The 101,905-nt window shown below is 45.1% G+C and overlaps 1 protein-coding gene across 1 annotated transcript; it reads left to right on the forward strand.

The window, feature by feature from the left end:
- The first annotated feature begins 23,941 nt into the window (after window positions 1-23,941).
- On the forward strand, window positions 23,942-88,071 carry LOC136625968 (vomeronasal type-2 receptor 26-like). The gene is made up of 7 exons (XM_066601025.1): window positions 23,942-23,983; window positions 44,164-44,189; window positions 44,676-44,967; window positions 76,728-77,561; window positions 84,821-85,045; window positions 86,813-86,936; window positions 87,173-88,071. Exons 1-7 carry the CDS (start codon window positions 23,942-23,944, stop codon window positions 88,069-88,071), a joined length of 2,442 nt encoding a protein of 813 aa, XP_066457122.1.
- The last annotated feature ends 13,834 nt before the right edge of the window (window positions 88,072-101,905 follow it).

Consider the following 101,905-nt stretch of genomic DNA (forward strand, 5'->3'; position numbering starts at 1 on the left):
GTGGGACGTAGGCTCCAATAATTGTTAAGGTGTCTGCCCGTAGCCTAAGAGGCGTGGGGCTGGCTCGTCTAATGTAGGGAGTCAGAGGAGGAAGTATCTCTTAAGACCCACTTCATCTCAGCACGCCCAGCAGGCAGGGGCCTCTCTAGCTGGGTAGATTTAGAATTTGTTCCTCAACGAGCGCCACGGACTCCAGGTTTTTCGGTAGTTGTCGTGGCTACCGTTTGACCAGCTGACTAATTCTACAAGATTAGCAAGAAGGTCAACTCTATCCCCCCACTGTGACAAGGACGGAGAGGTTTGTTGACGCCAAAGTAATGGGATAAGTGCCTTGGCCGCGTCGATGAGGAAGGCTAAGAGTTTGTGTTTGAAGGGGTGGAAGGCGGAGGTAGGCTTCCACAGGAGAACCAGTTCAGGGGAGAGCTTAAGGTTTGCAGACAGCTTTTTCAGAACTCTCTCCACATCGGTCCAGTAAGAGGAGATAAGCGAGCATTTCCACCACATTTCCTCCGTGCGGGGCCAGTGCATGATCGAATAGCCACTGAGGAGTCCTATACCACCTCGCCAGAAGTTTATAATGGCACTCCTGGGAGGTGACACAGGGGGAGAGGCCAAAGGCCGTCTTCAGTATAATCTTGGTGTCACTCTGGGAGAGGGAAATGTGAAGTTCTCTCTCCCATGAGGTTAGGAAGGCAGGTTTAGAGGATAAGGGGGGGAGAAATAAAGTGTTTGCGTAGGAAAGCTATTTTTCTATTGGTCTCATAACTCCCCATTAAGACTGTCTCAAAGACGGATCTTGGTCTAGTGGATTTAAATTGGGAGAAGAAATCCCGGAGTACATTTGTTATGTGGGTGGACTGGAGTAAAGATAGTGTTTGGTAAGGCAATAGCTTCTGGACTATTTCCGTGGGAGGTCTGTGTGCCAAGATCTAGATGTCACAATTTTTTTTATCCTTAAAGATTTTCCAGATACTGGCTGAGCAAGGGTCTAAAGGTAGGTCCAGGATTCTGTAGAGAGAACAAAGAGGAGCACATGGAGATGGAGAGGGTGCCAGGGACTCTCTCATTGCGTTCCAGGCCTTGAATGGGCCTTTGAGTAGGGGGTCCTCCCTAGCCCTTCTTGAGCCGCTCTTGTCGGGGTACCACAGATCCCCTCTGAGGGACGGACCAAAGGTCTTCTCAGCCATAGAGAAAATAAGCCGTCTCTCCTTGAGAGTGCTAACTCCATCCAGTAGTGTAGCTTGGAGGCTAGATAGAAGTCATGGACGCAAGGCATACCGATGCCACCCTCGTCGAGCCTTTTCACCAGGAGGCAATTAGCTAATATAGGTCTTCTCCTTTTCCATACATACCCTGAGAATATTGTTCTGGGAGCTTTAAAGAAACTGCCAGGGAGGTGTATTGGGAGGAGTCGGATCTGATAAAGGATCACCGGAAGCACGTAAGATTTTAGAACATTTTTTCTGCCTAGCCAAGAAATAAAAGGCAGGTCATAGGCACGCACAAGGGTTTTAACCTTAGTCAGGAGGGGAACAAAATTAGCAGAATAAAGGTCTTCTGTCCTTTTGGTGATTTTTACGCCTAAAAAAATCAATCTGAGATTCAGACCAGGCAAAGGGGATGCAAGGTCTTATAACTTTGCGATGGGAAGATGGGATAGAGACTAGAGATGAGCGAACGTGTCCGTAACGGACACATCCGCACCCGGACACCGGCTTTAGCGAACACTGGAGTGTTCGCGCGTAAGTGTCCGGGTGCCGCCGGGGGGCGGGGAGATGCGCGGCGGCGCGGGCGGCAGTAGCGGGGAACAGGGGGGAGCCCTCTCTCTCTCCCTCTCCCCCCCACTCCCCGCCGCACCCCCCCGCGCTGCCACGGCGGCCCCCGAACTTTTTCGCCCGAACACCGAGGTGTTCGCAAAGTTCGGTGTTCGGGCGAAAAAGGGGCGGGGCCGAACGTGTTCGCTCATCTCTAATAGAGACGTTGAGGACAATGGACTTAGCAAAATTGGCTTTGAGATTAGACAGGGTGCCAAATTCTTCCAGAAGTTTGACCAATCTGGGTAGGCCCGATTTCGGGTTTGTTATCAGGAAGACAATATTGTCGGCAAAAGCAGCCAAGGACAGTTTGTCTCTATTAAATTTCAGTCCCTGAATCTCAGGGCCCTCCCTGATCTTTTGTAGAAAGGGTTCTAGTGTTAGGATAAAAAGGGATGGGGAGAGAGGGCAGCCCTGGCGAGTGCCGTTTTTGATGTTAAAGGGGGGAGATAGAGAGTCGTTAATTTTAATTCTGGTGAAGGGCATAGCGTATAGGGAGAATATGGCTGACACAAACCTCGGAGGTATGCCGAAGTGCAACAGGACCAATTCCATATAAAGCCAATCCACCCTATCGAATGCTTTTTGAGCGCCTGTCCTTACTAAAGCTGGGGGGATACTGTGAGTCTGGGCAAATCTCGATGCGTGTAGTAATCTTAGACAGTTGTCTTTGCCCTCTCTTCCTTCTGCAAAGCCAGTTTGCTCTATGTTGATTAAGATATGGAGGTGTAATTCCAGCCTTTTAGCTAGGAGCTTCGCACAGTTAATTAACTAAATTGGCCTGTAGCTTCCACACACCTCCGAGTCCTTATTTTCTTTTTGTACTAGGGTTATATGGGCCTCTTGTGCCTGTTTCGGAAAAGGGGAGCCCTGAAGTAAGGAATTAAAGAGCTCTCTGAGCTGAGGGATTAAGGTATGTTTAAATGATCTATAATAGATTAGTGGGAAGCCGTCTGGGCCAGGGCTTTTCCCAGGCGGGCATGAGGCAAGTACGTCTTCAATTTCTTGCGTAGTGACAGGGGTCAGCAGCACGTCAGCCTCTGCGTCTCCAATCGTGAAGAGTTTCAGCTCTTTTAAAAAGGCGTTAATCTGGTCTCTGGTGGTATTGGTGGCCTCCGGGGTAGTTATTTCCTTAAGGTTGTACAGCTGAGAATAGAAGGTCTGGAATTCTTTTGCTATATCCTGTGTCGTTTGACCGTGAAAACCGAGGGAGTTTTGATAGATTTAATAAAATTTCTAGAGCGGGCCTTTTTGATAAGCATGGACATACATATACTGCCTTTGTTTCCTTGGGCATAGACTGTGTGTTTGAGATGGAGATGCTTCTTATAAAATTTGGTGTCTAGGCATAGTCTAAGGTCTTTCCTGAGGGTGATTAGTTCGTCGAGCTTTATTTTGTTTTGGGAGGATTTAGCAGCTTGTTCTATTTAGCAATTTGTTGGAGTTTTTCGTCGATCTCAATCTGTTGCTTTTTCTTGACTCTTGTGCCTAAGGCGATCAACAGGCCTCTGGAGAAGGCCTTATGGGCCTCCGACCCAAACCGGATTGTCAGGTCGGGCGTTTTGTTGAGTTGGAAGTATTCTACTAAAAGAGAATTGATTTGTTCTCTGTCACTCTCTGAGTCCAGCATTGAAGGGTTTAATCTCCATCTCCACTCCCGGGGGAGGGGGAAGGGGTCCTGAGAAGGGCGGAGTTCAACATGTCCTGGAGCGTGATCAGAAATGGTTATGGGGTTAATGCTAGCTTTTAGGACTAAGAGTAGGAGGGTGGAGGACACAAAGATATAGTCCAGACACTGAAACAAGGAGTGGACCGAAGAGTAGTATGTGTAGTCTTTTGTAGAGGGGGATCGATATCGCCATGTGTCCACGACTCCAAGCCCAGCCAGACTGTGAGCTAATCTCCTCAGTCTAATCTGAGAGACCTGTGATCTCCCGACTGACGAGTCCAACAATGGGCAAAGAGTAACATTAAAGTCCCCTCCCAGGAGAATAGGGCTCGTAGCAAAGTGCCCGAGAATCTCCAGTTGTTTAATCAGCCAAGGCACTTGATCTATATTAGGGGCATAGAGGTTTGCTATAGTCAATTTAGTATTGTTAAATGTGCCCCTCAAGAATAGTACCCTGCCTTCCTCGTCGGCATACTGGGCCTTGCAGGTGAAAGTGACTGATCTATGGAACAGAATCGAGACTCCCTTAGAGGATGACGTTGGGTGAGAGCTATGGAACCCTTGTGGGAATTGCTTCCCTGGCAGGGATAAACATCTACTCCCCTTAAAGTGCGTCTCCTGTAAGAAAACAACCCTAGAGCCATACCTTTTTAGTAGGAGACTTAAATGGTGTCTCTTAGAGGGCGAATTCAGGCCCCGTATGTTGAACGTGGTGAGACGAAGCAGGTCCGACATGATGTTCCGGCGGACGAAGCGGTAGGGCGCCTACCAATGAGGATGCAAAAGGAGATTGTTAGCTGAGAGAAGGGGTTAGAGAGGCTCTGAAAGATTATGGGAGCCCAGCGATTTGGGGTTTTGGGAGAGGTAGGGGAGGGAGGGCAGACACGGGGTAGGAAGGAGATATACACAAGGAGGGTGGTAGACAAATGTACTTTCTGACGGAGAAAAAGATAAACAAGAAAAAACAGGTACTGTTGAAGGCAAACCTAAAAAAAAACTGGGTTGCCTATGGGTGGAGACGGGTTACCAGAACTGCTAAGTAGCAGAGAGCAGTCACTGATCACGCAGCCTGGTCTGTTAGGCACCAATAAGAACCTTTAAATTTAAAGGACAAGTAATAACTGAGACAAACATTCCGGGGAGGAAGAGCAGATAGGTTAACGCATTGTAAAAGTATGATTACTACCAAATGGGGTAATAGAACCTGAGAGAAATCTAAACGGTCAGAAAGGGAAAGTCCTTGCTGGCTACCCTCCAAGCACAATGATGGCAGCCGCATCAAAGCTTCCCTGCGGGAGCATTAATGTGTGAGCCTGGTCAGGTGGCAGGTAATTCAAGAGTCCAAATTCATAGCATCCTTATTCTTTTTCTTCTTGCTTTTTGACGATTTGGTGGTACTTGCTTGTTGCCAAGCCTCAGGAGGAGTCAGCCTGGGGAGTCTGGGGAAATCCGGGAGAGGGAGCCAGGAAGGTAGGTCCATTGGGTCTAGCTCAAGGTGGGCCCAGCAGTCCCGGAGATCCTCTGGGGATCTGATGGTGAGCCTGCGACCTTTGTGGGTAATGCCCAGGCCGAAGGGGAAAAACCAGGCGTACTTTATGTCCTTGGCTCTTAGGGCTTTGAGCAACGGGCGAAGAAGGCGGCGCTTTGTCAAGGTGGATGGGGCCAGGTCCTGAAAGATTTGGAGGGAAGCATCTCCGTATCTTAGGTCTATATGGGATCTCACTGCTTTCAGGATGGCAAAGGCGTCTTGGAATGAAAGCAATTTGCATATAACGTCTCTGGGAGTTTCTGTAGCAGAGGAGGGGGGGGGGTTCTAAGCGCCCTGTGAATGCGCTTAATAGAGATTGCGTTAGCTCTATCGGTGCCCAGTAGAAGATAAAAAATCTCACCGGCCACTTTGTGCAAGATATCCGTAGCCCAAGACTCAGGAAGGCCCTTAATGCGAATGTTAGAGCGCCTATTCCGGTTCTCTAGGTCTTCTTGCATTAAAATTGCTCGGTTAAGGTGATCGTGCTGGTCTTTCAGGGCTTTGGATAAGGCAATAGAGTGGTGGATGACCGAGGCAGATGATGTTTCTAAGTCCTCCACTCTGAGTTTCACCGTTACAGGGGATCAGTAGACGCTTAAATTTATTTCACAGACTGTAATCCTAAATTAAAATATAACTTTTATTAATTATTTATTCTAAAATCCTTTTCGGATATGAGGGCTTGCATAAAAAAAACTTTTATAATGGGCGTGTGATGCGTTCCATTAGTAATTGTATGTCCAATGAAGCACCTTGGTGTGTTGTTTAGTGAAGCGAATCTGCTGTGTATAACTATCACTTTGCAGAAACTCTTGCATATAAAAACACTAGCTTCCGATCAGCTTCAATGTTTTTTGGCGCACCATATGTTGTTTTCTACGCTTTTTTACGGCTGGGGTTGGACATACACAGAAATAAATATTCTAGTCTAGGACTACGATCCTTTTTGTAAGATTCAATTATAAATCTTTCTCTAGAGAGAGGTGTATAATCTCTCTTGGTTCTGTTGTGTATAGCTCGACGCGTTTCTTCGCTATTCGCGATTCGTCAGGAGCAACACTGTTAGTCACATAGAACCAGGTAGGCTAGGATCGAGCACATTAATGCAAATACATTGATCCAGTATATCTTTGGACCCAATGTATAATGTGCACAATAGTATAGTACGCTTGTATAAGTGCATTCGGGAATTAACCAAATGGCTATATACTTGGATGATACATCGGCATGATCATTCCAAATATTTTGTTTTTAATAGCCTGAATGCTAACTTAGACCAGCGTCTGTTCTAAAATGGAACTGGGCTACCAGAATACGATTCAAAGAAAAGCCAGGGTTTCAGTCACCAGTATCTATAGACGCTAGGTAGTTTTTCAACCTCGCTAACTAGGTGCTAACCCTAAGTTCATAAGGTTGCAGGACCCTTTCTTTTAGCAGGTATAGTGATACTACCCCTAAATTCCCTATCTGTGCTCAGGTCACTGATACTAGTCACCAGTGCCCGGCTCAAGAGGGTGGTCGGCAAATCAAGATAAATAAATAAACAAAAAGAAAATAATCTGGCAGCAGCTCCAGCCTTGATGGTAGGCTGGAGGCATCTCTAAGTCCTCCACTCTGCGCCCCATATGTTTGAGATCGTCCTTTATTTCTGCCAGGTCAGAGATTACTGGGTGCAGGGCGCTTTTTATGTGCTCCCTCATAAAGCCTCTTGAGATCTTCTCTCTGTCCTCTCCGTCGTAAAAATCCTGTCCCTCCCCCTCCTTACTGTGAGAGGATGCAGCCTCGTGTGCCGGCGCCATCTTGGAGGCCGGGTGGGGAGAACGAGCGCCGCGTTCTTTGAAGAATCGCTGCATCTCCCTCTGGCTTTTGTGAGGGTGAGGGGTTCCCTGCTGTTCGCTGGTCTTTTCCCTGCTACTTTTCCGCATGTCCGCTGAATATAGCAGCTGTAAGGTCCGGGAAGGGTGCCATGCTGACGGAGCTCTCTGCTTAAGCGGCATCAGGTTCAGGGGCCATGCTCCGCCCCCCATATTGTTCACTTTTTACAGCACTGTGCCAATGAGCATTCATATGTTCTCTAGTTTCCATTGGTACTAACAAACAAATTATTACATCTGTGTTATAAGAAAGTTCCTATGAGCAGAAGGACAAGAAGTTCTAAAAAAAAAACATTATAAATTTACTACTCAATTGTCAGGAAACAAACAATAAAATCATTTCTTCCCTCCTGAGGTAAATGTATTTCAGAGCATCTGATAATTCCCAGAGCTGTTCTATTTCTACCTGATCTCTTCTCTGCTGTAAGGAGAATATAAATGTGAGGAGCGGAGACTGAGTCTGGGAAGAAGAGGACCTGGTACTCACATTCACCTGTCAGTGTACAGCAGGGATCTCCATAGCAAAAGGTAAGTGACCCACACTTCACCAACATAGAGCCTAACAGTCCTCACTGATATCACAGGAGCCTGACACCCCTCACTGATATCACAAAGGCCCGAAACCACTCACCAATATCCCAAGAGCCTGACAACCCACAATCATATTACAGGAACCTAATACCGCTCACTGATATTACCAGAGACTGACACCCCTTTCTAATATGACAGGATATTGACACCACTCACTGATATCACAGGAGCCTGAAACCACTCACTGATATCACAGGAGCCTGACACCACTCACTGATATCACAGGAGCCTGACACCCCTCACTGATATCACAGGAGCCTGACACCACTCACTGATATCACAGGAGCCTGACACCCCTCACTGATATCACAGGAGCCTGACACCACTCACTGATATCACAGGAGCCTGACACCCCTCACTGATATCACAGGAGCCTGACACCACTCACTGATATCACGGGAGTCTGACACCACTCACTGATATCACAGGAGCCTGACACCTCTCACTAATATCACAGGAGCCTGACACCCCTCACTGATATCACAGGAGCCTGACACCCCTCACTGATATCACGGGAGTCTGACACCGCTCACTGATATCACAGGAGCCTGAAACCACTCACTGATATCACAGGAGCCTGACACCTCTCACTAATATCACAGGAGCCTGACACCCCTCACTGATATCACGGGAGTCTGACACCGCTCACTGATATCACAGGATCCTGACACCACTCACTGATATCACAGGAGCCTGACACCTCTCACTGATATCACAGGAGCGTGACACCTCTCACTAATATCACAGGAGCCTGACACCCCTCACTGATATCACGGGAGTCTGACACCGCTCACTGATATCACAGGATCCTGACACCCCTTCCTGATATCACAGGATCCTGACACCCCTCACTGATATCACAGGATCCTGACACCCCTCACTGATATCACAGGAGCCTGACACTGCTCACTGATATCACAGGAGCCTGACACCGCTTACTGATATCACAGGAGCCTGACACCCCTCACTGACATCATAGGAGCCTGACACCCCTCACTGATATCACAGGAGCCTGACACTGCTCACTGATATCACAGGAGCCTGACACCGCTTACTGATATCACAGGAGCCTGACACCCCTCACTGACATCATAGGAGCCTGACACCCCTCACTGATATCACAGGAGTCTAATAACGCTCACTGATATTACAAGATTCTGACACCCCTTTCTAATATCACAGGAGATTGACACCTCTCACTGATATCACAGGAGCCTGACACCACTCACTGATATCACAGGAGCCTGACACCACTCAATGATATCACAGAAGCCTGACACCCCACAATGATATCACAGGAGCCTGACACTGCTCACTGATACCACAGGAGCCCGACACTCCTCACTGATATCACAGGAGCCTGACACCACTCACTGATACAACAGGAGCCCGACACTCCTCACTGATATCACAGGAGCCTGACACCACTCACTGATACCACAGGAGCCCGACACTCCTCACTGATATCACAGGAGCCTGACACCCCTCACTGATATCACAGGAGCCCGACACTCCTCACTGATATCACAGGAGCCTGACACTGCTCACTGATATCACAGGAGCCTGACACCCCTCACTGATATCACAGGAGCCTGACACCCCTCACTGATATCACAGGAGCCTGACACCACTCACTGATATCACAGGAGCCTGACACCACTCACTGATATAACAAGAGTCTGACACCCCTTTCTAATATCACAGGAGATTGACACCTCTCACTGATATCACAGGAGCCTGACACTCCTCACTGATATCACAAGAGCCTGACAGTCCTCACCAATATCAAAAGAGCCTTATACCCCTCTCTGATATCACAAGAGCCTGACACTCCTGTCTGATATCACAGGAGCCTGACATCCCTCACTGATATCACAGGAGCCTGACACCCCTCACTGATATCACAGGAGCCTGACACCCCTCACTGATATTACAGGAGCCTGACACCCGTCACTAATATGACAGGAGCCCGACACCCCTCACTGATATCACAGGAGCCCGACATCTCTCACTGATATCACAGGAGCCCGACAACCCTCACTGATATCACAGGAGCCTGACACTCCTCACTGATATCACAAGAGCCTGACACCCTTCTCTGATATCACAGGAGCCTGACACCCCTCACTGATATCACAGCAGCCTGACACCCCTCACTGATATTACAGGAGCCTGACACCCCTCACTAATATAACAGGAGCCCGACACTCCTCACTGATATCACAGGAGCCCGACATCTCTCACTGATATCACAGGAGCCCAACAACCCTCACTGATATCACAAGAGCCTGACACCCCTCACTGATATCACAGGAGCCAGACATCCCTCACTGATATCACTGGAGCCAGACACCCCTCACTGATATCAGAGAAGCCTAATACCGCTCACTGATATTACAGGAGCCTGACACCCCTCACTAATATGACAGGAGCCTGACACCCCTCACTGATATCACAGGAGCCCGACATCTCTCACTGATCTCACAGGAGCCCAACAACCCTCACTGATATCACAGGAGCCTGACGCCTCTCACTGATATCACAGGAGCCTGACACCCCTCACTAATATGACAGGAGCCCGACACCCCTCACTGATATCACAGGAGCCCGACATCTCTCACTGATATCACAGGAGCCCAACAACCCTCACTGATATCACAGGAGCCTGACGCCTCTCACTGATATCACAGGAGCCCGACAACCCTCACTGATATCACAGGAGCCTGACGCCTCTCACTGATATCACAGGAGCCCAACACCCCTCACTGATATCACAGGAGCCAGACATCCCTCACTGATATCACAGGAGCCAGACACCCCTCACTGATATCACAGGAGCCCGACACTCCTCACTGATATCACAAGAGCCTGACACCCTTCTCTGATATCACAGCAGCCTGACACCCCTCACTGATATTACAGGAGATTGACATCTCTCACTGATATCACAGGAGCCTGACACCACTCACTGATATCACACAAGCCTGACACTCCTCACTGATATCACAGAAGCCTGACACTCCTCACTGATATCACAAGAGCCTGACACCCTTCTCTGATATCACAGGAGCCTGACACCCTTCTCTGATATCACAGGAGCCTGACACCCCTCACTGATATCACAGCAGCCTGACACCCCTCACTGATATTACAGGAGCCTGACACCCCTCACTAATATGACAGGAGCCCGACACCCCTCACTGATATCACAGGAGCCCGACATCTCTCACTGATATCACAGGAGCCCGACAACCCTCACTGATATCACAGGAGCCTGACGCCTCTCACTGATATCACAGGAGCCTGACACGCCTCACTGATATCACCGGAGCCTGACACCCCTCACTGAAATCACAGGAGCCAGACATCCCTCACTGATATCACAGGAGCCAGACACCCCTCACTGATATCACAGGAGCCTGACACTCCTCACTGATATCACAAGAGCCTGACACCCTTCTCTGATATCACAGGAGCCTGACACCCCTCACTGATATCACAGCAGCCTGACACCCCTCACTGATATTACAGGAGCCTGACACCCCTCACTAATATGACAGGAGCCCGACACTCCTCACTGATATCACAGGAGCCCGACATCTCTCACTGATATCACAGGAGCCCAACAACCCTCACTGATATCACAAAAGCCTGACACCCCTCACTGATATCACAGGAGCCAGACATCCCTCACTGATATCACTGGAGCCAGACACCCCTCACTGATATCAGAGGAGCCTAATACCGCTCACTGATATTACAAGAGCCTGACACCACTCAATGATATCACAGGAGCCAGACACTTCTCACTAATATCACAGGAGTCTGACACCACTCAATGATATCACAGGAGCCTGACACCCCTCACTGATATTACAGGAGCCTGACACCCCTCACTAATATCACAGGAGCCTGACACCCCTCACTGATATCACAGGAGCCTGACACCACTCACTGATATCACAGGAGCCTGAAACTCCTCACTGATATCACAGGAGCCTGACAGTCCTCACTGATATCACAGGAGCCTGACACCTCTCACCAATATCAAAAGAGCCTTATACCCCTCACTGATATCACAAGAGCCTGACACTCCTGTCTGATATCACAGGAGCCTGACATCCCTCACTGATATCACAGGAGCCTGACACCCCTCACTGATATCACAAGAGCCTGACACCCTTCTCTGATATCACAGGAGCCTGACACCCCTCACTGATATTACAGGTGCCTGACACCCTTCACAAATATGACAGGAGCCCGACACCCATCACTGATATCACAGGAGCCGGACATCTCTCACTGATATCACAGGAGCCTGACAACCCTCACTGATATCACAGGAGCCCGACGCCTCTCACTGATATCACAGGAGCCTGACACCCCTCACTAATATGACAGGAGCCCGACACCCCTCACTGATATCACAGGAGCCCGACATCTCTCACTGATATCACAGGAGCCCAACAACCCTCACTGATATCACAGGAGCCTGACGCCTCTCACTGATATCACAGGAGCCTGACACCCCTCACTGATATCACCGGAGCCTGACACCCCTCACTGATATCACAGGAGCCAGACATCCCTCACTGATATCACAGGAGCCAGACACCCCTCACTGATATCACAGGAGCCCGACACCCCTCACTGATATTACAAGAGCCTGACACCCCTCACTGATATCACAGCAGCCTGACACCCCTGACTGATATTACAGGAGCCTGACACCCCTCACTAATATGACAGGAGCCCGATACCCCTCACTGATATCACAGGAGCCCGACATCCCTCACTGATATCACAGGAGCCCGACAACCGTCACTGATATCACCGGAGCCAGACATCCCTCACTGATATCACAGGAGCCCGACACCCCTTCCTGATATCGCAGCAGCCTGACACCCCTCACTGATATCCCAGGAGCCTGACACCCCTCACTGATATCACCAGAGCCTGACACCCCTCACTGATATCACAGGAGCCTGACAGCCCTTCCTGATATCGCAGGAGCCTGACACCCCTCACTGATATCACAGGAGCCCGACACTCCTCACTGATATCACAGGAGCCTGACACCCCTCACTGATATCACAGGAGCCTGACACCGCTCACTGATATCACAGGAGCCTAATACCGCTGACTGATATTACAAGAGCCTGACACCGCTTTCTAATATCACAGGAGCCTGACACCTCTCACTGATATCACAGGAGCCTAATACCGCTCACTGATATTACAAGAGCCTGACACCGCTTTCTAATATCACAGGAGCCTGACACCTCTCACTGATATCACAGGAGTCTGACACCGCTCACTGATATCACAGGAGCCTGACACCACTCAATGATATCACAGGAGCCTGACACCCCTCACTGATATCACAGGAGCCTGACACCCCTCACTGATATCACAGGTGCCTGACACTCCTCACTAGAGATGAGCGAACGTACTCGTCCGAGCTTGATGCTCGGGCGAATATTAGGGTGTTCGGGATGCTCATTTCTCTTAACGAGCACCACGCGGTGTTCGGGATACTTTCACTTTCATCTCTGAGACGTTAGCGCGCTTTTCTTGCCAATTGAAAGACAGGGAAGGCATTACAACTTCCCCCTGTGACGTTCAAGCCCTATACCACCCCCCTGCTGTGAGTGGCTGGCAAGATTAGATGTCACCCGAGTATAAAAATCGGCCCCTCCCGCGGCTCGCCTCAGATGCGTTGTGAGTTAGCTGAGGGAAAGTGCTGTTGTGTTGGAGCTGCTGTAGGGAGAGTGTTAGGAGTGAGTGTAGGCTTCAAGAACCCCAATGGTCCTTCTTAGGGCCACATCTATCCGTGTGCAGTACTGTGGAGGCTGCTGTTAGCAGTGTTGCACAATTTTTTTTTTCAAAATCGGCTGTGCAGAGCATTGCGCCCTGCAGTAATACTACAGGGACAGAAGTGGTGGTTAGGCAGGGAGAGTGTTAGGAGTGAGTGTAGGCTTCAAGAACCCCAACGGTCCTTCTTAGGGCCACATTTAACCGTGTGCAGTACTGTGCAGGCTGCTGTTAGCAGTGTTGCATTTTTTTTTTTTTTTCAAAATCGGCTGTGCAGAGCATTGCGCCCTGCAGTAATACTACAGGGACAGAATTGTGTAGGCAGGGCCAGAAGACATATATTATTGATTGAATATAGTCAGTGGGCCTTTTCTTTAAAAAAAAAAGGGAAAAATTCTATTTGGCCTGCCTCTGACAGTCCTCAGCATTCTGGGTACGTGTGTGGTGGGTGGAGAACGTAAAGAAATCATACGCAGCCAGCTACGTTTAACAGCAGGCTTGCGCCAATTTATTTCCTGGCTGGGAAAAATCACCGCTCTGCTGCACTTCATATAACACTGCAGTTCTGTGGAACACATTTCTTATCTGATTGAATATAGTCAGTGGGCCTTCCCTTTAAAAAAAAAAGGGAAACATTCTATTTGGCCTGCCTCTGACAGTCCTCAGCGTTCTGGGTACGTGTGTGGTGGGTGGAGAATAGAGATGAGCGAACGTGCTCGGCCACGCCCCTTTTTCGCCCGAATACTGCGATTTCCGAGTACTTCCGTACTCGGGCGAAAAAAATCGGGGGGCGCCGTGGCGGCACGGGGGGTAGCAGTGGGGAGTGGGGGGGAGAGGGAGAGAGAGAGGGCTCCCCCCTGTTTCCCGCTGCTACCCCCCGCACCGCCACACCTCTCCCCGCCCCCCGTCGCCCCCCGAATCTTTTCACCCGAGTACTGAAGTACTCGAAAATGGCGGTACTCGGGTGCGTAAGTACTCGAAACGAGTACGTTCGCTCATCTCTAGTGGAGAACGTAAAGAAATCATACGCAGCCAGCTACGTTTAACAGCAGGCTTGCGCCAATTTATTTCCTGGCTGGGAAAAATCACCGCTCTGCTGCACTTCATAAAACACTGCAGTTCTGTGGAACACATTTCTTATCTGATTGAATATAGTCAGTGGGCCTTCCCTTTAAAAAAAAAAAGGGAAACATTCTATTTGGCCTGCAGGCTTGCGCCAATTTATTTCCTGGCTGGGAAATCACTGGTAATACAGCATGCTGAGGGGTAGGGGTAGGCCTAGAGGACGTGGACGTGGCCGAGGACGCGTAGGCCCAAGTGAGGGTGTGGGCACAGGCCGAGCTCCTGATCAAGGTGTATCGCAGCCGACTGCTGCGCGATTAGGAGAGAGGCACGTTTCTGGCGTCCCCACATTCATCGCCCAATTAATGGGTCCATGCGGGAGACCTTTATTAGAAAATGAGCAGTGTGAGCAGGTCCTGTCGTGGATGGCAGAAAGTGCTTCGAGCAAGCTATCATCCACCCACAGTTCTGCGCCGTCCCGTGCTGCAAACCTGAATCCTCTGGCTGCTGCTCCTCCTTCCTCCCAGCCTCCTCACTCCACTACAATGACACATGCTCAGGAGCGGGAAGACTCCCAGGAACTGTTCTCGGGCCCCTGCTCAGATTGGGCAGCAGTGGTTCCTCTCCCACCAGAGGAGTTTATCGTCACTGATGCCCAACCATTGGAAAGTTCCCGGGGTCCGGGGGATGAGGCTGGGGACTTCCGGCAACTGTCTCAAGACCTTTCAGTGGGTGAGGAGGACGATGACAATGAGACACAGTTGTCTATCAGTGAGGTAGTAGTAAGGGCAGTAAGTGCGAGGGAGGAGCGCACAGAGGATTCGGAGGAAGAGCAGCAGGACGATGAGGTGACTGACCCCACCTGGTGTGCAACGCCTACTCAGGACAGGTCTTCAGAGGGGGAGGCAAGGGCAGCAGCAGGGCAGGTTGCAAGAGGCAGTGCGGTGTCCAGGGGTAGAGGCAGGGCCAGACCGAATAATCCACCAACTGTTTCCCAAAGCGCACCCTCGCGCCATGCCACCCGGCAGAGGCCGAGGTGCTCTAAGGTCTGGGAGTTTTTCACAGAGACGCCTAACGACCGACGAACAGTGGTGTGCAACCTTTGTCGCGCCAAGATCAGCTGGGGAGCCACCACCAACAGCCTCACCACCACCAGCATGCGCATACATATGATGGCCAAGCACCCCACAAGGTGGGACGAAGGCCGTTCACCACCTCCGGTTTGCACCGCTGCCTCTTCCCCTGTGCCCCAACCTGCCACTGAGATCCAACCCCCCTCTCAGGACACAGGCACTACCGTTTCCTGGCCTGCACCAACACCCTCACCTCCGCTGTCCTCGGCCCCATCCACCAATGTCTCGCACCGCACCGTCCAGACGTCGCTAGCGCAAGTGTTTGAGCGCAAGCGCAAGTACGCCGCCACGCACCCGCACGCTCAAGCGTTAACCGTCCACATAGCCAAATTTATCAGCCTGGAGATGCTGCCGTATAGGGTTGTGGAAACGGAGTCCTTCAAAAGTATGATGGCGGCGGCGGCCCCACGCTACTCAGTTCCCAGTCGCCACTACTTTTCCCGATGTGCCATCCCAGCCCTGCACGACCACGTCTCCCGCAACATTGTACGCGCCCTCACCAATGCAGTTAGTGCCAAGGTCCACTTAACAACGGACACGTGGACAAGCACAGGCGGGCAGGGCCACTACATCTCCCTGACGGCACATTGGGTGAATTTAGTGGAGGCTGGGACAGAGTCAGAGCCTGGGACCGCTCACGTCCTACCCACCCCCAGAATTGCGGGCCCCAGCTCGGTGGTGGTATGTTCGGCGGTGTATGCTTCCTCCACTAAAGCACCCTCCTCCTCCTCCTCCTCCTCCTCAACCTCTGCCTCGCAATCTAGATGTGTCAGCAGCAGCAGGACGTCGCCAGCAGTCGGTGTCGCGCGGCGTGGCAGCACAGCGGTGGGCAAGCGTCAGCAGGCCGTGCTGAAACTACTCAGCTTAGGAGATAAGAGGCACACGGCCCACGAACTGCTGCAGGGTCTAACAGAGCAGACCGACCGTTGGCTTGCGCCGCTGAGCCTCCAACCGGGCATGGTCGTGTGTGACAACGGCCGTAACCTGGTGGCGGCTCTGCAGCTCGGCAGCCTCACGCACGTGCCATGCCTGGCCCACGTCTTTAATTTGGTGGTTCAGCGCTTTCTGAAAAGCTACCCACGCTTGTCAGACCTGCTCGTAAAGGTGTGCCGGCTCTGCGCACATTTCCGCAAGTCCCACACGGACGCTGCCACGCTGCGCACCCTGCAACATCGGTTTAATCTGCCAGTGCACCGACTGCTGTGCGACGTGCCCACACGGTGGAACTCTACGCTCCACATGTTGGCCAGGCTCTATGAGCAGCGTAGAGCTATAGTGGAATACCAACTCCAACATGGGCGGCGCAGTGGGAGTCAGCCTCCTCAATTATTTTCAGAAGAGTGGGCCTGGTTGGCAGACATCTGCCAGGTCCTTGGAAAGTTTGAGGAGTCTACCCAGGTGGTGAGCGGCGATGCTGCAATCATTAGCATCACCATTCCTCTGCTATGCCTCTTGAGAAGTTCCTTGCAAAGCATAAAGGCAAATGCTTTGCGCTCGGAAACGGAGGCGGGGGAAGACAATATGTCGCTGGAAAGTCAGAGCACCCTCCTGTCTATATCTCAGCGCGTTGAGGAGGAGGAGGAGGAGCATGAGGAGGATGAGGAGGAGGGGGAAGAGACAGCTTGGCCCACTGCTGACGGTACCCATGCTGCTTGCCTGTCATCCTTTCAGCGTGTATGGCCTGAGGAGGAGGAGGCAGAGGAGGAGGATCCTGAAAGTGATCTTCCTAGTGAAGACAGCCATGTGTTGCGTACAGGTACCCTGGCACACATGGCTGACTTCATGTTAGGATGCCTTTCTCGTGACCCTCGCGTTGCACGCATTCTGGCCACTACGGATTACTGGGTGTACACACTGCTCGACCCACGGTATAAGGAGAACCTTTCCACTCTCATTCCCGAAGAGGAAAGGGGTTCGAGAGTGTTACTATACCACAGGACCCTGGCGGACAAGCTGATGGTAAAATTCCCATCCGACAGCGCTAGTGGCAGAAGGCGCAGTTCCGAGGGCCAGGTAGCAGGGGAGGTGCGGAGATCGAGCAGCATGTTCAGCACAGGCAGTGCAACACTCTTTAAGGCCCTGGACAGCTGTATGGCTCCCCACCAAGACTGTGTCACCGCTCCCCAGTCAAGGCTGAGTCGGCGGGAGCACTGTAAAAGGATGGTGAGGGAGTACGTAGCCGATCGCACGACCGTCCTCCGTGACGCCTCTGCCCCCTACAACTACTGGGTGTCGAAGGTGAACACGTGGCCTGAACTCGCGCTGTATGCCCTGGAGGTGCTTGCTTGTCCTGCGGCTAGCGTCTTGTCAGAGAGGGTGTTTAGTGCGGCTGGGGGAATCATCACAGATAAGCGTACACGCCTATCAACCGACAGTGCCGACAGGCTTACACTCATCAAGATGAACAAAGTCTGGATTTCCCCAGACTTCTCTTCTCCACCAGCGGACAGCAGCGATACCTAAGCAATACGTAGGCTGCACCCGCGGATGGAAGCATCGTTCTCTCTCACCATCCAAAACGGGGACATTTCTGCTTCATCAATCTGTGTATAATATTCCTCCTCCTCCTCCTGCTCCTCCTCCTGAAACCTCACGTAATCACGCCGAACGGGCAATTTTTCTTAGGGCCACAAGGCTCACTCATATAATTTTTCTAAACAATTTTTATACGTTTCAATGCTCGTAAAAGCGTTGAAACTTTAACTTGAACCAATTTTTCGTTAAACTGGGCTGCCTCCAGGCCTAGTTACCACTTAAGCCACATTAACCAAAGCGATTAATGGGTTTCACCTGCCATCTTGGTTGGGCATGGCCAATTTTTTCTGAGGTACATTAGTACTGTTGCTACACCAATTTTTTTGGGCCCTCACCTACAGTGTAATCATTGTCATTTCTATGTTCTTCGCCTGCACTCATGGTACAGAAAGGTGTGTGGGGTTGGCCTACACTTTTGCTACATAAATGTAACTGGGGCCTTGTCTATACTGCAGCTACTGAAATGTGAAAGAGACTGTTATCTCCCTAAACTGCTGCAATGGGAATTGTTACTGGGGCTTGTCTTGAGTGCTACTATTACTGAAATGGAACTAAGACTGCGTTCCTCCTATACTGCTGCTTCGGAATTGTTACTGGGCCTGTCTTGAGTGCTACTATTACTGAAATGGAACTAAGACTGCGCTCCCCCTATACTGCTGCTAGTGATATGTTAGTGGGGCCTGTCCCTAATACTACCGCTGAAATGTTAATAATTCTGGGCTCTGCCTATACCGCAGCTAATGGTATGTCACTGGGGTGTGGAAACAGAGGCTTCACAAAGACATGATGGCGGCGAGGCCATTTCCCACCAACGCTGTTACTGTTAAGGTGCATATAACCACGGACACGTGGAGAGGACACATAGTGCCTCCAAAACATCCCCCTCCTCCTCCAACAATGAAAACATTCTTGGCAAATACCTTTGCATTGGTCCGTCTGGTGGCAGTCCAAGAATTTCACCTTCAACTACACAACAAGAGAGCACCACCACCATCCCCCCGCCACGGACCACTTAATCATGGCCACATTCCGAAAACCAACTACATAAAACTGCGCTACTAGGTCTGCAGTCACGACCACATTACCACCAACGAGGTTACTGTTAAAGGGGTTGTCCCGCGTCGAAACGTTTTTTTTTTTTTCAACCCCCCCCCCCGGTTCGGCGCGAGACAACCACGATGCAGGGGTTAAAAAAGATCACCGGACAGAGCTTACCTTAATCCCCACGCTCCGGTGACTTCTTACTTACCCGGTGAAGATGGCCGCCGGCATCTTCTCCCTCCGTGGACCGCAGGGCTTCTGTGCGGTCCATTGCCGATTCCAGCCTCCTGATTGGCTGGAATCGGCACGTGACAGGGCGGAGCTACACGGAGCTACACGGAGCCCCATTGAGAAGATAAGAAGACCCGGACTGCGCAAGCGCGTCTAATTTGGCCATTAGACGGCGAAAATTAGACGGCAACCATGGAGACGAGGACGTCAGCAACGGAGCAGGTAAGTGAAAAACTTTTTATAACTTCTGTATGGCTCATAATTAATGCACAATGTACATTACAAAGTGCATTAATATGGCCATACAGAAGTGTATAGACCCACTTGCTGCCGCGGGACAACCCCTTTAAGGTACATATTACCAGTCTGACTGGGGCATGCAGTGTGGGCCAAAGCCCACCTGTATTGTATCTGACGTTAGCTCTGCTGAGTAGGGCACTGCAATGGGATATATTTATGTACCACCGGTGGGTTCCAGGGAGCCACCCATGCTGTAGGTGCACACGGAGTTTAACCTACATCTGTCCACTTCTAAAGAACCCCAGTCAGACTGGGGCATGCAGTGTGGGCCGAAGCCCACCTGCATTAAGCACGACATTACTACCTCAGCTGTGTTGGGCAATGCAATGGGATATATTTATGTACCGCCGGTGGCTTCCTGGCACCCACCCATGCTGTAGGTGCACACAGAGTTTAACCTACATCTGTCCACTTCTAAAGAACCCCAGTCTGACTGGGGCATGCAGTGTGGGCCGAAGCCCACCTGTATTGTATCTGACGTTGGCTCTGCTGAGTAGGGCACTGCAATGGGATATATTTATGTACCACCGGTGGGTTCCAGGGAGCCACCCATGCTGTAGGTGCACACGGAGTTTAACCTACATCTGTCCACTTCTAAAGAACCCCAGTAAGACTGGGGCATGCAGTGTGGGCCGAAGCCCACCTGCATTAAACACGACATTACCTCAGCTGTGTTGGGCAATGCAATGGGATATATTTATGTACCGCCGGTGGCTTCCTGGCACCCACCCATGCTGTAGGTGCACACGGAGTTTAACCTACATCTGTCCACTTCTAAAGAACCCCAGTCTGACTGGGGCATGCAGTGTGGGCCGAAGCCCACCTGCATTAAGCACGACATTACTACCTCAGCTGTGTTGGGCAATGCAATGGGATATATTTATGTACCGCCGGTGGCTTCCTGGCACCCACCCATGCTGTAGGTGAACACGGAGTTTAACCTACATCTGTCCACTTCTAAAGAACCCCAGTCTGACTGGGGCATGCAGTGTGGGCCAAAGCCCACCTGTATTGTATCTGACGTTAGCTCTGCTGAGTAGGGCACTGCAATGGGATATATTTATGTACCACCGGTGGGTTCCAGGGAGCCACCCATGCTGTAGGTGCACACGGAGTTTAACCTACATCTGTCCACTTCTAAAGAACCCCAGTCAGACTGGGGCATGCAGTGTGGGCCGAAGCCCACCTGCATTAAGCACGACATTACTACCTCAGCTGTGTTGGGCAATGCAATGGGATATATTTATGTACCGCCGGTGGCTTCCTGGCACCCACCCATGCTGTAGGTGCACACGGAGTTTAACCTACATCTGTCCACTTCTAAAGAACCCCAGTCTGACTAGGGCATGCAGTGTGGGCCGAAGCCCACCTGTATTGTATCTGACGTTAGCTCTGCTGAGTAGGGCACTGCAATGGGATATATTTCTGTACCGCCGGTGGCTTCCTGGCACCCACCCATGCTGTAGGTGCACACGGAGTTTAACCTACATCTGTCCACTTGTAAAGAACGAAAAAGTCTGACTGGAGCATGCAGTGTGGGCCGAAGCCCACCTGCATTAAGCACGACATTACTACCTCAGCTGTGTTGGGCAATGCAATGGGATATATTTATGTTCTGCCGGTGGCTTCCTGGCACCCACCCATGCTGTAGGTGCACACGGAGTTTAACCTACATCTGTCCACTTCTAAAGAACCCCAGTCTGACTGGGGCATGCAGTGTGGGCCGAAGCCCACCTGCATTAAGCACGACATTACTACCTCAGCTGTGATGGGCAATGCAATGGGATACATTTATGTACAGCCGGTGGGTTCCAGGGAGCCACCCATGCTGTGGGTGCACACGGAATTCCCATTGCGGAGTTGTACCTGCCTGTGACTATTTATAAAAAAACGCGGTCTGACTGGGGCGTGCAGACACCTTGACAGAATGAATAGTGTGTGGCACATAGGTTCCCCATTGCTATGCCCACGTGTGCAGCTCCAGATGGAGGTGGCACAGGATTGGATTTCTCATTGCTTCTGTACAGCATTGTGGGCTATCACCCCGCCCCTTTTAAAGAGGGTCGCTGCCTAGCCGTGCCAACCCTCTGCAGTGTGTGCCTGCTTTTCCTGTGGCAGACGCACTTATAAATAGACATGAGGGTGGCGTGGCATGAGGGCAGCTGAAGGCTGGGCAGGGACAGTTTGGTGTGCGCTGTGGACACTGGGTCTTGGGGGGGGGGCAGCATGTAACCCAGGAGAAGTGGCAGCGGAGTGTCATGTAGGCAGTTATTGTGCTTTGTTGGAGGTAGTGTGGTGCTTAGCTAAGGTATGCCATGCTAATGAGGGCTTTTCAGAAGTAAAAGTTGTTGGGAGGGGGGGGGGGGAGCTCACTCTTGCCGGTATTGTGGCTTAATAGTGGGACCTGTGAACTTGAGATGCAGCCCAACATGTAGCCCCTCGCCTGCCCTATCCGTTGCTGTGTCGTTCCCATCACTTTCTTGAATTGCCCAGATTTTCACACATGAAAACCTTAGCGAGCATCGGCGAAATACAAAAATGCTCCGGTCGCCCATTGACTTCAATGGGGTTCGTTACTCGAAACGAACCCTCGAGCATCGCGAAAAGTTCGTCCCGAGTAACGAGCACCCGAGCATTTTGGTGCTCGCTCATCTCTACTCCTCACTGATATCACAGGAGCCTGACAGTCCTCACTGATATCATAGGAGCCTGGCACCTCTCACCAATATCAAAAGAGCCTTTTACCCCTCACTGATATCACAAGAGCCTGACACTCCTGTTTGATATCACAGGAGCCTGACACCCCTCACTGATATCACAGGACCCTGACACCCATCACTGATATCACAAGTGCCTGACACCCTTCTCTGATATCACAGGAGCCCGACACCCCTCACTTATATCACAGGCGCCTGACACCCCTCACTGATATTACAGGAGCCTGACCCCCCTCACTAATATGACAGGAGCCCGACACTCCTCACTGATATCACAGGAGCCCGACACCCCTCACTGATATCACAGGAGCCTGACGCCTCTCACTGATATCACAGGAGCGTGACAGCCCTCACTGATATCACAGGAGCCTGACAGTCCTCACTAATATCACCGGAGCCTGACACCCCTCACTGATATCACAGGAGCCTGACACCCCTCACTGATATCACAGGAGCGTGACAGCCCTCACTGATACCACAGGAGCCTGACACCCCTCACTGATATCACAGGAGCCTGACGCCTCTCACTGATATCACAGGAGCATGACAGTCCTCACTGATATCACAGGAAGCTGACGCCTCTCACTGATATCACAGGAGCCAGACATCCCTCACTGATATCACAGGAGCCTGACACTGCTCACTGATATCACAGGAGCCTGACACCCCTCACTGATATCACAGGAGCCTGACACCCCTCACTGATATCACAGGAGCCCGACACCCCTTCCTGATATCGCAGGTGCCTGACACCCCTCACTGATATCACAGGAGCCTGACAGCCCTCTCTGATATCACAGGAGCCTGACACCGCTCACTGATATCGCAGTAGCCTATGGCCCCTCACTAATATCGCAGGAGGCTGACAGCCATCACTAATATAAGAGGAGCCAGACATCCGTCATTGATGGCCAATCATTGTCAGGAAATCCTGTGCCGTCCAGAATCTGAAAGAATTAATAGACATGGCCAATCATTATACCTATGAAAAAATCTATACTAGGTCTAATAACAAATTGGACAAATTCAATAACAATGGGAACCCCCGGTTGTGATATGTGTTGTTGTTACAATGTTGAGTTAAGTTATTCAATTTATATCTCCCAAATCACCTGGATTTAACAAATATTATGCAAGATATGCTGTAAGTCTGATCCCCTTCTGTACTATGATTGCAATGACACAGATGCTTATCAGTTGAGCAGAATGTTTCTTTGAATATACAATGTATCTTGCAGAAATCCTTCATACAACTCTAAGGGCTCTTTCCCACGGACGGACGGATTTCCGCTCCGTAATACGCGGCGGAAATCTGCTGCGTTGCCCGCGTCTATTAGGTTCTATTGAACCTAATAGCTCAATGCTCACGGTGCGGAATTCCACCGCAGAATTCCACACCGTGAAATCACCCTACCTCACCCGCGGCATGTTCTATCTGCTGCGGGTGTACGCGCGGACGGCTTCCATTGCTGTCAATGGAAGCCGTCCGTTATGCTATCTACCGCTGTAGCACAGCGGAAGATAGCGTGAAACCACTTCCCCGCCGCTGCGTCATATGACGCGGCCGGCACGTCGTATGACGCGGCCGGTGCGTCAAGTGACACTGTGGGCGTGTCATGTGACGTGGCCGACATGTCGAAGCGTCGTGCGGGACGTAGGACGCCGGATCCGCAGGTAAGTATTGGGGTCTCTGGCGGAGCCCGTCACGGCCGTGTGAAGCCAGCCTTTGTCTTGAAAAAATGTTTGTAAATCAAATAAAAAATATTTTTAAAATATAAAAAAATCTATTAAAAACATGGAGTTCAAGTAAAGGTAACTTGAACATTGCTGATCCCTCACTACAAACATATGTATTGCAATTGAATTGCCCCACCCTGCCCCTGCTCATTCAGTTGGCATCGCCTCCTGCGTATGTTTTAACTGTTTGTTTTTTAAATTTTCATATGTATAAATAAAATATTGATACTTTGTATTCAGCCATATGTGCTGACCTATTGATTTGATTGTGTATATTGCTATATAGCACTTCTCTTAATACAGTTATGCCATTTTGACTTCTGTAGTCTGGGCAACTAAAGAGGATAAGCAAATGACATAGACACCAGCTCATTGGCAGTTTGTGGCCCCTTGAGATCTGTTGACTGTCCCAGAGAAGAGTTTTCAACCATCAGAGTTTAGTATAATTTTTGGCAACTTTCAGGGCTATAATTATGGGCAGCCGCCGTTTAGGAGCTTGTAAGTTTAGCCAGAAGCTATTTGCATCCCCAAGTAGGATCCCTTATCCCAGTTGTGTCGAAAAGCCAAGACTACTTTTGTGTCCTTACTACACCAAGCTGGCCAATCTTTGCATTATGCCTTTGGGGGTTCCAGAATGAGACATGCGTGTGCTAGTACAAATAGCAGTGGGCCATTTATTGCACATTTGCCATATGGCCTGTTTTCCATATGTTTTTAAAAATATTAAATTTTAATATATAAAAACAAAAATCACAAAGTTGCATCTAAAATATGGTTGTTTAATAAAAAATTCCTTCATGCGCTCACAGAACCTACTTAAAAGATGTAGTATAAATATTCCTCCAGATAAAGGAGACTTACTTTGGAGGAGGGGGTTATGATGTCCAATATTCCCCCTCCTGGTTCCAACACATCTATGCAGCCACCAAAGAATTTATCCTTTCAGCCAAAAGGTTTCTTCTTTTGCATTTATTAAAGCCAGCAGTATGACAACGCGTTTCGGTACACAATGTACCCTTATCAAGTCATATAAAACAGTAGATATATATAGCGTTTTTACCTGGTAAATCCCGGTGTTTCTCCTTCTCAATCCCCTTGGGGGGAGGAGGGAGCGGTGGGTTATCGGCGCATTCTCATCGTCATAGAATGCGACTCCGATCGATCTTACGTGCGATGTCATCCCGTCTGGATGTGCGTCGCTACGTTCTGGGTTCCCAGATACGTCATTACATATGACGTGGAGCGTCACGGCGTGCCGCTTCAGCGCTCCCAGTTGCCGTCATCGCATCACGTGATGTTCGGAACTCTGGGATACATCCCTGCGTCTCCACGTCATCACGCATCCTATAATGTGGGTCAAGCCGGTGCGTGTCACTCTGGGACGCTACGTTGGATCATATAATACAGCTTCACTCCACCTTATATTGACATAATCTTATAAAACGTCCACTTATAACCTACACTTTAAACATGATTTCTTATGAACTCCGCTATATTGATTCTAACACCCAATAACCTTATTTAAATAAACTCATTTAGATAAATATATATTACTCTCTCCTATCTTCTATTCTGACATATCCCCAACGTCCTAATCTAAACTAATATTAAATCCTAGCAGACTGAAACAATTGATCTTATGTACTAATAAATTTACACATGTATTATAATTAAAAAACAGCTTATATAACTTTTAAAATTTCTGTCCAAATTAATATACAATGGATACTGCTCTAACATCAATGATTCGCATAAATGGATCATATACATACACACAATTTTAAATTTTCTCTAAAATTTCATTCAAACCACCCGGTCTCAAGGTTCCCAATTTAAATATCCAGTACATCTCCCGATTTTTTAAAACTGAAAATAGCCCTGACTGTACATTCTCCAGCGGTGTAATTTTCAACAATGTAAAATCTTTGCTATGATAATTTAAAAAATGTTTCGACACACTATGGTTTAAAAATCCATTTTTTATATTGCTTCTATGCTTATTTAACCTGGTTCTCAGTGTATTAATTGTGCGGCCCACATATCTAAGTCCACAAGGACACTCTATAAGATATATTATATCTATTCCCCATATCTATTTCTTTTCTACCATGGACAATATTTTGGCAACATTTACAATTCCCAATACCACATCTGTATGAACCTCGTAAGGGTTTTTTTGTCAAGAAATTACATCCCTTTCTTTCTCCTGAGGATCCTACAATTTTAGAGTGTGGACGAGATGGAGCTACATAATCCTTGATGTTTTTGTTTCTTCTAAAAGTAATAATTGGATTCTGCGGTAGGGTAGCCTTCAAAAATGGATATTTTTAATAATATTCCAATGTCTATTAATAATATTTTTTATTTCTTTGTGTTGAGAATTGTACTTGGTTATGAACCTAGATTCTATCGGCCTCTCTTTATTTTTTTCTTCCAATTTGTCCTTTTTTCGTGTTTTGGAGTGCCTTCTGGTAGGCAGCTTCAGCTAGGTGAAATGGATATTGTTTTTCTTTAAATCGTTTCTTTAGAACCAGAGCCTGTTTTTTATATGTCTCTATATCCGTGCAATTACGTTTAATCCTAGCGAATTGTCCATAGGGGATGTTGGTGTTCCAACATCTTGCATGGCAACTTCTAAAATTGACATAACTGTTCGTGTCAGTTTTTTTTAAAAATGTTTGAGTCTTAATTTTTCCTCCCCTGATGTTGACTTCTACAGCTAAAAAGATAGCTTTACATGAATCACGTTCCCCTGAAAATTCTAAACCCCAATCATTAGTATTTAATTCTGTTATAAAATTCACCAATCCTTTTTCATCTCCTTTCCATATTAAAAAAATGTCATCTATAAACCTGCAGTAAAATTTTATATTCGGGGTTAAAATGTTTTTCTCAAAAGCTCCCATAAATAAATTTGCGTATGCTGGGGCAAATCTTGTCCCCATAGTGGTCCCTTTTTTTTGAATAAAAAATGTATTCTTATAAATAAAGTAATTATTTTTTTTAATGAATTGTATTCCTTCTAAAATAAAACTTGTTTGTCTCTCTGGCATCTCCGTATCTGCCTGTAAAAATTGTTCAACTGACTCTATTCCTTTATTGTGGGGAATATTAGAATACAACGATTTAACATCGAGTGTACAAAAAATGTAATCTTCCTCCAATAACTTTTACGTTTGGCTGAGGTTTTCCCTAAGATTAAATCTGAGAACGTTTTAAGCATCCACTTCCACTCCCCAGTGAAAGTTTCATCCGCCGGAAATGCAGGTCTCACATCCACCCTTAATCCTCTAGGGGCAATCTTATTCTCAATGTATAATCGTAAATAATACCAATCTATAGTATGTCGCCATAGGTCTTCAACACAGGTTCTCAATCTATACTTCAATTTAGCTCTCTCGAGCGGTCCTTGTAACTGTCCTGAACCCCAAGTCCATTCTTCAGTGTGATTCGGGGGGATTGAGTACATGTTTAAATCGGGATAGTTTTTAGTATCCCTACGTAGAAAACCTCTTATCCTCAGAGGAAGATATTCCCATTCTCTTATAAGGGTATCCATGTTCCCGTTGCTCCAGTCCTCAAAACACTTATATAGGGAATATAAATCCTCTATAGACATCTTCCCGCAATGGGATTTGTGTAACAATGAAATAGAAAAAAGAGGACCCGCCAAAGAAATAATAGAACCCTAAATGATCCAAAAAGGAAAAAAAGGAAAAAAAAGGAATAGGGATATTATTATCAAAAAAGCGGATAAAGGAGGTGTGACAGTCATTATGGACTCAGAATATTATGAGAAAGAGGCCCTACGAATCTTAAATGACGAAGAATATTATGGTCGGTTAGACCATAACCCCACTATTGAAATTTCAAAATCTCTATTCAATATGGTCAATAAAGCCTTAGAAAACAATTGTTTAAGTAAAAAGGAGAGAAATTTTATACTAATACATCAACCTGAAATCCCTTATTTTTATTTTTTGCCAAAGGTCCATAAGAATCGAGAAGCACCGCCAGGACGCCCTATAATAGCAGGAGTGGGCTCTATAACTAGCGCCTTGTCAGAATATATTGATTACATTTTACAGAGATTGGTCATAAGACTCCCAGCTTATATAAAAGACACAGGACACTTTTTAAGACTTTTAAATACAATATAGTGGGAGGAAGATTACATTTTTCATACACTCGATGTTAAATCGTTGTATTCTAATATTCCCCACAATAAAGGAATAGAGTCAGTTGAACAATTTTTACAGGCAGATACGGAGATGCCAGAGAGACAAAAAAAATTTATTTTAGAAGGAATACAATTCATTTAAAAAAATAATTACTTTATTTATAAGAATAAATGTTTTATTCAAAAAAAAGGGACCGCTATGGGGACAAGATTTGCCCCAGCGTACGCAAATTTATTTATGGGAGCTTTTGAGAAAAACATGTTAACCCCGAATATAAAATTTTACTGCAGGTTTATAGATGACATTTTTTTTTAATATGGAAAGGAGATGAAAAAGGATTGGTGAATTTTATAACAGAATTAAATACTAATGATTGGGGTTTAGAATTTTCAGGGGAACGTGATTCATGTAAAGCTATCTTTTTAGCTGTAGAAGTCAACATCAGGCGAGGAAAAATTAAGACTCAAACATTTTTTTAAAAAACTGACACGAACAGTTATGTCAATTTTAGAAGTTGCCATGCGAGATGTTGGAACACCAACATCCCCTATGGACAATTCGCTAGGATTAAACGTAATTGCACGGATATAGAGACATATAAAAAACAGGCTCTGGTTCTAAAGAAACGATTTAAAGAAAAACAATATCCATTTCACTTAGCTGAAGCTGCCTACCAGAAGGCACTCCAAAACACAAAAAAAGGACAAATTGGAAGAAAAAAATAAAGAGAGGCCGATAGAATCTAGGTTCATAACCAAGTACAATTCTCAACACAAAGAAATAAAAAATATTATTAAGGTTATTGGGTGTTAGAATCAATATAGCGGAGTTCATAAGAAATCATGTTTAAAGTGTAGGTTATAAGTGAATGTTTTATAAGATTATGTCAATATAAGGTGGAGTGAAGCTGTATTATATGATCCAACGTAGCGTCCCAGAGTGACACGCACCGGCTTGACCCACATTATAGGATGCGTGATGCCGTGGAGATGCAGGGATGTATCCCAGAGTTCCGAACATCACGTGATGCGATGACGGCAACTGGGAGCGCTGAAGCGCTCCACGTCATACGTAATGACGTATCTGGGAACCCAGAACGTAGCGACGCACATCCAGACGGGATGACATCGCACGTAAGATCGATCGGAGTCGCATTCTATGGCGATGAGAATGCGCCAATAACCCACCGCTCCCTCCTCCCCCCAAGGGGATTGAGAAGGAGAAACACCGGGATTTACCAGGTAAAAACGCTATATATATCTACTGTTTTAACTGTTTTATATGACTTGATAAGGGTACATTGTGTACCGAAACGCGTTATCATACTGCTGGCTTTAATAAATGCAAAAGAAGAAACCTTTTGGCTGAAAGGATAAATTCTTTGGTGGCTGCATAGATGTGTTGGAACCAGGAGGGGGAATATTGGACATCATAACCCCCTCCTCCAAAGTAAGTCTCCTTTATCTGGAGGAATATTTATACTACATCTTTTAGGTAGGTTCTGTGAGCGCATGAAGGAATTTTTTATTAAACAACCATTTTTTTACATTTCATATGGGGGTTCCTTTGATGGGCCCTGGAACTCTTTCCAGCGACTCTCCTCTTGGAAAAAGTGGATTATTGCAATACAGACCTACATACACAGTCCTATGGAAAATTGATCTGGAGGTGAGATATCTGGTTTGATATACCAGGAACTTTCTATTTTTTTTTTTCCTTTTTGGATCATTTAGGGTTCTATTGTTTCTTTGGCGCTTCCTCTTTTTTCTATTACAAAGTTGCAACAAATTTTTTTTACTCGTTAAAACACAGTCCATTAGGCACAACACAATAACGTTTAGCAAGGGAAGCCTGTTAGCTTTAATCGGCACATGATTAGGGCCATACACACTGTTGTCACTATGGGGAGAAGATTGTCACAAGATAACAACTATTCCAACATCAAACAGCCTTGTGCCCCCACCTTGTAGGCAAATTGTCTTTGAGGGGTGTTTTCCAAACTTTAGGTCTAGGCTTGCTAGGTCCCCACCCACATACCCTCCTGATACATATATGGCCTTGTAAAATCTGTGCGCCGGTGATATGGCCTGAATTGAATGCCTACTAGGGAAGAGCTGTTTGGTTCTAGAATCATAGCTACTGCTGCTCATGCGTTCAACAACATAACATTCTGCCTTTATTTCCACGTAACAACTTGTTTACATTGTTTGTTGTCGGGAAAAAAGGCTACGCCAATATCCCATGTGAGGTAACCCTATTATGGTGCAAGAATAGAGCAGCACTCAATTTTTAGTAACGGGCAATAATGCACACAAATAATGACCTGGAAAAAGGCACTAACAACACATATAGATGGGATGAAAACCGAGGCCAGTCACTTCAAGAAGCTTCCAGAATGTAGGGGATCCGCATGCTCATGTGTGGTGTGCAGCTTTGCAGCCTTGTATTCCTGAATTCCATTGGGTGTGGGTGCCCATTCTGGCGCACTTAGAACAAGCAGATTCAGCCTTGGATGGAGAACACTGATGAGAACCTGGCAAATATCTGTTAAAAAACACAACCTCGTAATCACAAGGATCCCTGCAGCACCGTTTTCAATACCCAGTCTCCCTAAAATTCATAAGGATGTCCAACATCGACCGGGTCGCCCCATAGTATCTGGGTGCGACTCGTTATTTTCAAATATCTCCCGATTCCTGGACAAAATATTATGCCAATTTGCTTTTGATGCAGATTCCTACATTAGAGATACCAGACACTTCCTTGAAAAATTGAAGACAGTTGAGGTGACAGATGGGATGATCCACACAACCTTTGATGTAGTCGCGTTGTATACGTCCATAGAACATGAGAAAGGCATTTGTGCTGTAAAACGTTATCTTGAGCGGTCTGAGTTGACAGAGAGGTATGTAACCTTTGCCCTGTCGCTGCTGGAGTATATCCTCACCAGTAACTACTTTGTTTTTGGTGGGGTGTACTACCGGCAGTGACAGGGCACTGCTATGGGGTCGCATGTAGCCCCCAGTTACGCAATCATTTATATGAGGGCTTTTGAGGAAGTTTTTATACATACGTCACCATTCTGGACATCTATAAGAGCGTGGTGGCGCTTTGTAGATGATGTCTTCGTGATCTGGGAGGGCTCAGCCGAGGACTTGCAACGGTTCCAGTATTCCTTGAATACGGTCTATACTGAGCTAAAATTCACCTTGTCACACTCCCTGACAGACATCCAATTTTTGGATGTTCGTGTAGTCAAAACTCAAAATACCTTAATTACCGACCTGTATACCAAGCCTACAGACCGGAACAACATCCTACGCTTTGAAAGCTTTCACCCTAGGCCTATGTTGACTTCTCTCCCTTGGAGTCAGGTCCTTAGGGTGAAACACATCGCTAATGATGAATTCTTTGAGGATAGGTTAGAGCAGATGTGTCACAAATTTAAGTCAAGAGGCTATCCAAAACCCCTGTTGAATGATATTGAAGACAGAATCAGAGAGGTTGATAGAGAACAGCTCTTAAGGCCTAAGATCAAAGTAGAAAAGAAAAGAATTCCTTTTGTCTCAACGTTCAGTGATATGAGCCACAGTATTGCAGCGATCCTGAAAAAGCATTGGTCCATTGTGCAGAGGGGCTGTAAGGGCATACAAGAGTTTGAGATGATGCCAATGTTAGCATATAGACGGGGTAGGAATTTAAAGGATAACCTGGTGAACACGATGGTGGATGAGAATAGAGGTTCCAGACAGGGGTTGTTGGCACCTGTACGTAAGGGCAACTTCCCCTGTCTGGCGTGTGTTTGCTGTAACAACATGGTGAGGGGAGATTCTTTTAGACATCCCCTGACAGGTCGTGCTTTCCGCATAAAAGAGAGATACACTTGTAATAGTAGCTTTGTGATCTACCTAATAACCTGTCCGTGTGGACTAGGTTACGTGGGTGAGACCACACAAGAGGTCAAAAAAAGGATTATACAGCATAAGAGTACCATACGGACCAAACAGAAAGATTTACCTGTTTCGAAGCACTTCCTAGACTGTAGGCATTCAGTCAACCAACTGAGGTTCAGGGTCATTGATAGTGTCCCTGAACCCAAGAGAGGGGGTGATAGGTCATTACTATTGAAACGTAAGGAGTTAATGTGGATTCACACACTGGACACCATGTACCCCAGAGGGTTGAATTTAGAATACTGTTACTTGCCACATATTTGAGCCGTGATTTTATGGTATTTTGTATTTCATGTTATCTGTTTTAAGTTGCACTGATATCTGCCGATTCTTGATATACTCTTTCCTTTTTATTACAGCTGGTTGGGATTCCCAGTCTTCAAGCACAGAGCCACATCTCCATATACATCATACTGGTCACTGTTCGTGGATTGACTTCAAGTAATATTTTGTATGACCTTGTTGAGTTTAGGGACTAGGGATTAAGTGACACTTCTGCACACAAGCCAGCGGTTATGCTGTGGATGTAATCATCTGTTATAATAAAGGTTGATAACTTGGGAATATGCTTGCTTGTCTTTTTAATATTGATAGTTACTTTGGTGATATGCGAGAAGTCTTATCTCGGTTTTTAGGTCATAATTATGAATATTCAAATATGGACATAATTGGGATGTTGCCTGATTTTATGCTGATTGAATCCTTTGATTGCATACCCAATATTCTTTATAAACCTGGTTTATTACATAATGTTTTTTAGAGATATGTACCCGTGGGTGAGGTTATGTGGATACAGAGATGCTACATATTGGTATACATACGGTAACTTTAAGTGTAAATGAGGGATTGGGGGTTATTGTTTCCCCCCTCCCCCTTTTTTCCTATCATTATCCTTATTTTTCGGTACATTAATGGCGCCTTTAGATGCTCACATAGGTGGTCTTGTAGCCCGCTTTAATAAGCGGGCGTTATAACCAGCCGATTTAAAAACTAGATATTAGGGTTTGAATACTGGTTTATGAACTCTTTGTAAACCTTATAGGGTCAAATGGGGTAAAGCAGTGTTATTTTGGAACAGGCAATGGATATTGAACTGTAATTTTGGTCATTATAATGTCCGATTGGATGGGTCCATGCGTAATGTTGGGGGTTTCTATGGTAACATAGTGTATAGCACGGATAGAGCATGTCAGAGATAAGCCCCCTCCCCTTCTGGTGCATCATGTGCCTGTGAGCTGGTGACGCTGGACATGTCAGGGATGAGTCCCCTCCCCTTCTGGTCGATCATGTGACCGTGAGCTGGTGACGCCTAGTGTAGCATGAGCATGTGACCGGGGATACACGTCAGTAATAGAAGGTGAGGCTGAACGTTATGACGCGGCAAGAGGAAGTTGCGCATTATGATGTAGTACTGCGTACTTTTGTGACGCAGTGCACATGTTTTGACACCGGAGCACAGCGATTGGTGTGATATGGATGGAGATGATGACGTTTACGGGCTCTGTGGAATGGAGACCGGCACCAACAGCTGTTTGGTATGTATTTATTGAATCAGCAGCTAGGAGGAGTAATCATGGGCTGTTCACATTGGATGGCAGACAAGTGCATTTTATTATTTAAGGTGGGGGGAAGGAATAAGGTGCATGCTTGATAAAGACCAGGTAATGGTCGAAACGTCGCTGCCTGTACTTTCCATTTTATGGGATTGAAATAAAGGACTATTCTTATCATCTCCTGGTCTGCTGCGGATCCTCTTTGCATCTTAAAAAGCACAACCAACATTTAGTATGGCAGCTGAAGCAAACATATACCATCATCCTTTCCCAGACTGGTGGCCACTCAAAGTACCTTTGCTCAAGATTTTGATGAGGAATCAAGAGAGCCATACTGATTGTTGACAAGTCTACGTGAAAGTGGAAGTAGGGCCAGCCAGCCGTTTCACACATCCAGATCCAAACAGGCAAGCCATTCACGTTACACATTCACAGATACACATTTAGCCAGGCCCAGAAAATTGTGCAATGCTAGAATGGCCCTTCTGCTCAGGGGCTAAGGCCTATAGAGACACAATGCACTTGTTTTCAACTGTCAATCATGCAGCCATAACAAAAAAAAACCCGTACAATAGCTGCATGGTGACGCCATGTGTGTGTGTCATTTTACAAGAACACTGTATTTCCTCCATTCACACAAGCTCCATTTGTGGGCACTAGAAACTGCTCCAAAAAAGGACATATGTGCGTTTTTGGCAAGAATTGATAACAAACATTTCACAAAGCCATGTGGTTTGACCAATGCAGTTTCGGGTGCAGCTTTCAGTGCATACAAAACCACACATGTGAATTCAGCCTTTAGTCCAAAAAGGCATTTGCAACACTGCTTGCGTTTTTGACAAACAAATGGCCAAAAAACACACTCTTTTGGAAAGGCCCTTTTGCTGCGAGTTTAAAAGCAAAAGATATGTCCCGAGTACATGGAGCCTATTATAGTGGTTCATTTATAGGTCTAAAATTGTCCCATGGAGCATTTAAAGCTGCTGGCAAAAAAAGGCAAGCAAAACAACACAATCCAACAGAGAGCAGGCAAAAGAAAAGAAATGTAAACATAAGCATCTTGTAACACTGAGGCACATATGAACTTACCGCAGATTGACCCAGAGTTTTTGCTCAGCACTCACACATGGTGGTATCTCTGTGGGTTATACCAGAATGCACCTCCTCCAGAAGTTCATCGAACATAATGGCCAACAAACAACAAAAAGCAATGAGTCTTCTGGGTGGCACCTTAAGTCTACTTAATGGGAGAAACATTGCCCGATACGGTCTTGCTGCGACACCATCAGATGCACCCAGAACCTTCTAGTTTGCCTACTCCTCCTGAATGCAGCAGCACTATTGATAGTACTAGGTTGGTCACTAGGAAGGTCACTAGACGCCTTTTTGGTTGTTTCAATTGACTCCCCAAATGCGCCCCACAGCAAACAGCCAAAAAGTATATCATCTCCCGCCCAACATGTCTTCAAATCCAGTAACGTTCTTGCGAATCCTGGTAGAACCAGAAGCAGAATGAAGCGCAGCCATAATTGTCCCCATTTTACATCAGCTAGCAGTGGGCTGGACACGGATACTCTGTTTTGGGATGAAGATCCGGCGGTTCACCACATTATACACTGCTTTGCTGCGGGCCACGCATAATTCCATCATATGAACTCACTATTTATATGAAACTGTTAAACATGCCTTTAGCTTTGTTCTTGCGCATTTTCCACATGCGAGTGGTGGTTTTATTGTGCCCCTATTCGTGCACAAAAAAACCGCTTGTCTGACCAAGTCCTTACTGTGGAAAGACGAGATGCTGTTCTGGCACCTTTTATTTCCTAGTAACCTCATACTTCATCCTTTGGAGAGTTGTGCCCTGCACGACTTTTTCAGCTTCTCCACAAACCCCTATAAGTGAGTTCACACAGAGTAGAATTGCTGTGGAAGTCTGGGTGCAGAATGCCCGGCAATGTACAGTACAACGTAAGTGAAGGGGATTTTAACAAACCCTACTCACAGCAGAGGAATATCCATAGCATAAGGCAATCATGTTGTGGATTTTCACCACTGAATTCATTCATTACAACTCAGGGAGTGATCGCCGCAGGGAAAATCAGCACCAAATCTGTTACAAAATGTAATGTGTAATCATACCCCAACATGGACAGATGTGGAAATTTCATAGAATGTGACTTCATTGACCAGTATAATTGTGATTGTCTCCGACCAGGTAATGGCTCTGCATGGTACATGCATCCTGTTTCTGATCCTCACTCTTATTGATGGTAGACGTGTTATGGAGCGTGCATGCAAATTAGAACTGATGGGAGAATTGCAGCACATGACAGAATCGGCAGATCTGATGCTCGGTGGAATAATACAACTTTCTACTACACCTTACCCATGCAATTATAGGAAATTTACTGATAAATATGAGATTTTCAAGTGTCATGGGTAAGTACAGAAATTCTCATCACCGTAGAATTAGATGGTGGAGTTCAAACACGAAATTCAAAAATGTGTGTAAAACTGCATTATGGGTAGTGACTGCACCCGGTATTAGAGGAAGAGTCACCAAGATAAACGCTTTTACTTTACAGCTTAACATTTAGGCAAAGTAATTGCATAAAGCAGCTAAGAGTCGATACAAGAACATCAGCCATAACATTAACCCCTTCCTGTTGTAACCCTTTTTTGTATTTTTGCTTTTATTTTTTCCTCCCCACTTTCCAAAAATCATAATTTTTTAAACTTTTCTGGTGGCATAGCTTCATGCCGGCTGATTTTGTGGGGGACAAGTTGTCTTTTTCTATATTACCATTAAACATACCATTAGAGATGAGCGAACGCGTTCGTCCGAGCTTGATATTCGTGCGAATATTAGGGTGTTCGGGATGTTCGTTATTCGTAACGAACACCATGCGGTGTTCTGGTAAATTAAACTTTCTTCCCTGAGACGTTAGCGCTTTTTTTTGGCCAATATAAAGACAGGGAAGGCATTACAACTTCCCCCTGCAACGTTTAAGCCCTATACCACCCCCCTGCTGTGAGTGGCTGGGGAGATAAGGTGTCACCCGAGTATTGAAATCTGCCCCTCCCGCTGCTCGCTATGGATGCATTCTATATGCGCTCAATGGGGCCAGCGGCAGCAGCGCTGACCCCATTGAGAACATATAGAAGACAAATCCTTCTTCTCTGGCACAGCTGTAACAGCTGTAGCAGAGAAGAACGATGTTTGCCCATTGAATTCAATGGAGCGGCAATACAGCATGTTCCACTGAATGCAATGGGCTGCCGGCGATCGCAGGATGAATGGTCGGAAAGGGGTTAAATATATAACCCCTTTCCTGCAATTCATCCAGAAATGTGTTACACTAAAAATATATACCGGCGTATAAGGCGACAGGGCGTATAAGACGACCCCCCAACTGTCACCTTATACGCCGGTAATACAGTGGAGCAAAGAATAAAAATCATTACTTACGTTTTTAGATGATCTGCGGCGCTCCTGCAGGCTGTCACTCCCTCCTGGTCCACGGCAGAGTATTGCTTTCTCCACGAAAGACTTTAAATCCCTGCCTCCAGAAGCACACGTGCCTTCAGCCAATCACAGCCAATGACAATGATGTCATTGAATGGCTGTGATTGGCTGTGTTTCTGGAGGCGGGGATTTCAAGGCTTGAAATCCCCGCCTCCAGAAACACAGCCTATCACAGCCATTCAATGACATCATTGTCATTGGCTGTGATTGGCTGAAGGCACGTGTCTTCCTGGAGGCAGGGATTTAAAGCCTTTCATAGAGAAAGCTTGTCTGCCGTGGATTAGGAGGGAGTGACAGCCTGCAGGAGCGCCGCAGATCATCTAAAAACGTAAGTAATGCTTTTTATTCTTTGCTCCACTGTATTGCCGGCGTATAAGGTGACAGTTGGGGGGTCGCCTTATACGCCGGTATATATTTTTAGTGTAACACATTTCTGGATGAATTGCAGGAAAGGGGTTATATATTTAACCCCTTTCCGACCATTCATCCTGCGATCGCCGGCAGCCCATTGCATTCAGTGGAACATGCTGTATTGCCGCTCCATTGAATTCAATGGGCAAACATCGTTCTTCTCTGCTACAGCTGTTACAGCTGTGCCAGAGGAGGACGATCTTTATGCTGACAGTGGGGGGGGGGCACTCTTGCCGCTATTGTGGCTTAATAGTGGGACCTGTGAACTTGAGATGCAGCCCACCATGTAGCCCCTCGCCTGCCCTATCCGTCACTGTGTCATTCCCATCACTTTCCTGAATTGCCCAGATTTTCACACATGAAAACCTTAGCGAGCATCGGCGAAATACAAAAATGTTCTGGTCGCCCATTGACTTCAATGGGGTTCGTTGTTCGAAACGAACCCTCGAGCCTCACGGGAAGTTCGTTCCGAATAACGAACACCCGAACATTTTGGTGTTCGCTCATCTCTACATACCATACAAAAGTATTGGAAAACTTAAAAAAAATTACTTAATAAAGTGAAGTGGAGAAAAAAAGCTCAATTACATCATGTTGGCAGTTTCATTTCTAATGCGTTTCCGATGCAGTAAGCACATACTTATACTGTTGGTCACTATGATTACAGCGATATCAAATTTATATTGGGTTCTATTCTAGGGCTACTTTAAAATATATAAAAAAAATAAAAATTCTGTCACCGACTTTTGACCCCATAACTTTTTCATTTTCTATCAATGGCTCTGTGTGAGGCTCATTTTTTCTTAACCAAGTTTTATTGGTATTTTCCATATTTTTCATACATAACACCAAATAAAATAAACATGACTCATCACAGTCCCATCTTTGGAACTTCGGAAACATACAGGCAAATACAATTACACTTTTAGACACTCTCCGTAAAAACAATCATCATTATGATTACCAATCAGTGCCTGCCCATATTTTCAAATTATAGGGAAAGTGAGAAAGTGTGTGTGTGTGTGTGGGGGGGGGGGGGTGGGGGGGGTGGAAGGGGAAAAAGTGAGCCCTGTGATATACACATACAACTCCAGACTCATTCTTAGTCAGATCCACCCGGGTCACCATTGTCCATGTTCATATCCAAGGTCGCAACATCCAATACTAAATAGAATGTTGTTCCAAAGAACCGGGGAGACCACTTCACCGCCCAGCCGGTTATCATGTCCATATCTCCTAGGACCTCTGCCTAACGGACTGACAGGGGGTCCATATGTGCACAAATCCATCATGGGTGACCTTTGAACAACTTAAAAGTTCTTCAAAGTTGTAAATTAGGTCTACTTTCTCTCCCCATTTAGTTAGGGAAGTAAGTAATTTTCAAAGCCAATACAAGGGGATCAAGGCCTTTGCCACAGGAATTAAATCAATCTGTTTTTCAATAGGTGAAAACTTGTGGAAGGTCTCCAGAGGAAAATCCTTTTCTTCTGAAATGGTTAAGCCGTGTGGCAGGTTCTGCAGAACCTTCCCTACTTCTTTCCAAAAGGGCACAATGTTAAATAGTATGTTAGGCTGAATGAAGACAATGTCCATCTGGTTCTGCCTGTTTCAATCCCCCTCTTGTTGAACCTCAACCCACCCCCCTGGTTGATTCAGTGATCAACCATTCCCACCAGATGTGCAAGTAGGAACCTACTGCTGCATCACATCTCCAACACCTACCATGTGGGGCCAATTTGTAGGCAAAGAGCCATTGTGAAGTTTTATACCACCTCACTAAAAGCTTATAATGACTCTCCTGCAGAAGAATACATAAGGACAGGCCATAGGAACTGAACATATCATTTTGTGTCCTCAGTAGAAAGTGATATGTTCAGTTCCTTTTCCCAGGAATTTTTCTGGACTTGGAAGTCCCCTCATTTAATAGCTTTTCAAATGAGGGCTTGGGTCTAGTTGACTTAAAAGATTTAAGGAACTCATTTAATGAATTTAATGTATGTGTTTTTGTACGTCTGGGCAAATAAAATGAAAAAAAAAACACATACAGAATGAAATGAATTGGGCTAAACAGCACATGTGGGAAAGACTTGGGTATACTAATAGATCATAGACTGAACATGAATCAACAATGTGATGCAGCAGCAACTCTGGGATGTATTAAGGGAAGGATAGAGTCTAGATCACGTGAGGTCATTATCCCCCTCTACATTTCCTTAGTCAGACCTCATCTGGAATACTGTGTCCAGTTGTGGGCACCCCACTTTAAAAAAGACATAGACAAACTGGAGCAAGTTCAGAGAAGAGTTACCAAGATGGTGAGCGGTCTGCAAATCATGTCCTATGAGGAACAGTTAAAGGATCTGGGAATGTTTCGCAGAAGAGAAGGCTGAGAGGAGACTTAATAGCTGTCTACAAATATCTGAAGGGCTGTCACAGTGCAGAGGGATCAGCTTTATTCTCATCTGCACAGGGAAAGACTAGAAGCAATGGGATGAAACTGAAAGGGGGAGACACAGATTAAATATTAGACAGTGAGGTGGATCAATGAGTGGAACAGGTTACCACAGGAGGTGGTGAGTTCTCCTTTAATGGAAGTGACCAAACAAAAGCTGGACAAATATCTGTCTGGGATGATTTAGTGAATCCTGCGCTGAGCAGGGGGTTAGACCAGATTACTCTGGAGGTCCCTTCCAACTCTACCATTCTATGAATAAGTGATATGTGATCTCTGTAAAAAAGATGAGGGTATGATGGGTAAGTAGAGTTTATAGTATCCCGGATGGAGTTTTATGCACCTGTGCCTGCAAATTCCCTATCACTATCTCAGAGAATTTCTTCCAGATACTAGCTATTGAAGGATCAGTGGGGATCTTGAACAGTTTACAAATAGCTTGCATTGGTGAAATTGAGGAAGGCTTAATAGCCAAAAATTCCCTTAGCCCATCCCAGGTCTCACACCGTCCCCTAATCAGTAGATTGAAGTTGCTGGATCTGTATTTGTTCATAGCTGGAAACCAAAGGTCTTCCATAAGGGTGTCACCATGTGATCCCAACACTAGGTAACACAATAACGGATCCCTCATGGGGTGGGTCAGTTCCATCCAATAGCCAAGCTGTACTGCCTGATAAGGTAAGTTAATCCCTCCCTCCGAGCACCTTCTTTTCATTAAACTGTAGGCTAGGCATGGTCTTCTCTGCCTCCAGACATATCCCGAAAAAACTGTACAGAGGATTTTAAAGAAAATCTTAGGTAAAAAGATTGGGAGGATGCAGAGTTTATAAAGAATTGTTGGGAGCACATAGGATTTTAGATTGTTCTAACGACCAAACCAGGAAATAAAGGGCAGATCATATGAGCAAAGCAGGGTATTAACATCAAGGACTGAAAATTATGAGAATAACGGTCCTCAGCTTTTTTGGTGAGCTTAACACCCAAATAGTCTATTGCTGTATCTAACCATGAAAAGGGTGAACTACATTTCAGGGAACTTCAAATCGTGGATTTAGAAAAATTCACTTTAAAGTTTGAGATGACTCTAAAGTCCTCCAAAAGTGAAGCAAATCTAGGAATACCTCCTTCTGGTTCCAATACCACAAATACAATATCATCTGCAAAAGCAGATGAAGAAAAAGTGTGCGATCTGAAGCTTAAAGGGGTTGTCCTGCCATGACAATGGAATGTAAGCACTTCTGTATGGCTATAACAATTCACTTTGTAATATACTTTGTGCATTGTATATGAGGCCTACAGAAGTTACATACGTATTTACTGGAGTGCCCCATTCCCCTTGTGCTAATGGCACTGTCGTCCCTGGTTACGATAAATTTCTTTCTTCTGTCTTCTCCTCTTGTCGGGCATGCACAGTAGCATTCTTTCCCTCTCGTCAGGCCATGAGCATGCGTCTCGTTGTTTGAGCATGCGCAGTAGCGCTCCTTGGGCCATGGGTGCACGCCTGCTCCTTTGCGCATGCACAGTTCGCGGTGAAGCCTATCCAGACAGGAGCATCCACCGGTCCTCAGCTGAAGGGTAAGTATTACTACTGGAGGTGGGAGCAGTGTCTGGGAGGGGGGGGGGGGGTCATTATTATTTGTCGCATGGAGGCTGTCACAATAACTTGTTGCATAGGGGCAGGGCTGTCACCATAACTTGTCGCATAGGGGTTGGGTGGGGGGAGGAGGGGGCTCTCACCATATCTGGTCCCATGGGTTTGAGTGGGAGAACGAGGGGCTGTCACCATGATCTGTTGCACGGGGGGGTAGTTCTGTTACCATGACTTGTTGCTCGGGTTAGGTGGAGGGGCTGTCACCATAACTTGTGGTATGGGGGTGGGTGGGGGAAGGGAGGGGTGTCACCTTAACTTGCCAAACAGGCGGTGGGTAGGTGAAGGGGGTCTGCCACCATAATTTGTCACTCAGGGGCTGGGTGGGGGGAGGGGTGCTGTCACCATAACTTGTCGCACGAGGCTTGACAAGGATCACTGAATGATCGAAACGTTGCACAGAGGAATAAAGACAATTTTGGCATAACTCCTGCATCATTATTGCTGCTACAGCATATCTACAATTTGGATAACTTGTCGCACGTGGTGGTAGGAGGCTGTTACTATAACTTGTCAGGTGGGAGGAGGGGGACTGTCACTATAATTGTTGCCCGGGTGGGTGGTCAATATAACTTGTCATGTGGGGACAGGCTGTCACGGTTCAGTTCGGGGGCGGTTTTGGGAGGCAGTTTTATGTGCGGTTTTGAGTGTGGTTTTGTGTGCAGTTCGGGTGTGCAGTTCTGGGTGCGGTTTGGATGTGGTTGAGGTGCGGTTTTCGGTGCGGTTGCGGTTTTCGGTGCAGTTCGGGTGCGATTCTAAGTGCGGTTTGTAGTTGCCCTAGCAGTGATAGTGACCCTTAGTGATTGCCCCAGGCATGATAGTGACCCCCAATAGTTGCCACAGCAGTAATAATTACTGAACTTTTTTTTTTTTTTGGTTCGTGTTTCTCTCTCTTTCTCTCTCCCCCCCCTTCCCCTTCCTGCCAGATCAAAAATTTTCAAATGATGCGCGCTGCGATGGGGAGGGGCCAAAACAGGCACATCACAGCGGGGAGGAGTCATAAGCTGGGGCGGGGTCGAACACGATTTGATGCTAGTTCGAGTAGCGAGCGCCATCGAGTACACTAATACTGGAACGAGTATCAAGCTCGACAGAATACGTTTGCTCAACTCTTGATGTTACCAATATAAACCTCCAAATAAAAGCTGCCAATCAAGAGAACTAGAGCAGCGGCAACAAACCAGAAGCGACCCAATCATTAAAACAGTGACTCAGAAAGCTGTCAATATCCTGGATCTTAGGTGTCACTGAATGAAACCTCCTCCTTCCTCTTAGTCTTACTTCTAGGCAATTTGGAATTTCCTGCTAGCTGCCAGTTTTCCAGGGTGGACAATCATAAAAATCTCGGTACCTCCGGTAGAGGTGACCAACATGGGAAATCAATCAGGTCAAGGTTCAGATGTTGCTAGCAACCTTGCAAATCCTCAGGAGAGCGAATGTTGAATTTCCTGTATTTATCATTGATTCCTAAGCCAAAGGGAAATAACCAGGCATTTTTTGTATCCTTAGACCTCAGTGCTTTCAACAACAGCCGCAGCATACGGCGCTTAGCTAGCGTAGATGGCTACAAGTCATGAAACAACTGTAAGGGTGCCCTGGCATATTGCAGATTCCTGTGATTTTTGCAGCCTATAAATTACCTAGTGTGTCAGTAAAACACAGGAACTTACAAATATTGTCCCTTCGCAGTTCCAGACTAGTAAGCAGTGGTCTTAGTATGAGCTCAATGGAGGCTGCTCTGTCAGTGCCCAGTAGAATTGCAAAAAGTTATATCACCACCTTGGGTAAAGAATCTGCCCCCCCCCCCCCCCCCCCCCCATGACTCAGGCAGTCCTTTCATGCGCACATTACTGTGCCTATTACAATTCTGAAGGTCCTCATGCATGATAAGCACTCTATTTAGGTGGGAGTGCTGATCTTTAACCACTTGTGCCAACTCCAAAGAGTGAGCAGTAATGGTAGCTGGTGAGGATTCTAACTCTTCCACCCATCTCTTACATATGTCTGACCCCCTCTTTAATTTCTGCAAAGTCTGAGATTACAGGGCGCATTATCCGGGAGATTAGTTCCGTCATGAATCCTTTGGAGATCTGCTCACCATATTCTCCATCAGTAGAGGCCTCTACCTCCCCCTCTGTATTGTGAGCTGATGCAACTTCCTAACTCAGTGCCATCACCAATCATGACACTGCTGGAAGAGTGTCGGCTGTCAAAATGGCCAACACCTGCCATGTTTGGAGCAAGCTCAGTTACAGAACCCACACCATACAATGACACCCATTGTGCACCACACATGTATGGTGCATGTCAAAAAGGGTTAAAATCAGTATCCTGGACTTCTTAAGGCCTCCGAAGTGTCCTGTAATATCTGTTGAGTTGTCTTGTTCCCACAGTGCATCCTTCTTCCATATTTTCCCAGGTAAGTAATGCAGCTGTCCATCCACATAATGTAAAATGCAATTAATTAGACCAGACTGCCTTCTTCCATTATTCCCGCTTTCAGGGATGGACAATGGTCATATGGGAACTTTGACTTGTCTGTGGCTATGCTGCCCCATACGCAGTAAGCTATGATGCCCACTGTAAATTATGACAATAATAATGATACCAATATCATTGCCAGACAAAGCTTTATAAGTAATTTATACTATAGTCACTCCTCTGTGTGATCGAACCAGATGGACTTTAACCCACCACACCCATCAATGAGCCTTGGGTGCCAATGATCCTGCTGGTGATCTTTAGTTCTCCTTCCTTGTATCACGTTAGGTAGGTGATAACCACTACATACCAGTAACACCCCACAAGATCAGGAGTTCTGAAGATAACATCATACCAAAAAATAAACAAAAATATATTTTTTAAACTGCTTTATTTTAAAAATTATAGTATTATTTGTTTCTAGGCCTGCTCTTGATCTCCTAAGACATCTCCTGGTCTTCATCTTCGCCATAGAAGAAATAAACAGAAGAGCTGACATCTTACCTAATATCACTCTGGGATACAAGATCTATGACTCCTGTATGTTAGAACATAAAGCTGTACAGAGTGCACTGAGTATATTGTCAGGGAGAGAAGAAGCCGTCCCCAACTACAGCTGTGATGAGAAGACCAAAGTGGTGGCTTTTATTGGACACTTGACATCTTCCTCCAGCCTGTCCATAGCAGAGATAACTGGGCTCTATGGATATCCACAGGTATGTTGAGGTACAGTTGTTTGCATCAGTTATCATGTATGAACCTATTGTCTATAACATGCAAAAAAGCCCCCAATATTACACCATTACAGCATCTGAAACTGTATGTCCCTGTATGAAAATATAACCTTTATTTATTAGTCCTGTAAAATGTGAGGAACTAGTTTCTTGGGCTCCACTGTGAGGCCCAATAATGAAAGGATGGTAAGATGCACAGGTATGTATGATAGCTAATCGGGATAAATGATAAAAATCCTTTTGAAATACTGGCCAGTTCTCTCAGCTGACTTTGAACAAGTAATCACAAGACATCCAAGTGTCACGTATAGAAGCTGTCCCAACTTATGAGGACCCATTAGCATACAGTCACATTACTCAATCTTGCAGTTTGGGGGCTAATTGGATAAGAATAGCTTAGGTCGGTAGTAGGGGCATAACTAAAAGGTAAGGGGTCCAGCTGCAAAAGTTTAGCTTGGGCCCCTCTCATACTTGTACCTAAATCATGCTGCATACAGCTGCAAAATAAATTTTCATACATGATCTAGCCCCTTGGTGTAATCTTTCCAACCATGACTCATTTCCTGCGCCACATGAGAATTAGTTTGCAGCCCCTTAGACATTTCTCACAAACACTGCTTTTTACTACTATTAGCATGGCGACCTAAGCATGTTGCTAACTACGGTACATTGCTCCCATTGATTTTAATGGGGTTACTCAGACCTGAGCTTGTATGCGGTGTTTCTATTGCCATGATTTTCGAGATCTGTCTGTTCTAGTTTTGTGGTTTTGAATGCACCTCCTCAACCATCACAATGATGTCAAACACTGTAACGTGTTGACAAACGCCGCTCAAAATTTCGGTAAAAATGCCACAATTTTGAGCTGCATTTTCTAAACGAATTAGTGAGAGTGGCCTGAGGGTGTGTTCATGTTTTTGTTGTACTTTTGAACCGCAATTAAGAAAAACACAGAACAAAAACTGCATGCAGTATTTCAAGAGCACATATGTTTTTAAGAAACTGCATACACTATTAAAAACCATCTGTGTTTTTGATGTGTTTTTTGTATTATGTGTAAAGTGTGCAATTATAAACAGTATATACAGTGAGATGTATAACTTCTACAAGCGATAGATAGATAGATAGATAGATCTAAGATAGATACATAGATAGATAGATAGATAGATAGATAGATAGATCGATCGATCTAAGATAGATAAATAGATAGATAGATAGATAGATAGATAGATAGATAGATAAATAGATAGATAGATCTGAGATAGGTAGATGACAGATAGATATTACATAGATAGATTATATATAGTAACATAGTATATTAGGCGGATGGGAGACAATGTGCATCTAGTTCAGCCTGTTTCCATCCCCTTTGTTGATCCAAAAGAAGGTAAAGAAAACCCCAATCAAGCAGAAGCCAATTTAGCCAATTTGAGGGAAAATAATCCTTCCTGACTCCATAATGCAGTCAGAATAATCCCTGGATCAATGTTTTACATTTTACTACCTGACTCTAAAACCCGGAACAACAACTCCACTGGTTATTTAACGTCTATATCCTGTAATATCATAGCAGTTTAGAAAGACATCTAGTCCCCTTTTAAACTCCTCTATGGATTTTGCCATCACCATGTCCTCAGGCAGAGAGTTCCACAGTCTCACTGCTCTTACAGTAAAGAACCCTCTTCTGTGTTGGTGATGAAACCTGCTTTCTTCTAGACATAGCGGATGCCCTCTTGTTACCGACGCAGTCCAGGGTATAAACAGATCATGGGGGAGATAATTGTATTGTCCCCTGAAATGTTTATACATAGTTACTTGGTCGCTCCATAACCTTCGGGGTGCCACAGGGTTAAGTATTGGACCCCATTCTGTTCAATATATTTATCAACGACCTGATAGAGGGGCTGCGCTGTAAAATATCAATATTTGCAGATGACACAAAATTATACAATATAATCAATGCAACGGAGGACAATGTACAGCTACAAACGGACCTAGATAAGCTGGGGGCTTGGGGGGGAAAGGGCAAATGAAGTTCAATGTGGATAAATGTAAGGTTATGCACATGGGCAGGAGAAACGGATGCCACCAATATACACTAAATGGGGTACTGCTAGGGAAAAGTGATATGGAAAAAGACCTAGGGTACTAGTGGACTGTAGACTTAACTGGAGCAACCAATGCCAGTCAGCTGCTGCAAAAGCTAATAAAGTCTTGGGGTGCATTAAAAGAGGCATAGGGGCGAGGGACGAGAACATTATCCTCCCACTATATAAGGCACTTGTCAGGCCTCACATGGAATACTGCGTACAGTTCTGGACACCAGTGCTCAGGAAAGATGTTACAGTGCTGGAGGGGGTTCAAAGAAGGGCGACTAAACTAATACATGGAATGACGGGACTGGAATACCCAGAGAGGCACCAAAACTGGGATTATTTACCCTGGAAAAAAGACAGCTAAGTGGCGATCAAATAACTATGTATAAATACATGAGGGGACAATACAAGGATCTCTCCCACGATCTGTTTATACCCAGGACTGCGACGGTAACGAGAGGACATCCGCTACGTCTAGAGGAAAGCAGGTTTCATCACCAACACAGAAGGGGTTATTTACTGTAAGAGCAGTGAGACTGTGGAACTATCTGCCTGAGGATGTGGTGATCGCAAAATCCATAGAGGAGTTTAAAAGGGGACTTGATGTCTTTTCGGAGGGGAAGGATGTTACAGGATGTAAATCTTAGGTTAATTGTTAATCCAAGTATACAGGCAGGTAGGAACTATTAGGGGTTGATCCAGGGAACAGTCTGATTGCCATTAGGGAGTCGGAAAGGATTTTTTCCCCCAAACGGCTAATTGGCTCTTGCTCTTGGGGGTTTTTTTTGCCTTCCTTTGCAGAAAAGTATGCAAAAACCCCCAGCTACATTGAATCAGGAACTGGGAAGTCACTCAAACTATCAGTTTGGTTGAGATAACAAATACAGCAACATTTTTTACATCTACGATAAAATCACATAAATTGTAGCTCTGTTCTGTAGAACAGCATCCTAAGTACCTTGTACAACCATCAGTAACAAGTCAAAGATCTATAAGGTAGCATTCAGTGCTCTTGCTAAATCACATGATATACCATTTATTATCCTGCCACTAGTTATCTCCCCTTCCCCAGACCCCCACTAGTGATGCTCCCCGAGCTATTACTTCACTATTACTTAGCAATGTGGACGGTCTGTCACAGGCTGCAACCAGCACACAGGATTCCCTGTAGCTCTAAATTGTAGCCAGGTGTTTGATGCATGAGAATATCTAAGTGTAACAAAATACAAAACATACTAGCACTGTTGTATTTTGGTTAGTTAATAGAGATGAGCGAGCGCACTCGTCCGAGCTTGATACTTGTTCGAGCATTAGGGTGTTCGAGATGCTCGTTACTCGAGACGAGTACCACGCGGTGCTCGACTCCATTACATTTCCTTCCCTGAGAAATTTGCGTGCTTTTCTGGCCAATAGAAACACAGGGAAGGCATTACAACTTCCTCCTGTGAAATTCTAGCCCTATCCCACCCCCCTGCAGTGAGTGGCTGGGGAGATTAGATGACACCCGATTATTTAAATCTGCCCCGCCCGCGGCTCGCCACAGATACACGCTGAGAGAGATCAGGGAAAGTGCTGTCTTGCTGTAGCTGCTATAGGGAGAGTTTTAGGTGTCATATTCGTCTTCAAGAACCCCAATGGTCCTCCTTAGGGCCACATCTGACCGTGTGCAGTACTGTTGAGGCTACTATTAGCAGTGTTGCACAATTTTTTTTTTTTGTGTATCGGGCGTGCAGACCATAGCGTCTTCAGTCTGCAGTCATTTTACAGAGCATAGGGGCAGTACTGGTGAGGCAGGGAAAGAGGTATACTGGCTATATAGGCAGTGGGCTTTTTCCCAAAAAGTGGAAAAAAATACTATATTTGGCCTGGCAGTGACCGTCTTCAGTTTACGGCGTGTGTGTTGGGGGTAGTAGTCGCTGATTAATACCCAGCCTTGCCCATAATTGTTTCCTGGCTGCACTGGCCTTTCAGTAACCACAGTCATCCTCCAACAGGGAAATCCAAATACGGCGTATATCAGAGGCAGTCGGCTTTTTCCCAAAAAGTGGAAAAAAATACTATATTTGGCCTGCCTGTGACTGTCTTCAGTTTACGGCGTGTGTGTTGGGGGTAGTAGTCGCTGATTAATACCCAGCCTTGCGCATAATTGTTTCCGGGCTGCACTGGCCTTTCAGTAACCACAGTCATCCTCCAACAGGGAAATCCAAATACGGCGTATATCAGAGGCAGTGGGCTTTTTCCCAAAAAGTGGAAAAAAATACTATTTTTTGCCTGGCAGTGACCGTCTTCAGTTTACGGCGTGTGTGTTGGGGGTAGTAGTCGCTGATTAATGCCCAGCCTTGCGCATAATTGTTTCCTGGCTGCACTGGCCTTTCAGTAACCACAGTCATCCTCCAACCGGAAAATCCAAATACAGCGTGTATCAGAGGCAGTGGGATTTTTCCCAAAAAGTGGAAAAAAATAGTATATTTGGCCTGGCAGTGACCGTCTTCAGTTTACGGCGTGTGTGTTGGGGGTAGTAGTCGCTGATTAATACCCAGCCTTGTGCATAATTGTTTCCTGGCTGCACTGGCCTTTCAGTAACCACAGTCATCCTCCAACAGGGAAATCCAAATACGGCATATATCAGAGGCAGTGGGCTTTTTCCCAAAAAGTGGAAAAAAATACTATATTTGGCCTGGCAGTGACCGTATTCAGTTTACGGCGTGTGTGTTGGGGGTAGGATCACTGATTAATACCCAGCCTTGCGCATAATTGTTTCCTGGCTGCACTGGCCTTTCAGTAACCACAGTCATCCTCCAACAGGGAAATCCAAATACAGCGTATATCAGAGGCAGTGGGCTTTTTCCCAAAAAGTGGAAAAAAATACTATATTTTGCCTGGCAGTGACCGTCTTCAGTTTACGGCGTGTGTGTTGGGGGTAGTAGTCGCTGATTAATACCCAGCCTTGCCCATAATTGTTTCTGGGCTGCACTGGCCTTTCAGTAACCACAGTCATCCTCCAACAGGGAAATCCAAATACAACGTATATCAGAGGCAGTGGGCTTTTTCCCAAAAAGTGGAAAAAAATACCATATTTGGCCTGGCAGTGACCGTCTTCAGTTTACGGCGTGTGTTGGGGGTAGTAGTCGCTGATTAATACCCAGCCTTGTGCATAATTGTTTCCTGGCTGCACTGGCCTTTCAGTAACCACAGTCATCCTCCAACAGGGAAATCCAAATACAGCGTATATCAGAGGCAGTGGGCTTTTTCCCAAAAAGTGGAAAAAAATACTATATTTGGCCTGGCAGTGACCGTCTTCAGTTTACGGCGTGTGTGTTGGGAGTAGTAGTCGCTGATTAATACCCAGCCTTGCGCATAATTGTTTCCTGGCTGCACTGGCCTTTCAGTAACCACAGTCATCCTCCAACAGGGAAATCCAAATACAGCGTATATCAGAGGCAGTGGGCTTTTTCCCAAAAAGTGGAAAAAAATACCATATTTGGTCTGGCAGTGACCGTCTTCAGTTTACGGCGTGTGTGTTGGGGGTAGTAGTCGCTGATTAATACCCAGCCTTGTGCATAATTGTTTCCGGGCTGCACTGGCCTTTCAGTAACCACAGTCATCCTCCAACAAGGAAATCCAAATACAGCGTATATCAGAGGCAGTGGGCTTTTTCCCAAAAAGTGGAAAAAAATACTATATTTTGCCTGGCAGTGACCGTCTTCAGTTTACGGCGTGTGTTGGGGGTAGTAGTCGCTGATTAATACCCAGCCTTGCGCATAATTGTTTCCTGGCTGCACTGGCCTTTCAGTAACCACAGTCATCCTCCAACAGGGAAATCCAAATACAGCGTATATCTGAGGCAGTGGGCTTTTTCCCAAAAAGTGGAAAAAAATACCATATTTGGTCTGGCAGTGACCGTCTTCAGTTTACGGCGTGTGTGTTGGGGGTAGTAGTCGCTGATTAATACCCAGCCTTGCGCATAATTGTTTCCTGGCTGCACTGACCTTTCAGTAACCACAGTCATCCTCCAACAGGGAAATCCAAATACAGCGTATATCTGAGGCAGTGGGCTTTTTCCCAAAAAGTGGAAAAAAATACCATATTTGGTCTGGCAGTGACCGTCTTCAGTTTACGGCGTGTGTGTTGGGGGTAGTAGTCGCTGATTAATACCCAGCCTTGCGCATAATTGTTTCCTGGCTGCACTGACCTTTCAGTAACCACAGTCATCCTCCAACAGGGAAATCCAAATACAGCGTATATCAGAGGCAGTGGGCTTTTTCCCAAAAAGTGGAAAAAAATACTATATTTTGCCTGGCAGTGACCGTATTCAGTTTACGGCGTGTGTCTTGGGGATAGTAGTCGCTGATTAATACACAGCCTTGTGCATAATTTTTTCTGGCTGCACTGGCCTTTCAGTAACCACAGTCATCCTCCAACATTGAAATTCAAATACAGCGTATATCAGAGGCAGTGGGCTTTTTCCCAAAAAGTGGAAAAAAATAGCATATTTGATCTGGCAGTGACCGTCTTCAGTTTACGGCGTGTGTGTTGGGGGTAGTAGTCGCTGATTAATACCCAGCCTTGCGCATTATTGTTTCCTGGCTGCACTGGCCTTTCAGTAACCACAGTCATCCTCCAACAGGGAAATCCAAATACAGCCTATATCAGAGGCAGTGGGCTTTTTCCCAAAAAGTGGGAAAAAATACTATATTTGGCCTGGCAGTGACCGTCTTCAGTTTACGGCGTGTGTGTTAGGGGAAGTAGTCGCTGATTAATACCCAGCCTTGCGCATAATTGTATCCTGGCTGCACTGGCCTTTCAGTAACCACAGTCATCCTCCAACAGGGAAATCCAAATACAGCGTATATCAGAGGCAGTGAGCTTTTATCCAAAAAGTGGAAAAAAATACTATATTTGGCCTGGCAGTGACCGTCTTCAATTTACGGCGTGTGTGTTGGGGGTAGTAGTCGCTGATTAATACCCAGCCTTGCGCATAATTGTTTCCTGGCTGCACTGGCCTTTCAGCAACCACAGTCATCCTCCAACAGGGAAATCCAAATACAGCGTATATCAGAGGCATTGGGCTTTTTCCCAAAAAGTGGAAAAAAATACTATATTTGGCCTGGCAGTGACCGTCTTCAGTTTACGGCGTGTGTTGGGGGTAGTAGTCACTGATTAATACCCAGCCTTGCGCATAATTGTTTCCTGGCTCTGCTGTGCGTTCCGTAAGCAAAGTCAGCCTACAACCACAGGCCAATAAGCGGCACATTTAATTACAGCGTTCTGTTTCTGCTCTAGTCGTAATACACCATGCAGAGGGGTAGGGGTAGGCCTAGATGCCGTGGACGGGGGCGAGGACGCGGAGGCCCAAGTCAGGGTTTGGGCACAGGCCGAGCTCCTGGTCCAGGTGTATCGTAGCCGACTGCTGCGGGATTAGGAGAGAGGCAAGTTTCTGGGGTACCCAGATTCATCTCACAATTAATGGGTCCACGTGGTAGACCTTTATTAGAAACTGAGCAGTGTGAGCAGGTCCTGTCGTGGATGGCAGAAAGTGCATCCTGCAATCTATCGACCACCCAGTCTTCTACGCCGTCCCCCAGCTGCAACTCTGAATCCTCTGGCTGCTGCTCCTCCATCCTCCCAGCCTCCTCACTCCATGAAAATAACACATTCCGAGGAGCAGGCAGACTCCCAGGAACTGTTCTCGGGCCCCTGCCGAGATTGGGCAGCAATGGTTCCTCTCCCACCGGAGGAGTTTGTCGTGACCAATGCCCAACCTTTGGAAAGTTCCCAGGGTCCGGGGGATGAGGCTGGGGACTTCCGGCAACTGTCTCAAGAGCTTTCAGTGGGTGAGGAGGACGATGACGATGAGACACAGTTGTCTATCAGTGAGGCAGTAGTAATTTCAGTAAGTCCGAGGGAGGAACGCACAGAGGATTCGGAGGAAGAGCAGCTGGACGATGAGGTGACAGACCCCACCTGGTTTGCTAAGCCTACTGAAAACAGGTCTTCAGAGGGGGAGGCAAGTGCAGCAGCAGGGCAGGTTGGAAGAGGCAGTGCGGTGGCCAAGGGTAGAGACAGGGCCAGACCGAATAATCCACCAACTGTTTCCAAAAGCGCCCCGTGGTGCTCAAAGATGTTGCAGTTTTTCACTGAGAGTGCAGACGACCGACGAACTGTGGTGTGCAAGGTTTGTCGCGCCAAGATCAGCCGGGGAGCCACCACCACCAGCATGTGCAGGCATATGATGGCCAAGCACCCCACAAGGTGGGACGAAGGCCGTTCACCGCCTCCGGTTTGCATCTCTGCCTCTCCCCCTGTGCCCCAACCTGCCACTGAGATCCAAACCCCGTCTCAGGACACAGGCACAACCGTCTCCCGGCCTGCACCCACACGCTCACCTCCGCTGTCCTTGGCCCCATCCAGCAATGTCTCTCAGCACAGCGTCCAGCCGTTGCTAGCGCAACTGTTTGAGCGCAAACGCAAGTACGCCGCCACGCACCCGCACGCTCAAGCGTTAAACGTGCACATAGCCAAATTGATCAGCCTGGAGATGCTGCCGTATAGGCTTGTGGAAACGGAGGCTTTCAAAAGCATGATGGTGGCGGTGGCCCCGCGCTACTCAGTTCCCAGTCGCCACTACTTTTCCCGATGTGCCGTCCCAGCCCTGCACGACCACGTCTCCCGCAACATTGTACGCGCCCTCACTAACGCGGTTACTTCCAAGGTCCACTTAACAACGGACACGTGGACAAGCACAGGCGGGCAGGGCCACTATATCTCCCTGACGGCACATTGGGTGAATTTAGTGGAGACTGGGACAGAGTCAGAGCCTGGGACCGCTCACGTCCTACCCACCCCCAGAATTGCGGGCCCCAGCTCGGTGGTGGTATCTGCGGCGGTGTATGCTTCCTTCACTAAACCACCCTCCTCCTCCTACGCAACCTCTGTCTCGTAATCAAGATGTGTCAGCAGCAGCACGTTGCCAGCAGTTGGTTTAGCGCGGCGTGGCAGCATAGCGGTGGGCGAGCGTCAGCAGGCCATGCTGAAACTACTCAGCTTAGGAGAGAAGAGGCACACGGCCCACGAACTGCTGCAGGGTCTGACAGAGCAGACCGACGGCTGGCTTTCGCCGCTGAGCCTCCAACCGGGCATGGTCGTGTGTGACAACGGCCGTAACCTGGTGGCGGCTCTGCAGCTCGGCAGCCCCACGCACGTGCCATACCTGGCCCACGTCTTTAATTTGGTGGTTCAGCGCTTTCTGAAAAGCTACCCACACTTGTCAGACCTGCTCGGAAAGGTGCGCCGGCTCAGCGCACATTTCCGCAAGTCCAACACGGACGCTGCCACCCTGTGGACCCTGCAACATCGGTTTAATCTGCCAGTGCACCGACCGCTGTGCGACGTGCCCACACGGTGGAACTCTACGCTCCACATGTTGGCCAGGCTCTATGAGCAGCGTAGAGCTATAGTGGAATACCAACTCCAACATGGGCGGCGTAGTGGGAGTCAACCTCCTCAATTCTTTACAGAAGAGTGGGCCAGGTTGGCAGACATCTGCCAGGTCCTTGGAAACTTTGAGGAGTCTACCCAGATGGTGAGCGGCGATGCTGCAATCATTAGCGTCACCATTCCTCTGCTATGCCTCTTGAGAAGTTCCCTGCAAAGCATAAAGGCAGACGCTTTGCGCTCAGAAACGGAGGCGGGTGAAGACAGTATGTCGCTGGATAGTCAGAGCACCCTCATGTCTATATCTCAGCGCGTTGAGGAGGAGGATGAGGGGGGAGGAGCATGAGGAGGAGGGGGAAGAGACAGCTTGGCCCACTGCTGAGGGTACCCATGCTGCTTGCCTGTCATCCTTTCAGCGTGTATGGCCTGAGGAGGAGGAGGAGGATCCTGAAAGTGATCTTCCTAGTGAGGACAGCCATGTGTTGCACACAGGTACCCTGGCACACATGCCTGACTTCATGTTAGGATGCCTTTCTCGAGACCCTCGCGTTACACGCATTCTGGCCACTACGGATTACTGAGTGTACACACTGCTCGACCCACGGTATAAGGAGAACCTTTCCACTCTCATACCCGAAGAGGAAAGGGGTTCGAGAGTGATGCTATACAACAGGACCCTGGCGGACAAACTGATGGTAACATTCCCATCCAACAGCGCTAGTGGCAGAAGGCGCAGTTCCGAGGGCCAGGTAGCAGGGGAGGCGCAGAGATCAGGCAGCATGTACAGCGCAGGCAGGGGAACATTCTCCAAGGACTTTGGCTCCCCAGCAAGACTGTGTCACCGCTCCCCAGTCAAGGCTGAGTTGGCGGGAGCACTGTAAAAGGATGGTGAGGGAGTACGTAGCCGATCGCATGACCGTCTTCGGTGACGCCTCTGTCCCCCTACAACTACTGGGTGTCGAAGCTGGACACGTGGCCTGAACTCGTGCTGTATGCCCTGGAGGTGCTTGCTTGTCCTGCGGCTAGCATCTTGTCAGAGAGGGTGTTTAGTGTGCCTGGGGGAATCATCACGGATAAGCGTACCCGCCTGTCAACCGACAGTGCCGACAGGCTTACACTCATCAAGATGAACAAAGCCTGGATTTCCCCAGACTTCTCTTCTCCACCAGCGGACAGCAGCGATACCTAAGCAATACGTAGGCTGCACCCGCGGATGGAAGTATCGTTCTCTATCACCATCAAAAACGGGGACCTTTTAGCTTCATCAATCTGTGTATTCTATTCATCCTCCTCCTCCTGCTCCTCCTCCTGAAACCTCACGTAATCACGCCGAACGGGCAATTTTTCTTAGGCCCACAAGGCTCAGTCATATAATTTTTGTAAACAATTTTTATACATTTCAATGCTCATTAAAGCGTTGAAACTTGCACCTGAACCAATTTTTATTTTAACTGGGCTGCCTCCAGGCCTAGTTACAAATTAAGCCACATTAACCAAAGCGATTAATGGGTTTCACCTGCCCTCTTGGTTGGACATGGGCAATTTTTCTGAGGTACATTAGTACTGTTGGTACACCAATTTTTTGGGGCCCTCGCCTACAGTGTAATCCAATTAATTTTTTGCCCACCTGCATTAAAGCTGACGTTACCTCAGCTGTGCTGGGCACTGCAATGGGATATATTGATGTACCGTCGGTGGCTTCCTGGTACCCACCCATGCTGTCGGTCCACACGGAGTTGTAACTGCATGTGTCCACTTCTAAAGAACCCCAGTCTGACTGGGGCATGCAGTGTGGGCCGAAGCCCACCTGCATGAAATATGACATTACCTCAGCTGTGATGGGCACTGCAATGGGATATATTTATGTACCGCCGGTGGGTTCCAGGGAGCCACCCATGCTGTTGGTCCACACGGAGTTGTAACTGCATGTGTCCACTTCTAAAGAACCCCAGTCTGACTGGGGCATGCAGTGTGGGCCGAAGCCCACCTGCATTAAATATGACATTACCTCAGCTGTGATGGGCACTGCAATGGGATATATTTATGTACCGCCGGTGGCTTCCTGGCACCCACCCATGCTGTCGGTCCACAGGGACTTCACAATAGGGAGTTGTACCTGCCTGTGTCTATGAATTAAAAACCCCGGTCAGGTTGGGGCATGCAGTGTGGGCCGAAGCCCACCTGCATTTAATCTGACGTTAGCTCTGCTGTCCAGGGCACTGCAATGGGATACATTTATGTACAGCCGGTGGGTTCCAGGGAGCCACCCATGCTGTAGGTGCACACGGAATTCCCATTGCGGAGTTGTACCTGCCTGTGACTATTTATAAAAAAACCGCAGTCTGACTGGGGCATGCAGACACCTTGACAGAATGAATAGTGTGTGGCACATAGGTTCCCCATTGCTATGCCCACGTGTGCAGCTCCTGATGGCGGTGGCACACGATTATATTTCTCATTGCTTCTGTACAGCATTGTGGGCTATCGTCCTGCCCCTTTTTTTTTTTTTTTTTCAAATATTTTTTTTATTGAACATTTTCATATAGTACATACAGTTATTCTCTCACTGAACATACACATATATGCATTATGTTTTAATCACATTTATAACTTTGTGGAATTCTGTTTAACATTCAATAGAAATGAGCATTAGCTTACTGATAGTTCAAACTATTTTTCAATATACACATCTATCCTAAAGTTTAACTTGGGTAAATTGCGTTGTATTTGTCAAACCTATAATATTATTTGAGTATTGCGTTATTTATGTGATGAAATTCAGTGTTCCATTTCAAAGTGAGGAACCTTGACTATGCTTGTTGTTCACTTTGATGAGGTATAGTACTTTTCTTACAAACTTAAAACAAAATTACAACTTGAACTTTTGCCAGTACTTCCAAACATAATTAAATTTATGTAAACAATGTTTATTTCTTGCATGCAGTTTTTCATAACAGTAGTGGTCTGCCATCATGTCTAATACTTCTTTATTCGTAGGGGGGGACTCCGATCTCCATTTCCTTGCGATCAAATTTTTTGCTGCCAAGAGGAAGTGGCAGATCCACTTTCTTTTCTTTAGGGGTATAGATTCACACTCTAAAAGTAATAGAGCCGATTGAGGGGAGCACGTCAGCCTTTCTCCCGTGATAGACCATATACTATTGAAAACTTCTTTCCAGAATGGCTGAATTTTCGGGCACGTCCAAAATAGGTGATATAGGGAGCCCTCACCTCCGCACCCCCTCCAGCATCCACCATCTACGTTTTTAAAGCATCTAGCCAGTTTCAAAGGTGTATAGTACCATCTGGAAATAATTTTTTGGTGGGTCTGGAGTAGGCCGGCCGAGAGGGTAGCCCCATTTGCCCACACAAAGGAATTCAACCACTGAGCCGGGGAAAAACTCTTTCTCAAGTCTCGTTCCCAGTTTATTAAATGCATTTTCTTGCTATTATTCATATTTCCGGAAATGTTGTCATATATTATCCTAGTTATTGAGCCTTGGCTGGTGCTCATTCCATGAAGCAATGATTCTAGCTGTGTAGGGATGGAGCATTTCTCCAATTGAGAGCTGCTTAAAAAGGAGGCAATTTTCATATAAGCATACAGCTCTGAATTTGGTAGGTTAAACTTCTTTTGAAGTAAATTAAAAGTAAGTAGCTTGTCTCTATCAAAGAGATCTGCCACCCATTTAATTCCTTTTCTGTTCCACTTTTTTATATTAACGTCTTGGATATAATACAGGAGAATTTCAATAGGGAGTTGAATAGCTTTAGTTCGGGGAGTAGATCTATAATTATATGCTAGATATTTCCAGCACTGTGTGGTCATCTTCATCATGGGAAAGAGATATTGCGTTGTCGATAATATATTAATGTGGGGGTATAATGTTTCTATAATAGAGGCGATGATAAGTAACCTCAAAGGTCTGTTGTGGTTTTTATATTTTTCTATATGTCCCCAAGGAGGGAGCAAGGATTCTCTCAGCCACGCTCCCGACTGACCTGTGATAATCGCCTGGTAATATGACCAAAGGTTCGGGACCCCAAGGCCCCCCTGACCTTTGCGTAAATATAAAATTGATGCCGCTACTCTGGGTCTCTTTCCTCCCCATACGAATGTTAATAGTTGTTTTTGAAAGTTGGCGATTGTAAGCTTAGGTATAGGGTAGGATAATGTACGGAAGAAATAGAGGATTTTTGGGAGGATCAACATTTTATAGAGAATTATTCTACCGACCCATGAAAATTCTTTCTTTGCTAAGTTGTCCAATTCTTTTTTTAGTGTAGTAAGTAACGGGTCTAGGTTGGATGAAATAATATTTGTTTTGGATTGGCATAGCTTGACTCCTAGGTATGGTATTTCTGTAAGCCATTGAAAAGGGAATTCTTTTTGAATATCTAGTTTCAATTTTTTTTCCATGTTCATCCCAAGGATTTGCGACTTGTCTGAATTAAGTTTATAGTAGGATGCGCTACTGAATTGTGAGATGCAATCCCGAACCCACCTCAATGAATATAGGGGATCGTCCAGGGTCAAGAGAATATCGTCGGCAAAAAGCCCTATTTTATGTTGCCTTAAGTTGTTTGATATTCCTTTAATATTTATATTTGTCCTAATTGATTCCGCCAGTGGCTCTATAACCATCACGAACAACAAAGGGGAGAGGGGGCACCCGTGGCGAGTGCCATTCGTTATATAGAAAGGGGGAGACAAGGCGCCATCAACCAATACCCTCGCTGATGGTCTCGTGTAGAGGGCCCGAACCGCTTGCAAAAAACTCCTCCCTACTCCAAATTTCTGCAGAACCGCAAATGCGAATTCCCAGTGGACTCTATCGAACGCCTTCTCTGTATCCAGGGAAAGGAGGAGAGAAGGCGTCCGACTCAAGTCCATTATCTCCATCAAATTCTGGGTTCTACGCGCACCATCAGCCGCATTTCTACCTTTTGTAAACCCTACTTGATCGCTATGTATTATTTCTGGTAGGACCTCCAGCAAACGCAGGGCTAAAATTTTTGAGTAGATCTTAATGTCAGTGTTTAAAAGCGAGATGGGCCTAAAATTCGGCGGGGATGTAGGTTCTTTACCTGGTTTCGGTAATGTTATTATGATAGCCTGTAGCATTTCCTCAGGCATCACACCTTTTATCATAGATTCATTAAATATAGAAGTCAAACGGGGGGATAGAATGGCTGCAAAGGTCTTATAGTACTCGTTTGACAGGCCGTCCGGGCCTGGAGATTTGTGGTTTTTGGATAGCATTATCGCCTTGTTTATTTCACTAATTGATATGGGTTTGTTGAAATCTTCTCCCTGTAGACCCATTGATGGGAGGGATATGCTATTTAAGAAATTTTTTATTATTTCGGGGGTAGGCTGAGGTGTTTTCTTACAGTCCTTTAAATTATATAAGTTAGCATAAAAGTTTTGGAACTGTTCAGCAATCTGTTGCGGGTGAGATATCCGAGCTGTGGGGTTATTCGGGCATTTTATGTAGGGGATTTTTGCTCTTATCTGTCTTTTCTTTGCCATTTTGGCCATCAATTTTGAAGGTTTATCAATGTTGGTATAGAAATTCGCTTTTGAATAAATTACTCCTCTGTTGTAATTGTCTAGTAGTTCTTTCCTCAGTTCTTTCCTCAATGAGATCAGCTCCGAATGGGCACTCTTTTGGGGGGATTTTTGCTCTTCTTTTTCTCTTTCTTGGATTTTTTCTAATAAGGAGTTTATCTTGATTTGTTTGCTCTTCCTTTCTTGTGCTTTTAATTTAATTAAAATCCCCCTGACTACCGCCTTATGGGCGTTCCAAACAGTAAAATTACCTATATCTGGATTTTCGTTTAGAGCAAAATATTCTAACAAAGCTTGTTTAATTTGTTCCTGAGTGTTAGGTGATTTGAATAGATTTATATCATTCCGCCAGATTCTGGTAGGGTTAAAAGGGGGACCCACTTTAAGGTTTATCCAGATAGGGGAGTGATCAGACCATGTGGTCACGCCTATAGAAGACTCTGTTATGGAGTGAGGGTCCACCTGTCAACTACAAATAAATCTATTCGGGAAAATGTTTTGTGCCTTGGTGAAAAAAAAGTGAACTCTTTTGAAGTGGAATTAAGGCATCTAAAAGTCTCATATAGGCTTTCTCTATGTAGCCATGGTTGTAGGATTGCCGCGGTTCTGTAACTAGCTGTTGAATCTATTTCTTTATTTGGTATGATGTTGAAGTCACCACAAATAATTAGCTTTCCTTTTTGGATCTTCCTGATTTTTCTCATCGTTTTATTTAGAAAGGAAATTTGGGAACTGTTGGGGGCATAAATGTTAGCTAAGGTGTAAGGAGTTTCGTTAAGTTTACCTTGTAGGATGATATATCTTCCCTTCAAGTCAATTACTTGGTTTTCTACTGCGAAATGGATGCCCTCTTTAAAGGCTATAGCCACTCCCACATGTTTTCTATTTTGGGCGGTGGCCGAAAAGATCTGGGGAAAATTTTTGCTTGTAAATTTGGAGGATGCAAGTTCGGTAAAATGCGTTTCCTGTATACATAACACATCTACTTTGTTTGTTTTTGCATCTCTCCAAATCATTGCTCTTTTAAAGGGGGTATTAAGCCCCTTGGCATTTTGTGAATATATTTTAATAGACATGGTGGTTATTTAGAAAAAGCATGCTGTTGGGAAATGTTCTGGCATTGTAAATTACAAACATAACATTGCAAGTGTAACATGAAAAATCTATTATAGGTCTTCCTTTAGGTAGTAATTTTCTTAACTGTCTCCTATAAGAATGGTTTAAGACCTGTAACGTAAAACAGTTAACTTTCCGCAAATTATCAGGGTGACCCTGGTAAATGGTGGGGGGTAAAAGTCCGCCTTACATAGTGGGACCCATCATTTACTCACGTACTCTGTGAGCCCAGTCCATCAGATCGGTCTTTTCTCATTCCGGGTTAGGATGTTCTTCTCTTGGTGGAGTGGAAGGTAATGTACGTCTGTTGGTTCCGTTTTTCAGATTTGGACGTTTATTTGCCTGAACTTCCTCTAGCAAAGGAATGTTCCACTTTTGTAGAATTTTTTCTCCTGCTTCTGGGGAAGAAATAACATGCATAGCGTTGTTTCTATGAATTATAATTTTCGTCAGGAAACCCCACTTATATGGGATATTCGCAGAACGTAAAGTTGCGGTCACTTGCGAAAGAGCTCTCCTGGCTCTTATTGTAGATTGTGATAGGTCTGCATATAGACTAATATTGGCGTATGCTGGCGGCAGAAAGTGGCTTTGTCTCGCCGCCATCATTAATTCTTCTTTTACGTGATAGAAATGCAGCCTAGCAATTACGTCACGTGGTATAGAATCTGGCAAAAAACTTGGTTTGGCCAGCCTGTGGATTCTATCAATTATGCAGTCCTGGTCGTTAGAGTTGGGAAGAGCTATTTTTATTAATTTGACGAGGAATTGTTTTAACTCCGCTTGAGGAACATTTTCAGGGATACCTCTAATTTTTATGTTGTTCCTCCTACTCCTATCTTCCAAGTCGGTTAACTTGTTCTTGACGGTTTCTAGCTCTTCTTCTAGCGTATAATGAACATCTATCAGGTTATTATGGGATGCTGTAATTTCGCCCATTTTAGTTTCCACATGGTCCGCGCAGACTTCTAACTCTTGTATAGAGTTGTTAAAGGGGTTGTCCCGCGGCAGCAAGTGGGTCTATACACTTCTGTATGGCCATATTAATGCACTTTGTAATGTACATTGTGCATTAATTATGAGCCATACAGAAGTTATAAAAAGTTTTTTACTTACCTGCTCCGTTGCTAGCGTCCTCGTTCCCATGGAGCCGACTAATTTTCGCCCTCCGATGGCCAAATTAGCCGCGCTTGCGCAGTCCGGGTCTTCTGCTCTCTTCAATGGAGCCGTTCGTGCAGAATGCCGGCTCCGTGTAGCTCCGCCCCGTCACGTGCCGATTCCAGCCAATCAGGAGGCTGGAATCGGCAATGGACCGCACAGAAGAGCTGCGGTCCACGGAGGAAGCAGACCCCGGCGGCCATCTTCAGCAGGTAAGTATGAAGACGCCGGACCGCCGGGATTCAGGTAAGCGCTGAGCGGTTTGTTTTTTTAACCCCTGCATCGGGGTTGTCTCGCGCCGAACGGGGGGGGGGGTTAAAAAAAAAAAAAAAACCGTTTCGGCGCCGGACAACCCCTTTAACTGTGGCTGATAAAGCTTGAATGTCTTTTTGCAAAGAACCATGCAGGGCGAGCATCATATTTTTAATAAAATCTTCTGATGCTGGAACATTGGATGAGGGAACATTGTTTATTAATTCCTCCCCAAATTGTAACCTCTGATGACATGAGTTAGGAGAGGGAGAGAGGCAAAGTCTCTGTTTCTCTGGGCTTATGGAGGGGGAGGAGGGCTGGGAGACAGATGGGGACTGTGAGCTGCTCGGCGCCATCTTAGATGTACCTGTTGCTTTATCATGCAGCTTTTCAGCTCCATCACTCACCCTTTCCTGAAGGAGTCTTCTCGCTGGCCTCCCCTGTGGTTTCTCCTGGCTGGCAGCTTGTGAGTTTGCTCCTTCAGGGAGACATGTCGGGGACTGCAGCTCGCTCCGGAGCTCGTGCGCGGGACGGCGCCATCTTGAGTGCTCCGCTGTGACCTTGCCAGGCTGCGAGAGGAGAAGAAGTCTGACACCTTATTAAGCAGCGTTTTCGAACTTCTCCTTTTCGGCATCTCCTCTCCGTGGTATGAGAAGCTTCTCCGCACGATCTGGTAGGGCTGGAGTCGCTTTAAGTAGCTTTTTATGGGTCCTAAAGACGGAGCTTGTCTTTACCCGACTGACCTCCGCTGCATCAGGCCACGCCCCCATCCTGCCCCTTTTAAAGAGGGTCGCTGCCTAGCCGTGCCAACCCTCTGCAGTGTGTGCCTGCAGTTCCTCCTCATGGCAGACGCACTTATAAATAGACATGGGTGTGGCGTGGCATGAGGGCAGCTGAAGGCTGCGCAGGGACACTTTGGTGTGCGCTGTGGACACTGGGTCGTGCGGGGGGGGGGGGGTGGCAGCATGTAACCCAGGAGAAGTGGCAGCGGAGTGTTATGCAGGCAGTGATTGTGCTTTGTTGGAGATAGTGTGGTACTTAGCTAAGGTATGCATTGCTAATGAGGGCTTTTCAGAAGTAAAAATTGTTGGGAGGCGGGGGGGGGGGGACGACTCTTGCCGCTATTGTGGCTTAATAGTGGGACCTGGTAACTTGAGATGCAGCTCAACATGTAGCCCCTCGCCTGCCCTATCCGTTGCTGTGTCGTTCCCATCACTTTCTTGAATTGCCCAGATTTTCACAAATGGAAACCTTAGCGAGCATCGGCAATATACAAAAATGCTCGGGTCGCCCATTTACTTCAATGGGGTTCGTTATTCGAAACGAACCCTCGAGCATCGCAAAATTTTCGTCCCGAGTAACGAGCACCCGAGCATTTTGGTGCTCGCTCATCTCTACTCGTAATGCCTTTTGTTTTTGTGCTTGAGATGGAAATCAAACGTTCTTTGTCTGGGGGGGCATAACTGTCGAAGACACTCGCACGCACCCCACCTATCGTAGGATAGTTGTACTATGCCAGTAATCTTCCCAGGAGTGTACTCAACAACTTCCCATTAGCCTTTCCTATTTATGACATAATCAATGCTCGTGCCAAATTTCACGTTTCTATGACACCGGAAAGTGAGAAAATTACATTCCGTATGTAAAATTTGGACGCTCATTCTTTTGCACATAGAATTGAATAATCGAGTTGGGACCCATTAGCTTTTCCTATTTATGACATATTCAATGCCCGTGTCAAATTTCAAGTTTCTATGTGAGAAAATTAGATTCCGTACGCAAAATTTGGATGCTAACTCTTTTGCGCAAAGCATTGAATAATCGAGTTGGGACCCATTAGCTTTTCCTATTTATGACATAATCAATGCTTGTGCCAAATTTCACGTTTCTATGACATTGGGAAGCGAGAAAATTAGATTCCGTACGAAAAATTTGAACGCTAATTCTTTGGCGCTTAGAATTAAATAATCGAGTTGGGACCCATTAGCTTTTCCTATATATGACATAATCAATGCTTGTGCCAAATTTCAAGTTTCTATTACATTGGGAAGCGAGAGAATTCGATTCCGTACGTAAAGTTTGGACGCTAATTCTTTTGTGCATAGAATTGAATAAGCGAGTTGGGACCGATTAACTTTTCATATTTATGACATATTCAATGCTCGTGCAAAATTTCGAGTTTCTATTACATTGGGAAGCGAGAAAATTCGATTCCGTACGTAAAATTTAGACTCTAATTCTTTTGCGCATAGAATTGAATAATCGAGTTGGGACCCATTAGCGTTTCCTATTTATGACATATTCAATGCCCGTGCCAAATTTCAAGTTTCTATGTGAGAAAATTACATTCTGTACGTAAAATTTGGACGCTAATTCTTTGGCGCATAGAATTAAATAATCGAGTTAGGACCCATTAGCTTTTCCTATTTATGATATATTCAATGCCCGTGTCAAATTTCAAATTTCTATGTGAGAAAATTACATTCTGTACGCAAAATTTGCACGCTAACTCTTCTGCGCATAGAATTAAATAATCGAGTAGGGACCCATTAGCTTTTCCTATTTATGACATAATCAATGCTCGTGCCAAATTTCACGTTTCTATGATACCGGAAAGTGAGAAAATTAGATTCCATACGTAAAATTTGGACGCTAATTGTTTTGCGCATAGAATTGAATAATCGAGTTGGGACCCATTAGCTTTTCCTATTTATAACATAATCAATGCTCGTGCCAAATTTCGAGTTTCTATTACATTAGGAAGCGAGGGAATTCGATTCCGTACGTAAAATTTGGACACTAATTCTTTTGCGCCTAGAATTGAATTATCGAGTTGGGACCGATTAGCTTTTCCTATTTATGACATAATCAATGCTCGTGCCAAATTTCGAGTTTCTATGACATTGGGAAGTGAGAAAATTAGATTCCGTACGTAAAATTTGGACGCTAATTCTTTTGCGCATAGAATTGAATAATCGAGTTGGGACCCATTAGTGTTTCCTATTTATGACATATTCAATGCCCGTGTCAAATTTCAAGTTTCTATGTGAGAAAATTACATTCTGTACGTAAAATTTGAACGCTAATTCTTTGGCGCATAGAATTGAATAATCGAGTTGGGACCCATTAGCTTTTCCTATTTATGACATAATCAATGCTCGTGCCAAATTTCACGTTTCTATGATACCGGAAAGTGAGAAAATTACATTCCGTAAGTAAAATTTAGACGCTAATTTTTTTGCGCATAGAATTGAATAATCGAGCTTGGACGCATTAGCTTTTCCTATTTATGACATAATCAATGCTCGTGCCAAATTTCAAGTTTCTATGACATTGGGAAGCGAGAAAATTAGATTCCGTATGTAAAATTTGAACGCTAATTCTTTGGCACTTGGAATTGAATAATTGAGTTTGGACCCATTAGCTTTTCCTATTTATGACATAATCAATGCTCGTGCCAAATTTCATGCTTCTACAACATCGGGAAGTGAGAGAATTAGTGGCAATGATGGAAATCGAACGATCTACGTGGGGGGGGGGTCGTAACTGTCGACGGCGCACGCACGCGCGCGCGCCATTAATCGTAGCATAAATGTACTATGCCTATAATCTTCCCAGGAGTGTACTCAACAACTTCCCAAAATTTCATGGCGATCGGATGAATGGTGTAGAACCGCATAAAGGACAAACAGACAGACACACAGACAGACACACACACACACGCAGACATACATTCAATTTTACATATATAGACTAGATTACCCGTCGCGCGTTGCTGCAACATCAGAAGAAAGGAAGATCAAGAAAACTCGTTCTTATAACGTTGAATTTACATTGTGTCTTATGTTGTTTTAATTCTATGTATTTAATCAAGTGCTTGTGGATACACAATATTTTTTGTTTTTCCGTCTGGTGCGTACACGAATAAATCCGGAGGTTTTCCGACGCGTGAGCTGGCCACATACAGTTGTCCATGTGAGAAGCACGGATTCTCCAAATCTAGCCCACACACTTGCAGCGATTGTCCTTGTGCTCTGTTGATGGTCATTGCAAAAGCGAGTCGCACGGGAAACTGTAAACGTGCCTGCAGTTCCTCCTCATGGCAGACGCACTTATAAATAGACATGGGTGTGGCGTGGCATGAGGGCAGCTGAAGGCTGCGCAGGGACACTTTGGTGTGCGCTGTGGACACTGGGTCGTGCGGGGGGGGGGGGGGGTGGCAACATGTAACCCAGGAGAAGTGGCAGCGGAGTGTTATGCAGGCAGTGATTGTGCTTTGTTGGAGATAGTGTGGTGCTTAGCTAAGGTATGCATTGCTAATGAGGGCTTTTCAGAAGTAAAAATTGTTGGGAGGCGGGGGGGGGGGACGACTCTTGCCGCTATTGTGGCTTAATAGTGGGACCTGGTAACTTGAGATGCAGCTCAACATGTAGCCCCTCGCCTGCCCTATCCGTTGCTGTGTCGTTCCCATCACTTTCTTGAATTGCCCAGATTTTCACAAATGGAAACCTTAGCGAGCATCGGCAATATACAAAAATGCTCGGGTCGCCCATTTACTTCAATGGGGTTCGTTATTCGAAACGAACCCTCGAGCATCGCAAAATTTTCGTCCCGAGTAACGAGCACCCGAGCATTTTGGTGCTCGCTCATCTCTACTCGTAATGCCTTTTGTTTTTGTGCTTGAGATGGAAATCAAACGTTCTTTGTCTGGGGGGGCATAACTGTCGAAGACACTCGCACGCACCCCACCTATCGTAGGATAGTTGTACTATGCCAGTAATCTTCCCAGGAGTGTACTCAACAACTTCCCATTAGCCTTTCCTATTTATGACATAATCAATGCTCGTGCCAAATTTCACGTTTCTATGACACCGGAAAGTGAGAAAATTACATTCCGTATGTAAAATTTGGACGCTCATTCTTTTGCACATAGAATTGAATAATCGAGTTGGGACCCATTAGCTTTTCCTATTTATGACATATTCAATGCCCGTGTCAAATTTCAAGTTTCTATGTGAGAAAATTAGATTCCGTACGCAAAATTTGGATGCTAACTCTTTTGCGCAAAGCATTGAATAATCGAGTTGGGACCCATTAGCTTTTCCTATTTATGACATAATCAATGCTTGTGCCAAATTTCACGTTTCTATGACATTGGGAAGCGAGAAAATTAGATTCCGTACGAAAAATTTGAACGCTAATTCTTTGGCGCTTAGAATTAAATAATCGAGTTGGGACCCATTAGCTTTTCCTATATATGACATAATCAATGCTTGTGCCAAATTTCAAGTTTCTATTACATTGGGAAGCGAGAGAATTCGATTCCGTACGTAAAGTTTGGACGCTAATTCTTTTGTGCATAGAATTGAATAAGCGAGTTGGGACCGATTAACTTTTCATATTTATGACATATTCAATGCTCGTGCAAAATTTCGAGTTTCTATTACATTGGGAAGCGAGAAAATTCGATTCCGTACGTAAAATTTAGACTCTAATTCTTTTGCGCATAGAATTGAATAATCGAGTTGGGACCCATTAGCGTTTCCTATTTATGACATATTCAATGCCCGTGCCAAATTTCAAGTTTCTATGTGAGAAAATTACATTCTGTACGTAAAATTTGGACGCTAATTCTTTGGCGCATAGAATTAAATAATCGAGTTAGGACCCATTAGCTTTTCCTATTTATGATATATTCAATGCCCGTGTCAAATTTCAAATTTCTATGTGAGAAAATTACATTCTGTACGCAAAATTTGCACGCTAACTCTTCTGCGCATAGAATTAAATAATCGAGTAGGGACCCATTAGCTTTTCCTATTTATGACATAATCAATGCTCGTGCCAAATTTCACGTTTCTATGATACCGGAAAGTGAGAAAATTAGATTCCATACGTAAAATTTGGACGCTAATTGTTTTGCGCATAGAATTGAATAATCGAGTTGGGACCCATTAGCTTTTCCTATTTATAACATAATCAATGCTCGTGCCAAATTTCGAGTTTCTATTACATTAGGAAGCGAGGGAATTCGATTCCGTACGTAAAATTTGGACACTAATTCTTTTGCGCCTAGAATTGAATTATCGAGTTGGGACCGATTAGCTTTTCCTATTTATGACATAATCAATGCTCGTGCCAAATTTCGAGTTTCTATGACATTGGGAAGTGAGAAAATTAGATTCCGTACGTAAAATTTGGACGCTAATTCTTTTGCGCATAGAATTGAATAATCGAGTTGGGACCCATTAGCTTTTCCTATTTATGACATATTCAATGCCCGTGTCAAATTTCAAGTTTCTATGTGAGAAAATTACATTCTGTACGTAAAATTTGAACGCTAATTCTTTGGCGCATAGAATTGAATAATCGAGTTGGGACCCATTAGCTTTTCTTATTTATGACATAATCAATGCTCGTGCCAAATTTCACGTTTCTATGATACCGGAAAGTGAGAAAATTACATTCCGTAAGTAAAATTTAGACGCTAATTTTTTTGCGCATAGAATTGAATAATCGAGCTTGGACGCATTAGCTTTTCCTATTTATGACATAATCAATGCTCGTGCCAAATTTCAAGTTTCTATGACATTGGGAAGCGAGAAAATTAGATTCCGTATGTAAAATTTGAACGCTAATTCTTTGGCACTTGGAATTGAATAATCGAGTTGGGACCCATTAGCTTTTCCTATTTATGACATAATCAATGCTCGTGCCAAATCTAATTTTCTCGCTTCCCAATGTCATAGAAACTTGAAATTTGGCACGAGCATTGATTATGTCATAAATAGGAAAAGCTAATGGGTCCCAACTCGATTATTCAATTCTATGCGCAAAAGAGTTAGCGTCCAAATTTTGTGTACGGAATGTAATTTTCTCACATAGAAACTTGAAATTTGACACGGGCATTGAATATGTCATGAGTAGGAAACGCTAAGGGGTCCCAACTCGATTATTCAATTCTAAGCGCCAAAGAATTAGCGTCCAAATTTTACGTACAGAATGTAATTTTCTCACATAGAAACTTGAAATTTGGCACGGGCATTGAATATGTCATGAGTAGGAAACGCTAATGGGTCCCAACTCGATTATTCAATTCTAAGCGCCAAAGAATTAGCGTTCAATTTTACGTACGGAATCTAATTTACTCGCTTCCCAATGTCATAGAAACTTGAAATTTGGCACGAGCATTGAATATGTCATGAGTAGGAAACGCTAATGGGTCCCAATTCGATTATACAATTCTAAGCGCCAAAGAATTAGCGTCCAAATTTTACTCACGTTTCTATGACACCGGAAAGTGAGAAAATTACATTCCGTACGTAAAATTTGGACGCTAATTCTTTTGCGCATAGAATTGAATAATCGAGTTGGGACCCATTAGCTTTTCCTATTTATAACATAATCAATGCTTGTGCCAAATTTCAAGTTTCTATGACATTGGGAAGCGAGAAAATTCGATTCCGTACGTAAAATTTGGACGCTAATTCTTTGGCGCTTAGAATTGAATAATTGAGTTTGGACCCATTAGCTTTTCCTATTTATGACATAATCAATGCTCGTGCCAAATTTCATGCTTCTACAACATCGGGAAGTGAGAGAATTAGTGGCAATGATGGAAATCGAACGATCTACGTGGGGGGGGGGGTCGTAACTGTCGACGGCGCACGCACGCGCGCGCGCCATTAATCGTAGCATAAATGTACTATGCCTATAATCTTCCCAGGAGTGTACTCAACAACTTCCCAAAATTTCATGGCGATCGGATGAATGGTGTAGAACCGCATAAAGGACAAACAGACAGACACACAGACAGACACACACACACACGCAGACATACATTCAATTTTACATATATAGACTAGATTACCCGTCGCGCGTTGCTGCAACATCAGAAGAAAGGAAGATCAAGAAAACTCGTTCTTATAACGTTGAATTTACATTGTGTCTTATGTTGTTTTAATTCTATGTATTTAATCAAGTGCTTGTGGATACACAATATTTTTTGTTTTTCCGTCTGGTGCGTACACGAATAAATCCGGAGGTTTTCCGACGCGTGAGCTGGCCACATACAGTTGTCCATGTGAGAAGCACGGATTCTCCAAATCTAGCCCACACACTTGCAGCGATTGTCCTTGTGCTCTGTTGATGGTCATTGCAAAAGCGAGTCGCACGGGAAACTGTAAACGTTTGAATTCAAATGGCATATCTGTTGGGATAATTGGAATCCGTGGCAACAGAACATCTTCCCCTTTGAATTTCCCATTCAAAATTGTAGCTACGATGACATTGTTCATCATCGTTTTCACTGAAAGTCTTGTACCGTTGCAAAGTCGTGGTGGATGGATGTTTCGGAGAAGAATGATAGGCACGCCTATTTTCAATGTTAAAATATGCGGTGGCATACCTGGAAAATCGAGTGAATTCAAGAATTCCGTTGGGTAATTGACAGCTTCATCTTGATTCATCACAGTATCGATGGATTTATACGTTGTCGCTTCGCCTGGTATTCCATTTTGAATGCTGAAATTGATGGCATTGACATCGTTGTTGGTAGCTGCTAATATAGCCCGTGCGCTGAGCCACTGATGATTTTTGTAATTCCGCGCGATACTTGGGAAAACCTTTTGGATCAATTCGTCTTTGGTTGATATCATCTTTCCAAAGTTTGTTGGCAATGTGATACATTGTGTAGATCTGTCGATAGGCATTTTCCCATTTCCAATACCCAGCAATTGTTTTGCGAAACGTTCGGCGGATGCATCATTTTGTAGTTGAACACGCATATTGGTTTTCAAAGTCAATTTCTTAACATGTTGCCATAGAAATGATGATTTGAGACATGCATTAAGACATAATCAATGCTCGTGCCAAATTTCAAGTTTCTATGACATTGGGAAGCGAGAAAATTAGATTCCGTACGTAAAATTTGGACACTAATTCTTTGGCGCTTACAATTGAATAATCGAGTTGGGACCCAATAACTTTTCCTATTTATGACATAATCAATGCTCGTGCCAAATTTCAAGTTTCTATGACATTGGGAAGAAATTTCAAGTTTCTATACATTGGGAAGCGAGAAAATTAGATTCCGTACGTAAAATTTGGACGCTAATTCTTTGGCGCATAGAATTGAATAATCGAGTTGGGACCCATAAACTTTTCCTATTTATGACATAATCAATGCTCGTTCCAAATGTCATGTTTCTACAACATCGGGAAGTGAGAGAATTAGTGGCAATGATGGAAATCGAACGATCTACGTGGGGGGGGGTCGTAACTGACGACGACGCACGCATGCGCGCCATTTATCATAGTATAAATGTACTATGCCTATAATCTTCCCAGGAGTGTACTCAACGACTTCTCAAAGTTTCATGGCGATCGGATGAATGGTGTAGTAGCGCATAAAGGACAAACAGACACGCACGCAAATTCTGTACGTAAAATTTGGACGCTAATTCTTTGGCGCTTAGAATTGAATTATCGAGTTGGGACCCATTAACTTTTCCTATTTATGACATAATCAATGCTCGTGCCAAATTTCAAGTTTCTACGACATTGGGAAGCGAGAAAATTAGATTCCGTACGTAAAATTTGGACGCTAATTCTTTTGCGCAAAGAAATAAATTATCGAGTTGGGACCCATTAGCTTTTCCTATTTATGACATAATCAATGCTCCTGCCAAATTTCATGTTTCTGCAACATCGGGAAGTGAGAGAATTAGTGGCAATGATGGAAATCGAACGATCTACGTGTGGGGGCGTAACTGTCGACGCTCGCACGCGCGCCATTTATCGTAGCATAAATGTACTATGCCTATAATCTTCCCAGGAGTGTACTTAACAACTTCCCAAAGTTTCATGGCGATCGGATGAATGGCGTAGTAGCGCATAAAGGACAAACAGACAGACACACACAGACAGACATACATTCAATTTTATATATATAGAAGACGAAAGTCCTCACTGACTCACTCACTGACTGACTGACTCACTCACTCACTGACTGACTCGCCAAAAATTCTCCAACTTCCCGATATCGTAGAAACATGAAATTTGGAACGGGCATTGGTTATGTCATAAATAGGAAAAGCTAATGGGTCCAAGCTCGATTATATAATTCTAAGCACAAAAGAATTAGCGTCCAAATTTTACGTACAGAATCTAATTCTCTCACTTTCCGGTGTCATAGAAACTCGAAATTTGGCACGGGCATTGATTATGTCATAAATAGGAAAAGTTAATGGGTCCCAACATGAGTATTCAATTCTATGCGCAAAAGAATTAGCGTCCAAATTTTATGTACGTAATCTAATTCTCTCACTTAAAATTTGGCACGAGCATTGATCATGTCATAAATAGGAAAAGTTAATAGGTCCCAACTCGATTATTCAATTCTATGCACAAAAGACCTAGCGTCCAAATTTTACATACGGAATGTAATTCTCTCACTTTCCCGTGTCGTAGAAACGTGAAATTTGGCAAGGGCATTGAATATGTCATAAATAGGAAAAGCTAATGGGTCCCAACTCGCTTGTTCAATTCTAAGCGCAAAAGAATTAGCGTCCAAATTTTACGTACAAAATCTAATTCTCTCACTTCTTGGTGTAATAGAAACTTAAGATTTGGCACAAGCATTGATTGTGTCATAAATATGAAAAGTTAATAGGTCCCAACTCGATTATTCAATTCTAAGCGCAAAAGAATTAGCGTCCAAATTTTATGTACGAAATCTAATCCTCTCACTTTCCGGTGTCATAGAAACGTGAAATTTGGCACGGGCATTGATTATATCATAAATAGGAAAAGCTAATGGGTCCCAACTCGATTATTCAATTTTAAGCGCAAAAGAATTAGCGTCCAAATTTTACGTATGGAATGTAATTCCCTCACTTTCCAATGTCATAGAAACATGAAATTTGGAACGGGCATTGGTTATGTCATAAATAGGAAAAGCTAATGGGTCCCAACTCGATTATTCAACTCTAAGCGCCAAAGAATTAGCGTCCAAATTTTACGTAAGTAATCTAATTCTTGCACTTCCCAATGACATAGAAGTTTGAAATTTGGCACAAGCATTGATTATGTCATAAATTGGCAAAGTAAATGGGTCCCAACTTGATTATTCAATTCTAAGCGCAAAAGAATTAGCGTCCACATTTTATGTACGAAATCTAATTCTCTCACTTCTTGGTGTAATAGAAACTTGAGATTTGGCACGGGCATTGATTGTGTCATAAGTATGAAAAGCTAATAGGTCCCAACTCGATTATTCAGTTCTAAGCGCAAAAGAATTAGCATCCACATTTTATGTACGGAATCTAATTCTTTCACTTCCTGATGTCATAGAAACGTGTAATTTTGCACGGGCATTGATTATATCATAAATAGGAGAAGCTAATGGGTCCCAACTCGATTACTCACTTCTAAGCGCAAAACAATTAGCGATCAAATTTTACGTACGGAATCTAATTCTTTTACTTCCCGGTGTCATAGAAACTTCAAATTTGGCACAGGCATTGATAATGTCATAAATTGGAAAAGTAAATGGGTCCCAACTCAATTATTCAATTCTAAGCGCAAAAGAATTAGCGTCCAAATTTTACTTACGGAATCTAATTCTTTTACTTCCCGGTGTCATAGAAACTTCAAATTTGGCACAGGCATTGATAATGTCATAAATTGGAAAAGTAAATGGGTCCCAACTCAATTATTCAATTCTAAGCGCAAAAGAATTAGCGTCCAAATTTTACTTACGGAATCTAATTCTCTCACTTCCCGATGTCATTTTATATACAGGAAACGTTGCATGGTTGCCTCCACGTGGTGTTTCCTGGGTAATGCAAAAAACCATGCAAAATGGTGAACATATTTTTTTCTCGGTATCTGTAAAGTAACCACGACTTCATAAGATTTTCCGTGTGAACACCAGATAAACACCAGTACCAAATTAACTCGGGCGAAGCCGGGTATATCAGCTAGTTTTATATATATAGAAGACGAAAGCCCTCACTGACTCACTTACTGACTGACTCGCCAAAAGTTCTCCAACTTCCCAATGTCGTAGAAACAAGAAATTTCCCACAAGCATAGCTTATCTCCAAAATAGGAAAAGTTAATGGGTCCCAACTCGATTATTCAATTCTATGCGCAAAAGAATTAGCGTCGAAATTTAACGTACATAATCTAAATCTCTCACTTCACAATGTCATAGAAACTTCAAATTTGGCAAGCGCATTGAATATGTCATAAATAGGAAAAGTTAATGGGTCCCAACTCAATTATTCAATTCTAGCGCAAAAGAATTGGCGTCGAAATTTTATGTGCGGAATGTAATTTTTTCACTTTCCGGTGTCATAGAATCAGGGGAATTTGGCACGAGCATTGATTATGTCATAAATAGGAAAAGCTAATGGGTCCCAACTCGATTATTCAATTCTATGTGTAAAATAATTAGCGTCCAAATTTTACGTACGGAATCTAATTCACTTTCCAGTGTCATAGAAACTCGAAATTTGGCAGGAGCATTGATTATGTCATAAATAGAATAAGCTAATGGGTCGCAACTCCATTATTCAATTCTATGCGCCAATGAATTAGCGTCCAAATTTTACGTGCGGAATGTAATTTTCTCACTTGCGGTGTCATAAAAACAGGAAATTTGGCAGGAGCATTGATTATGTCATAAATAGGAAAAGCTAATGGGTCCCAACTCGATTATTCAATTCTATGCCCAAAAGAATTAGCGTCCAAATTTTACGTGCAGAATGTAATTTTCTCACTTTCCGGTGTCATAGAAACGGGAAATTTGGCACGAGCATTGATTATGTCATGAATAGGAAAAGCTAATGAGGCCCAACTCCATTATTTAATTCTAAGCGCAAAACAATTAGTGTCCAAATTTTATGTACGTCATCTAATTCTCCCACTTCCTGATGTCATTTTATATAAAGGAAACATCGCATGGTTGCCTCCACCTGGTGTTTCCTTGGTAACGCAGAGAAATATGCAAAATGGTGAACATATGTTTTTCCTCAGTATCTCTAAAGTAACCACGACTTCATAAGACTTTCCGTGTGAACACCAGATAAACACCAGTGCCAAATTAACTCGGGCGAAGCCGGGTACATCAGCTAGTCTTCTATATATATAAAGGTGAAAGCCCTCACTGACTCACTCACTCACTGACTGACTCGCCACTAATTCCCCAACTTCCCGATGTCGTAGAAACATTAAATTTGGCACAAGCATAGATGATGTCCAAAATAGGAAAAGTAATTGGGTCCCAACTCGATTATTAAATTCTAGTGCAAAAGAATTAGCGTCCAAATTTTACATACGTAATCTAATTCTCTCACTTCCCGATGTCGTAGAAACATGAAATTCGGTACAAGCATAGATTACGTCATAAATAGGAAAAGTTATTGGGTCCCAACTCGATTATTCAATTCTAAGTGCAAAAAAATTAGCATCCAAATTTTACGTACGGAATCTAATTCTCTCACTTACTGATGTCATAGAAACTTAAAATTTGGCACGAGCATTGATTATGTAATAATTAGGAAAAGTAAAGGGGTCCCAACTCGATTATTCAATTTTAAGCGTAAAAGAATTAGCATCCAAATTTTACGTATGTAATCTAATTCTCTGACTTCCTGATGTCATTTTATATAAAGGAAACATTGCATGGTTACCTCCACGTGGTGTTTCCTGGGTAATGCAAAGAACCATGCAAAATGTTGAACATATTTTTTTCCTCGGTATCTCAGTAAAGTAACCACGACTTCATAAGATTTTCCGTGTGAACACCAGATAAACACCAGTACCAAGTTAACTCGGGCGAAGCCGGGTATATCAGCTAGTATGAGATGATGGCATTTATAGAATTTTCCCAAAAAAGGAAATATCTATCACCTAGTCATCAGGTACATGAAACATGTTAGTTCTGAAATATGGGATCCTCAGCAATTGTTAGAATGGGGTCCCTAGTGCTCCATTACCAAACTGCATGACCACAGTAAGGGAGAATTTACTGTACATACAGGGACTGTTGATCAGGGAAATACGTTTCCTAAATAATCTGGATTATGATTTTATTATTCAAATTGAAGTTGAGATTTCCTGGTGGTTTGATGTTCTCCCGACAGATCAGCTACGGAGCGATGGATCCTGCATTTACCAACAAGCTCCAGTTCCCTTATTTCTATCGCACAGTTCCTGAAGAGTCGGCTCAGTATGAAGCTGTTGTTCTGCTACTGAAGCATTTTGGCTGGAGCTGGGTGGGGATGGTGACGGTAGACGATGAGAGCAGCCGACGATCCGGCATGGAGCTGTACAACGTGATAACACGGAGCGGCATCTGTGTAGCTTATACAGAACCTGTCAGTAATGATCATTATATTGTCTCCTCCGTGGCCTACAGGAAGTTGATGCATCAGATCACGAAGATTCATTGTGACATTATTTTGTTTGTTGGTTCCTCACATGGCTTATGTATATTGAACTTTATATTGTCTCACTTCTTCAATGCCAGGAAAGTTGCAATCATACTCTCATCTATTGTTCTAAAAGCATTAACTGAATTCACTACATTTCATAGATCTTTCCAGCTCGCTGTTCATGAAGGAAGAATCCCAGGATTAAAGGAACATTTACTGACAGCCGGTCCTCTAAAATATCCAGAGGCTGAGTTAATGTTTGATGTATGGAAAGAGTATTTTTCTTGTTGTGTTGGAACTGAGGTCTTGTGGAGGCCATGTGATGAAAGTGATGTTCTCGGTAATGCAGATCGCTCTCTGTATGATGTGGACAATTTCCGATACACATTCAGTGTGTACTCTGCAGTGTATATTGTGGCTCATGCCTTACATCATCTGATATACCTAGATAAAAGACAGGAACATACCGAATTATTTAATATCCAAAGGGAAAAAGATTCCTGGAAGGTGAGAGCTCCAGTTTGGAGACTATATCAATATTAATTATTTATATTTAACCCTTTTGTGGCAAGTGATGGAGATATCAGTTGGAGGCGGATGCTGATCCTGCACAGTAACAGGTATATCTATCAATGCCCAGTGTACCTGCAGGATCCAGACAGGAGGGCAACCGAGATCCCCTGGTTTGCTTCAGCTGCAACCATAAGGAACCAATATCACTCCTGGCACCTTCTAAATCACAGTTCTTAATGAAAATGGCACCACAATAATTTGATAGAGTGGAGTAGCTCAATTTATTATATAATAGGTACCACAAGCAATGAGATCACAAAGTGCTACTCATGTGAAGGAGGTTATGGCCAACCAGCTGGGGGTGGTAGTGTGAGCAACAGGCCACAGGACAGGAAAACAGAGTTATTGGACTGTTTGCTGGTTCTTGTTCCCAGGAGCCTCCCAAGTAAGGGGCATGCAGGCCAGAGGTCAAAGGACATACAGGCAGACACCACACACTACAATGCTGAAGAAACTTTTAATGAAGATAATGAAGGCAAATAGTAACTCAACCCTGAATGCGAGTTGTGCTCCATTCGAGTTGTAATGTTAACGAAACAACAAACAATACTTCAGGTAACTTCACTTGAGGCTCAGCAGCATTTAGTAAAGCAGCAGAGATGAGGTGTTCAGCGATCCAGACAGCGTTCTTTTGTTCAGCATTATTCCAGTTAAATAAACAGTCCCCTTGTAGAGGTGTTCATGTCTCCCATATGAATGCAGAGCTGGGGTGTTGGGCCATGTGGTAGCAGACTATCTGCTTGGAGTGATGGAGAAGGTAGAAGAAAATTGCTGCTAGAGCAGAAAAAACCTCTGCGCTCTCCAACTCTTATGTCAAAGAAATTATTTATTACCCCATACTGAGGGAAACCAAAAAAAAAGGCTGAGTGATTCAAGCCAAGCTCCCAGCTAGGACAATGCAACGCGTTTCTGCGCACATATGGCGCCTTTATCAAGCATTACAAACATTATAAATATATATATATATATATATATATATATGTTTTTTTTTAATATAAAATACACTATCAAATTATCTGGACATGCTTCTGCTGTCCGCACACCAGCACACATGCCCAGATCACCCGCACAGGAAGACGTAAGTAAAGTCTTCACAACAAAAAATATCCCCTTTGGCGCTTTCCCATTTTTTTCAAATCTGCTTGGACTGAGACACCAACAATCCTACAATCACTTCACTTCTGGCTTTTGGCCTTCATGGGATAGGCAGGAAACCTCATTCATTTCCTGTCAGCAGAGGACTACTGTACTCCTCCACCCCACAACTGCCTCTTGAAGCAACAGTACACCTTGTGATCATAAATAAAAGAACTACAGAAAAATAAAATAAACAAAAACAGCAGGGGTAGAAAAGCCTAGTCCATTACCCATCCAGCAGCAAAAAAAGAGATTAGAATAAAATTAAGGGTATGTTCTTTTACACAGGTTAACAGTCGGTTGAGAAATATCTCACAAAAGTAATTATGGATGACTGTTGTCCAGCATAAACACAGGACCCAACAGGCTGAGTGATCGTACTCAAAGTGTGGTCATAAATGGCTGCACATCCAAGTTGAAGAATGTATCACGTGGGGAACCACAAGGCTCTGTCCTAGGCCCAGTGTTGGTCAACATTTTTATAAATGATCTGGAGGAGGCCATTGTTGGGAAACTAATCAAATTTTTAGAAGACGCAAAGCTAGGAGCAATAGCTAACACTGGAGAAGAGAGAGAGTATTCAAAAAGATCTAGAAAAGCTTGAACAGTGGGCAGCGACTAACAGAATAGTATTTAACAAGGAGAAATGCAAAGTCCTACATCTGGGCAAGAAAAATTAAAAAAAAACCATACAGAATGGGAGGAATTTGACTAAGCAGCAGCATATGTGAAAAAAGACTTGGGTATACTAATAGGTCATAGACTGAACATGAATCAACAATGTGATGCAGCAGCCAAAAAAGGCAAACACGATTCTGTGATGTATTAAGAGAAACAGAGTCTAGGTCACGTGAGGTAATTATCCTCCTCTACTCTTCCTTAGTCAGACCTCATCTGGAATACTGGGTCCAGTTCTGGGCACCCTACTTTAAAAAAGACATAGACAAACTGAAGCAAGTTCAGAGAAGAGTTACCAAGTTGGTGAGTAGTCTGCAAATCATGTCCTATGAGGAACGGTTAAAGCATCTGGGAATGTTTAGCTTGCAGAAGAGAAGGCTGAGAGGAGACTTAATAGCTGTCTACAGATATCTGAAGGGCTGTCACAGTGCAGAGGGATCAGCCCTATTCTCATCTGTAAAAGGAAACACTAGAAGCAATGGGATGAAACTGAAAGGGAGGAGACGCAGATTAGATATAAGATAGTGAGGGGGATCAATGAGTGGAACAGGTTAACACAGGAGGTAGGGAGTTTTCCTTCAATGGAAGTGTGCAAACAAAAACTAGAAAAATATCTGTCTGGGATGATTTGGTGATCCTGCACTGAGCAGGGGGTTGGACAAGATGACCCTGAAGGTTACCTTCAACTCTAACATTGTAGGATTCTATAACTCTGAGGGCAAGTGAGTGAGAATCGCTTATTCATCTGAGTTGCTTGGTTTCAGCTCACCTAAAAACCAAGTAATAGAGATGAGCGAGCGTACTCAGTTCGGGTGTTTTTGCACTTGAGCACTGCTTTTTCTGAGTAACTGACTACTCGGACGAAAAGATTCAGGGGGTGCCAGGGGTGAGCGGGATTGCATAGGGGAGTGGGGGGGGGGGAAGAGAGAGAGCTCCCCCCTGTTCCCCACTGCTATGCACCGTTCCACCACGCCGCCCCCCAGCGCCCCCGAATCTTTTCCTCCGAGTAGTCAGTTACTCGGAAAAAGCGGTGCTCGAGTGCAAAAACACCCGAATCGAGTACGCTTGCTCATCTCTACCAAGTAACTTTTTTTTACTTTTGTATTCCCTTTCAAAAAAGTTATAAATAGAGATGAGCGAGCATCAAAATGCTCGGGTGCTCGTTGCTCGAGTCGAGCTTTCCGTGATGCTCGAGGGTTCGTTTCGAGTAACGAACCCCATTGAAGTCAATGGACGAGTCAAGCATTTTTGTATATGACCGATTCTCCGCTAAGGTTTTCATTTGTGCAAATCTGCAAAACCTACGAAAGTGATGGAAACGATACAGAAACGGATAGGGCAGGCGAGGGGCAACATGCAGGGCTGCATCTGAGGTTCCCAGGTCTCACTATTAAGTGGCAAGAGTGGGCACCCCCTAACAATTTTAACTTTGGACAAACCCTCATTAGCAAGGCACACCTTAGCTAAGCACCACACTACCTCCAACCAAGCACAATCACTGCCTGCGGAACACACCACTGCCTCTTCTCCTGGGTTACATGCTTCCCAACTCCCCCCCCCCCACACACACACACACATACACGGCCCTGCATCTGCAGCGCACACAAAAGTACCCCTGTGCAGCCTTCAGCTGCCCTCATGCCACACGCTGGCCTCATAGCCACACCACCCTCATGTCTATTTATAAGTGCGTCTGCCATGAGGAGGAACCAGAGGCACACACTGCAGAGGATTGGCAGGGCCAGGCAGCGACCCTCTTTGAAAGTGTGGGCGATAGCCCACAATACTGTTGAGAATTGATAATAGATTGACGTTCCACCTTCATTCGAATCCTATGCCACCTCCGTCAAGAGCTGCAAACGTGGGAATAAAGGGGACTCCGCTGCCAGCCCAGCACTTCTACACATCTCCACAATGCAGCAATACTCGGTGTGGGAAGTATGTGAGCGGGCCCTGGGTCAGCCTCTGTCCCAGCAAACACTTTGTGTGGCCCAAGGTGCTGCGAGTGACATAGCAATGGGGACTCTATGTGTCCACACACTACTCATTCTGTTTGGGTGTCGGATACCTCATCGACAACGCAAAGGGTAAACCATCTGCACTCTGCACCCTACCCAAGTCTGTCAGTGTTTTGGGGACAGATAGGTACAACTCCGCTATGGCAAATCTGTGTGCACCCACAGCATAGGTGGCTATCAGGAACACACAGACGGTACATAAAGAAATCCCATTGCAGTGCCCCGGATAGCTGAGGTTACGGGAGAGGAAATACATGTTGGCTGAGGCTAGCTGGCTAATAGTTAGCCACTACAACAGTAAAGCACACACTCACAAGTAGCCCTAAGGAGGAGTTTTTTTTCAGATTAAAAAAAAAACAAAAAACAGCAGCCTAGATAGCGTGTATATGTCTTTCCCTCTATCGGCGGCTGTGGTCGTACGCTGTGCGTGACGTTGACGGGACGCACAGAGCGGTGTAAAAAATTAGGCAATTATTGGCGTGCACTTGGAGGGTCACAGCGGTTATGTAACGCACAGTGTAGGCCGAAAAAATTATACGCTGGGCAGCAGAAAGGCCTAGCCGGCTAATAGTGAGCCACTACAACAGTAATGCACACGGTCACAGGTAGCCCTAAGGAGGAGCTTTTTTGAGGTACTTGTTAGGATTATACACTACCACTGTCCAAGCCTGACCAGTACTGCCCCTATAATCTGTTTAATTGGCTGCAGACTGAGAACACAATAGTCTGCACAGCCCAAGATGAAAAAAAAAAGTGCAAAACTGCTCCCAGCTGCCACAACAGTAATGCACACGGTAAGATGTGGCTCTAAGAAGGACCGTTGGGGTTCTTGAGGACGCCAACACTCTCCCTATAGCACGAACAGCACTCTCCCTAATTTCTGCCAGCGTGTGTCTGTGGTGAGCCGCGGGCGGGACCGCTTTATATACTCGGCGGTTACTTGATCTCACCAGCCACTCACTGCAGGGGGGTGGGATAGGGCTGGAACATCACAGGAGGAAGTTGTAATGCCTTCCCCACATGTCTATTGGCCAGAAAATGGCACAAAACATGCAGGGAAGGAAATGGAATTGACTCGAGTACCGCATGGTGTTCGTCTCGAGTAACGAGCATCTCGAGTACCCTAATACTCGAACGAGCATAAAGCTCGGATGAGTACGTTCACTCATCTCTAGTTATAAACAAAAACACCACGTCATAAACGTTCCAAATCTTTGCCTTTTAAAAGCATATGTTACCATGCTAAGAACAAGCTCTCGCACAGCTGATATAGGAAAAAAATACAAGCACAGCCCTCAGAATGGGATGAGAAAGAAACAATAGATTCCTGAGGTTGATAATGCTGGAATAGGCGTGGCCCTAAAGGGGTTGTCCACTCATACACTGAGATGATTTCTGCAGGAAATAGACAGCTCCGTTCTTATAGAAGTGATCTGGTTTGGTATTGCGGGCAAAGTTACCTTTCATTTCAATAGAAATTAGGTTTGCAATAAAAAGCCTGACCACTGCAGTAAGAACAGAGCTGTCTCCTTCCTGCAGAAACCAATTCAGTGCATGAGGGAATTGACCTGGCGAACTCGCCAATCTACTGTTGATGATTTGTCCTGAGTAAAGACTATAAATATTTTACAACTGGACAACTCATTTAAAGAAGCTTTGTCTGCAAAAAACCCTGTTCCCTAGATGACCCTGCTTAAAATAACAGACAGCTCTGTGCTCAGCCAATCACAGGCAGCTCTCGCCTGTCATTCATTCAGCGAGTGCTGCCTATAATTGGCTGAGTGCCTCAGCCAATCAAGATCAGCTCTTTCAGCAGGCTGGGTTTTTAAATACCCGCCGTCTGATGGATCAGCACTACAGATCTGGGGACAGCGGAGAGAAGACATGGCTGAGCCCCGGCAGCTGAAAAGAGCTAAGTATGTATTGTTTTTGTTTTTTAGTTTTACTGTTTTTTCAGGGAAGGGCTAATATTTAAAGGCCTTCCCAGAAATCCAATGACAAGGAACCGTCAGCCAAATCCTCTACCACAGCTGTCATGTGTAACAGCTGCGGTAGGGAATTGAAGAATTCCTCTGCTGCATCTGTCACAGATGTGGCAGGTGCAGCAGCATGGAATTCTTTTTACCAGCGGGAATGAAGGAAACATCTGCTACATGCGGCAGATATGTTCTGCATCCCCGTGGGGGACACGGCAGCAGTGGAGAGGTATGTTTTTTTTTTAATTTCCTCCTTTTTTTTACACTAAAATTATTGTTATTATATTAAAATTATGGCTTATATGTTAAGCCCTTCCATGAAAAACAATTTAGGGGTGTCGGCAGACCATTGTTTTTAATAGAGCTGCCGGCTGCAGCCGAGGCTCCATTCAAAAATGCTCGAGGCTCCCATTGACTTCAATGGGGTTTGTTACTTGAAACAAGCTCTCGTGCATTACAAAAAGCTCATCTCGAGTAACGAGCACTCGAGCATTTTGGTGCTCGCTCATCTCTAGTCACAAACTTTCAGTTCATAGGCTTAGCTTACAGGAATAATAGTAAATAACAGATTCCATTAAAAAACATTAATCTCAACTATTTTAATAAACCCCAGTCACTTATCGATTCAGCAGCAAAATAAAAAAAGAGATGGGGATAAAATTAAGTGTACTTTTACGCAGGTTCACAGTTGGCTGCGAAATATCTATGAACAACTTTCAGACCACCATTCATCTATGAACAACTTACATGCTCCAACTTCATTCAGTGAGCAAAAGGAATATATCCTGGCTCCCTATCTCTGCAACACATCATGAGAAGCAGTAGCATGGAGGACATTATACAGCAGTACTGAGCAGTATGACTGTGAATCCAGAGCAGAGGTGATAAAATAGAAGCTGCAGCAGCAATGAATCTGTATGTCTCTCTGTCATACTTCACTCCTGCTTTCTGCTCTCTGTTTTTTCTCCATAGCCTTCAATTGCAGCATGCAATCTGAGGTCTCAGTGAAGCTGATCAGCTGTCTCCTCTCTGGTTAGGGATTTGGTCAGTGAATTCGGAGAGCCTAAGCAGTTAAGGAGGCAAGGGGAGAGGAGAGGTGTCTAATAAGTGGAGATAAAGGCATCCTTCTGTAATAAGGTGTATTGCAAAGCTGTTTTTCATATTTCCCTGTAATACTGATTTATGGAAAGTTGTTTACAATCAGATATTCACTGTAACTGAGAACCAAACATTTAGTGTTAATAAGAAGTCCTTCATGTAGGTTTCTCTGTCTGTATATTTCACATCTTGCATGATGATAAATGTGGATTTTGATCACATTTAGTTTCTAGATTTTCTCTTTCTAAAGTTTGAACCAGCCCTTCATCTCATTTATTCTTTGTAGTTGAATCGTTATATGAAGGGAATTAATTTTATGACTCCTGGGGGAGAATTGATTTACCTGGATGATAAAGGAAATGGTCCTGTAAGATTTGATCTGGTAAATTATAATGTACATTCTAACGGTACTGTGGAGAAACATCTAGTCGGACACTTCCATGAAGACAATGGTCATCGGCAGTTCACCATTAATGACAGCTTAATCCTTTGGAATTCACAACTTCTCCAGGTGATAACAGGTTTTCCGGTTTCAGCAGTCAACACATAGAGAAAATTGATGTTATGTAAGCGGAGAAGCCTGGGACATAACCCCTAATGAATATTCATGAACAGCTATTTTACTAAAACACATTAGGAAGACCACAATATAAGATTTACAACATACTTCCCCCATATAGTGCAGGATCTGCAGGCTTTGTTTATCTTTTTGTCCCACAAGGTGTACTTTATTTTATTTGATTTGTGTTTTTTATCTGTTAAATGCATTTGGTATATTTTTTAGTGTGGCAGCTGCTAAAAGCTGGAGCATAAAAAACGCACGTGCATCTGTTAGAGAAGACCTGTGACCACACTGCCAGCATCTCAGGGCAATCCCAGGAACTATGGGCTGTCCCATAAAATATCCAGCCCAGTAAAATAAAACTGTCTTTTAGGGGATACAGTATTTAGCGTTCTTCTCTCTTTACAGTCTAAGGGCTCATTCAGATGAGAGTGTTTATATGTGGACACCCCGCTTGTCTTCTGTATAACAGCTGGGCACTTGGAGCAGGAACAGCTAGATGCAGAAGACAAGCTGGGACACCCCGCTTGTCTTCTGCATCCTCCGCTAGCAGCGCAAGGTGACCGCTCAAAACGATTATCGCTCAAGAATCGCTTGAGCGACATAATTCACAAGCTGAGGGCGCTTTTACATGAAACGATTATTGTTCAAACAATTATTGAATTACCAAAAATGCTTCAGTGTAAACATGGACAATGACTAAATGCTAAATGATAATTTATTTGCTTATTGTTTTTCATTCATTTCATGCATAAAAAATATAGTTGATGTTGATCACCTGCAAAATTGTTCCCTGTAAGTTTAGTTGTTTGCAAACCATTTTCACGCATTTCCAGACTCCCCTAACAGACCAATCACAGACAGAATGAGCTATGATGAAAAAATGTAGAAAAAATATAAACAAATAACTGCACATTTAAGTGGATGTCGTTGAAAGGAAACAGCTTGTTCACTCATTCCAATAATTAATTGCTATGTCCAGAAGTACCTTAAATATTGATCAACCTGTCATGTCCGATATGAGCGTAATTCACACCATACCCAGGACAGCACTAAAAGAAGAGGAATGCACACAAATGGACACTGAAACAGACTGAACAGTAAATGGGATTTGCAAGCAGACATCCAACAATGGCTGACGAATGCCAAAACACCTACAACAATTCGACAGATAGAAAAACTAATAAATGTGATGTATCAGTTCAGATTTTTACCAAGATACTTTAGCTCATGAGGCCATGATAAGTGTCCTCGTAGTCTGCTGAGTCCCTAGTACAAGACAACTCAAACCCCAGGGAGTGCTGTCTGCAAGTGGGGCAATCGTCTCAATAGAGACAGCCCTACACTGGAACCTATGGGCCTGGCTCACCATAGATGGTAAAAGGCATACAAGCAGAAGAAGACACTGCTCACACCAGCAGCCAAGGGAATCACACCCAGAACCTCATGCATGCAGTGACACCAAGCAAAACATGCATGACTCCATACATCAGGGTTCTGGGAGGGAATGAGGGAAATATAAATGGCCAGCACCCTCTAGCAAGAGCTGTTGGCATTCATGTGCAGCAGACTGGTGGTGAATGGCCGGCTGGAGTAATACACACCCAGCCAGCTCAAACTTCCCACACCTGATGAAAGGTGCTATTGGAAACCCATAGAACTACAGGTCCAGGAGTACAACATGATACAACCATGGTAATTCTTCTTTTACCACAGATCCCGAGTTCTGCCTGTAGCGAAAGTTGCCTCCCAGGATACAGAAAGGTCCCATGGAAAGGAAAACAAAAATGCTGCTACTACTGCGTCCCCTGTGCAGAAGGAGAGATCTCCAACCAGACCAGTGAGTAACAGATATTCATCAGTTGTCTTGTGTTACTCTGTAAGGCTACTGATATTGATTGTTAATATACAAGGTGTACCGAGTGTGATCATATAAAGATTATTTACAGGATGGACATCATATACAATTCTGCTAGCTGAGATGTGGTAGTGGTCTTGTCTGCCGGAATACATACTTATTTATTCTAGTAATGATTAATATCTATTTTGAATCATAATAAATGTCCCATTTTTCAGATATGGAGAGATGTTTGGAGTGTCCTGAAGACCGCTGGTCTAATGAGAGAAGAGACACCTGTATCCCGCGACCACTTGATTTTCTGTCCTATGAAGATACATTGGGATTATCTCTCATCATTATCAATCTCTTCTTCTGTTTTGTGACTGTCGTTGTGTCGGGGATATATATAAAAAACAAGGACACTTCAATAGTGAAAGCCAATAACCAGAGTCTGAGCTACATCCTGCTCCTCTCTTTACTCTTCTCATTTCTATGTCCTCTCTTATTCATTGGACGGCCCACGAGGATCTCATGTCTGCTACGACATGTGGGAACTGGGATCATTTGTAGTCTTGCAGTTTCTTCCATTTTAGCTAAAACTGTCACTGTAGTCTTGGCTTTTCATGCCATCCAACCTGGCAGAAAACTGAGGAGATGGTTGGGAAGACATTTGTCCACATCTCTACTCATTACTGGTACAACAGTAGAGATTCTGATCTGTGTCTTCTGGTTGTCTTTCTCTCCACCATTCCCAGATTATAACACTGAGGTAGAGGTTGGGAAGATAATTTTACAATGTAACGAGGGATCTGTCATTGCTTTCTACATGGTCCTAGGCTACATTGGATTTCTGGCTGTGTTGAGCTTTATTATAGCATTTCTAGCCAGGAAGCTTCCAGACGTCTTCAATGAGGCTCAGTACATCTCCTTCAGCATGCTGGTCTTCTGCAGTGTGTGGATCTCCTTCATCCCAGCCTATCTCAGCACCAAGGGGAAATACATGGTGGCTGTAGAAGTTTTTGCCATCTCAGCTTCCAGTGCTGGATTTCTGGGCTGTATCTTCATTCCCAAATGTTACATTATCTTACTGAGACCAGAGCTGAATACAAAGTTCAATAGAATTTTTGGTCAATGATAAAGGATAAATAGGACTAGACATTTAGCTCTAGTAATGTAGTGGGAGGGGCTGATTTCTTATTAAACACATTTCTAGATCATGACTTATATAAAGAACTCAATTTCTGAAAAGGAAGTCTAATTCAAAAACACAACAGGTGGAATATTTTGAGATTTAAGCTATATAGAAATCACAATTGTGATAGCAGCTCTAGAATTGAATATAATGCCACAGAGTTACTCAATATTAGTTTCTGTTTAGTTTATATGTAGACGTTAACCTTTTAGTGACCAAACCTTTTTGCGCCCTAATGACTAGATTAAATTTCGAAAATCTGACATATCTCACTTTTATATAGGATTAGAGATGACTGAGCACCAAAATGCTTGTTATTCGAGCCAAGCTTTTAGTAATATTCAAGAGCTCTACTCGAGTAATGAACCCCATTGAAGTCAATGGGAGACTCAAGCATTTTTGCAGTAGACCCGCTGGGTGCCGACCTTTTTTTCTCTCCCTCTACCCCTGCCAGCCAGCCACCTACTGCTGTGGACCTGCGCACAGCAGGAAGTGGTAATGCGGGGAGGTGTCAAAAAATGTTTTCAAACACATCGTGGTACTCGCTCGAGTAACGGGCACCATTAAGTATGCTAATACTCGAACGAGCATCAAGCTCACACGAGCATGTTCGCTCATCTCTATATAGGATAACTGCATAAAGAATTTGAATATCCAAGTAATTCTGACATTCATTTTCCCCACATATTTTGCTTCATTTAGGTTGTAAAAATAGACCAATAGTATTTTGTGCCAAAAGTGCCAAAAAAAGGAAGATTTAAAAAAAATCTTTTTTCAAACATTTTCAACTGTAATATGTCAAATATGTGGAAAAATACTGTACAAAGTTTTCCATCTGTTTACTTTATTCTGGAAGCACATTCAATAACTTTAGTGTTTTTTTTAACCATTTAGGAGACATACAAATTTAACATTAATATTAACATTTTGAGGAACACTTTGTTTTCCCTACACCAAGCCAAGATTGCAATGGCTCATAGGTGTTTGAATGATAGATATCCCCCAAAATTACCCCATTTAAAAAAAATGCACCCCTTAATGTATTCACTGAGGGTTGTCCTGAGTATTTTGACCCTACAGTTTTTTTTTTCAGGATATAATGCAATTTAGAAAAGAAAAAAATAAAATTTCACATTTTGGCAAAAGTTTCATTTTAAAAATAGGTTTGTTCTACTGCCCACATGAAAATGAAGACTTGACCCCAAATGGATACCCCTGTTTGTCCTGTATTCAGAAACATACCCATTGTGGCCCTAATCTTCTGTCTGTATGCACAACTGTGCTCAATATAAATGGAGCAGCCAGTGGCTTTTAAAACAAAATTTTGCTTGAAGGTGCTTCAAGCCCTATTGTACACTTGTAGAGCCCTTGAGCTGCCAAAATGATAGAACGCTTCCACAAATGACCCTATTTAGAAAAGAAGACCCCTTAACAAATTGATCTAGGGGTGTATTACCTATTTTGACAGCACAGTTTTTGAGTGAATCTAAGCAAATAAGAGGCAGTGCTCACCAGGAAGTTGGGATTTTTAAATACCCGACCAGAAGAACACCATGAAGAACAGTGCAGGGAGTTGGGGAGACAAGACGCACCGGAGCTGGACAGCACCGAGAGGTGGTGCTTTTTTTTTGCTTTTTTTTACAGCTTTTTTGGGGGTAGGGCTTATATTTCAAGCCCTTCCCCGAAAATCACTGCGATGGTTGCCTTCATCCCATTGCTTTCTATGGGATGGCTGCAGCATCGACCCCTTTGAAAGCAATGGGATAGCATTGCACACCTGAGCCACAGCTGTGACAGCTGTGGCAGGGGATTCCTTTATGCCTGTGCGAAGTGCCATCATCAATGAACACCCTGCCGCTGCTGTCACAGTGTTCATGGAGATGCTGCATTTAAAAAACTGCAACAGCTCCAGTACTAGGGCAAAGTTTCATGCACTGAGCATATATGAAACTTTGCCATTTCACGCGTTTTCAGCAGCGCTTTTTTTGCTTGTCTATAGGCACGCAAAAACAATGCTCATCTGTCTGAGCCCTAAGGAATTTTTTGGATGATTGTTTGTATGTTTTGTAATGTCTGTCAATCAGTTCTGTTTTAGTTTTATATAATAATTTTATGGAAAAATAAATTAAAATAATTTGCATAAAATCAGGTTATTCCATTAAGAGGAGACAGAAGTACATGCTTTTGAGTCTCTCCTAGCACTGTTCATGTTAGGAATGCCTCGGTGAAGTTTACACAATCCAGTGATATCTGTCGCTGGGGAAACCAGTTGTTTTGGCCGGTGTATTTCGAGTAACATCCCCCCAATCAAGACTAAACCCATTTCCGATTATAATGCAGATTACGCTGATGTGTTCTCCAAGGTGAATGCCAAAAGGTAACCACCACATAGGACACATGATTGCGGATATGAGCTAATTCCAGGGAGCAAGCTCCAAAAAGCCATTTGTATAATCTTACGTGGCCAGAACGAGTAGCTCAGAAGAAATATATTACAAAGATATTACAGACAGCACATATTTGGGCCTCAAATTCTCCAGTGGAGGCTGTTTTTTCTTTGCTAAGAAAAAAGATGGGAATTTACATCCTTGTTTGGTAGTCTAAACAAGATTATTGTGAAAAATCCGAATCCCCTCATCCCAGATCTTTTTAACCAATAGGTAGGGGCAGAATGGTTTTTGAAACTGGATTTAAGAGGAGTACACAACCTTATCCTCATAAGAGATCGGGATTAATGGAAGATGGTATTTAATACCCCAGAGGGGAATTATGAAAATTTGGTCATGCCATTTGGGTTTACTAATGCACCTGCAGTTTTTCAAACAGTTTTTATCAACAAAGATTTTATTGGATTTTTTAACATGAAATAGGAGAACATGTAAGGGTGCCTGCCCACTACCATTTTTTTTCACTGCAAATTCGCTGCGTTTTTTTCCCAAGTGTCAATGGCTACTGTTAAAATCGCAACGTACAAAAATCACAATTTAGCGGTAAATTATGATTTTTGTGGGTTGGGATTTTAACATTAGTAAGGTTCATTGACACTTGGGAAAAAAAACGCTGTGAATTCACAGCGAAAAAAAAAATGTAGTGGGTAGGCACCCTAAATTATATATTGCAAAATGTATCCATTGCATAGGGTGTACAATACACAATTTATAGCCTTTAGTATAGACAATCAAGTGGGTTAATATGTGGTTTACATTCCAATATATAATGGGACCTGGGTATGATGTTGACAGGCTAACTTGTTGGAATCTGAACCTGCACATGTCCAAGTGGGTGGGACAGTATACCTTTGATCAGTTTGCGTATATTGTGTTAGTTCCATCAATTATGCTTGTGCAATGGACCCAACTAAGAAGTAAGCTGATCTCTCTAATTGGTCTTCTGCTGCAAGGAAAGCATGTGGTCTACTGAAAAAAGGCCTTTCTTTCAGCACCCATCTGGGTTCAATTGAAACTATCCAAGTCATTCATAGTTGAGGTGGATGCCTCTGAGAATGGCGCAGGGACGGTAGAGCAGGGATCCAGCAACCTTACTAATTTATAGGCATGTGCATTTTTCCCTAGAAAGTTTCCGTCTATTGAGTAAAACTATAATATAGAGGATTGTGAATTGGTGGCAATCAAATAGGCATTAAAAGAATGGACACATTATCATGGATAACAAAAACCTAGTATATATAGAGTCAGCTAAAAGATTAATGCTAGGCAGACCAAGTGGTCATTGTTTTTCTCCTGTTTCAAGTTCGTGATCATCTATTGTCCGGGTAGTAAGAATCTTTGGTGGATGCTCTATCTAGAAACCATGTTGCTCATGCATCCGATGAGCCTCCGCCTCCAATTTTGGCTAAGACGGTGGGGCTTTTGCTGACTCACTGAACTTGATAAAGAAAGCTCAAGATTTTGTTCCTCATAATCTCCTGAAAAATAGAAAATCTTCAGTTGCTTAGTGAGATGCATAATTTGGTGTTGACTGTACATCCGTGGATTAATAACACCTGTAAATTAATTTATTGAAGGCGTTGGTGTCCGTCTATTTGCTGGAATGTGCAGAGTTATGTGAAGGCTTGCAAGATTTATGTCCATTCAAAGTGCCTCAGATCTATTCCAGCTAAAAGAAAACATGGCCCCACTTCTGAACAGACTTTATTATGGATTTACTGAGTACCAACAGAAACACTGCTATTTGGGTAGCACTTGATAGGTTTAGTAAGATTTGTCCCTTGATAATGTTAACTGCATTGTCAAATTGCATGGATTATCAGTTAATAAAGTTTCAGACAATTTGAATTTAAGTTTTGGTTTCTATATGTTATTTATAATCTGTTCATGTGTTTGAGATTGTGCCAATTTTACCAAAATTATTGTGAATCGAGACAACTGATCGCAACTCTCAATAAAGTCACTGGGAGTAAAAATCAAGTTAATTAATTTTCCCTCCAAAATGTCCACAATGCAGCCATAGCACCCAAATTGCATGGGAATACAGCGATATATCTGGGGAACACTGCTGCACTCAAAATTAGTGTATATAGTATAGATTGGTGTGGGTGTCAATAGTAGCACAGGGGTGTCACTGAAAACAAAATAAGGGTCACATAGGGTCCTCTAGATCAAGAATTGTGCCAGGGAAGACAGCAGTTTTAAAAGCAATGTCAGAAATTTTACAAGGACAAATTCTACCAGGTGATCAGAACACTCAGGAATGGGCCTGCAGCAAGGAACAGCTGTAGAGCTACCAAAAGAAATGTGCTGCCCAAGTCAGCAGATGTGGTCTACCAGGTGAACGAACACTTAAGCACAGGTCTCCTGCTCCTGCTCCTACTCCAAGAAAAAGTAGTAGAGTTACCATAAATGTCAACAAGCGAGACAGCAGGTGTGGTGCTTCTTTTAAAAGCAATATCATACTGCAGCACCCCAGAGGAGTACCCCGGAAACTTGACAGACATGGGGAGCTGGAGAGTTAAGTGGTGGCTTGTCATGGCAGCTCTTACCAGGCTCCTTTCCCAGAGGGATGACACATAGCCAAAGCCAGAGTATAACTGCAGGCCACCGTTGACACCCCTAGGATAGGGAATTCCCAATAAACAGGATGGACACCATCGTTTCTACACACCGGTATGCTACACGGTGGAGAATAATCCCAGACACAGATTTCTAGTACCTCAGGTCCCCAGGAACGGTTAGGGCCCGGAATGAACTTTTCTTGAAATAACAGAGCAAACAATTTTTACACAGTAACTCAGGTACAATTTTCACAGTGCAGATAACTAAAAAGATCAGAGATCAGGGAGGATACACAGAATGAAACCAGTCCTGCAGTCCATGTTATCTGTACGGTACCGCTCTTGGACAGGGAGCACTCCGGAGGAGGAAATGGGTAGGGTCACTCTACAGACACTCTGGTAGTAATTAATAACTTTTTAGGATTTACACCGCGCACTGGAGATGCATGGGTATGACTTAGTAACAGATTTCTACATGGTGATCCTAGGTTTGAACGGCCATGTAGGAAAACTTGTGGAATTGAATTAGTACCTCTGCACTGGTCCCATCTTACAGAATTACTTACGAAGGCTCTCTCTCACGCTTGGGGCTCACTCCACTCACATCCAGAATACAGTCGCTATGGGATATCTCTCCTCCGCTTCCAGCTTCACCACATGAAAGCTAAATGTTCTTCCATGTGACTCTGTGTTTGGTAGTACCGGGGTAGTAGACAAGATGGAACTCCTTCCCACTCTCAAGCACTCCTATTTATACCCTCACTCACACCACATGACATGACAGACTGACACATTTACATGCAGGCAATGATTTCATTAAAGTTAACCTCCCAAGTTCCGCAGCTGTGCAACACACAAACTGGATATAACAAGACAGGCTTTGCACAGTGCATCTACATAAGACAAACATGTATGATATTTATGGAGGGGGCCAGGATGTTGTGCTGGCCCACTACAATACATTTTGCAAAGAATAAAATCTGCCAGTTGAGCAGAACAGCCAAGCATGACATTTCTCTAAGGAAAAACATTGCTAGCTGCATAAGCCTGCAAATAATTGATAGTGCCAAACTTGAACACCATCTGAGGCTGCTGACTCATGTTTTGTGTCATTGCTGCTTCCCTATTCACCAAAGACTACTGACAAGTAACTGGGCTGCATTCCCTGGGCAACATTATATGTGAGCAGCAGTATGATATTGTACATTTTTGCACTGTCCACTTTTGGCACAGCATAATTGAATTCCCCAAAGTCCAACAAATAATCCATGGTAGCTGGACTGGCGACTTTGAAGGAGCAACATCATAAATGTCTCAAAATTCCTTTTCCTCAGCCTATTCAAACAGGCAAACAGAAAGTCTGGAACAGTATCTGCGTTGCTTTGTTTCGGATAGACAGGAAGGGTGGGCATCATTCCTTTCTCTGGCAGAATTCAACCTTAGTAATAGGAGTCTGAAATCTACTGGACGAAAGTTCTCTGTTGGAACAGCACTATAATCTATGTTATGATGCAATAATCGGAGGTGACAGGGAGCCGGACGAGGTATTTTTTAAACTCAATGAAGTTAGTGCTGAATGAAATCTTATTCTTTTCAGATTTCAATGCACACACATGTATAGCAGAGCACACCACAGCAAGCTGAAGAGGGTCAGGGTTTTTGTGCAGCACACATGGGAAATATCATGGGAGCAAGGGATCGGGTGAGGATAAAAAATGCATCCCCTGGCTTCCTGTCACCTCCCTCACTATAATTTAGATTACAGTTCTGTAGACAGATATGATATCCCCTATAAACTAAAACTTTCTTCTTTCAAATTGGGGCCTAAGTTGTGGAAATTATTTATCCTTCATCCTTCTGGCTGGAGATCCCTCGGGTCTTCAACATTTCCAATGTTTTCCACAAATCTCTGCTCAAGAACAGACTGAACTAGATGGAAGTTGTCTTCATTTGGCCTAGCATACCATGTTACTATGTAAGAAATATCATCCTCCAATTATTGACTCGTCCCTCCTCCTCCAGTAATGTTTCATGGTAGTCTACAATTTGAAATTCAAGAAATATTGCTCTCTCATTGTATTCACCATTCATTACAATATCTAGTGCAGATATAGACCAGAGGAGAGGACATGGGTGCCGCTGAAAGATATCAAAGCCGAGCGCTTGGTTAAGGTTTTTCACAAGAAAAATCCTTCAAAAGCATGTCCTGAGGGTTCAGAGGCCCCTCCGGGGAAAAGATACTGTCCCGGTATCGACTGTGCTGTGACTTCCGGATTCGTGCTGCACATGTCAGCACATGCACATTTCACTCGGCCTAGGCAGTAAAGAGCTAATCATTACCTCTGCTATTTAGTTGCTGAGTTGGGTGAGATGATTGATAGCTCAGCCAGCCAATCAGTTACTTAAGTATTTCAGTTTTTTGCTTTTAGACCGGCTGGGATGATTGTCGGCTCAGCCGGTCAATCAAACTCTTTCTACCAGTATTTAGTCCAGCTTTCCTTATAGGTTATACAAAAATGAATCATACTACACTGGGCCCCCTAAAACAAAATGTAATAGTCTGTGCTGAGACCTATAATACACACTGCATCCCACAAATAAACTATGGTAGACTGTAGTATTAAAGATTAAAATTAGAGATGAGCGAACGTACTCGTCCGAGCTTGATACTCGTTCGAGTATTAGCGTGTTCGAGATGCTCGTTACTAGAGGCGAGCACCACGCAATGTTCGAGTTACTTTCACTTTCATCTCTGAGACGTTAGCGCGCTTTTCTGGCCAATTGAAAGACAGGGAAGGCATTACAACTTCCCCCTGCGACGTTCAAGCCCTATACCACCCCCCTGCAGTGAGTGGCTGGCGAGATCAGGTGTCACCCGAGTATAAAAATCGGCCCCTCCCGCGGCTCGCCACAGATGCATTCTGACATAGTTCAGGGAAAGTGCTGTCTTGGTGGAGCTGCTATAGGGAGAGTGTTAGGAGTATTTTAGGCTTCAAGAACCCCAACGGTCCTTCTTAGGGCCACATCTAACCGTGTGCAGTAGTGTGGAGGCTGCTTTTTGCAGTGTTGCACTTTTTTTTTTTTTGGTATATCGGCCGTGCAGAGCATTGCGCCCTGCAGTAATACTCCAGGGTCAGAAGCGCTTAGGCAGGGACAGAAGACATATTGATTGAATATAGGCAGTGGGCCTTTGCAAAAAAAATTGTGAGAAAAAATCTATTTGGGCTTCCTGTGAGTGTCCTCAGTGTTCTGGGTCTGTGCTGGGTGTAGTAGTTCTCCAAATTCATACGCAGCCAGCTAAGTGTTACAGCAGGCTTGCGCAAAATTATTTCCTGGCTCTGCCTGGGCTCTGAAATCACCGCTGTATTGCAGTTCACAGTGCAACACTCTGCAGTTCTGTGACATACCCTAGGGCCAGTAGTGGTGAGGCAGGGACAGAAGACATATTGATTGAATATAGGCAGTGGGCCTTTGCAAAAACATTTGTGGGAAAAAATCTATTTGGGCTGCCTGTGACTGTCCTCAGTGTTCTGGGTCTGTGCTGAGTGTAGTAGTTCTCCAAATTCATACGCAGCCAGCTAAGTGTTACAGCAGGCTTGCGCAAAATTATTTCCTTGCGTTCCGTAAGCGAAGTCAGCCTTCAACCACAGGCCAATAAGTGGCACATTTAATTACAGCGTTCTGTTTCTGCACTACTGGTAATACAGCATGCTGAGGGGTAGGGGTAGGCCTAGAGGACGTGGATGCGGGCGAGGACGCGGAGGCCCAAGTCAGGGTGTGGGCACAGGCCGAGCCAGTGCGGTGGCCCGGGGTAGAGGCAGGGCCAGACCGAATAATCCACCAACTGTTTCCCAAAGCGCCCCCTCGCGCCATGCCACCCTGCAGAGGTCAAGGTGCTCTATGGTGTGGCAGTTTTTCACAGAGACGTCTGACGACCGACTAACAGTGGTGTGCAACCTTTGTCGCGCCAAGATCAGCTGGGGAGCCACCACCACCAGCATGCGCAGGCATATGATGGCCAAGCACCCCACAAGGTGGGACGAAGGCCGTTCACCGCCTCCGGTTTGCACCACTGCCTTTCCCCCTGTGCCCCAACCTGCCACTGAGATCCAACCCCCCTCTGAGGACACAGGCACTACCGTCTCCTGGCCTGCACCCACACCCTCACCTCCGCTATCCTCGGCCCCATCCAGCAATGTCTCTCAGCGCAGCGTCCAGACGTCGCTAGCGCCTCTGTTTCAGTGCAAGCGCAAGTACACCACCACGCACCCGCACGCTCAAGCGTTAAACGTGCACATTGCCAAATTGATCAGCCTAGAGATGCTGCCGTACAGGCTTGTGGAAACGGAGGCTTTCAAAAGCATGATAGCGGCGGCGGCCCCGCGCTACTCGGTTCCCAGTCGCCACTACTTTTCCCGATGTGCCGTCCCAGGCCTGCACGACCACGTCTACCGCAACATTGTACGCGCCCTCACCAACGCGGTTACTGCCAAGGTCCACTTAACAACAGACACGTGGACAAGCACAGGCGGGCAGGGCCACTATATCTCCCTGACGGCGCATTGGGTGAATTTAGTGGAGGCTGGGACAGAGTCAGAGCCTGGGACCGCTCACGTCCTACCCACCCCCCGAATTGCATGCCCCAGCTCGGTGGTGGTATCTGCGGCGGTGTATGCTTCCTCCACTAAACCACCCTCCTCCTCCGCAACCTCTGTCTCGCAATCAAGATGTGTCAGCAGCACATCGCCAGCAGTCGGTGTCGCGCGGCATGGCAGCACAGCGGTGGGCAAGCGTCAGCAGGCCGTGCTGAAACTACTCAGCTTAGGAGAGAAGAGGCACACGGCCCACGAACTGCTGCAGGGTCTGACTGAGCAGACCGACCGCTGGCTTTCGCCGCTGAGCCTCCAACCAGGCATGGTCGTGTGTGACAACGGCCGTAACCTGGTGGCGGCTCTGCAGCTCGGCAGCCTCACGCACATGCCATGCCTGGCCCACGTCTTTAATTTGGTGGTTCAGCGCTTTCTGAAAAGCTACCCACACTTGTCATACCTGCTCGGAAAGGTGCGCCGGGTCAGCGCACATTTCCGCAACTCCAAGACGGACGCTGCCACCCTGCGGACCCTGCAACATCGGTTTCATCTGCCAGTGCACCGATTGCTGTGCGACGTGCCCACACAGTGGAACTCTACGCTCCACATGTTGGCCAGGCTCTATGAGCAGCGTAGAGCTATTGCGGAATACCAACTTCAACATGGGCGGCGTAGTGGGAGTCAGCCTCCTCAATTATTTACAGAAGAGTGGGCCTGGTTGGCAGCCATCTGCCAGGTCCTTGGAAACTTTGAGGAGTCTACCCAGATGCTGAGCGGGGATGCTGCAATCATTAGCGTCACCATTCCTCTGCTATGCCTCTTGAGAAGTTCCCTGCAAAGCATAAAGGCAGACGCTTTGCACTCGGAAACGGAGGCGGGGGAAGACAGTATGTCGCTGGATAGTCAGAGCACCCTCATGTCTATATCTCAGAGCGTTGAGGAGGAGGAGGAGGAGGAGGAGGAGGAGGGGGAGGAGCATGAGGAGGAGGGGGAAGAGACAGCTTGGCCCACTGCTAAGGGTACAGATGCTGCTTCCCTGTCATCCTTTCAGCGTGTATGGCCAGAGGAGGAGGAGGAGGAGGAGGGGGAGGAGCATGAGGAGGAGGGGGAAGAGACAGCTTGGCCCACTGCTGAGGGTACACATGCTGCTTGCCTGTCATCCTTTCAGCGTGTATGGCCAGAGGAGGAGGAGGAGGATCCTGAAAGTGATCTTCCGAGTGAGGACAGCCATGTGTTGCGTACAGGTACCCTGGCACACATGGCTGATTTCATGTTAGGATGCCTTTCTTGTGACCCTCGCGTTACACGCATTCTGGCCACTACGGATTACTGGGTGTACACACTGCTCGACCCACGGTTTAAGGAGAGCCTTTCCACTCTCATTCCCGAAGAGGAAAGTGGTTCGAGAATGATGCTATACCACAGGGCGCTGGTGGACAAACTGATGGTAAACTTCCCATCCGACAGCGCTAGTGGCCGAAGGCGCATTTCCGCGGCCCAGGTAGCAGGGGAGGCGCAGAGATCAGGCAGCATGTACAGCGCAGGCAGGGGACTATTATCCAAGGCCTTTGCCAGCTTTTTGGCTCCCCTGCAAGACTGTGTCACCGGTCCCTAGTCAAGGCTGAGTTGGCGGGAGCACTGTAAAAGGATGGTGAGGGAGTACGTAGCCGATCGCACGACTGTCCTCGGTGACGCCTCTGCCCCCTACAACTACTGGGTGTTGAAGCTGGACACGTGGCCTGAACTCGCGCTGTATGCCCTGGAGGTGCTTGCTTGTCCTGCGGCTAGCGTCTTGTCAGAGAGTGTGTTTAGTGTGGCTGGGGGAATCATCACGGATAAGCGTACCCACCTGTCAACTGACAGTGCCGACAGGCTTACACTCATCAAGATTAACAAAGCCTGGATTTCCCCAGACTTCTCTTCTCCACCAGCGGACAGCAGCGATACCTAAACAGTACGTAGGCTGCACCCGCGGATGGAAGCATCGTTCTCTATCACCATCCAAAACGGGGACCTTTTTGCTTCATCAATCTGTGTATAATATTCATCCTCCTCCTCCTGCTCCTCCTCCTGAAACCTCACATAATCACGCCGAACGGGCAATTTTTCTTAGGCCCACAAGGCTCAGTCATATAATTTTTCTAAACAATTTTTATACGTTTTAATGCTCATTAAAGCGTTGAAACTTTCACCTCAACCAATTTTTAGTTTTACTGGGCTGCCTCGAGGCTTAGTTACCAATTAAGCCACATTAACCAAAGCGATTAATGGGTTTCACCTGCCCTCTTGGTTGGGCATGGGCAATTTTTTTCAGGTACATTAGTACTGTTGGTACACCAATTTTTGGGGGCCCTCGCCTAGTGTAATCCAATTAATTTTTAGCCCACCTGCATTACAGCTGACGTTACATCAGCTGTGTTGGGCACTGCAATGGGATATATTTATGTACCGCCGGTGGGTTCCAGGGAGCCACCCATGCTGTGGGTCCACAGGGAGTTGTAACTGCATGTGTCCACTTCTAAAGAACCCCAGTCTGACTGGGGCATGCAGTGTGGGCCGAAGCCCACCTGCATTAAACATGAGATTACCTCAGCTGTGATGGGCAATGCAATGGGATATATTTATGTACCGCCGGTGGCTTCCAGGCACCCACCCATGCTGTGGGTCCACAGGGAGTTGTAACTGCATGTGTCCACTTCTAAAGAACCCCAGTCTGACTGGAGCATGCAGTGTGGGCCGAAGCCCACCTGCATTAAACATGACATTACCTCAGCTGTGATGGGCAATGCAATGGGATATATTTATGTACCGCCGGTGGCTTCCTGGCACCCACCCATGCTGTGGGTCCACAGGGAGTTGTAACTGCATGTGTCCACTTCAAAAGAACCCCAGTCTGACTGGGGCATGCAGTGTTGGCCGAAGCCCACCTGCATTAAACATGACATTACCTCAGCTGTGATGGGCAATGCAATGGGATATATTTATGTACTGCCGGTGGGTTCCAGGGAGCCACCCATACTGTCGGTCCACAGGGAGTTGTAACTGCATGTGTCCACTTCTAAAGAACCCCAGTCTGACTGGGGCATGCAGTGTGGGCCGAAGCCCACCTGCATTAAACATGACATTACCTCAGCTGTGATGGGCAATGCAATGGGATATATTTATGTACCGCCGGTGGCTTCCTGGCACCCACCCATGCTGTCGGTCCACAGGGACTTCACAATAGGGAGTTGTACCTGCCTGTGTCTATGAATTAAAAACCCCGGTCAGGTTGGGGCATGCAGTGTGGGCCGAAGCCCACCTGCATTTAATGTGACGTTAGCTCTGCTGTCCAGGGCACTGCAATGGGATACATTTATGTACAGCCTGTGGGTTCCAGGGAGCCACCCATGCTGTGGGTGCACACAGAATTCCCATTGCGGAGTTGTACCTGCCTGTGACTATTTATAAAAAAACGCGGTCTGACTGGGGCATGCAGACACCTTGACAGAATGAATAGTGTGTTGCACATAGGTTCCCCATTGCTATGCCCACGTGTGCAGCTCCAGATGGAGGTGGCACAGGATTGGATTTCTCATTGCTTCTGTACAGCATTGTGGACTATCGCCCCGCCCCTTTTAAAGAGGGTCGCTGCCTAGCCGTGCCAACCCTCTGCAGTGTGTGCCTGCTTTTCCTGTGGCAGACACACTTATAAATAGACATGAGGGTGGCGTGGCATGAGGGCAGCTGAAGGCTGGGCAGGGACAGTTTGGTGTGCGCTGTGGACACTGGGTCGTGGGGGGGGGGGGTTGGTCAGCATGTAACCCAGGAGAAGTGGCAGCGGAGTGTCATGCAGGCAGTGATTGTGCTTTGTTGGAGGTAGTGTGGTGCTTAGCTAAGGTATGCATTGCTAATGAGGGCTTTTCAGAAGTAAAAGTTGTTGGGAGGGGGGGGCCCCACTCTTGCCGCTATTGTGGCTTAATAGTGGGACCTGGGAACTTGAGATGCAGCCAAACATGTAGCCCCTCGCCTGCCCTATCCGTTGCTGTGTCGTTCCCATCACTTTCTTGAATTGCCCAGATTTTCACAAACGAAAACCTTAGCGAGCATCGGCGATATACAAAAATGCTCGGGTCGCCGATTGACTTCAATGGGGTTCGTTACTCGAAACGAATCCTCGAGCATCGCGAAAAGTTTG

This window comes from Eleutherodactylus coqui, chromosome 1 (assembly GCF_035609145.1).
Source record: "Eleutherodactylus coqui strain aEleCoq1 chromosome 1, aEleCoq1.hap1, whole genome shotgun sequence".
In the NCBI taxonomy this organism is placed as follows: Eukaryota; Metazoa; Chordata; class Amphibia; order Anura; family Eleutherodactylidae; genus Eleutherodactylus; species Eleutherodactylus coqui.

What these genes read in the sequence shown, in the direction of transcription:
- LOC136625968 (XM_066601025.1), top strand. Translation starts at nt 23,942, where the DNA reads ATGTCGAAGCGTCGTGCGGGACGTAGGACGCCGGATCCGCAG. An exon ending in GGAATTCACAACTTCTCCAG is followed by an intron (nt 85,046 to 86,812) that starts GTGATAACAGGT and finishes CTTTTACCACAG; the next exon opens with ATCCCGAGTTCTGCCTGTAG. An exon ending in AGAGATCTCCAACCAGACCA is followed by an intron (nt 86,937 to 87,172) that starts GTGAGTAACAGA and finishes CCCATTTTTCAG; the next exon opens with ATATGGAGAGATGTTTGGAG.